Consider the following 118695-nt stretch of genomic DNA (forward strand, 5'->3'; position numbering starts at 1 on the left):
ACGCGGCTTGCCAGGTGTTGAGCCCCGGAGGATTCTGGGGCTTGTAGTTTTTTTTGTTTCGAGTCGAGCGCGCGTCTTTCAGACTTTAAACGTTGGTGACGGCGTTCTTTGGTAAGTTTCCTTTGGATGACGACTCGACGATCTTCTAAGCAGGAAGTGCAAAAACAAACAAATCCAATTTAAAGCAGTGTTCCTGGACCTTGGACCTTGGTAGCTTTTAAAATGAGGGGATTTCAACTCCCAGTATTTATTTGTTTGTTTGTGCATTCATTTATTTATTTAAATTCCGCCCAACCCCTGAGGGACTCTTTTCCCAGTTGGCATGCTTGAATAAAATTCCATCCATCTAAAACAGTGGTTCTTACCCTTTCTAATGCTGTGACCCCTTAATTCAGTTCCTCATGTTGTGGTGACCCCTAACCATAAGTCGATCGCCAATTCTCCCGACAGAGCTTTAAGCTGATTGGCAGGAAGGTCAGAGGGACGCCCCCACTGTAAACGCTGGATTGGTCGGATTGTAAAAATATATTCCAAGGCGCCAGAATAGAAGCTTTAGTTCCTAACACCATGGGAAATTTGTCTTTTCCCAGGGTCTTGGCCGCCCCCTGTGAAAGTCATTTGACCCCCAAAGGGGTCCCGATCCCCAGGTTGAGAACCACTGATTTAAAAGTTGCCAAGGTTGAAAATTGCTTTTTAAATACATCTTAAGGGCTGAGAATTTCTAAGATTTGACATTGTCACTGAACGCTCCTACAGGCGAGTGAATTTTTCACTCATCCAGGACTAAATCTTATTCTGTTTTACCAAGAATGCTGTAAGATTCAGTATCTCTTTTCTTTCTGTATTTCTGAACTACAGTATCTGTATTGGGTCAGTTCTAAAACGAGAATGTCATAATTTCCTAAGCCCCATTCAGTAAACTGGAAATTAGTAAATTCTGCAGTTCAGGGATGTCCTACACATGTAATTTCTTTGCTTAAAACCCCCCAATTTACTATAGTTGTACTGCTTTCATTTTTCCTTTCAAAAGCATGGAGCTTAACTAAGAATATGTCAGCTTTTCAAATGCAGACCAGACAACCAAAACCAACTACCCCTTTTGTAAAGTTAAAGTAATAGAATCTTGCGCGTCTGAAAGTCACCCTCTCCTGCCTTTAGTTGCAGAAACTTGGAGCAGAGTTGTCAATTCTGATAATGCTTTCTCCAGCACTGGTTCCAGCTTTGGACTCATATTCTCTTTCAAATCGGCTAGACTGAGGTCTTTCTCCTATGTACTATGATAACTCTCAGAGCCCAGTACAGTATATGCCATCACTTGTATTTTTCCCTCATAGCAAATGCCACATCACATAGCTTATCTTTCCAGTTTACTTACATTTGGTTTACTTCCAGGTGACCTATCTGAATAAAAGCTGGAGTTAGCTTCTGTGGTGGGGTTATTGTGTAGCATAGTTTAGGAATTGGCAGGAATGGCTGGATTAAAACGTAATGGAGCTAAAAGTGGGGCAGAATTGGTGTTATTGGGGTGGAATTTTCTGGAGCCAGTAAAATAATGTTTTAGCTTCAGTGAGGTTGGATTTCACAGCCTGAGATGATGCTTTTGTTAGAGAGTGGAGATTTGGAAGAAAGAGAAAGTAATTAAAGAATTTAATTTGTGGTTAGATATATCAGGATATGGATATATTATGGAATAAGACAAGAGAAAAAATGGCCAACAACAAATAATATCAAAGATGATGAGGAGTCTGGTGGCTAAATTCAAACTCAACCCTGATAAGATGGAGTGGCTGTGGGTTTTGCCTCCCAAGGACAATCCCATCTGTCCGTCCATCACCCTGGGGGGGGAATTATTGACCCCCTCGGAGAGGGTCCGCAACTTGGGCGTCCTCCTTGATCCACAGCTCACATTAGAGAACCAACTTTCAGCTGTGGCGAGGGGGGCGTTTGCCCAGGTTCGCCTGGTGCACCAGTTGTGGCCCTACCTGGACCAGGACTCACTGCTCACAGTCACTCATGCCCTCATCACCTCGAGGTTCGACTACTGTAACACTCTCTACATGGGGCTACCTTTGAAAAGTGTTCAGAAACTTCAGATCGTGCAGAATGCAGCTGCGAGAGCAGTCATGGGCTTCCCCAGGTATGCCCATGTTACACCAACACTCCGCAGTCTGCATTGGTTGCCGATCAATTTCCGGTCACAATTCAAAGTGTTGGTTATGACCTTTAAAGCCCTTCATGGCATCGGACCAGAATATCTCGGAGACCGCCTTCTGCCGCACGAATCCCAGCGACCTATTAGGTCCCACAGAGTGGGCCTTCTCCGAGTCCCGTCAACTAAACAATGTTGGTTGGTGGGCCCCAGGGGAAGAGCCTTCTCTGTGGCGGCCCCGACTCTCTGGAACCAGCTACCCCCAGAGATTAGAACTGCCCCTACCCTCCTTGCCTTTCGTAAACTTCTCAAAACCCACCTTTGTCGTCAGGCATGGGGGAACTGAGATATCTCCCCTGGGCCTATACAATTTATGTATGATATGTTTGTATGTATGTTTGCTTAATGGTTTTTTAAAAATATTTTAAATTGTAAATTATTAGATTTGTCATGAACTGTTTTATTGTGTTGTGAGCCGCCCGGAGTCTACAGAGAGGGGCGGCATACAAATCTAATAAATAAATAAATAAATAAATCCTATGAAGAATAGCTAAAGGAACTAGGTAGCTGACCAAACATTTTCCACTTGGTATAGTAGAACTAGCTGAATTCAAACTGTAGTTCACCACACAAACTGTCAAGGATAGAAGTTTTCAGAATCTGACTCACTTCAGGATGAGAATACAAAATGAAGCAACGAATCATTAAGGACACTAAAATGCTTTTGATTTAAAAAATGTTTGTACTATGGCATTTTCACGAAAATGAATAGACACCAAATTACAGGACTCATTGGAGGGACAATTAATACTAAATAGCCGGAAGCAGGACACAATTTGCCATAGTTACAGTGCAAAATTAATCCCCTTAAAAAGCAAACTCCTTTTTTGTGGTTGCAAATCTCCAGAGTTTTTGTGTTCTACTTGGACCGTTAATTTGATCTTCCCGTAATTAATGTTTTCTTTGCTATGAAAAATGGGCAGTGTCTATACATGGCAACGGACACGAGCAAATCTCCCAATTCATTATCAAAACATTTCACTCAACCGGTAGAACATCTTGGATGAATGTCTCCTTCTCTAGTGGGTCTGTCTTAGCAGAAGGCAATGCTTCAGAGGCTCTTCCCCATCCTCTCTGAGATGATGTCTTCAGGCTGCGCACGCATGAACCACTCTACCCAAGCCCCGTCGTAAATGGCCACATCTGGCTTCCCACACAGATAGGCTCCCAATGCCACGTGGCAAGCGGTGACTCCTGAGCCACAAGAAGCCACAAGAGGTTTGGAGAGGTCTACTTTCTTCTCCTGAAACAAGCTTTGGATAGTTTCTGGGCTTTTCTCCAAGCCTGCTTCAGTGAGGAATTCTGTGAAAGGAAAATTCACAGAGCCAGGGATGTGACCAGGTTCGATTCCTGGAGAAAGTTTGAAAAAAGAAAAAAAGAAATTCTATTAAAATTTATTTGACAAAATTGCAAAATGAGAAGCACAATTTAGAAATAACGTGCACGCACACACATATGCATTCTTTATGTAGTAAACCTTGAAATGCTATACATCGCACTAAGTTTCTAAGTAGGCATAATTGCTGTGAAATTCTGGGAGCTGAAGTCCAGATATCTGAAACACATCCATTTGAAAAATACTGGTTTATACATAGTAAAGGATGAATCCCCCCACTTCCCATTTGCCCCAGTAAGCCAGAATATAAGGTGAGATTAACTGATGATAATAATAATAATAATAATAATAATAATAATAATAATAATAATAATAATAATAATACAGTGTTCCCTCGATTTTCGCGGGGGATGCGTTCCGAGACCACCCGCGAAAGTTGAATTTCCGCGAAGTAGAGATGCGGAAGTAAATACAATATTTTTGGCTATGAACAATATCCCAAGCCTTCCCTTAACACTTTAAACCCCTAAATTACAATTTCCCATTCCCTTAGCAACCATTTAGATTATTACTCACCATGTTTATTTATTAAAGTTTATTTTAAAAAATGTTTTTTAAAGCAGACGAAAGTTTGGCAATGACATATGACGTCATTGGGCGGGAAAAACCGTGGTATAGGGGGGAAAACCGCAAAGCATTTTTTAATTAATATTTTTGAGAAACCGTGGTATAGGCGTTTTGTGAAGTTCGAACCCGCGAAAATCGAGGGAACACTGTAATAATAATAATAATAATAATAATAATAATAATAATAATAATAGACATGATGCTGTGGCATAGATGATCCACTGGAACTTGTGCCGGAACTACCATTTACCAGTGGCAAAGAACTGGTGGGATCATAAGTCCGAAAAAGTGGTCGAAAATGAGCAAGCAAAACTACTGTGGGACTTCCGACTTCAGACTGACCGAATTCTGAAGCATAACACACCAGACATTGTGATCGTGGAGAAAAAGAAAGTATGGATCATCGACATCGCAATCCCAGGAGACAGCAGAATTGAGGAAAAGCAGCTAGAGAAATTAGTGAAATACGAAGACCTAAAAATCCAGCTGCAACGACTCTGGCATAAGCCCGTGAAAGTGGTCCCAGTGGTACTTGGCACGCTGGGCGCAGTACCAAAGGATCTCAGCGGACATTTGAAAACCATCGGAATTGACAAAATCTCCATCTGTCAATTGCAAAAGGCCGCTTTACTGGGATCGGCAAACATAATTCACCGCTACATCACGCAGTCCTAGGTGCTTGGGAAGCACCCGACTGGTGATGAAATACGAAATCCAGCATAGTGATCTCGTTTGCTGTGTTGTACTGACATAGTAGTAATAATAATAATAGTAATAGTAATAATAATAATAATAATAATAATAATAATAATAATAATAATATATTAGATTTGTATGCCGCCCCTCTCCGCAGATTCAGGGCAGCTCACAACAACAATAGTAACAATATAACAAATCTAATATTTAAAAAACATTTAAAACCCATCATTAAAACCATACAACACAAGCATACCATACATAAACTATATAAGCCTGGAGGGGGTATCTCAATTCCCCCATTCCTGGCGATAGAGGTGGGTCTTAAGCAAAGACAAGGAGGGTGAGGGCAGTCCTAGTCTCTGGGGGGAGTTGATTCCAGAGGGTCGGGGCCGCCACAGAGAAGGCTCTTCCCCAACGACATTGTTTAGTCAACAGGACTCGGAAAAGGCCAACTTTATCCCCCCATCTGCTGAAGAACATGAGAAACATGTTCTGTTCCTCATGACTGACTGTTCGTAATTCTCTAGTGTGCAGGGGGGGGGAAACTTTATTTGATCCATACCTTTCCCAATTGGGGAAGGAAATGAAAAGCCATTCTATACCTTCTCCAAACTGAGAAGGTTTTTGACAATTGGTGGCAGTCCTGTCCCCTTGTACTTCATCCTTCTCCTATAAATGTGATGGTGAACTTAGGGCACGCATACCGCAGGTGGCACGCGGAGCCATATCTGAGGGCACGTGAGGAAGTAGCACTGATTGACAATCAATTTCATTTTGTTGTCAGCACATTCAACTTTGTACAGAACGAAATATTCAATGAGAATATTTCATTCATTCAGATCTAGGATGGGTTCTTTGAGTGTTCCCTTTATTTTTTTATTTTAGCAGTGTATTTGCACCAATAAAGCTATACTCTGAGAACTTCAAGGGAGGAATTGAGTCTCTACCTCTTCAAACTATCCAAACTATCTAAACTTCACTGTCTCTTGCTCTCTGGAACCCTTCCTTCTGGAAATCTAGACCTAGCTTTGCTGGCTGAGGAATTCTGGGAGTTGACGTCCACTAGAGTTGCCAAGGTTGAAGACTCCTGATCTCCTGATAATTCCCTCAACACTGTCAGCAGTGTTCCCTCTAATTTTTTTTTTTTTTTTTGGGGGGGGGGGGGCGGAAAAGTATAGTGTCTGAGCGGCAGTCCATTCGAGACTGGGCGGCACAGAAATAATAAATAAATAAACGAACGAACGAACAAACAAATAAAAAACCCACCCTGTTTTGCCTCAGAGAATTTCAAAATGAAATACTGTACTGTGTGTCTATAACAGTGAGCTCATAATAGGGCAACTCTATCAATATCAAAATGCCACTTAAATAGTTGAGCTACTTTCAAACTAGATTTTGATTTTCTTTCTCTCTTCCTTACTCCCATTCTTTTTCTTTCTCTTTTCCTTCCTCTCTTTTTTCTATCTGTTTCTCTCTCTTCCTCTCTTCCTCTCTCTCTCCTTCCCTCTCACTCTTTCCCTCTCGGCTTCTGGGCAGGTTTGGAAAACTCTGAGTTGATGATGATTTTTAAGTGAGCGATTGCTCACTGCTCAGTTTAGAGGGAACTATGACTGTCAGACTTTCTACTAAATCTGCACTTCTATTCTACTAGTTTCCTCATCATTCCTTTCACCCATTTCCTCCCATGTTGACTGTATGACTGTAACTTGTTGCTTATATCCTAAGATTTTTATTAATATTGCTTCTTCATTGCTTATCTGACCCCTATGACAATCATTAAGTGTTGTACCACATGATTCTTGACAAATGTATATTTTATTTTATGTACGCTGAGAGCATATGCACCAAGAAAAATTCCTTGTGTGTCCAATCACACTTGGCCAATAAAAATTCTATTCTATTCTATTCTATTCTAGACCAGTGTTTTTCAACAAGTGTGCCATGAGACATGGTCAGGTGTGCCGTGGGGAAGTTAAACATGGGTCCCCAAACTACAGCCCGTGTGCCGGATACGGCCCGCGGAGGCCATTTATTCGGCCCGCCGCCTCCATCCGAACATAAATATTCCCCTAACAATCCCTCCACCTATCAGCGACAGGAAGAGTGGAGGCACAGGGAATGCTCACTGACCAATCACCTTCTAGGATTCATCCTGACCATTAGCGATGAACCAATAGCAGGCCACATCTCATCCACACCCAGGAAGGTCCCCACTCGGGCTGCCACACACTTGTCATTGTGTGGCCACGGCGAGTAGTTGAACCTGCTACTCCTCCCCATGGTCCCCATTTCTAATCCTGGTCAGGACTGGAGGTAAATGTTACCATCACTATATTATTAACTATATGTATAATATGTACTGTGTTAGAGTGTCATTTGGTGTCATTTTGGTTGGTGGTGTGCCCCAGGATTTTGCAAATGTAAAAAATGTGTCGCGGCTTGTTGTGGTCAGCTCTGGCCCAGCTCCTGCCCCAAGGACTATGGATGTGGGGGAGACATCCACATGCTGCAGGCCTGTTTTGCCCCTGGTGGAATCTGATGATGAAGGCTCCTCTGACCAAGAAGACATGAGTGACAGGGAGCAGGAGAGTGTGGCAGACAGCTCAGAAGGAGATCAATTATCTAGCTCCTCCTTGGATTCAGAACAAGAGTTAATGATACAGCCAAGCATGTGGAGAGCGATTCATAGGCAACAACAACTGAGAGATTATTATCAAAGAAAATATGGCCACTTGTGTTTGGGTGGGGCTGTTGTAATTAGTGAGGCTGCTATAAATAGCAGCCTGTGGGTTTGGCCATTGTGGAGGATTATCTGATCGTTGTGTTTCGTGACTGCTTTACTGACTTTGACCTTTTGTGTGCTGATTTTTCCTCGCTTTGAAACTAAACCAGAGCAAAGTGTGTTTCACTTTGTGAAAGAAGAAGGACTGTGAATTGCCTCACAGCTGCAAGCTAAGTATCACAGAACTGATAAGGGACTTGTACAAATTACCAGTTTGTTTGGTGACCAGTGCTGTTTGCTATACCAAAAGAGGACTTAGTTTAAGTGAATTTTCATTATAAAGAACATTGTTTTGAATTTTCAAACGTGTGTGTGTCTGAAATTTGTACCTGTGAATTTTTGGGAGGAGTCTACCAGAGATCCCGACAGAACACGGTTCAAAAAAGGTTGAAAATCACTGTTCTAGACTACATTACACCACATTTACTCTCCAAACTTAAAAGAAACCGTTACCTTCTCGAGGCTCTGGGTCCGTCCCAGCATACCTTCCAGCAGATCGTGCATCTACTACCTGGAACTGGCGGGAGTCAATGTTCTCCTTCACCTGCTCATAGCTCTTCACCATTGACTTATCCAAAGTAGCGTGAAATTCAGCGGACGCAGGGTGACTCTTCCCAGAGTTGACAGGATACCCCTCTTTCATCCAATTCTTCAGCCCGCCATTTAGAAGGGAAACGGCATCGTGGCCAAAAGCTCGGAACATCCACCAGACTCGGGGAGCTGAGAACGAGCCCTGGTCACTTGCATCGTACACCACAACATGACAATCATTGCTCACTCCTAGTTTGCCCACGTACTCTGCAAAATCCGCGGCACTGGGAAGCATGTGATCATAAGGTGATGTGCGGTCACTGCACTGATCAATGTCGAAGAAAGCGGCTCCTGGAACATGGCGGTCTTCAAATTCCCTCTGGGGGTTACGTTTCATTTTGGGGAGGTACCAAGAGGCATCCAAGAGCTTCACAGATGATCCAGTTTGAGGAGACTTGATCACTTCGGACACCCATTTAGCAGTCACCAATGCCCGGTAGAGAAACTGCTGAGTCATGGCACTCACAGGCTGCTTGGGTTTAGATGTCACCTGGGATTTTCACTGGCACTGAAGTGACGTAAGACAATACAGCAAATTAGGATCATCCTCACAAGAGAAAAGAACATTATAACAGGTGGTTACACCTAAGCGAAACAGCAAGTTCAGCCAATTCTGTGACTAAGTTAAGATGTAATGTTGTTGTTGTTGTTGTTGTTGTTATTATTATTATTATTATGTCAGTACAACACAGCAAATGAGATCACTATGCTGGATTTATTATTATTATTATTATTATTATTATTATTATTATTATTATTATTATTATTATTTATTAGATTTGTATGCTGCCCCTCTCCGAAGACTCGGGGTGGCTCACAACAGTAATAAAAAACAGTATAACAATGGGAGAAATCTAATAATAAAATATATAAAACCCCCAACAATTAAAAACCATACAGCACATACACACCAAACGTGAAATATAATAAGCCTGGGGGAGATGTCTTAGTTCCCCCATGCCTGGCGATATAGGTGGGTCTTATTTATTTATTTATTTATTAGATTTGTATGCTGCCCCTCTCCGAAGTAACTTGCGAAAGACAAGGAGGGTTGGGGCCGTTCTAATCTCCGGGGGGAGTTGATTCCATAGGGCCGGGGCCACCACAGAGAAGGCTCTTCCCCTGGGGCCCGCCAAAGAAGATTGTTTGGTCGACGGGACCCAGAGAAGGCCAACTCTGTGGGACCTTATCGGCCGCTGGGATTCGTGTGGTTCTTGCAATAATTGCAATGTTCTTGCAATAATCAATACAATATTGTTTTGTTGGTAAAAGGAAAAAAAATTGCTGGAAAATGGGAATCTCTTGCCAAATCTTCATCTATGCTGAAAAAAGCTTCGCCTCCATTGGTGCTATCTCATAAGTGATATAAGCTACACAGGCATTCAGGGAAGATATTATAGAAAACCATTGATGGTTAGCTTCTAAGTCCCCTTGCTCCCTTAAGATGCCTACCAAACTATGAAGAGAGTGTGTGTGTGTGTGTGTGCGTTTGTGTGTGTAGACTTTGCCCAGTCATTCTTGCTCAACCCAATTTCACATAGTAATAGTTGTGGGGGAAAGCTCAGAATGCTGTGATGGTTAGAATTCAATACTGCTGACTAATTCTGTTGACTATCAAGAATTTGATCCTGACTGTCTCAAAGTTGATTCAACCTTCCATCCTTCCGAGGTTGGAAAAATGAGGACCCCAAATATGGGGGGTAATATGCTGACTCTACAAACCGGGCTATAAGCCACTGTGAAACACTAAGTCCCACAGAGTTGGCCTTCTCCGGGTCCCGCCGACTAAACAATGTCGTTTGGCGGGACACAGGGGAAGAGCCTTCTCTGTGGCGGCCCCAACCCTCTGGAACCAGCTCCCCCCGGAGATTAGAACTGCCCCCACCCTCCTTGCCTTTCGTAAACTCCTTAAAACCCACCTCTGCCGTCAGGCATGGGGGAATTGAGACATCCCCACTGGGCCTATACAGTTTATGCATGGTATGTTTGTGTGTATATTTGCTTTTAATAATGGGGTTTTTAGTGTTTTTAAATTATTAGATTTGTCCTACATTGTTTTATTGTTGCTGTGAGCCGCCCCGAGTCTACGGAGAGGGGCGGCATACAAATCTAATAAATAAATAAATACATAAATAAGCCTAACTGCTATTGCTATAAAGATCTATCAAATAAATAGTAAATGGATATAATTTATTACAGTTCAAAGAACATAATGATTAAACAATGCTAACAAGTTAATACTTCTACACTATTATGCCATCAAAATATAAATCCATTTATAAATCCAAGCATCAACAGGATTATGTAAACAAAGTTCTGGGCACACACACACACGGATAAAATTAGAATTGTTATAACAACACAGTTTAATTAGTGAAAGTAAAGTATCACCATAATAATTTCTTCAATAAAAAAAACCCTACTTATTTCTGTGTATAATAAAAATGAACTCTAATAGAATAGCCATTCTCCATTATCATCGAAATCATAACTTCTATAACAGAAGCTGAGTAGGCTGGGCTTTCTCAGCATTGATACCACATTTGTTATTTATCTTCCTTTTAATCTATTCTTTTAAAAAAAAATGTACTTCATACTATCATTTTTATTTTGTCATGATTAAATGCTTTTTATTTAGAGGATTATGTTGCGTGTAAATTGCTTTTTAACACAATCTTCCTTGAACCCTGATATGAAAATATGGAGTTCGTACTTCATAGGTAGAAATAAGGAAATAACAATAATTCTCATCCCATGCACAGGGAGAAAAAAAGGATAGCCTACTTCTTCTAATTATCTTTTTTTTTGTAATTTCTTTTAGTTTAAAAAGAAGCTGGTTTGTTTTTAATATCTGTTGCTTGAGCAACTCGTGGACGAGAATCTGCCTAGGGGAAAAAATGGTTTTCTTTTTATCACATCTGCAGTTTTACAGAACTGGAGTCTCTTTGTTAAAGCTAAGCAGAAAGACGCTGTGCAAATATTCAAACATTCCCATTTTGTTCAGAGCAGATTTATTCGTATCAATGAGTTTTGCTACTTCAAATTAGACAGTTTATTTTACAGGAACAGGGGGTAAAAAAGGGAGGGGGGTTATTCCATCTCTCTTCTCCCAAGAGTTCTCCATCCACAAAAACACCTAAGCCTCCAATTCCCTAATTGAAGACAGTAGAAATACTGCACCAAGCACCCAACTAGAGCAGAGGTCCCCAACCTTTTTTGCACCAGGGACCGGCTTTAAGCTAGACCAGTTTTCCATGGCCCGGTGGGGGGGGGGGGGGGCTAGCTGTCAGCGGCGCCGTAAAAGGGGCGATCAAGAGAGGAATGGGTGAATGAATGGACGGAGGGTGGGAAGGAAGGAAGGAAAGAGGGAAGGGACAGGAACAAAAGAAGGGTGCAAAGGAAGCAAGGAAAGGTGTGAAAGGGGAGAGTAAGAGAGGAAGGAGTGAAAGAAGGGAATGAGGGAGGAAAGAAGGGAGGAAGGAAAAGGAAAGCAAGAAATGGAGGGAGGAAAGGAAGGAAAGAAAGAAAGAAAGAAAGGGGGAAGGGACAGGAACAGAGGAAGGAAGCAAGGAAACTTATGAAAGGGGAGAGTAAGGGAAGAAGGTAGGAAGGAGAAAGAAAAGAAGAAATAGAGGAAGGGAAGGTAAAAGAGAGAAAGAAAAAGAGCAAGAAAGAAAGCAAGAAAGAGAAAGAAAGAAAGGCAACTTCAAAGAAAGGCTCGCTGAGCATCTCTCACTCTCTCTCTCTTTCTATCCCTCTTTCTTTCTTTCTCTTCCTTTCTCTCTCTCCTCTTCCTTTATCTCCTCTCTCTCTCCCTCTCTCTTTCTCTCCCCCCTCTCTCCCCCTTTCCCTCTCTCCCTCTCTTGCTATCTCTCCCCCCTCTCCCTCTCTCTTTCTCACTCTCCCTCTCTTTCTCTCTCTCCCCCCCTCTCTCTTTCTCTCTCTCTCCCCCTCTTTCTCTCTCTTCTTCTCACTTTCTCTCTCTTGTTTTCTTTCTGTCTCTTTTGCTTTCTCTCTCTCTCACTCTTTCTTGTTTTCTTTCTCACGCTCTTTCTCTCTCTTGTTCTCTCTCTTGCTATCTCTTTCTCTCCCCCCCTTTCTCACTCTCTCTTTCTCACTTTCTCTCTATCTTGCTGTCTGTTGCTCTCACTCACTCTCGTTCTCTCTCCGTTCTTCTCAGCGATGACGCGCGCACGCCCCTGCCCGCCTCACCTTTGCGAGAGCACTTTCGCCCCGGGCTCTCAGCAAGGGGGTTTGCAGGAGAGGCGGGGCCGGCGAAGGTGATATTGAATGTCGGGGGAGAACGGGCGGTTGCACGCGCTCCCTATCCCCCTGCTAGCCCACTCGGAATATTCAAAATAAGAAAAGCCTTTGCCGGCAAAGGTTTTTCTTATTTTGAATATTCCGAGTGGGCTAGCAGGGAGATAGGGAGCGCGCGCAACCGCCCGTTCTCCCCCGACATTCAATATCACCTTCGCCGGCCTCCGCTGAGGAAAGCCTTTGCCGGCATTTCCTCTCGGCGTCAAGGAGGCGCAGCGGCGGGCGGAGAGAGGGAAGGGGGGGCAGCGGCGTCCCTCCTGGCCTTGGCGGGCCGCCCAATCCTCCCCACCTCCTGCAAACGCGGCGGGCGGCGGGGGGAGAGCGAGGAGCCGGTTCCGGCGGGCGCGGGGCTTGGCTGGCTGGCGGGGGGAGCGCCGCTGGTGGTGCGGAAAGGCCGAGGGGGCCCTGGCGCCGCGGACCGGCTGAAAAGCCCCAACGGCCCGGTCCCGGTCCGCGGACCGGCGGTTGGGGACCTCTGAACTAGAGTATAAGAAACACTTTATTTCCTTCTCCAAAAAAGTGTGTTTTTTCTGAGCCAACCCAATCTGGTAAATCCTTCTCAGCCAACCTATAAAGGGAATGTATGTGTGTGTGTCTTTGTATGTATTTGTTTTCGTAGGTTTTCATGGGTATATATGTATGTAGATTGTTGTGAGTTTGGGTTTTTCCCCAGGTAATATAACCATAGTCCCATGTAACAAACCATACTCAAAGCAGCACGAAGCCAATAACTTCGACCTGATGATGGCGAACGTGATTTCTCCGAAACGTCGCAAAGACACTCAAAATATTACACAGGGAAAAAAAACCAAACTCACAACAGTCTACATACGTTATGTGTTTGTGTGTGTGTGTATAAGTGTAACATATTTTTACTGATAATGAAAAGGAAGAGAGACTAATATAGATCTATTTTGGGCTTATTTGCCTTCATCAGGTATCCATACTCTTACTGCGATTTGAACCTGAGGCTCTGCCTTGTAAGGCAATGGCCTTAGTCTCTAGGCTACAGGCTCAACTCAAAATCACACTCACACACACACACACACACACACACACAAAGTATTTAGAATTATATATTGCTCCACAGTGCTTTTACAGCCCTCTCTAAGCGGTTTCAATGGCATTGGACCAGAATACCTCCGGAACCGCCTTCTATTGCACGAATCCCAGCGGCCGATAAGGTCCCACAGAGTTGGCCTTCTCCGGGTCCCGTCAACTAAACAATGTCGTTTGGCAGGCCCCTGGGGAAGAGCCTTCTCTGTGGTGGCCCTGGCCCTCTGGAATCAACTCCCCCCCGGAGATTAGAACAGCCCCTACCCTCGTCTTTCACAAATTACTCAAGACCCACCTATATCGCCAGGCATGGGGGAACTGAGACACCTCTCCCAGGCTTTTATGTTTGGTATGTGTGTGTTGTATGGTTTTAAATGATGGGGTTTTATATGTTTTTTTTCTCTTTTAATATTAGATTTGTTCCATGTAATATTGCTTTTTATTATTGTTGTGAGCCGTCCCGAGTCTTAGGAGAGGGGCGGCATACAAATCTAATAAATTATTATTATTAATTATTATTATTATTATAGAATCAGCATATTGCCTCCAACAATCTGGGTCCTCATTTTACCCATCTAGATCGCTGAGTCAACCTTGAGCCATGGTAAGATCTGAACTTGAACTACAGCTAACATTTAGCTTATGTAGCCTGCGGTGCTGCACTCTAACCAGTGCACCACCCCGGCTCTCATATATATTACACGTGACAATCTATATAGAGAAGAGTGTTAGACCTCATCCCTATCAGGAAGTGTTTGAGAATTATAACCCGATGCCCAAAGGTTTCCAGAGTTGGCTAGAGAGTAGAACATAACCCACAGGTCTTGAAACTTGGCAACTTTAAGACTTGTGGACTTCCAGAATTCTCCAGCCAGCTGTTCTTAAAGTCTTAAAAGTGACCAAGTTTGGGGACCTCTGGCATAGGTAAATGCTGCTGCTGCCACCATCAGAGGAGAACTAGCAGAGTTAGTGCCCTTTGAACACATTTATTTTATTTTATTTATTTGTTTTGTCAAGTACATATTGGAGGTAGCTAAAGATATAATAATATTCATATACATGATATTAGTAACAAATAAAAAAGAAGAAGAAACATTGGATTTGTTTCTTCATTGCTTATTTGACCCCTATGACCATCATTAAGCGTTGTACCACATGATTCTTGACAAATGTAACTTTTTCTTTTATGTACACTGAGATCATAGGCACCAAAGACAAATTCTTTGTGTGTCCAATCACACTTGGCCAATAAAGGATTCTATTCTAGATATAATAATAATTCACATATATGATACTAGTAAAATAATAAAAAGAAACATTAGGATAGGGGATGGAAGGCACGCTGGTGCACTTATGCGCAGGCACATGGTTTTTTCCCCCCTTCATGCTTTAAACCTTCAACAAGCCCGTTCTACCTCCACCTCTCTGTCTCCTCTTCCCTTACCTCGCGTGGCTCGCAGGCTTCTGGATCTTCAAAGCGTTGCGCCCAAATCGCCTCTCTCCAGTTCCCTGATTTCCCCCCTTCCTCGTTCTGTCTGCAGGGCGGAGAAAAAGGACCACGTCCCACTTCGCCATCCAGTGAAAGGAAGGCTGGTTGGGGCGAACCAACTGGGGCGAAAACAGGGGGGGTAGCAGAAAAGCCATCAGCTCGCAAGCGAGATTCGGTCCCTGGTCCAACTCGAACCACTCGCGACTTTTTTTTCTTTAATCCTCGTGATATCTGGCCGACTGCTCGCCCGCGATCCGCTCATTTTCGGAGAGAAAATAAATATTTGATTTGCTTCCCCCCCCCTTCCGCCTTTACCAGCCACTTTCTGGAATAGCAGCTTGCGAAGTGAAGAAGAAGGCGTGGAGAAGGGTTTTGCTTTATGTTAGAGGCGAGGCGGGTTTTCTTCGAACGCTTTCAGTTGATGCTTTGCCTGAGTTTTGCAGGGGTAGGCAAAGTTGGCTCTTTCATGACGTGGACTTCAACTCCCAGAATTCCTGAGCTAGCATTGATAGGCTCAGGAATTCTGGGAGTTGAAGTCCACAAATCAGAAGAGCCAACTTTGCCTACCCCTGTCCTAGAGCAGTGTTTCCCAACCTTGGCAACTTGAAGATATTTGGACTTCAACTCCCAGAATTCCCCAGCCAGCGCTAGCTGGCTGGGGAATTCTGGGAGTTGAAGTCCAGATATCTTCAAGTTGCCAAGGTTGGGAAACACTGTCCTAGAGAACCTGAATTACGGAAGAAAAGCAGAAGACCGTCTTGTCGTCTCCGCCAATAATGATGTTTGGAGAGCCGAACAGGGCGCTTTCCACCGTTGTGATGAATTCTTTAGTCCTCCACTCTCTCAGTAGGAGAAAGAATCTGGAGAAGGGATGTTTGTTCCTTCATTCCTTCCTTCATTCCTTTTTCAGACATGTATAAGATAGTTGTAATTTGTATAAACATAAGTAAAAAGTAATGATAAAAGAGGACAACAGGACAGGGACGGTATGCACAGTGGTGCACTTAACGCTTACTCCTTACAGACCTCTTAGAAGTGGGGAGAAGTCGACTGTAGATAGTCTAAGCAAGGGGTAGGCAAAGGTGGCTCTTCTATGACATGTGGACTTCAACTCCCAGAATTCCTGAGCTAGCATCGATAGGCTCAGGAATTCTGTGAGTTGAAATCCACAAATCATAGAAGAGCCAACTTTGCCTATCCCTGTCCTAGAGAACCTGAATTACGGAAGACAAGCAGATGTCCGTCTTGTTGTCTCTGCCAACAATGATGTTTGAAGAGCCAAACAGTGCACTTTCCAGCATTGCGATGAATTCTTTAGTTCTCCGGTCTCTCAGTAGGAGAAAGAATCTGGAGAAGGGAGGTTCATTCATTCATTCATTCATTCATTCATTCATTTTTCAAACATGTATAGGATAGTTGTAGTTTGTATAAACATAAGTAAAAAGTAATGATAAGAGAGGACAATAGGACAGGGACGGTAGGCAGAAGGTAGGTAGAAGTGGGGAGAAGTCAACCAGTGATGGGCTCCTACAGGAACGGTCAGGAACGCAGTTCCGGTAGCAAAATTTGGAGCTCCACACCAGAACACCCAATTTGCACTGAAAGATGTTGAAACAAAATGCATAAGCCATGCCCACAGTGTGATAGTAAAAATTTTGGTAGCCCATCACTGAGGTTAACTATAGATAGTCTAAGGCAGTGATGGTGAACCTATGGCATGGGTGCCAGAGGTGGCACGCAGAGCCATATCTGCTAGCACATGAGTGGTTGCCCTAGCTCAGCTCCAATGTACATGTGTGTGCCGGCCAGCTGATTTTTGGCTCACACAGAGGCTCTGGGAGGGTGTTTTTGGCTTCCTGGGGGGGGGGGGAATTGAGCCTGGGGGGGGGAAATTGAGGAGGGTGGCAGGGAAGTCTTTGGAGCCTAGGGAGGACGGTAAACAAGAAAACAAGCCTACTGAGCCCACCAGAATTTGGGAAACAGGCCATTTCCAGCCTCCAAAGGACCGCCTCATCATTTATCCAAGGTCTATCTTCCAACCAAACACTTTTTATCCAAGATGTATCTCTTATCCAAAAGAGTGTTGTTATAATTCCAGACAATAGGAATTGTGATTCAACCCATATCAACTCCAGATCATTGCAGGATGCTGTATTCCCACAACCTCACAAAACTAAAAAGCAGCGATTTATACTGCAAGGCTCTCATTGGCCTTTAAAAATAAGGACCCACTACTTCGGCTACCTCCTCCTCAGCATATTCAGGATAGAGGTATTATAGCTTTTAATTCAGAACTTGCAAACTTCAGGACTCAACAGTACTGTATCTTGCTAACTCTTCCTTTTATTTATTTGTTTGTTTGTTTGTTTGTTCGTTTGTTCGTTCGTTCATTCAAGTACATATTGGTAGTGTACAAAGATATAACAATGTTTATATACATGATAACAGAGAAATAGGATAGGGGACGGTAGACATGTTGGTGCACTTATGCACACCCCTTACTGACCTCTTAGGAATTGTTTGAGGTCACCAGTGGATAGTCTAAGGGTAAAATTTTTGGGGTTAGGTGATGAGCCTGGTAGTGAGTTCCATGCATTAACTACTCAGTTACTAAAGTCGTATCTCCTGCAGTCGAGTTTGGAGCGGTTTACTTTAAGTTTGTATCTGTTGTGTGCTCCTGTGTTCTTGTGGTTGAAGCTGAAGTAGTCGTTGACAGGAAGGATGTTGTAGCAGATGATTTTATGGGCTATGCTTAGGTCGTGTTTAAGGCGACATACGGTAGTTCTAAGCTTTCTAAACCTAGAATTGTAAGTCTAGTTGCTTACGAGTGGAGGAGTAGAGGGCTCTTTTGGTAAAGTAAATTTAACATTGCTAACATTTTAGTAAACATTTAGAAACTTAACATTTGGGTCCCTCTTAACCAAATAAGCTGTTGGAAAAAATATACATTATAATACAGACTTGCTATATCTACCATTTCTATGTAATCACATTGCTGCACTTACAAAGCTGGATATATTAGAAACAGTAGCTGGTTATTTAGGGTCAGTATGCTAGCTTCTCTTATGGTGTTCCTTCTTCTATGCTTTGCTCTTTGGGACCCCCCCCCCCCCCCATTCTGGATCTTACTGAATGCGGCAGTGCTGGTTTCCTCTTTCAAGTTTGCCCTTTGCCCCACTTCTCACCCCACCAATTTACTTTTGCACCATCCGCTGACTGTGAACACTAATGCATTTCTTGTTTCAGCAGGTCCCGAAAAGCTGGCTGTTGTCTTCACCCTCTAGTTCTTGTGCAAGGAGGGAAATTCTTTTTAAAAGCCCTGGAAGTTTTCTCTGAACAATTACTTCGGTTTCTCGTTTAGAAATAACTAAAAGAGAGGGAGGGATTTTGCAGCCGGTCGTGGATATGCCTGTGTCAGTCCAAAGTGCAGACTTGAATAGGAATGAAATTGGCCAGGGCTTCTTTCTCCGCCCTTTCTTAGTTGATTGGTAGGTAACAAGACATCGGAGCCTGGCCGGGAGTACCGTCCTTTTCTGCACATACCATTTCAAGAAAGCTTTCTTTAAGATGGTGCAGCAAGCTTTATACAGAGGTTTGGTCTCCACCAAATGGCTAGCAGCAGCTGTCCGAGCCAAAAAGATTGGACCGGAATTGCGGGTGCTGGATGCTTCCTGGTATGAACCTGGAACGAGAAATGCCCAGAAAGAATTCCAAGAACAGCACGTGCCTGGAGCGTCTTTTTTTGACATCGAAGAATGCAAAGACAAGTCATCGCCTTACGAGCTTATGCTGCCCAGTGAGAAACACTTTGCCGATTACGTTGGCCACTTGGGCATTGGGAATGAGACCCATGTAGTTGTGTACGATGGAGACAACCTGGGCACCTTCTACGCACCCCGGGCGTGGTGGATGTTCCGAGTCTTTGGGCATCGAACTGTTTCAGTGCTGAATGGGGGGTTTAAAAACTGGCTGAAGGAAGGTCACCCAGTAACATCGGAGATCACCCAGAAAGAGCCGTCTGCCTTTAAAGCCAGCCTTAACAAGTCTCTCCTGAAGACCTACGAAGAGATGGTGGAGAACGTGCAGTCCAAGCGTTTTCAGGTAGTGGATGCCAGATCTGAAGGGCGATTCCGAGGAACAGAACCTGAACCAGGAAAGGAAGGTAGGAGATAATTGTCCCACTTCCCATATTTTTTACCTGGTAAGGACATTTCAGTCTTTATATCCCTGGGGCATATTTTAATAATAATAATAACAATAATAACAACAACCTCCAAGGGACTTTGGAGGGTTTCTAGTCCAACCCCCTGCTTACACAGGAAACCCTACACTACTGGACTTCAGACAGATGGTTATCCAACATCTGCTTAAAAACTTCCAGTGTTAGGACATTCACAACTTTTAGAGGCCAGCTGTTCCACTGATTAACTGTTTTGACTGTTAGGAAATTTCTCCTTAGTTCTAAGTTACTTCCTGTTTAGTTTCCACCCATTGCTTCTTGTTCTACCCTCAGGTGCTTGAGAGAATAGATTGACTCCTTCTTTGTGGCAACCCCTGAGATATTGGAACACTACTATCAGGTCTCCCCTGCTCCTTCTTTTCATTAAACTAGCCGTGCCCAGTTCCTGCAAACGTTCTTCATATGTTTTAGCCTCCAGTCCTCTAATCATCTTTGTTGCTCTTTTTTGCACTTTTTCTAGAGTCTCAATATCTTTTTTTGCATCGTGGTGACCAAAACTGAATGCAATATTCCAAGTGTGGCCCTACCAAGGCCTTATAAAGTGGTATTAACACTTCACGTGATCTTGATTCTATCCCTCTGTTAATGCAGCGTAGAACTGTGTTGGCTTTTTTTGGCAGCTGCTGCACACTGCTGGCTCATATTTAAATGGTTGTCCACTAGGACAGTATTTTTCAACCAGTGTGCCATGGCACACTATTGTGCCGCGAGACATGGTCAGGTGTGCCGCGAAGCTCAGAGAGAAAGAAAGCAAGAGAGAGAGAAAGCAAGAGAGAGAGAAAGCAAGAGAGAAAGAAAGCAAGAGAGAGAGAGAGAGAGAAAGAGAACAAGAGAGAGAGAAAGAAAGCAAGAGAGAGAGAGAGAACAAAAGAAAGAAAGAGAGAGAGAGAAAGAGAGGGAGGGAAGGAGAGAGAGAGAAAGACAGAGGGAGGGAGGGAGAGAGAAAGAGAGCAAAAAAGAGGAAGGAAGGAAGAGAAAGAAAGGAAGGAAGGGGGAGAAAGAGGGAGGGAGAAAAAAATAGAGTGAAGGGGAGGAAGAGAGAGAGAGACAATTTTTTGTCCAAACTTTTTTTAGCCGCCCCCCCCCTTTCCCCCCCCCCCCCCGCTTAATGTGCCCCAGGGTTTCGTAAATGTAAAAAATATGCCGCGGCTCAAAAAAGGTTGAAAATTCCTGCACTAGGACACCAAGGTCCCTCTCACAGTTACTACTGTTGAGCAATGTACCATTGTTTTCCTTGCCTAAATGTAGAACCTTACTTTTTGCACCATTGAATTTCATTTTGTTAGATAGCGCCCGTTGTTCAAGTTTGTCAAGATTATTTATTTGTGAGCAATCTGCACTGAACCAAGTGGAACACTTTCTAAATACACTTTCATAGTCTGATATTACTGCGCCTAAAAAGAAATTCATAACTCTTCAAAACTGACAGATGTGGACAAACTACATCTGAGTAGAAAAATAGGGGGATCTAAGAATTCATCCATTGGGAGAACTTTTACAACTTTCCTTACCACTTCCTTTTTCTCATGTGGTAAGAAATGTACACACGAACACCCAAACACAAACACACACAGGGACAGAGGGGGGATCGATTTATGTTTGTTTGTTTGGGACCGGCGGTAGGATCTTCTTTCAATACTTGTGGATGTTCCAGTTTTCCAGATATACTGCCCCAGAAACTGAGGACCCTGTTCAGAATTGAGCTCCTGTAATTTGATATGTCAATTGCTCTTTCCAAAATGTTATTTATTAAAGTAAATGGAGTCTGTTTGACTAGTCTTTGTCTAAAAATCAATCCTCCCAACAACTACCTAAAACGTTCAAGACATTTTTCACTTTAGTATGTTGAGCTAAAACCTTTGAGCCCCTGGACAAAGGGCAGGAGCCACAACCGTGAAAATTGGTGGAAAATATATAAACCTACATATGTCAGAGAAGAGTCACAGCCTTCTGGGGCAAAACCCTAATTGATCAATTCCAAGTTAATGATTTTCCAGGTCACCACACCTAGCAAATCCAGGATCTGTCAGCATAAAAATCTCAACGATTGATCGCTTTCTCATCTGTTGGACTTTTTTTTCCAATAAGTATTTTTCTGTAAAGAAATGGGGAGGAGTGCAAATTGTGCTACACTGCTCAAAAAAATAAAGGAAACACTTAAACAACACAACATAACTCTAAGTAAATCAAACTTCTGTGGAATCAAACTGTCCACTTAGGAAGCAACACTGATTGACAACCAATTTCACGTGCTGCTGTGCACATTCAACTTTGTACAGAACAAAGTATTCAATGAGACTATTTCATTCATTCAGATCTAGGATGTGCTATTTGAGTGTTCCCTTTATTTATTTATTTTTTAGCAGTATATAGCTTAATAACTTCTGTGCCTTGTTTTATTATTATTGCTCTGTTATCCTTGTTTGCTTGTTTCTCAAACAATTATAGGATGGTAATTTGTATAAGTAAAACATTAGAAAAGTAATGATAAAAAGTAATGATAGAAAACAATAGAACAGTAGGACAGGGACAGTACGCACAATGGTGCACTTACAGACCTCTTAGAAAGGGGGAGAGGTCTATTGTAGATAATGTAAGGTTAAACCTTTTGGGGTTAGGAGTAGAAACCACAGAGTCAGGTAGTGCATTCCAGGCGTTGATTATTCTATTGCTGAAGTCATATTTTTTGCAGTCTAGTTTAGAGCAGTTGACATTTAGTTTAAATCCGTTACGTGCTCGTTTGTTGTTGCGGTTGAAGGTGAAGTAGTACTCACTGGAAGGACATTTTGGTATATGATTTTATGAACTATAGTTAAGTCAGAACGGAGACGACGGGGTTGTAAGTTGTCTAATAAAGAATTTCAAGTCTGGCAGAGTAAGGTATTTTGCTATTGTTATTTTTTTATTATTATTATTATTATTATTATTATTATTATTATTATTATTATTATTATTATTATTATTATTAATTCGACTTCTATGCTGTCCAATCCCGAAGGACTCAGGGCAGCTTAAAACAGTGGTATAAGTACAATAAGAATAAATACAAAACAGTAAAAGAAGTTGAACAGTTAACTTAAAACATTGCAGTGAAGGACTCTTCTTCTGAAATATTCCTGGACTCTCTCAATTGTGTTAATGTCAGATATGCAATGTAGGTTCCATACAGGTGAGCTGAATTCTAGGATTGGTCTGGCAAATGTTTTGTAAGCTCTGGTTATTTGTTTCAGGACTTAGGATCAAGAGAACTCATAAGCACTTACTTACTGTTAAGTAAAACCTAGGTAGGGAAAATGGGTGGTTAAATGCCTAAATGCAAACATAAAGAGGGTCCAGATCAAGATGTTATGTTTGCAAGTTGTTAGAATAAATGTGATCGCTGATTGGAGCAGGCGCGACCAATGAGAGGCCCGCAAGTGCAACCAATGGGAAACCAAGGCGCGAGACTTTGGGAAGGATACACCAAATATCAGAAGACTGTGATACAGACATAAGAACATTTTGCAAACATTGCACAATTAGGCCAATCCCCGTGACGTTAGCTAAATCCACACAGTAAATTTCTTCAGAAAACAATTGGCCTCTAAGTCACGGAATCAGTCATCATGGAATGGTTGGGCTGAAACCAACCTCATGTCTAATATGACAACCTTCACAATGTTCTTTCTAGTTTGAAATTTTCCCAGGGAACCTCAATCTGGCAGTACTGGTTTCTAGGCCAAGACATGTGGGTGACACACATAAGTGGCTGGCACTGAACCTTCAAGGATGTATTCACATAAAACTGGAAGAAAGGAATTTCACTTGGTTCTATAAAAAAGCTTAAGAGGATTGTGTATTCACCTGCCTGATGGGAATGCAACAAGATATTGCTGTTAGGCAGGAATTGTCCTTGAGAGTTCTGGTGAAGTAGTTAAGAATTCAATAAGCTTTGCATAACACTTACCGTAATGACCTACCTTAATTTGTTTTTATTCATGGAGGATCCAACTGAGAAAAGACAATGACAGAAGGAAGTTTTAAAACTTTTTGTAGAACCCTTTCCAAGACATCAATTTAGAAGAGCCACTGTTAACTATACCATTGCATAATCTTTTTTATTTCCTGCATCTCAAATTACTGGGCAAGTGTTATTTTCCCTTATGTCCATTCTTAATAATGAATGTCAAGCGGGTGTAAGATGCCTGTACAGTGGTACCTCTACCTAAGAACACCTCTATTTACGAATTTTTCTAGATAAGAACTTGGTGTTCAAGATTTTTTTGCCTCTTCTCAATAACTATTTTTCACTTACAAACCCAAGCCTCCGAAACAGTAAGGAAAAGGCAGGGAGAAGCCTCTGTGGCGCCTCTCTAGGAATCTCCTGGGAGGAAACAGGGCCTCCACTCTCCCTGTGGTTTCCCCAATTGCACACATAATTTGCTTTTCCATTGATTCCTGTGGGAAAAATTCCTTCTTCTTACAAACTTTTCTATTTAAGAACATGGTCATGGAACGAATTAAGTTCGTAAGTAGAGGTAGCACTGTATTTGTAAATTGAAAATAATATTTTCTTTCCCATAGCGTTCAGACCATTAAAATAGAGAGATGTACGCAAATACTTCTCACTACAGACAATCCTTGGGTTACAACAGTTCATTTAATGACCATCCAAAGTGACAATAGTAAAAAAAATGACAATTGTTCACTCTTATGATTGTTGCAGCATCCCCGTGGTCGTATGATAACAATTCAACTGACTTGTATTTGTGATGGTTGCAGTGTCCCAGGATCATGTGATCATGTTTTGCAACCCTTCTAACAAGCAACAATGGGGAAGCCAGCTCATTTAACAATCCTAGTACTAACATCTACAGGGATTCACTTAACATCTGTGTCAGGAAAGGACTTAAAATGGGGTAAAACTCACTTAACAAATGTCTTGCTTAGCAACAGAAATGTTGGGTTTAGTTATGGTTGTAAGTCAAGAATTACAATGATACCTCGTCTTACAAACGCCTCGTCATACAAACTTTTCGAGATACAAACCCGGGGTTTAAGATTTTTTTTGCCTCTTCTTACAAACTATTTTCACCTTACAAACCCACCGCTGCTGCTGGGATTCCCCGCCTCCGGACTTCCGCTGCCAGTGAAGCACTCATTTTTACGCTACTGCGATTCCCCTGAGGCTCCCCTCCATGGAAAACCCCACCTCCAGACTTCTGTGTTTTTGCGATGCTGCAGGGAAATCCCAGCAGGGGAATCCCAGCATCGCAAAAACAGGGGCTTCGCTGGCAACAGAGGTCCGGAGGTGGGGTTTCCCATGGAGGGGAGCCTCAGGGGAATCCCAGCAGCGCAAAAATGGGTGCTTCAGCTGGCAAAAGGGGTGAATTTTGGACTTGCACGCATTAATCGCTTTTCTATTGATTCCTATGGGAAACATTGTTTCGTCTTACAAACCTTTCACCTTAAGAACCTCGTCCCGGAACCAATTAAGTTTGTAAGACAAGGTATCACTGTACCTTCATTTCCCAACTGAGATTCTTCTTTCTGCTGATTAGTTCTCTGATGGGATTTCAAGATTTTATGGGAAACGAAGAAACATAATGATCACCCCTTATTTGATGCGAGTCATCAGATGACAATACATAGAAAAACCACTATGGTTTAGTTTAATCCATTGCTTCTCAAACAGTGGGGCGAGTCCCCTTGGGTGTGTGCACAGCAATGCCAGAGGGGAGGGCTCTTGACCCAGAGGAATGTGCTTTTTTTTTTTTTGCCGCAGGGAGTAGGGGGTTTTTTGCACCGAACAATAGCACACAGCACAGAGCAAGAGATATGAAGCACAGATAACAAACCCTTAAGAGACACCACGGAAAAATATTTAGCAGGAATGAAAAGAAAGGAGGAGAGACATGGAGATAATGAGAAAAACGTAAGTCTCCCAAAAACTAAGACAAGGAAATATGACGAAGCGTATGTAGCGCTTGGCTTCACTGGTGACTACAGTGGGAGATACGGAAAGACCGGTATGTTTATTGTGGCATCAGACAGCATGAAGCCAAATAAATTAAGGCGTCACTTAAACACATTACATCCCAATCACGCTGATAAGCCGCTTGAGTTTTTTCAGTGAAAACATGCCAAATATTGCAAACAATCATCCCGAGTGGAGAGTTTGGGGGGAGGGGGATGGCGAAATGTTTACTTCTTTCTAGGAGGGGGGCATAATAGAAAATAATTGAGAAGCATTGGTTTAATCAGTGGTGTGGTGGCACGATATAATACATCTTCATCAGGCCCCTGACTCCAGCTGTCACCTCTCACATTTACCCTGGCTAGGTGGAATAAAGAGGAATCAGTATTTTTTAAAAAAAATTATTCTGTTTGGGCACCGCCTAATCCAAATATCTGGGCAGTTCATAATACAGCGAACAATAAGATAAAAATTCAACTGTTTGGGGAATCTAAGTCACTCAGTAGAAAACATACAGAAACCTATACAACAAAGGGCAATGAATTAAGGTGGTTATTCTTTCAATTGTGGTTTGCTTATTTGCTTCAGAGCAACAGTATGTAACATTTATAAAACATTTTAAAGAGAGAAGTTAAAATAAGCAAATGTTCTCAATTGAATGTTTTACCGATTTAGTGATCCTGTAATAATATCTAAGAAGAATAATGAGTCTTGAGCCAGTTCCAATGGGGCACAGGAAGACAAATCCAGAATTTAATGAGATGAAAATCTGGAATGGCAGGAGATCAGTTGAGATGTGTTTCCACAAGTAATAGATGCAAGTTCACCATTTAGCTCAACCCTTTGCACTGTTCAGTAGACTGAGGCAAAGAGGTAATCCTGGAACCAGCAAAATCTGGGGCAGGCAGGCAGGGGACAGATTGCGGCGAAAGGCGGAGTAACACTCAGACACAGAAAGTTTGGGTATAATGGGGTCACTTTATTAAATCATTATCAGTTAATTAATTAACCAATTAAATCACGTGACCTGCAGGGGTGCATAAATCAAAATGGGGGCAGAGTCAACTGTCACCAACCTTTTTTGAGCAACTCTCGGGCGAAAGCTCCTGCCTGGGCGTAGGGGTATCCTTACATCTGCCCCCTACCCCGTGCCATGCCCCCATGGCGTGCGGGATGGCTCGCCCCTGGTCTCTGGTAAGCCCCAGCCAGCGAGCCCCAGGTGCGGCCCCCTTCCCATACCCAAGCCGGTCGAGCCCTGAAATACGAGAAGGAGGTCGCCCCTCACCTCACTAGAGGTGCCCCTAAAGGAGATCACACAGTTGCTGCTTACGCCCATTTCCGCCCCCTTTCGCCCCCCCCCCAGTGACCTTGGGGGGGGGACTAGTTGTTGAGTACACCCCCTAACCACACTCCCACGCACAGAGTGGAGTAAGCGAAGAAACAGCCACAGTTAGGCCAATCTTCTGTGACTGCCAAAAATTCCTACTCGGCCCCCCAAGGGGCGACCCATCATATGCACCCTGTAACAGAGGGAGGGTGGGCGGGTGTCTCCGTTTGAGACGCAGAACAAAGAGGAGCGGCACCACGAGCAGTCCCCTTAAATAGGGCGCCTTCCCTGCCGCTCCTCAGCCAATCGGTGCCCTGCGCACCACAAAGACATCACTGCGGCCCCTAAAGATGACGTGGGGCCGCAGGCTCCACCCCCAAAATGGCGGCCTCCTTCCCCGCCCACGCCACAAACACCACCGGCTCGGTAAGGGGTCGACGGCCCATGGATCTGCCCTCGGTGTGGAAGGGATTGCCACTCTCAGATTGGACTTTTCAGTCACACTAGATGCCATTCTAGGAACTAGGAATACCATAGTTTTACGAGATTGAAGGTTGCCAATGATGATAAATAATTTCACTCCAGGGAGAGAGGTGCTTGTGTATTTAAGAGCCACATACACCTCTGGTTTTTGTAGGGTCACACTAGGATGCACTCAAAGAGCAAGGTTGCTACAGTGCCATGTTGTGATAGCAGAAGCAAGGTTTCATCTGCAAAGGTGACCGTCTAAGCTTGGTTGCAGCCTGCTGGCTTTGTTAAGTTTGGTGGCAGGTAATGTTATTTTTCAAATATGCTCAGTCATTTTTAACATCCCACTGAAGTAGTCTTCCTTTTATTATTTTAAATTCCATTTTTATTGAACATTTCTCACACAAATAAAAGATAAGCATGAATAGTATAAAGAGTGAAGAAAAGAAAAAATTAAAATGTGAAATAATGAGAGTAGTGTAGTAATGAGTATAAAGAGAACTACAAATAGGGGGGGAGGGAAGATATATAAAGATGTGACTTCCATTCAAGCGGGGGTTCCAACTTATTGCCACTACCAATGCTGATGTGTGCGCATCTCCAGGTGACCGGTGTGCATGTGGGTGCACCCGGCATGTGTGTGTACATCGGAGCAAGATTTGGCTTCTGGGCAAGGACAGAAAGCAAATCTTACGAGAAGACATGTGGGGGTGTGAGATTTCGGTGGAAAATCACCAAAAAACGGCAAAATCTCACAAATGCACATATCTTCTCAAGAGATTTCTCTTCCTATGCAGAAGCCAAATCTCACTCTGATGTGCATGCGTGCCCGCCAGTCACTCAGCCGGTGTGCTGTCCCCCTACCATCCAGGTAGGAACCCAATACTGCTTCCAGTCTTCCTTATAGCAGTAGCAATCTTTTCCTCATTCTTGCCTCATTAAAATAGCATTCTAATTTGCTGTTTCTCTTTTTAATTTAATTTTATATTTTATATTTTATTTTTTATTTTTTATTTTTTATTTTTTATTTTTTATTTTTTATTTTTTATTTTTTATTTTTTATTTTTTATATTATTATTTTATTTTTTATATTTTATATTTTATATTTTATATTTTATATTTTATATTTTATATTTTGTATTTTATATTTTATATTTTATATTTTATATTATATTTTATATTATTATTTTATATTTTATATTTTATATTTTATATTTTATATTTTATATTTTATATTTTATATTTTATATTTTATATTTTATATTTTATATTTTATATTTTATATTTTATATTTTATATTTTATATTTTATATTTTATATTTTATATTTTATATTTTATATTTTATATTTTATATTTTATATTTTATATTTTATATTTTACTTTACTTTACTTTACTTTATTTTATTGTTTTTGACTTCTATGCCGCCCAATCCTGAAGGACTCAGGGCGGCTTACAACAGCGGTACAAGTACAATAAGAATAAATACAAAACAGTAAAAGAAGCTGAACAGTTAACTGAGGTTAAAAACATAAAAAACGTTAAAAAAAAAGCCATAAAAAGTTATTATAAAATGAAAATCACACTCATATGCATACACACCATTCTTACAGTTGGCCATCAAGCTGTAAATTTATGGCTCCCAGGCCTGTTGGCAAAGCCAGGTCTTCATAGTTTTGCGAAAGACCAGCAGTGTGGGAGCAGTATGGATATCGGGGGGAAGTTGGTTCTATAGAGCTGGGGTGGCCACTGAGACAGCTCTCCCCCATGGTCCCACCAACCTGTATTGCTTAGTTCAGTGTTTTTCAACCAGTGTGCCGTGGCACACTAGTGTGCCGCGAGACATGGTCAGGTGTGCCACGAAGCTCAGAGAGAGAAAGAAAGGGAGAGAGAAAGAAAGCAAGAGAGAGAGAGAGAAAGAAAGCAAGAGAGAGAGAAAGAGAACAAGAAAAAGAAAGCAAGAGAGAGAGCAAGAGAGAGCAAGAAAGCAAGAGAGAGAGAGAAACAGAGGGAGGGAAGGAGAGAGAGAGAAAGACATAGAGGGAGGTAGGGAGGGAGAGAGAGAGCAAAAAAGAGAGGAAGGAAGGAAGAGAAAGAAAGAGGGAAAGAGGGAGGGAGAGAGAAATAATGCGAAAGGGAGGAAGAGAGATAATTTTTTTGTCCAAACTTTTTTTAGCGCCCCCCCCCCCCCCGCTCAATGTTTCGTAAATGTAAAAAATGTGCCGCGGCTCAAAAAAGGTTGAAAGTCACTGGCTTAGTCGACGGTACCCAGAGGAGGCCAACTCTGTGAGCTCTTATTGGTCTCTGGGAGGTATGCGGCAGGAGACGGTCCCGTAAATAGTCTGACCCTGAGCCATGTAGGGCTTTATAGGTAATAATCAATACCTTGAATTGTGCCTGGAGACCAATAGGAAGCCAGTGCAGCTCCCAGAGCAAAGGTGTTATATGGGAGTACCGAGGTACACCCATAACAGCTCTTGCGGCTGCATTCTGGACTATTTGCAGTCTCCAAACACTTTTCAAGGGTAGCGCCATGTAGAATGCATTTGAACCTTTTCAATCTGCAAATCCATAAATCAGGAGTTTATTTTTTTCCATTTTTAGCAAAAAGTCCAAAAGAGATTGCAGGGTCCTCGGCTCAAAGTATTTGTCGCATTATCCCCTGATCAGATAGGTCAGTTTTGCCATTTCCACCAATTCAATCATCTTTACATGTTACTTCTCCATTGTGGGCATTTCAGAAATATCCATCTTTGTGTATCTAATAATCTCGCTGGAATTACTACCGTATATATAAAAAAAAAAATCAATATTCCACAAGTCTCATTTAATTGGCTATCCATAAGTTCCAATTAAACCAGGTTCTGGTTTCAGCAATTGTCTTCCTTTTCCAATAAAATAATTTGTCTTCTTTTCACATTCTAATAGGATTAGTACACCAGAGATTAAACAAAATGGTCAGGTAGACAATATGTTTGCTTTTCTCAGTGTTTCCCAACCTTGGCAACTTGAAGATATTTGGACTTCAACTCCCAGAATTCCCCAGCCAGCGCTGGCTGGGGAATTCTGGGAGTTGAAGTCCAAATATCTTCAAGTTGCCAAGGTTGGGAAACACTGGCTTATCTAATACCCTGGCCCCAATGCCTGAGAGAAAATACAGTTTTTCAAGGTCTTTGAAAGGCTTACAGGTCAGGGCTGTCCAAATATTGGGGAAGATTGTTTCATTGGCTCAGTGATGGGATTCAGTTCTGTGGGCTTGGCTTGGCAGGCATGGCAGGGGAAGGATACTGTAAAATCCCCATTTTTTCCCCAATCAGCTGGGATTCAGGAGGCAGAGAATAGATGGGGGCGGGGCCAGTCAAAGGTGGTATTTATTTCTTTATTTTATTTCTTTATTTATTGGATTTGTATGCCGCCCCTCTCCGCAGACTCGGGGCGGCTAACAACAGTGATAAAAAACAGTATGTAACAATCCAATACTAAACAACTAAAAAAACCCTTATTATAAAACCAAACATACATACATACAAACATACCATGCGTAAATTGTAAGGCCTAGGGGGAAAGAATATCTCAGTTCCCCCATGGCTGACGGCAGAGGTGGGTTTTAAGAAGCTTACGATAGGCAAGGAGGGTGGGGGCAATTCTAATCTCTGGGGGGAGTTGGTTCCAAAGGGCCGGGGCCGCCACAGAGAAGGCTCTTCCCCTGGTTCTCCAAACTACTCAAAATTTCTGCTACTGATTCTCCAGAACTGGTCAGAACCTGTTAAAAGCCACCTCTGCATAGGCTAGATTCCAGAACCAAGAAAGCATGCCTAGTGTTATCTAAATCAACAGTCACCAACTGGATCACTCCACTGGTGGTCCATGAGAAAATTTTGGTGGTCCGAGGAAAAAGTTTACATTTTTATGCAAATAAAAAATTCAAATATTTTTTTTATTTGCACTAAATCAGGGGTCCTCAAACTATGACCCATGGGACAGATGCATGCAATGAATGTTTGTGTTATTGAAAAGTGTCAGAATTTTTTTGTGGGGGTCAAGGGGGGGACAGAAATTCTGACTTCTGCTTCAGTCTCCCAGTTTTGGCTGAAGGCTGGTGGCAAAGAGCATCATGACCTAGATCGGCTGACCATCTCAGCCTGCTGAGACTCCAGGCGCCGACACCTGACATTGCAGTCCTGCAGGTCTTCCCTCTGCTTGGAAAGCCTATGCTCCTAGTCCTCAGTGAGATGCTTCTGCTGAGCCTCCTTCTTGGTCAGATCCAATTTGAACTGAGTTGTTTTGCCAATTCTTTCTCACGGTGACTGCTTAGCTTCAACAACTGCTTCCTTTTGGGGGGCCCTAAGGAGCCCGGGTAGGAAGGCTGGGAGGTGGAAGGGGCGATTAGAAGCTGGCGAAGTACTCCTCAACATGAGTGACATCAAGCCAACCCAGTCACATGACCACCTACCCACACCGAACCAGCCGGTCATTGGGAAGATCATATTAATGGTCCGCGGGATTTAATATTATGAATTTAGTGGTCCCTGAGGTCCAAAAACCTGATCTAAATGACATTATTTAATCAAAAGGACCCAGAGCATTACTCACCCTGGCAGATTTGGTGAGATGGACAGAAACCATCAAGACGTGGTCCCACAAGTCACCTGCCCATTTCTATATTGACTTTATAGATGACAAGCTAACAGATATTTGATCATTGACTGCATTGTATCCAAGTACCGTATCTGCTATTTTCTTCCTGACTGTTTCTTATCTTGAGCACTAAACTATGATCTTCTGACTGAAGGTTGTCCAATCCCAGTCTATTTTAATTTGCTGATGCTCCAGATGTCAATGTGTGTTGATTCATCTCATCCATGTAAGTTAAATTATGGAAGTGATTATGAAGTAATCGTAATTGGGATATTCCATTTCATTTCATTATTAAATGCAAGACTGAGCATTCTTTAAATTTGACTGTTTTTAAAAAAAATTGCAGATTTTCTTTACATATATATATGGTATATTTAAAGGCAGTAATCATCCATCTTTTCCAAAAATCTGCAATTATTTTGATCTATATTTAAATGCAGTAAATTCTGGAGTTATTAGAAATAGAGCTGTTTTATTTTACATTTAACGGTCACTCCTATAACCTTTCACAGAGTTTTTCAACAGCTTCATAGAGCTGACTACACTTAGCTGAATAAAATAACTTCTTTATTAATAGACTAAACAGATGTGCAATGCCACATGTTGAATGTTCTTTACTTCTTCATAGAGACCTCATGGTTAAAACTGGAAAATGGAAAATTTAACACAAAACTTCTTATTCTGGCTGAAATCACACCCTTCTTCTTGCTCAGAACTTCTTGCACGTGCTCAGTCAGACTTTACTCTGATTGGCTGACGGAGCATTGTTTGTTAGTTTGTGTGTTTGTTATTAGATTTGTATGCTGCCCCTCTCTGAAGACTCAATTATGCAGACTGACTTTGTTTCATTGACTCTTCCAGGTTCAGGAACAAATCTCAATATAACCAACATTATCTTTTACCTTTTATTCAACTTATTTGCATTATAAATAATTGATAATTTCAAATTTCTGACCACAATCCCAGTCCTGTGCTACCAATTGTACCCCAATTATGTGCTTCACTTATACGCTATACCACGACTTAGCATTATAACTTCTTATAACACTATTTTACCTGCATTTATTTTAGTAATCATGTTCTTAATTACTTTAGACTCTATTATACTTACTGTTTTTCTTATGCATGTATATACTGCTCAAAAACATAAAGGGAACACTTAAACAACACAATATAACTCCAAGTAAATCAAACTTCTGTGAAATCAAACTGTCCACTTAGGAAGCAACACTGACTGACAATCAATTTCACCTGCTGTTGTGCACATTCAACTTTGTATAGAACAAAGTATTCAATGAGAATATTTCATTCATTCAGATCTAGGATGTGTTATTTGAGTGTTCCCTTTATTTTATTTTTCAGCAATATAAAATTGAATTGAATTTGATTTGATTTGATTTGATTTTGATTTTATTGGATTTGTATGCCGCCCCTCTCCGTAGACCATAATAATTACGGGAAATACTTTTTATGATTTGGTTGAGTGATTACTCTTTCTCTTATTCCAGGGATCAAGCCAGGTCATATTCCAGGTACTATAAACATTCCTTTCTTCAACTTCTTGAATGAGGAAGGATTTGAGAAAACCCAAGAAGAAATTGAGAACATGTTCCAAGAGAAGAAAGTGGATCTTTCAAAGCCATTGATTGCCACGTGCCGCAAGGGGATTACAGCCTGTCATATCGCCCTGGGAGCATATCTCTGTGGTAAACCAGATGTGGCCATCTATGATGGGTCCTGGTCAGAATGGTTTCGGCGTGCCCCATCTGAGTATAAAATGTCTGAATGGAATCGCCATAAGGCATAATAACTCAATTATCTCTGAAGCATAGCTACTAATATTGAGTATGATGAAAAGATAGAAAAATACGTTTTATCATTTTCTAATCCATGGTTGCTGCTTGCTCTTGGAAACTGGTAATTAAATAAAATTGAATCTTGGGTCAAGTACATTTTTCAATTCTGTGTGCTTCTTTATTGTCCACCGCTAATAAAAGAAGAGAAACTACTGTTATTATGAGTGTTACTATTGATATCATGACTTTCCGTTATGTTCAGCATCCTGCTGCTGCCCTTAAAATGCAATAGGTGTGGATTACAATTCTTACTGTTCCTAGTTTATCCATTTAACAGCATAATACTGGTCAATGATAGGAATTAGTCATATCTGAAAGTTGCCAAGTTATGGAAAGCTAGCAGAAACTACAGAATAACTTGAATCTTAATGTTGACATTAGTCATGGGCGAACCCAACGGTGTTCGGGTTCAGCAAGTTCGGATGAACTTTATGCAAAGTTTGACGGAACCCGAACTTGAACTCAGAATGCTACTTGATGTCAAAGCTCCGCCCCCGGAATCACATCGTTTTTTATTTTTATGGATTTTTAATTTTTATTTATTTAAATTTTTACGAAAAAGGACGCCGCAGCGGCACTGCAAGCAAAAGGCGGTCCTTTCACGTAAAAATAAACATTTTTATTTTTATGTGAAAGGACTGCCCTTTGTTTGCAGCACCGCTGCGGCGTTCTTTCATGTAAAAATAAACATTTTTATTTTTACAAAAAAGGATGCCGCAGCGGCGCTGCAAGCAAAGGGCGGTCCTTTCACATAAAATTAACACATGTTTATTTTTACGTGAAAGGACCACCCTTTGCTTGCAGTGCCACTGTGGCATCCTTTTTCGTAAAACTAACAATGTTTATTTTTACGTGAAAAGACCTTCCTTTGAAGAAGCTGGGGAATTCCTCCTGTGAAGAGATTCTGGGGGCGGAGCTTTGATGTCACGTATACCAGCAGGTTTCTAAGGATGCCATGGAATCCAGGAAGTGATCACCTTGGCGTCCTTAGCAACCTGCCGGTATACGTGATGTCAAATCTCCACCCCCCGGAATCTCTTCCTGGTAGGAATTCCCCAGCTCCCTTTGTGCCTCCCTCCCATCCTCCTGACCGGCTGACAGCTCCCCGGTGTTTGCCTTCCTCCGCCGCCACCGGCGCCCGGCTCCTCCTCCTCTTCTCAGCAGATGACAGCTGGGTGGTGGCTTTCGCCGTGTTCGGCACAAATGCCGAACCGGAGCACAAATAAAAAAAAAATTCAGGTTCAGGTCCGGCATGCCGAACACCACAAAATTCAGTACAGACCCAAATTATGCGGGTTCGGTTCGCCCAACACTAGTTGACATAAGTAGAATAACAATGTTATGTTTTAATAACTTTAGAAACAAGTAACCTTGGTACTGTTATGAGTGCTCTTTGTCCAACTCTGAGGATTCTGAGGATGAACCAGGCCCATCTTGGTACCCTGGGCCAGGGGTATTGCCAGCTGATGCAGAGAGTGAGATTGAGAGAGAAATGGATGAAACTGAAGGATCACCAGAGGTGGCAGATATGCCAATTACAGTAAAGTCTGATTTAGAAGAGGATCAGGAGCTGTCACATATCTTGGAAGTGAGATTAAGAGATATATTTATTTCTCCACCATATGTCCAATTTTCACTTCCCTGTAACAAATAGCTGTTCACTTTCCCCCCCCTATTCCACCACATCTCAGTGACCTAGTGAAGAGAAAAACTGGAGTTATGTCCCCTGCCTTGCGTAAAGTCGTATCGCATGTACCTATTTTGCTCACTGTCACTTTGTTATTGTTTTATTTATTAACATGCCTTCCATTCTTATACTTGTAATAGAATGTTAAAACAGCGAATAATTACAAATAAGATTATAAAAAAGAACAAATTGTATAACTGAGGTCAATCATTCATGATCCCAAATCATTGCAAGAGAGGCTTTTCTAATATCCAGGTCCAATGAAAGAACTAAGTTTCAAGGTCTTTGGAATACCAACAAAACTGGGATTATCTGAATCTTGGGGGTATGCTGTTCCTAATATCATAATAGAGTAAGCTTGCCCCTTGTCCCACCAACTGGTAGTTTCATGGAAGGGATCTAAAACATGCCTACCCTGTTGTATCTCATGTAATCAGAAAAGAAAAATCAGGAATAGATTGTTTTGCAAAGACTCCAGCCCTGTGCCATGAAGAGATGCCAGTCAGTGCCACGAATAAAATTGGGGGAGGGGTCTTTATGAAAAATCCTTTCAAATATTTGAAAATTGTTGCCAATCCCAGTCTTTTTAGGACAGTAAGCTATACCAGGAGATAAAAAGAAACATGGTAGAAAAAAAGCAGAAAGCCACGTTTAGATTGCTGTCAATAATTATGTCCATGTAGTCACTGAGTTGAGTTCTCCTCAGAAATTTTATTTTTATTTTTTATTTTGACTTATATGCCGCCCGTCTCTGAAGATTTGGGGCGGCTTACAACATATAAAAGAACAACAAAAATCATCCTAAATCCAAAATTAAAATTAATCTAACTAATCTAAAACCCCAATCCTTAAAAACCATTCACTCTCATCCAGACAGTCAGAAAAATATTCATTGGCCCGGGGCTAATGTCTACTGGCCCGTATTCTGGAAGGCGGCAAGGGTGGGGGCAGTACAAATCTCTGGGGGGGAAGCTGGTTCTAGAGGGCCAAGGGCCCCCCAGAGAAGGCTTTTCCCCTAGGCCCTGACAGGTGACATTGTCTAGCTGATGGGGCCTGAAGGCGGCCTACTCCGTGAGACCTGACTAATCGCTGGGACCCATGCGGAAATGTTCCCCGCCTCAGAAATATTTTTGTATGAAATTTGATATTCCAAACACTATTTTTAAAATAAACCATTCTTATACGATGGCAGTAAATGGAAAAACCAAGGCTCCGACACTTTTGCTAGGCAAACTTCACTACTGACACATCTCTCTCAGAAGGGTACTCTGTTTACTTGCGTCTCCATGGCAACTCCAGCTCACAGATGGGAATGTGTATCTTAGCAACCATCCTTGGTAATTGCACATAGTTCCACTTCTTTGTCTCCCTGGACTTGGCAAGGACCTGCCTGATTCATGAGAACTCCACTGGCACCTCAGTTGAGACCATGGCAGCAGAGGTGAGACATGTGTTTGTGAGGAGGGCTTGACTTTGTGCATCTTAGAGGGGAAAAAGTAATCCCTCCAAGCCTCCCAGTTACATAGCGCTGATGCCCTATGACCCAGACAAAACCTCTTGGTTTTTAGGCCCAGGTCACAACAGTAAGCCTTGCTGTGCTCTTACTGCCAGTCCAGGCCACATGTGGCAGGCATGTGGGGTTCTCCTTGGCCACCTCTGGCAACTGATTTGGAGCCACATCTGGTTGGCAACTCTGGGACATGCCTGGCATGTATATAGCTCGTTTATAGTCATAATTGTGCTTTTCCCAGCCAGAGGTTTTGTAAACCTGGCCAGGCATCTGTATGAGCCTAAAAAGACCAGTGGCGTCTTTCAGGGTCAGGAGGGGCTTGAGGAAATTAGTCCCTTGCTTGAGTACCAGCAGACACCAAGGATGGGTAGCCCCTTCCTCCATTATGGACATGACCCTGAGGAGATTAGCCCTGTGCTTCGATACCTACAACACCCTGAAGAATTTACTGACATGTGCCAACAACCACCAAAGTCTGAGACAGAGATTTATACTGCAATCCAGCAGTCAGAGGAAATCAGTCCTGTGCTTCAGTATCTGCAGCAGCTGGAGGAAATTGGCAGCAATCTGCTTCAACGGGACAGCTGCCACTTATCTTCCTGCCCAAGAATTGTCAGCAAAGTGGAGACTGTGACTCAGGTGAAATACATGGGGACTGGCCAAGTCTATCTTTGCAACTTTTTCAGGGTCTTCAGGGGGAAGCAAAGAAAATATTTGTACCTATAGTGCCGATTTGGAGACAAGGAAATAGGGGAAGGTAATAAAGATCTATATTTAGCAAAGATCCATGAGTTAAATGTTAAAAAGCCTTAGTTTTATCTCGCCAATATATCTGAGCAAATGCAATTGAAATTAATCAATTTCAGCACTTGGCATAATACAGGATTTATTTATTTTTTTGTCCCGAAAATCCTTCTCAACATTGTGTATGATGCAGTACTTAGGGATGTGGAGATGCAAAGTTAATTTGCTAATCTTACTGACATAATTATGAAGGTAATAACTAGGCCTGGAATTGTGGTAAATCATTTCCTATGTAGCCAACTAAAGTGTCCTTTTTAAATTTTTGAATTTATATGCCATTTCAATCATCAATATAATTATAGAAATCATACATATTAGAATTGGAATTGTTGTTATCATTTGATCTTATGAAATCTTGGCTGCCTGGTCTTCTTAACGCTATAATTTCTCGCTCATATTCCTCTGTAAATAGAACCCTAAATATTTGACAGATCTAACTTTGGTAAGGTTAGATCTGTGGTTAAGGTTTTTTTTTAAAATCTTTTCTTTTTTCCTACCAATCTACTTCTGTTTCTATTCTTGAATTAAAATTCTTCCTTTCAGAATAGATTTTTATCAAGCAATTATCCCACTTTATTCTTAGATGCTCCAGATGAAAATATCTATTTTTTCATATTTTGTTTTAAAGCTAAATTCTATTATCTAAACACAATTTTATGTAATAATACAACTCTATCCTTTTTGGGACCGACAAATTGTTTTGGGTGGGTTGGGTATAAGTTTGTAGAAATAAAAAGTTAATCCTTACCCACATTTTCAAAAATCTTATATGCAAGCTCAATTTCTATATACTATATACTATTCCATATCATTTTGAAAAAGAGGTTCATGGAAAAGCTTTTTAGTCAATAGCCAAATAATTTCATATTTCTATCATGCATATTATATTATATGCTGGCAGATACTTTGTAAGACGTTTACATCTTCCTCACTCTGACTTTCTAACAATACTCCTAGTCTTTTTTCAGGACATTTGGCTTATTTCTACTTCCAAATCAGAGGTGGGTTCCTGCAGGTTTGGACCGATTCTATAGAACCGGTAGCAGGAATTTTCCCCCCTGCTCGCCAAACTGGCAGTGATGGCCAGTTGGTCACGCCCCCAAACTGGCTCTCTCCAAGGCACCATAGGCAGCGCCATCTTGTTTTCACTTCTGCACACATGCAGAAGCTGTTTTTAGAACTGCGCATGCGAACGCACATGAAGCATGTGTTCGCCCACACAGCATGGAAGGAAGCAAACTGTCCACGAGGTAAGTTAGAACCACCCCTGTTCCAAATCCCAACCAACAGGACTAGATAGTATGTTTCACAATCTTATTTGAATCTTCTTGAATGCATGAAGAAATGCTGGCCATCACTAGTCCCTAATAATAACTTGCAGCTCTTATAGGACATTCCTGTAATTATTTGATCCCATCAATATCTCATACTCACTGTCATCTCCTTCCAGTTCCATCTAATTTGTTAAACTTCATTGGGTTTTTTTCTAGTCTATTATCTGCTTATAGGATGATTTCTTCTTACTGATTATGACATCAGAGAGAACAATGTTTATTTGGTCCAGGATTGATTAGTTTTCTGTTATTGCCTGTCTACAAATCCATAATTGAAAGACATCTATTTTCTTTAATTACTGGAGAAGGAACAAATAAATACTGTAGGCTTGATGTATATGAGAAAGACTGGTTAGGCTGAAGAATATGGGTGGCTACTTTTGAAACCATAATCAATGGTTATAGGAGAGAAAAGGTCAACCATTACCTGTGAAATGTGCAAGATTTGGTCCTCTTTCCTCCAATTTCTTTTCCACATTTACAGTTCAAGATGTGTTAGCATCAATATACCAATTATACCCTGTTATACATCATCATTCTTAGAAGCTGTGGTGATGAAGTTCTATTCTAGTGCGTAGTGGAGAAGAAATAGACTGAAGCTGAACAACCCAAGCAAGATGAAATTACAGTTGGCCCTAAGTGCAGTGGTCCTTTTGCCAATTGGTGTTAAATGCCACAAATGTGTTTCAGTTTCAGCTCTGGCTCCAGTATACTTCCGGCTACAGTTTGTGTACTCTGTTTTTAATGCACTCTGCATGGGGTTACATTTATTTATTTATCTATCTATCTATCTATCTATCTATCTATCTATCTATCTATCTATCTATCTATCTATCTATTCCAAAACACAATGAGGGTTTTAGTGGGTATATATCTATATACACATAGTAAAATACATGATGAAGGTTATAGAGGAGATACTCATAGTAAAATATATCTAAGAAATAATAGAAAAGAAGATAAAGTAATAGAACATATCAATGAAAGAATAGAAGAAGAGATATAGGAATAGAAGAAAGGTATAGGAGATATAGGAGAGCAATAAGAAAGGGGATGTAAGGCACTCTAGTGCACTTGTACTCACCCCTTACTGACCTCTTAGGAATCTGGATAGGTCAACCGTAGATAATCTAAGGGTAAAGTGTTGGGGGTTTGGGGATGACACTATGGAGTCCGGTAATGAGTTCCACGCTTCGACAACTTGGTTACTGAAGTCATATTTTTTACAGTCAAGTTTGGAGTGGTTAATATTAAGTTTAAATCTGTTGTGTGCTCTTGTGTTGTTGTGGTTGAAGCTGAAGTAGTCGCCGACAGGCAGGACGTTGCAGCATATGATCTTGTGGGCAGTACTTAGATCTTGTTTAAGGCGTCTTAGTTCTAAACTTTCTATGCCCAGGATTGAAAGTCTAGTCTCATAGGGTATTCTATTTCGAGTGGAGGAGTGAAGGGCTCTTCTGGTGAAGTATCTTTGGACATTTTCAACCTCTAATAGAGGTTGCAAATATGTTTCTGAGTCAAATTCTAAAACCTGATGTTAATGTTGGTCTTAGATGGTCCAGTTCACATTTATGTTTTCTTAGTAGACTTTGCTGAAGCCAAATAATCATCTAGAGGTCAGAGATATGCTTCAGGTCTCCACTTCATGAGAGATCAAGAGGATAAGAGCTCAGAGGGCCTCCTCCATGATGCTTCCCAATATTATTTACTTTCAGGTTGCTTTTGGCCTCTTGCCTGCTCCCTTTTAGTCATATAATGGTCCTGTCTTGTGGGTTCAGATAGCAATGGTGGTAAAGGGCTTCATTTTTGTCATGGTTGGATTTTTACAAAATTTTATAGATTTTACTTGGGGAATTCTAATGGGTTTTTTTTTTTTTTTTGCCTTTTGTGTTACTAGTTATTACTGTGCTATCGTAGAATTTTTATGAATGGGAGATAGATATTTATTATACCTTTTTTAACATTTGTCCCTTCTTACCCTCCCCTAAAAAATAATAAATTGAAAATATTGGCAATGGTCATGCAGAAATATAATTGGAGAAGTTTCCTCCTTTGTCCCCAGACTCTTGACATAATGGTTTGGAAAAAAGAGTCAACTTCAGAAAGCTTGTCAGACTTACTTTATGACAATGTTTTCTTTCAGTTCAGCATCAGTAAGCATAAAGGTTATGGGATATATTTTCAAGACCTGCCCTTCTGTTCTCTGTTTACTTGGGACATTAAAGGAGATTCAATGCTAAAATGTTTTTCCCCTTTTATTTAGTGCAAAATACAATGCATTTGGTGTATTTAGTACATAATACTGCTTTTACAAGTATAATAAAATACTGCAAAATTTAATGCAATGCATACAATTATAAAGCATAATAATTGCATCCAATAAAAGCTGATGTGCAAACGTCTATAGAAAAATCAGGTACTATATTCAGAGTGAATTGTAGATTAAAATTATTCTAAATATTAAATGATGATTTTACTATTCGGACTTAAATAAGGCATACAAAATCTTAGATCCTTATTTGTGCTGGAACTAACAAGTATTTCACATATAAATAAACTTTCATTTCTTTTTTTGGGGGGGTATAACAGGTGCCTATGGACACAGCCTTTACAATGCCTGCCACCACATATCATGTAAACAAAGTGACCTATCGTCCAGCAGGTAGGAAATATATAATTGATGGGAAGTTTCTATTTTCTTTGCTGTTTAGTGAAGGCTGATATAGATTCCTAGATTTTAGGAGCTATGTGTTCATGTCTGGTCAATCTTTTCTGAAAATATAAGGAAAAGCAAAATAGTGACCATTATCCAGCCCATCCACCCACCCCCGACATGCTGGATTGTAATTTTCAGAATTTCTTGCCTAGCCAGGCAGCAATTCTGAAAGTTATGTTCCCATAAATCTGGAGGATGGCTGAATTCAAATTGTTACTTCAAACTTGGCAATCCATACGTTCACCAAGACTAGATGATGTGTGTAGAGAGACTCAAGACTTGAGTCTAATTTAGACTGTGACATTTTTATAAGCTTTGGGCTTGATCTTGCACCTTATAACTTAATATTGCAGTAAAAGTGTGTGTTTTCTATGCACTGCTATCTACTGATAATGCCATCCATGTGAAGACACCAATCACCATGTTGCAGGCTTGGAGATTTCTTCTTTCATATATGGACCTCCATAAATGTTTGAGCAGTAGAATCTGAAATGCACCTTGAATGCCTGATAAATCTTCCTTTTCATTAAGGAACAAGGAAAATGGTTATGGGAGCTGGTGGTCTGGTCAACTTCACTGCCAAATAGATCCATAGGATACAGAAGAAACAGTCCCATAAGAAACTAGGACTAACAATTGAAATCTTAATGTTCATCAATGTGGAACATTTCATTTTAGATGAACTCAAGTGCTCATAAGAAAAGGGGAAGAAACTCTACTGACTTTTCCAAAATCATGTATGATGTTACTATTCTTCCATCATTTCTTGCCTTATCCATATTTTTTTCAAGCTAAGAAGTCTAACTGCTTTACTTCACATAATCATTTCACACCATCATTTCAGTCAATTGTTCAGTTTTGTTTTAAGTTTTTGTGTGTATGTATACCTTTCATAGTTCTATAATATATTTAACAATAAATGTTAATATTATTCAAGTCTGATTTTACCATAAATTTATACCGGTATAACATTATGCTGTATTGGTGGTTTTACTATCAGTTGTTATCCAAGCAATTCCAGTAAAGGGATCCCATGATCCCCTTTTTTGCATTGTTCTGTAAAACCTTTTGCATAATTCATAAAAAGTGGGCTATGCAATTCCCCAAAATACATCTCTGGAAGGTCCTTGGTGGCTGAACATCATACACAAAGATGGGATTATTTAAATGATTTCCTCTATATGCATTTTTGGGAGAAAAAGAGGGGAATAAAGTTTCTCCAGCCTGGTAACTGTGTATAGATTGCAATTTTAATGCTCTTCAGTTACTATAACAATAAACGTAATCACTAAAGCACATGACGAACAATTACAAGAACGGGGTAGGGTGAACTCCCCCCTCTCTTCTGACTATAAAACTTGAGAATGGTATGACTGTGACATACTGATTGTTTTTAATATTAAGGGGTTTTAATTTTACTTCTATTAATCGGATCTGTATCATTGTTTATTGTATTTATTATTGTTGTGAGCCACCCCGAGTCTTCGGAGAGGGGTGGCATACAAATCTAATAAATTGAATTGAATTGAACAAAAGGATTAAGGGGTGATATGATTGCATGGAAAAGCCAACATTCTCTCAAGCACCTGAGAGCAGGAAAAGAAGTAACAGATAGAAATTCATCAAAGCAAGATCCAACCCAGGCCTTAAGGATAAATTTCCTGACAGAACAATTAATCAGTGGAATGGCTTGGCTCTATCACAAGAGGTTTTTAAGATGAAATCAGCCACTTGTTTGGAATGGTATAGGCTCTCATGTTTGAGCAGGGGGTTGAAGTAGAAGACCTCCAAGGTCCCTTCCAATTCTATTATTTTGTATTCTGTAAACCTAACCCTCTCAGCAAGTTTTTCATATCTAGTAGCGTCCTACAGCAGTAATGTATCCTTGATATTCATATGCAACTGACCTCACACACATATAATTGTTCTCTTCTATGACAATCATTAAGTATTGCTCCTCATGATTCTTGACAAATGTATCTTTCCTTGATGTATACTGAGGGCATATGTACCAATGACAAATTCCTTGGGTGTCCAATCACACTTGGCCAATAAAGAATTTTGTTCTGTTCTGTTCTGTTCTGTTCTGTTCTATGTTAAACTGCATGGCTTGTGTTAAATCAGGAGACTGGAGACCTAAGGCTAATAATCAGCTCTTTTATTAGCAGTGAAAGTAGAAGTGTTCAGCTCAACTCTCAGTCTCCAACAGTAGCGTCCTCGTCTACGAGGTATTTCTTCTGCAAAGTTAGGTTGCTCATACCAAAGATGAGTCGATCGGCGAGGCAGTCGTCTGGGTCTTTAAATTTGCATTTTGACAGGAGGGCACGGAGTCGGGTTGTGAAGTCATTGATGGATTCACCGTCAGCCTGCCGCATCTGTGTGAATTGGTTTTGGCTGACATGGGCTGGAGTGGTGGGCTGGGAATGGGTAGTCAGCTTCTCCTGAAGTGCCATCCAGGCAACAGTCTCCTTACAGTGTTGGGCTTGACCAGCATGGTGGAGAGGATGTAGATTGCGGGGCCACAATAGTTCAAGAAGATAGCACACTTTCTGTCATCGGAAGCATCTTAGAGGTTGCTTGCTTGAAGAAATATTCTGAATTTGGACATATAGGTCATCCAAGTGTCTTGATCGGTGTTGAAGAAGGTGGGCGCTTGTGCCATGGAAGAGGCCATCGGGGATGCGTAGGTCGGGCACCCTCGTCGCCACTGTTAAATCAGGAGACTGGAGACCACGGGCTAATAATCAGCTCTTTTATTAGCAGTGAAAGTAGAAGTGTTCAGCTCAACTCTCAGTCTCCAACAGAGACAATGGCTCAAGACCGTGGCTATTTATACTCTTTGGGAAAGCGAGAAACAGTTTGACAGTTCGTTGAATTTGGCGGCAAGTCTATTTGACTTGCCGCGTCTTAGCCAATCAGCGTTTAGTTTAGAAACGGCTTACAGAGACATAACAGCTTGTTTAGAATTCACACAAAGCCAGGTAAATCTAAGACTTACTATTTTGAATAAAAAGTGGCTACAACAGCAGTTTCAAGCTAAGCAGATTTAGGCATGCTTTCTGCCTATTTTCTAGGTTGATTTATCCTTCTTACCCAGATCCCCTGATCCATCATTTTACTTTTTTTATCGGTGAATCAGTAGTAGGTCCTAATGCTTTTGCTACCATTCGCACATGCTCACACATGCACAGAGGCATCCTGGGCAGTGGGTGGAACCTCCCACCACCACCCCTACCAGTTTGGAGAACCAGGCTGAAATGGGAACAATCCACCACTGAAGTGAATGTTGGGGAGGAACACAATATTAAGGGATGTAAAACATGCCATTTGATCCCTCCAATTCCTAAACATTTCTTAGTAATCCAAATAACCAACAATAAATAAACTTTAATTAAACTCTAAACTAATAGATTATCTTTTTTTGGATTTATGGGCTGCTGGTTCTCCTTCTCAGCTATTTGCTGCTGCATGTTGTCTACAATACTAGAGGTTTTGCAGAAGCCGGCAGTCAAAAGGTACAGAAGTCAGAAAACGAGATGGTGCCACATTAGCTATGCTACTATATTGTCTTTTTATTGACAAGTAGCTAACTGTGTTGATCTTTAGGGAAGTGATCTTAAAAGATTCAATCTATGCCCAAATATTACAATGTCTAAAACATAGGGAGACTGTTTGTGAAATTATAAGCCATTATATAACAGACTGGCCAATATTAAGTGTAGCAATGGTGCAAAGACCCAGCCTATTTCATGGTACAGTTGAATAAGTGACTCTCTTCTCATCTACGCACAAACTCCCATAGTGCAGTTTTAAGAGACTCCATGTCGAAGGTGGGGTTTGTTTTATTTGTTTGTTTGTTTGTTTGTTTGTTTGTTGATTGATTGATTGATTGATTGATTGATTGGGATTGGGATTGGGATTGGGATTGGGATTTGGATGCCCCTCTCCGGAGACTCGGGGTGGCTAACAGCAATAATGGCGGCTAACAGCAATAATTACCGGTTCTAACTGTTTTTTCACAATCATTAGTAACTCAGTGATGATGTAATGGATCCGGTTCTGTAGGTGCTAGTCTGTGGATGCCACCATCTTGGATTTTGCTTCTGTGCATGCGCAGAAGCTATTTTTTAATTGTTGCAGGGGTGGTCATGCGCGCACGTGCCCAGCGCAACCCTGAGCAAACTGGCAGCAAAACAATCTAGAACCCACCCCTGGTTAGAAAGGATTGGGGAAGGTTAGAATATAAAGTGATACTTGAGAAAGAATATTGATTGGAGGAATAGAAGTAAATACTGGAGAAGAGGTCATGACTAGAAGGCTAGTAGTATCACCTGGAGTTGAAGGACTTGTTATATATAAATATCTCCAATAATTTATTCTCTGTCTTTCAGAAAAATCTGGCTATAAAAACAAGGAGCAGGTCACATATAACAAGGCTGGGGTGCCATCCAGCAAAGCACTTTCCTCAAGGACCTCCAGTGCAAGTTCTTGGGACAGCTCCAAGAATCTGGAAGGGCATAAAACAAGAGACGAATTCCTCTGTCCAACACCTCCTTCCACACAGCACTTTACATCAAAAAGCCACAATAAACAGAACCACAATTCCAGAACATCTGCTGCCCAATATATTCACCACGATTCACCTAAATTATGTGTTGGAAGAAAGGATAGCTTCGACAGCAAAATTTCTCTTGGAAATCACCCAAAGGGAAGGGCTACAAGTTCCCAAGAACATGCCAGGTCTGTCCAAGAAAAAGCAGAACCCATCAGTTTCAGTTCAGAGGAATCAACAGGCAAGTTCCATCATTTGGTGCAAGGTGAGTTGCTCAGCTCCCCCAGAAAAAATATAAAGAGCAGCTATGAAGACTCTGAAGACGCCAAGACTGTTTTGAATGCCAGAGACTCCTTGGCTTCAAGTATACAAAGTGTTAAATCAGAAGGGAAGTGCCTTCAAGAAAAGAAAAGCCATCTGGTGCCTGCCAATATCAAAGCCAGATATGGCACCACAGAAGTGGAGAAGCTGATATCAGAGGAACAGGTAAACAAAACAATTTCAATTGAGGGCATGATCAATAATAGCTTTCTCAGTTGGGGCCCTTATATCAGGGGTGTGAAACTCAATTTCATTGAGGGCTGCATTAGGATTCTATTTGACCTTGGGGGGCAATGGCCAGGGGGGCATGGCCAGCTCAATGTCACTTGTGTTAGGGCCACCTGTGGTGGAGCAAGCACTCGGCCAGCGAAAATGGGCTCCCAAGTTCCATTTTTGGTTGAGACAGCCTCCTACAACACACTGCCAGTGAAAATGGTACTCAAGAGGACTGCCTGCAGCCCTCTTTTGCTCCGTTTTTAGCAGTGATGGCTTCTTGCAACCCTCTGCCAGTGAAAAAGAACTCGGTGTGTGTGTGTGTGTGTTACAGTTTCCAGGGCAGCCCGGAGGGCCAGATCCGGCCCACAGGCCTTGAGTGTAACGCTCCTGCCTTAGATGCTTTGAACTTTTAACTCGGATAAACTTCAGGTGGAGAAAGTCTCAAAGAGACCTAATCTATTATCATACATAAAGTGACCAGATTTTAGCATTGGTAAAGAGGGACACCACTGAGCAGTGTGTGTGTGTGTGGCTTAGAAAGAAAATTTTCTCTTTCTTTTTTTCTCTCTTCCTCCTTCCCTTTGTCTCTCTTTCTCTCTCTTTCTCTCTCCCTCCCTCCTTCTCTCTTTCTTCATTCACCTTTCTCTCTCTCTCTTTCTCTCTTCCTCCCTCTATCTTTCACTCCCTCTCCCTCCTTCCTCCCCCCCTCTCTTTCTCTCTTCCTCCCTCCCTCCCTTTCTATTTATCTTTGTCTCTCTCTCTCCCTCTTTCTTTCTTTCTCTTCCTTCCTTCCTCTTTTCTCTCTTTCTTCTCCTCCTTTTCTATTTCTCTCCCCCCTCTTTTTCTTTCTTTCTTTTTCCCTCTCTTTTTTCTCTTTCCCCCTCCCTATTTCTCTTTCTTTCTCTCTCCCTCCTTCCCTCCCTCTCGCTCTTTCTTCCTCACTCTTCCTTCCTCCCCTCCCTCATGTTTCTCCATAAGGGCTTCCCCCCCCCATGAACCCAGCCCCCTCCAGCTCCTGGAAGAGAGATGCAAAGGCAGCCTCCCCCCCACTTCCCCCCCCTTCGGGCCAGGCCCTTCAGCAGGAGGCTCCTTCCTCCCAGGCGCTTCCAGCTCCCCCACACACCTGCTCCTTTGGCAAAACGGGCTCCGAGGGCGGGGGGCAAACAGAGGGACGAGAGGAGGATCCCACCTCAGGATGCCCCCAAGCGCACTCAGGCAGGCTCATCAGTTCCAACGCTGTGCTTCCCCCTTGGCAGATCCTGAGGTGCCCGGACAGACTGCGTCCTTGGGCTGGCTGCTGCCTCCAGAAGCGCTGAGGCAACAGAAGCTTTGCCAACACCACCATCTCCCCTCTGCAAGTGCGCACCTCACCCGCCCCCACCGCAGCGCCCCTTTACCTTGATGGGCCCTCTCTCTCTTTCTTCCTCCCCGCAGAGACCTCCAGCCAAATTGGGTTAGGGGCGGGGAGGGCAAGGCTACAGCGGAGAGGCTGGAATCCCCCCCTCCAGCCTCTTCCCAAGGGGGCTGGTTGGGAGGAAAAAAAGCGGGACATTTTTCAAATGGAGCGGGACACGGAACAAATTATCATGAAGTGTGACTGTCCCGCTGAAAGCGGGACATCTGGTCACTTTAATTAAACAGGTTTTAGTGGGCCATGGCTGCCATCAGATGCATAGAATACGGATAATCCTTGACTTCCAACCACAGCCGAGCCCAGAATTTATGTTGCTCAAAGAGAAATTTGTTTCCTGAGCTTTGCCTCATTTTACAACATTTCTTGCTACTGTTGTTAAGTTAGTAATAAGGTTGTTAAGTGAATCTAGCTTCCCCGTTGACTTTGCTTGTCAGCAGGACACAAAATATGATCAAAGGGTCCCAGGACACTGCAACTGTCATAAGCATGAACCAGTTGTCAAGAATCTGAATGTAAATAATGTGATCACAGAGATGGGACAATGGTTATAACCAGTGAAGGGCTACCAAAATTTTTACTACCATACTGTGGCTTATTCAGGATGCCCTGCATTTTCTTTCAATATGTGGAGTGGCTGTGGGTCCTGCCTCCCAAGGACAATTCCATCTGTCCGTCCATCACCCTGGGGGGGGGGAACTATTGACCCCCTCGGAGAGGGTCTGCAACTTGGGCGTCCTCCTCGATCCACAGCTCACATTAGAAAACCACCTTTCAGCTGTGGCGAGGGGGGCGTTTGCCCAGGTTCGCCTGGTGCACCAGTTGCGGCCCTATCTGGACCGGGACTCATTGCTCACAGTCACTCATGCCCTCATCACCTCGAGGTTCGACTACTGTAATGCTCTCTACATGGGGCTACCTTTGAAAAGTGTTCGGAAACTTCAGATCGTGCAGAATGCAGCTGCAAGAGCAGTCATGGGCTTACCTAGGTATGCCCATGTTTCACCATCACTCCGCAGTCTGCATTGGTTGCCGATCAATTTCCGGTCACAATTCAAAGTGTTGGTTATGACCTTTAAAGCCCTTCATGGCATTGGACCAGAATACCTCCGAGACTGCCTCCTGCCGCACGAATCCCAGCGACCGATTAGGTCCCACAGAGTGGGCCTTCTCCGGGTCCCGTCAACTAAACAATGTCGGTTGGCGGGCCCCAGGGGAAGAGCCTTCTCTGTGGCGGCCCCGACTCTCTGGAACCAACTCCCCCCGGAGATTAGAACTGCTCCTACCCTCCTTGCCTTTCGTAAAGTTCTTAAAACTCACCTTTGCCGTCAGGCATGGGGGAACTGAAACATCTCCCCCGGGCATGTACAATTTATGTTTGGTATGTTTGTGTGTGTGCTTGTTAGTATATTGGGGTTCTTTTTTAAAAAAACTTTTTTAAATATTTAAATTTATTTGAATCTATTTGGATTTGTACGATTTGTTTATGCTTTGTTGTGAGCCGCCCCGAGTTCACGGAGAGGGGCGGCATACAAATCTAAATAATAAATAAATAAATATCTTTCAGTGCAAATTGGGTACTCTTTTTAGAAACACATTCTCCAGTTAGGGCAGCCTTCCAAATACGTTACGCATACTGTCCATCAACTCCAATCAACACAGATAATGGAATCAAGCTGAGAAAAATGGCGCTTGGCCTTTTTATTTTCACCTGAAAAATTATGATTACTTCCATGATGTTTATCTGAAGAACACCTCTTGAATTTATAGCTCTGTTTTTTTTGTGGAGACAGATATTATATTGTAAGGAATTTGTATAACTATAGTATAATGCTAAATATTAGCTGAATAATTAACCAGCAAGTTGGAAAGCAGGAACTCATTTATATTAAGAGCAATATAGTTTTTAAAATGTACATTTGTATAAGAAATGCTTTAAAAATTTTCAGTTATATAACTGAAATGACACAAAGCCAATGTTATAAATATTGACAGCATTGATTTAAATTTATTAAAACTATATCACCAAATTTTTACAATTCAAAGTCCTTTGCAACAATAAAAGCGCAAAAATATATAAAATAGAATAAAATAGAAAGAATAAATAAATACAACAATCAACTAATCAAAATGATTTAATAAAAACATATATATATTTCAGATCACAGCAGTCATATTACCCCATGCATATAAAGTGGTGTTTGCTCTCAAAAGCTTTCAGAGTAGTCCAAATTGTTCAAACTGAGCTGAGCTTGGTTTTAATGGTTTCATGAAACAATACCTAATTTTGCAAGTCTAGTTTCCATGGAATGGAAATAGACTGTTGCAGTTTTCATAGCCCTTTCTATAGGGAGAGGGCCATGACAGAGTAGTACCAGCCATTAGGCATCCAGTAACCTAAATTTTCACACCGAAGATAAGAATCCCAGCTGGCTCTGGGGAGGATAGTCCTATTAGAGCCAAGTCATGCAGTGCATTAAAATAAAAACAACACTGTACCTTGTACTCTAAAATTCAGTAATAGTTGTTAAAATGTGATTGTAATATAGTGTAAAAGGACTGAAACATTTCTCAGCTATCAACATGCAAGCATTTTGCACTAATGATCAGTCTTCCAAGTATTTCATTTATATCAAGTAAAGTGACAAATGTACAGCTCTGATTTATCATTAAAGAAAAGTTGTATTTTATAAATCTTGGTTTTTAAAGGAAAAAAATCCATCAAAATTGACTGTGGTCCAGTTAGGATTTTGGAGTTTCTTTTTCTTTTCTTTTCTTTTCTTTTCTTTTCTTTTCTTTCTTTCTTTCTTTCTTTCTTTCCTTCTTCTTCTTCTTCTTCTTCTTCTTCTTCTTCTTCTTCTTCTTCTTCTTCTTCTTCTTCTTCTTCTTTGTTTTGGTCTTCTTCTTCTTGACATAAATCCAAAATAAGAAAAACCTAATTTGGGCCAAATTTGATGAGCTTAACTATCTGGGGTGTGGAAATTGCCACTAGTCCTATAGGTATGCTGAAACATATTTGACAATGGCAAGCAATTTGGGATGCTGTCCAGAGTCCTTTGAGAGTTGGGTGGCATATAAATTTGAATAAATAAATAAATAAATGCAAAGTGGAGATTAAATTCTATCATATCACACACACATACACACAAACATATATTTTTCAGGCACGGCGTGCTCTTTGTGAAGCTGGACTGATCCAAGGACAGAAAAGACTCAGTGACTGGCCATTCAAAACTATTGAGAATCCTATGACAGCTTCACCTTATGCTGATTATTATGAACTGGGTTATAATCTGAGATCCAACATTTTCCAAGGTGAGCTAGACATATCTCCATGCTTCTTGTTTTGGTTTTACAGCTAGTCCTCAAATTATGACCAGAAATTCCATTGTAAATCATTTTGGTCATAAATTGGCTCAGAACTGATTTTAGGACAATTTTTATGGTAGTTGTAAAGAAAATCACGTGGTTTTTAAGCAAATCCAACTTTCACAATGTTCTGTTGGGCTCTCTGGTAGAATCCTCCCAAAAATTCACAGGTACAAATTTCAGACACACGCACTTTTGAAAATTCAAAGCAATGTTCTTCATAATGAAAATTCACTTAAACTAAGCCCTCTTTTGGTATAACAAAGAGCATTAGTCTCCAAACAAACTGGTAATTTATACAAGTCCCTTATCAGTCCTGTGATACTTAGCTTGCAGCTGTGAGGCAATTCACAGTCCTTCTTTCACAAAGTGAAACACACTTTGCTCTGGTTTAGTTTCAAAGCAGGGAAAAATCAGCACACAAAAAGGCAAAGTCAGTTATGCAGTCATGAAACACAAGGATCAGATAATCCTCCACAATGGCCAAACCCACAGGCTGCTATTTATAGCAGCCTCACTAAGTACCACAGCCCCACCCAACCACAGGTGGCCTCATTTTCTTTGATAATAATCTCTCAGTTGTTGTTGCCTATGCATCGCTCTCCGCATGCGTGGCTGTATCATTAACTCTTGTTCTGAATCCAAGGAGGAGCTAGAGAATTGATCTCCTTCTGAGCTGTCTGCCACACTCTCCTCCTCCCTGTCACTCATGTCTTCTTGGTCAGAGGAGCCTTCATCATCAGATTCCACCGGGGGCGAAACAGACCTGCAGCATATGAATGTCTCCCCCACATCCACAGTCCTTGGGGCAGGAGCTGGGACAGAGCTAACCACAACACACAATGTTTGTTTTTTTGCTGGAAATTGGCAAAAAGGTTACAGTTCGTAATTATGTGATTGCAAGACACATTGCAACCTATTGTAAATGCAAGTTGGTTGACCAGCACCCAAATTGCAATCACTTGACTGCGGGGGTGATACAACAGTCCTAAGTGTTAGTACAGTTCATAAGTCACTTTTCTGAGGCTGCTGTAGCTTTGAACAGTCATTAAATTGAGGTTGAGGGCAACCTGTAATAATAGCATGATTTGGTGCTGGTAATTTAAGAGACCCCTTCTTCCTTCAGAGGAATCGTTTTCACAAATAAAGAGTTGCTTTGCTTTTAATTTTTCTGCTTGTAAGCTCAAACTGTAATCTTCAATTTGGTCCCGGAGTTAGAATCATGGTAGCTTGCAGACTTGCTGGTGCCAGTCACTACTTCAGTGGCAAGGGACATTGAGCATTGTTATTCAAAACACGAAAGTTGCCTTTGTTTTGGTTAATATGCAAAAATTATTTCATATCAAAAGTTATTTCAAAAACAAAAGATTTGAACCCAACCCCAAATTATAGTCAGTATCAGATATAAAAACCTGTCGCTATTTAACATTTGATACAGTAACACTAACTTGTCCTCGATCTCAGTTGATTCCAGTGATTCAGGACAAAAATTATTATAGCGGAAGTGAACAGTGTCCAAATATTCTTTCTTTAGGGGGACCATTAGAATCTAAAAGCTTAATGAAGGATTCTTACACTCCTGATGTAGTAAAGAGGGCAGTACGGGATCCCAAACGTTGGCATGGAAGGAAGACTGATGATCTAGGTAAGGAAATGAAGGAACTACAGGGGATAACTAGAAGGGGACTTGCTTAGCGTCTCTTCCTGTCAATGTTATGAGTAGATTATGTATATATCTTCGGTATTACTATGATCTAAATATTTAGATTTCATCCATTTCCTAGTTTCCAAACCTCACACTGTTTTCTCGGGAAGAGATTTAAAATAGTTTATATGCATTCGGTACAGTACGTCCTTTCAGTGATCCTTGCATAATTTCACTACAATGTTTACAAAAGCAGTTTTGCTGTTGCTTTTTCATTGGTGGCTCTTTTCCAGCTTCTCCAAAAAATTAAAGATGTAGAGCTCAATAATAATAATGGGGGTGGGGGGGGGTCCAATCCAGCAATGATTCTGAATTAGAGTAGGGATTTGTTTTAGCATTAAAAAAAAATTGAATAGAAAATTCTTGAATTTGTAGCCTGTCAAATAACATTTGATGATGATGGCGATGATGATGATGATTGCTGATGTTGTTTTGTGTCCCATCAGGGAGATGGTTCCAGAAAAATGCCCTAAATCTTAACCTGCAAAAAGCTTTGGAGCAAAAATATGGGGAAAAGAACAAAGGCAGCAAATCCTAAAAAGGCATAAAAGAGGCATATGAGCCCTTGGTGAAAGTTATCTGCCTCTCCCTCGCAGTGAAATAAATCTCATTGCAGTCTCTGTCCTTCAGTGTACTTATCTATATTGATAACACTACAAGTAAATTCAATTCAGATGAATAGGGAAAGCCAGTTTGTCTTACTACTGACACTTTATAGACACTTGATCACACAAATCATATAAAGTTTTCAAAGTACAGAATTGCAACACCTATTTCCTAATTCCAAGAGGCAACCAAATATACTGTCAATGGATCCTGTTTAAAAGTTGGTGACTTCATCATGTAACATGAAAGCTTTGCAAAAATGTTAAATAAAAGGTATAGACTTCTTTTTAATTGCACATGAAAAAAATCATAAAAAGGATTGGATAATTCTGGGGTGATTGATATCCTAACGAATCAGTCCAACTGCAGGCTGATAACTGCATAAGGAAGTCCAACCTTTATTGATAGAAGTGGAACAATGCAATAGTGCCCAAAATATTGCCTCTGTAATGAGGACGTTTTCCTTGTTTTTGCAGAGTAAAGTTTTTTTTAACAAAATTCCTTGCACAAGACAATAATTATTGATTTCTTCCCAGCAGGCATTTCCCTTCTAATAAGAGTTTGTGTTGCTGAGAGTAATATAAAAGAAATCCAGCGACTTATATAGCAAAAGCATATTTGTATCCGTGTTAAAAATTCATATTTGCAGTTCTTTCTCCTGTATCTTCTGTGCAGTAGATTGGATGGCCTTCCCTTTGGGGCAGGAGGCTTAATTTCCTTCTCTCTCCGACTTTGGCAGTGTATATATTTGACATCAGTTTCTTCTGTTTATGTAAAAAACAATCCTTCTATAGCACAAATAAAGAGAGAAAAGAATGAGATTATGTGTTTAAGGGCTAGGGAGTTTTTAATTGAGGCACATGTTTCAAATGTCTTGGCAGATCTGGGGGATGACCTGAAGCTTACTGTCAGCAAATTTTGTCTCCAAAGGAGATTTGGTGACTTTTTGAAAGTTTTCTGGAGGCTGGTGGCCCGCAGGTGCTTCTTGACCCTTAGAGTATCCCTTGGTCTTAGAGCCAGGAAAGAAACAGTATTCACCTTCTTGATATAAGAAAACAGGGCTTCTGCCTCCAGCATTAAATACAAGAATGTCCTGCTTAGATTCCTCCATGGCAAAAACTAATTCATCCTTTGGCACAGAACCTGTGGTGGCAGAAAAGCTCATAAGATAGTCACTAGATTCTTCCTGGGATTTTGCTGAGGGATCACCATTACCTTGATCCATAACTGGGAGGATTGGTTTTGATGTATTGTGACATAATTCTGAATTTGAGAGATTTTCATTTGTTTTGGGCATGTGTGCAGAATCCGTTGCTGTCTTAGCACAAGGAAGCAGCCCTTCCTCTGAGGCCGACTCAGATAACGGCAAAAAACATCCCTTTTCTTTGCTTATTGACAGATCTTCTGTAGTAATATAATCTAGTGGCAAATTTTGACAGTGGCTACTTGAGCTGGGAAGACAGCCTGTAGTTTTCTCATTCTTCAACTGTCCACTTGTCTCCTGCATTTGAGTTAGTTCTGGTCCTGTAGGAAATGACAGCTTCTCTCCCACCTGCTGTTGTACATTAGACAATGAAGTATTTTCCTTTCCTCCTTGTGGCTTTTGCTGAAGAGACAAAGAAGCCTGACATCCCACAGACTGCAGAGATATTGGAGTTTCCTTCAGTTCTGAAGGAGTATCTTTCAAATCCTCCTGAACAGTTTGTGCAACCGACACCGCAGAGGAATATATGTAGGGGCCATTAAAATCAAATATTTGTGTATTGGGATTAGGACAAATCTGGACAGCATTGGCTTGGTTGAGAAGCTCTGTCTGTTTCGTATTCTGAGAACAAAGCAACTGCAGTGTTTTCTTTAACCCATCTTCAATAGCTGCTGGGCCGCCAATCAGTAACTCCCTGTAACAGGGAAGAAAGTAACCAAAGGATAATTATCATTTATAAAGAGAGCCTCAAATAGAACACATCAAGGGTGAAATGAGAGAGAAATGGCAGGTGGGACAATAGAAAATGTCTTTAAGAGAGAGAACGAAATGATACTTTGTACAGGTAGTCCTCAACTTACAACAGTTTAGTGACAGCACTGAAAAAAGTAACATGACTATTTTTCACACTTATGACCATTGCGTTATCCCCGTGGTCACGCAATCAAAATTCAGGTGCTTGGCAACAGAATCATATTTATGAGGGTTGCAGTGTGATCATCTTTTGCAATCTTCTGATTAACAACCGCAGTGATTTCCTTAACAACTGTGGCAAGAAAGGTCGTAAAATGAGGCAAAACCCACTGAACAAACCTCTCACTTAGCAACAGAAAATTTGGACTCAATTGTCATAAGTCAAGGAGTACCTGTATTTAAAACTACAGCAAAGACTTTCCTGGAATTTTTTTTTTCTTTCCAAAATGGGATTTTTTTGTAATTTATTGCAAGTTAAGTTGTAAATTAACTTACAACCACAATTGAGCCCAACCCTTCTGTTGAGACATTTGTTAAGTGAATTTTGCCCCATTTGATAGGTTTCCTTAACATAGTTGTTAAGTGAATCACTGCAGTTGGTATTTTAGTAACATGATGGTTAAGTGAATCTGACTTACCCGTTGACTTTGGTTGTCAGAAGGTTACAAAAGGGATCACATGAACTTGGGACACATCAACAGTCATAAAAATGAACCAATTGCCAAGTATCTGGATTTTGATCACATGATCATGGAGTTGCTGCAGAGGTGGTAACTTTGAAAAACAGTCATAAATCACACTTTTCAGTGCTGTTGAACAGTCACTAAATGAACTGTTGTAAGTTGAGGACAACCTCTATAAGACTATCCAGCTATACTATAGTAACAATGGATTTTTACTTTTCCCAGATGGACTAGAACTTTCTCCCAAAACTTCCTAAATTTGTGATGATGCTCAGCCTTTCCAAAATTTCAAACTGATACAACATTATCACGAATCTTTCTTTGGGACCTGTTCATACAGAAATACAAGGTTTCTGTGCTGGATGGAATCACTGTATTCATTATATAGCATTTCTTCAGAAATCAATTTCATTAATTTATGGTCAAATTACTTTTTTACAACTTCATAATCTTTCTCGTTGACTGAATTTAAGATCCAATCTACAGTATTTTTGCTCGGTTTAAGCTCATCATTGTAATATCTGGCTCCTCCATAAGCAAACAGCCTAATTCATTCTCCTGGTTATATTTTTCTTTTAATGTTTTATGCTTTTCTATAAACATTTACAACCTTCCCCCCCCCCCCCCAAAAGGACTGCAGCTTCTATGGATTGCTAAGTAAACTGTCAGCCTTGAAGTATTCTTAGATAGATTGGTTTCAGAGTCCAACTGCCTACTTGCAAATGAAACAGGCAAACCAGCTACCAGGTATAGAGAGCCAGAAAAGGGTTAATTGCTAACTCTATAAATCTATAAAACAGTGTACTCAAAACTCACTTGGTCAGAAACCTCAGCAGGCAAGAAAATATTGACTTTTTTACTGAAAGGTTACTCAAGATGTGCTCATACAAAACTATAAGCCTGTCTATGCTTTTCAATTTTTGATTTCACTTTTTCACAAATATGAGAGGCCGAGCGAAATAACGCCTGGTCGAAAGTTGCCAATGGCGGGAACCAACTCGGCTCCCCCATCAGCTGGGGCGATCCCCGCGGTAGCGCGGGAACGCCCCAGAGCAATCAGTGGCCGCTCAGGCATTCTGGGAAAGCCGGGGATGGGGCGGGTGCCCTTTATCAGGGCTTGCTTGCCCCCTCCGCCCCCGGCTTCTCTTGCTCCCGAGCTCGCCACCAAATGGACACCCACTCACCCTCTGCTCAATCCAGGATGTTTTTATAGGTCGCCTGGTTTGGAGCCGAGTAGGAATTTTTGCAGTCTTATGACATTTGCTACGAATTGTTTTTCACCTACTCCATCCTGGATGAGGAAAGGATTTGTGGTTACAGGGTGCATCTGTATGTAAATAGGTTTTGATTCAACAATTGGATGTTTATATTCTTGGTCACTATATGGCAGAAACGGGGCGGAAAGGGTATCAGTAGCAACTGTGTGTTCTCCTTTGGGCATCTTTTGTAAGATGATTGGCACCCCCATTGCACAACTCATTGCTTCCTCCCCGGATGGAGAGGTGTGAAGGAGGTGCCCTTGGGGCTCACCTATGTCATTTCCAGTTCCGGGTCATGCAGGCTGAGCCCTCCCACACGCTGGGCGTGGCTTTCAGGCTGGGTGTAGGCGGGGCACGTCTAACCCTGACCAGGCATGGAGTAACGCCCATTTGAGTTGCCCAAGCATGTTGGTGTTCAGGAAACTCCACCCCATTTAGCGACCCCTGCAGGTCTTTCTGTTAATATTTAATAAAGTGACCCATTTTTACCCAGCTTGGTGTCCTAGTGTTCATTTCCCATCCAAGGCAACTGAACACTAAAGAAAATCACTGGACTTTTAATAAATGGTAGCAATTAGAATCCACAAAGGATATGTTCTGATATGATTAAAAAGCATTTGGCCTTTCTTATGCATTTCTAATATTTTGGGGTTTGTTTCAGTTTCATGTTTTTATATACAGTAATAATTAGTATACATACATACATATGTACAGTGTGTCTTCTAAAAGATAATTGAATTTTGATGAAATACATATAAAACATAGCCCCTGCCTAGCTTAGATCCTGTTTAAATTCAAGTTGTTAATAGCAATAGCACTTAGCCATTTACTGCTTCAAGGTGCTTTACAGCCCTCTCTAAGCAGTTTAAAGAATCAGCGTATTGCCCCCAACAATCTGGGTCTTCGTTTTACCAATCTCAGAAGGATGGAAGACTGAGTCAACCTTGAGCCTGTCAGGATCGAACTGCTGGCAGTGGGCAGAGTTAGCCTGCAAAGTTCATTCTAACCATTGCACCACTATCGCTCTTTAAATAATTGAATATAGGCTTTCGGAGATTAATCTGGGATCTAATTTCCTCTCTTTGGACTCATGGTGTGTTGAGCATTAATTAGCTCCACGCTGAACACAATACTAGGGATTTATGTGTTAATAGTTCATGTCATTTATAGTTTTGTGAAAATGCTTTGAACTGGACTTCCAGTAGCTGCTGTGGCCCGCCAGCAGCGAGCAGAGCTGAAGGCAGGCTTAGACAGTGAGGAGAATGGGGAGGAACATGGACCAGTCCTGGAATCTGGGGCAGGCTCTGATGAGTGCTCTGCGTCAGAGGCAGAAATGGGGCCAGGGCCATCCAATAGTTATCAGCTACCTTTGGAGTCAGAGATAAGTGGGGCAGGAGATCAGCTGGAGACTGTTCCTAATGTGTGTATATGCAGAGTTGTCAGGAGAAGGGAACTGTTAAGGAACAGAGGTTGACTTACAAGTAAAGGCACAAGGGGATGCTGAATGGCCCTTCCCATAGGGCAGGGGTAGGCAAAGTTGGCTCTTCTGTGACTTGTGGACTTCAACTCCCAGAATTCCTGAGCCAATCATGCTAGCTCAGGATTTCTGGGAGTTGAAGTCCTCATGTCATAGAAGAGCCAACTTTGCCTACCCCTGCCATAGGGAATAAATAGGAAAGGGGGAGTGGTGTTTGCAGGACAATTAGTTCGTTTATTAGTGTGAAGATTTGCTTATCTGAGTTTCGTGCCTCACAGAGAGTCTTTGCCAAGTATTTTCTTGTACAGCACTATGTCTGGAAGCTATCCAAGGCTTGGCAACTATCCAAGGACTGATAAGGTCTGTGGTTGCAATTCGCTCTTGAAAGACTGTTTACAGGGACTAGCTGGATTTGAATGCTGGCAATTCACATCAGCCAAATAAAAAGAGTGTTTTTCGGGACAAGGTGTCTGTTTTGTGATTTGGTGAAGCCTAGGTCAGAATAGAAGTGTGTTTCTCAGCTTTGTATACTCACTTCTCCAGTTTACTGGAATGGTGGATTCCTTCCTTTGCTAAAGCACTGGTATCTTCTGAATGGTTTGCCAATTGCACTTTCTAAAATGAAACAAGAACAGATTACAGCCCAATCTAGATTAAAATGCTAAAATTTTAAAAAAGACCTGTACACCCCACACATTTGTAGTATTGCATCCAGTTTTGATCACCGCAATACGAAAAAGATGTTGAGACTTTTTAAAGTTTGCAGAGAAGAGCAACTAAGATTATTAGGTGGCTAGAGACTAAAACACAATGGCAAGAACTGGGTAAAATAAAGAAAAGGATTAGGGGGGCTGATACGGTTGCAATCTTCCAATATTGGAGGGGCTTTCACATGGAAAAGCCAACATTCTCTTAAGCACTTGAGGGCAGGAAAAGAAGTAACAGATAGAAATTTATCAAAGCAAGATCCAACCCAGGCCTTAAGGGGAAATTTCCTGACAGAACAATTAATCAGTGGAATGGCCTGGCTCTATCACAAGAGGTTTTAAAGGTGAAATCAGCCATTTGTTTGGAATGGTATAGGGCGGTGATGGTGAACCTATGGCAGGGGTGCCACAGGTGGCATATGGAGCCATATCTGCTGGCACATGAGCCATTGCCCTAGCTCAGCTCTAACATGCATATGTGTGCCAGCCAGCTGATTTTTGGCTTGCACAGAGACACTGGGAAGGTGTTTTTGGCTTCCAGAGAGCTTCCAGAGGGATGGGGCAGGATTTTTGTACCCTTCCCCAGCTCCAGGGAAGCCTTTGGAGCCTGGGGAGGGAAAATCATGAGCCTACTGGTGTTGTGGTTGGCTCTGGCCCAGCTCCTGCCCCAAGGAATGTGGAGGTGGATGTGGGGGAAACATCCACAAGCCACAGATCTGTTTGCTCCCGATAGAATCTGCCAACGAAGGCTCCTCTGACGAAGGAAGCGTGAGTAGCAGGGAAGGGGGGAGTTTGGCAGACAGCCCAGGAGGAGATCAATCATCCTTATCATCCCTGGATTCTGAACAAGAACTTATGACAGATCCACGCATGCATAGAGTGATGCATAGGAGAGAACAACTAAAGATTATTACAGGAGATAAGTGAGGCCACCTGTGGTTGGGTGGGGTTGCTGTAATTTGTGCTACAGATAAAAGAGCAGCGTGCTAGTTTAGCCTCGTGGCAGTTTATCTGATTCATAGTTTTGTCAAGATCGTGGTTTTTGCTGTTTCCCTGTTCAAGAGTGTGTGGACTTTCTGGACTTTAGAATTGGATTCAATTTCCCAGTTATTGGGTGAGAAATTAGATTGCATTTAACCTGTGCCTTGTGTGTACTAGAAAATCCCTTTGACATTTAAAAAGGGAGCTGTTTCTGCTTTTCTGTTGATAAAGACTTTTGGTTTTCCTTCTACTCTGTGGTGAGTGTCTTTTTGGACTAATTACCCTGTAATTATGGGTGGTTGGGACACGCTGGCAGAACAACTGGGCCCACCAGAAGTTAGGAAACAGGCCATTTCCAGCCTCCAGAGGGCCTCCGGGGAGTGGGGGAAGCTATTTTCACCCTCCCCAGACATTGAATTATGGGTGTTGGCACTCATACATGCACGATAGTGTGCACCCACACTCTTTTGGCACCCAAGGAAAAAAAGGTTCGCCATCATTCGTATAGAGTCTCATGTTGGAGCAGGGGGTTGGACAAGAAGACCTCCAAGGTCCCTTCCAATTCTGTTATATTGTATACACAATATTAAGGGATGTAAACCATGCCATTTAATTCACCCAATTCCTAAAAAAATCCTTAGTAATGCAAATAACCAAACAAATACATACACTTTAACTGAACTCTAAATTAAGAGAGAATATTTTTTGGCTTTATGGGCCGCCGGTTCTCCTCCTCAGTTATTTGCCGCTGCATGTTGTCTATTATAGTAGAGGTTTTGCAGAAGCTGGCAGTCAAAGGGTACAGACCTCAGAAAGCGAGATGGTGCAACATTAGCTATGCTAGTATATTGTCTCCTTATTGACTTAAGTAGTTAACCGTGTTTGTCTTTAGGGAAGTGATTTTAAAAGATTAAATCTATGGCCAAATATTACAATGTCTAAAACATAAGCTATTATATGGCAACACCCAAGATTGGCCAATATTAAGTATAGTAATAGTGCAAAGATAAGGTTACCAGTAGTGATGAGCGAACCGAACTCGCACAATTTGGGTCTGTACTGAATTTTGTGGGGTTCGATATGCCGAACACGAACACGAATTTTATTTTTACGTGAAAGAACACCGCAGTGGCGCTGCAAGCAAAGGGCGGTCCTTTCACGTAAAAATAAACATGGTTATTTTTACGTGAAAGGAACGCCCTTTGCTTGCAGCGCCACTGCGGTGTCCTTTTTCGTAAAAATAACAATGTTTATTTTTACGTGAAGACCTCCTTTTGAAGGAGCTGGGGAATCCCTCCCACGAAGAGATTCCGGGGGCTGAGCTTTGACATCACCGGCAGGTTGCTAAGTGACCACCTTGGCATCCTTAGCAACCTGCCAGTGACGTCAAAGCTCCAGCCCTGGAATCTCTTCCTGGGAGGGATTCCCCGTTTGGGTTCGGTTTGGGTTCGGCCGAATTTTGCGTAAAGTTCGTCCGAACTTGCCGAACCCGAACACCGTTGGGTTCGCCCATCACTAGTTACCAGATTGTACCTTTGGTAAAGTGGGACACCATTGATGGGGGGGAATGGGAGGGAAGGGACAAAAAATTTCTACAGAATTTTACCTCAGCATTTGCTTTCCCACTTAATAGTGTTAGGATGGGGCTTCACCTCAAAGAAAGTGGTTTCCCTACTCTCCCCCACCCCAACGCCGGAGAGGTTTGCGCTTGGTCTCTTGTCCAACCCACTGAGCTCTCTCTTTCTGTCTCTCTCTTGCTTTCTCTTCCTGTTGTGCATGGGCAAAGAATCCGTAGCCAATAGCGCCAAGGTTTCGGGCCACCGCTTCATTTTTTTCTCCCCCCATCCCCACTTTGCATCGACCGATTTCAGGCAGTGTGGAAGCTGAGCTGTTTGCCAGGTGATCCCTTCAAGCCACGTCGTCGCTTGGCATCAAAGGATGAAGAGCCGGTCATTCCAGCTCCAATGCAATCTCTAAAAAATCAGGACTTTTTAAAAACGCCACGGGACGGGGGACAAATTCCTCAAAAGTGGGACTGTCCGACTTTCTTCTCATCCATGCACAAACTCCCATAGTGCAGCTTTAGGAGACTCCATCTCAGAGGTGGGTTCTTACCAGTTCTAACTGGTTCTTTAGAACCGTTAATAACTAGATGATTATGGCACGGAGCCAGTTCTGTCGGTGTCTCTGTGGGTGCCGCCATCTTGGATTTAGCTTCTGCGCATGTGCAGGAGATATTTTTTAAATTGCTGTGGGCATGCACGTCTGCACGGCATGACCCTGAGTGAACCAGCAGCGAAACGACCCAGAACCCACCCCTGCTCCGTGTGACTTTTCTTCAGTTTGGGTTTGTTTCTTCTTTTACATTAGCATATGGACCATATGTTTATATCCTTCTAGATTTGTAAACTGAAGGATAGCAGATTCCACCAGTTATTTGGATGTCTTCCCTAAGAACAGCCTTTCCCAAGTTTGACTCCCAAGATATCATTCCCTAGCAGGGGACTAGCCCTTGGCCAGAGTGTGACTTAGCATCAAGCCCACATTCTGTTTGTTTGCTAAAAATATCTTTTTAATCATTTTTTTAAAAAATTCTTTTTACGACCCTGATATTTTGGCTTAAAAGTGTATTTTTTAATTATTATTATTATTATTATTATTATTATTATTATTATTATTATTATTATTATTATTATTATTATTATTAATATTAGTAGACTCGGGGCGGCTCACAACAACAATAAAACAATGTATAACAAATCTAATAATTTAAAAATCACTAAAAAAAACCCTTATTAAAAAGCAAAAACATACACACAAACATACCATGCATAAACTCAATGTCTCAATTCCCCCATGTCTGACTGCAGAGGTGGGTTTTAAGGAGTTTACGAAAGGCAAGGAGTGTGGGAGCAATTCTAATCTCTGGGGGGAGCTGGTTCCAGAGCTAATAAGTCATGTTCTTAGGAAAGCTTTTCTTACCGGAAAAAAATTGGGGAGAAGAAACGTCTTCGGAGGACTTGGAATGTTTGCTTCCCATTTCTTTTTCTTGCTGAAATATAAATTTAATTCAGAGAATTCACCAAGATTGTTCTTGCTTCTGTTCAAGCAGCACCAAAACCTCCCCTTTCCTTTGGCAGCTGCACACAAAGGCAACAGTGAGTGGCAGGGGTGGAATTCATTTTTCTCCCTACCAGTTCTGTGGGCATGGCAGGTGAAGGATATTGCAAAATCTCCATTCCCACCCCACTCCGGGGCCAGTAATATTTGCCAGTTGTCCAAACCAGTGTTTCCCAACCTTGGCACCTAGAAGATATTTGGACTTCAACTCCCAGAATTCCCCAGCCAGCGAATGCTGGCTGGGGAATTCTGGGAGTTGAAGTCCAGATATCTTCCAGGTGCCACGGTTGGGAAACACTGGTCCAAACTAATCAAAATTTCTGCTACCAGTTCTCCAGAACCTGCTGGACTTCACCCCTGGGGAGTGGGCAATCAAGTCCCCACTCCATATTCACTAATAGCCCGTCCAACTTTTGCTGCTATTCTACTTATCTTAGGTAATTGCCTTTGGCTTAAATCTGGATGTTACAAGATATCCCCTATCATTCTTTCAAATCACTTTATTGGCTAAGCTGCTAAAATATGAACCCAATAAACTCCGAAGGACTTAGAACCCGCTCCAAATCTTGGAACTGAGGTCAGCAGAAAAGAGTGATATGAACCAAAGAAGCAAGAGCCAGTTGCAAAATGGAAAAGGGCAGAATTTGGCCTACGCTCTAAAATCCTTAGCCCCATCAGACAGTTTCACTTGAAAATCTCAAATGAGGAACTGACTCCAGTTGAGAGCACCTGTACTTTATCTGTTTCCATTTTATAGTTAGGCATGACCTTTGAGGACCCCCCCTCCAAAAGGACAAGACAAATAACTGATTGAATGAGTTTGGAGGTAGAAATGGCAGGCTGAAAATGGCTCCATGAATCATGGAATTGACAACTGTAGCAAAGAATAGAGAAAAGTCTGGAACTGTTCCAGATAAGGAGGAAAAGGGAGGTGGCCCAATGTGCTCTATATACAGTGGTACCTCTACCTATGAACTTAATTCGTTCCGTGACCAGGTTCTTCAGTAGAAAAGTTTGTAAGAAGAAGCAATTTTTCCCATAGTAATCAAAGTAAAAGCAAATAATGTGTGTGCGATTGGGGAAACCACAGGGAAGGTGGAGGCCCTGTTTCCTCCCAGGAGATTCCTAGAGAGGCCCCACAGAGGCTTCTCCCTGCCTTTTCCGGAACAGTTTACTCCCAGGAGATTCCTGGAGAGGCCCCACAGAGGCTTCTCCCTAACTTTTGCGGTTACAGTTTCGGAGGCTCGGGTTTGTAAGTGGAAAATGGTTCTTGAAAAGAGGGAAATCCTGAGCACCTGGTTCTTATCTAGGAAAGTTCATAAGTAGAGGCCTTTGTAGGTAGAGGTACCATTGTATTTGCTTCTTATTGGTTCCAGATGTTTGGATTTTTTTTAGTACTGGGAGACATTGGGAATAGCCATCTTGCTTGCAACCACAGTTGGGCCTTTTAAAACTACTAAGCTCACTAAGTTCCTTTCCTAACCGCTTTCAGAAATTGCTTATTAACTAATTTGTAAGCTATAAGAGACTTTCAGATCAACATGTCTGATAACACCATATACATTTGCTTTCAGTCCTTAATCATAAATGTAACATTTTTAAAAAATAAAATAAAATAAACAGCAACAAATGACAAAAATAAGACTCTGAATACAAATATTCTTTGGAGGGGGGGGATCTGACCTAGAGGTGGAGCTCTTGCCTCATAATAAGAAAGTTGTGAGTTCAATCCTAGTGAGAGGCAGATGTAAGGTTTCCACTTGGGCAGGGGGTTGGACTAGATGACCTGCAAGGCCTCTTCCAATTTAGTTAATCTATTAAATTCTTGTAAAGGATTTTAAGATTAACCTTGCATGTAGCTTCCCAGCCACAGTTAATTTTTGACTGAGTTTCTCAGATGTCTGACAACTTTTGACAGACTGGTTGAATAAAGCCAGCATTTGTTGGGAGGAGAAATTATGCAAAGAAATTCTGCAATACTACTGGATCTGATATTTGTGAGGATGAATGGAATGAAGGAAATGATCTTAGGTGTCATGTAATAGCTTACTGGCCAAAATGTTACCTATCTACAAATAGATTACCTGGGCCAAGTGACACTGAATAATCAAAGCAAAATGAGTCTTATATAGCAGTGATGGCGAACCTTTTTTTCCTTAGGTCCAAAAGAATGTGGGCAAAGAGTATCACACATGCACGAGTGCCCACACCCATAATTCAATGCATGCAGAGGGCCAAAACAGCTTCTCCCACCCTCTTAAGGCTCCCTGGAGGCTGGAAAAGGCCTGTTTCCCAAATTCTGGTGGGCCCCATAAGCTCATGTTTCAGCCTCCCTAGGCTTCAAAGTCTTTTCTGGAGCCTGGGGAGGGTAAGTATTCCCTTCCCAAAAAACGCCCTCCCAGAGCCTCTGTGCGAGCCAAAAATCAGCTGGCTGGCACAAATATGCACGTTGGAGCTGAGCTAGGGCAATGGCTCGTAGGCCAGCAGATATGGCTCCAAGTGCCACCTGTGGCACCCATGCCATAGGTTCGCCATCACTCTTATATAGTAAAAGTAAAGCTTCCCCAGCACATGTGTGCTAATCATTTATGGCTCTAGGGGGCAGTACTCATCTCTATTCCTAAGCTGAAGAGCTATCACTGTCTGAAGATGTCTCTGTACTTATGTGGCCAGAATGACTACCTTCTAAAGGGGCACAGGGTGCTGTTTCCTTCCCTCCAAAGTGGTCCTGATTTTTCTATTTGCATTTTTATGTGCTAGGTTGGCAAAAGCTGGGACAAGTAATGGGAACTCACCCCGTTACATGGCACTAGGACAGTGATGGCGAACCTATGGCATGGGTGCCACAGGTGGCACATGGAACCATATCTGCTGGCATGAGAGGCATTGGCCTAGCTCAGCTCCAACGTGCATGTGTGTGCAGGCCAGCTGATTTTTGGCTTGCATAGAGGCTCTGGGAGGGCATTTTTGGCTTCCAGATAGCCTCTGGGGGGTGGGGAGGGCGTTTTTACCCTCTCCCGGTCCAGGGAAGCCTTTGGAGCCTGGGGAGGGCAAAACACGAGCCTACTGGACACGCCAGAAGTTGGGAAACAGGTCGTTTCCAGCCTCCAGAGGTCTTCCGGGGGGCAGGGAAAGTTGTTTTTGCTCACTCCAGGCATTAAATTATGGGTGTGGGCACTCACGTATGCACAATAGCATGCGTGCATGCTCTTTCGGCACCTAAGGAAAAAAAGGTTCACCATCACTGCACTGGGGATTTGAACCACTCAACTGACTACCTTCGAATCAATAAGCTCAGCTTCTGTATAGCCATTGCTAAAATAATTTCCAGCGGGGGGAAAAAAAGGACAAATCAAGGTAATGTCTAAATCCAGCCTGGTACAAACTGATTAAAATACAGCACGTTGAAAAAGGATGTGCTTTGTGTTGCTTGGAATTTTCACTGGAAAAGATGTAGATAGCAGTGTATACGTATTTATTCTCAAAGAGTACAGCTACTGGAACAAGACTACAGAGAACTATTCAGACCTGAGGCTGTATAATGGAAGTGAAGTCTGCAAAGACTTCCCAGCGGCTTGGGACAATTGTAGATAAAGCCAGTGAGGCAAAGAAAGCTCAGTTTAACCCAATTATGTCTTGTTCAAAAAAATAATTCTATCAAAAATAGACATTACATTGTTGAGCTAGCAGAAATTCTTAGGTTTTCTCTAAACAAAATTTGCTGGGTTCACGTAAGGGGAAAGTGATGAGATAATGGCAATAGAGTAATTTTATTTGAAACCCTATACTTAGTTAGAAACCATGATCCCAAAATTCAATTGTTTAATTTACAAACGTCTGAAACCACCAGTCCAAGAAACCCTGAGATCTTTGACTACATAGCAAAGTAGCTTTCATATAATGCTTGAAATTGCCTTCAAAATTTGAAACAGCTAACTCCAACCTAATACTTTCTAAATGCACTGTGACTACAATGCCTGGAATACCCAGCTAGAATTCTGTAACTTGTCATTTCGGTGTACCTGAATATGACAAATTGGGGAAGTTCACCATAAGATTTGAGTTAAGAGAGATGAACAGAGCACTCTTAGCATAGCTGCTTACTGGGAGGAATCTCCCATTCAACCTTTCCTTGTTCCTAAAATCCCAACCTCACAGCTATTTCCAGGGAAAAACACAAGAATTTACACTGAAACAAAAGTTAAAGAACTTGACAAAGAGGTGGAGATAGACATTCCTTTCACAACAGTCAAAGGATCCCTTCTTCTGTATTTGTTACCTCCAGCTGCAACTGTTAATTAAGCAAGAAGCCAGCTGATATGATAAATAAGTAGAAAACCCACACAAAACCAGCAGGGTGCCTAACCACCAAGCCTTCGTTTTGGTCATCCAGCTAATAATAGTTTGCAATGATTTCTAATGGATGGGCTCTATTTTTGTGAGGAATAAAGGACAAGATAGAAAGACAATCATTTGACAGCTACAACTCTGTTGCAACCTTCGATTTGTCTTCTTCATGTGAAGTCCTGAATCAACTACACTTCTGTTCCAACTGACCTTTCCTGTGTGTTCTTTGGACGATCTGGTCTGATTTTGAACTCAGTACTTCTTTTTAACTTTCCCACCTGTCAACCTTGCTATGGTTCTACATTCCTACTAGGTTTCGGTTGCCATGAGTAACAGGGGGCGGGTTCTGGATTTTTTTGGGGGGGGGGGAAGAGTGCAGGAGGGTGCAGGATGCCCTGTTAAGTTTTGTTTTCATAATACAGAGTGGGATAGCTTTCATTTTCCTGGAAAGCAGGTGACCAGGAGGAGACTGTTAGCATTTGCATTCCATCAGTGTGACGTGGTTTTGAAGATGCGTCCACCTGACAGTTATGGACACTAGGGATTGGCTATTGTACGCTTGCATCGTTCCTTTTTTCTCAGTCTTTGCTTCACTTCCGTTGCTTTCAGTTCTGATTTTTGATAAATTCACTTTTGAAATTAAAATGGACTCTGAGTTTTATTTTTCTTAAATTCTGATTGAAGCGGCTGACGCCACCTCTATTATGCCAAGATGTCAAAATGTATATCAGGCATACCTTAGAAGATATTTTTGGCAAAAGCAGATTCCTCCCATAATCACAATGATACAGGCCACTGTTATTAGCAACATACTCGAGAGAGGAAAACCTAAAAACAGGGGATAAAAAAGAAGAAAATCAATTAAATGAATTATTAAAGCAAGTTTTAGGAAGAGAAGAACAAAAGCAACCAGATCAGACCATAGTACAGTGTTGAATTATACTCGAGTGGGCTGCCTTTGAAGATGCCTGGGAAACTACATGTCATCCAAAATACTGTTCCACTTCTACTACAACCTGCTAAAGAGAAGATACCTCAAGAGTTTAGGCAGGAATTTTCACCACTCTACCTGGAGATCAAAGACACCAAACCTGTGATCTTTTGAATGCCATCACATAAGTTGCACAGATTGTATTTGTTTTTTTTTAATAGTTACATAATTGCAGCGTATTTCACTGTTTTCATTATTTCTGTTCCTTAATTCAGAGCATTTATTTCTAAATAATTTCAGTACTTTTGATGAAAAACTCTAGTTGGTGTTTTGAAATAAATAAATAAAAAAGATGTGTGCTTTCACATGCATACACCACTCCATCCACAGAAATACCACTGTGATATTGTTTTGGAGAAAATAAATTAATTTGCTACATATGTGGTTCATCACAATCAGAGTGGCACTGGGTCACAACCAGTGAAGGGATACCAAAAGTTTTACTACCACACTGTGGGCATGGCTTATGCAGGGTGCTCTGCATTTTCTTATAAAATTTATTTGTTTTGTTTTTTTAAATATAACAAAAAAGACATACACAGAACATATACATAAAACATTTGGGAAACGAAAGTTTCCCCACTTTTTTTTGAGTGTTCGATCAGAGAATTTTACTTCTTTCACATAGTATTAATTCTCTAATTCTTTTATTTGACGTGATGCTTTGCTTGAATTTTTATTTATTTCTTTGCTGCTCTTTCCTTTAACCAGTCATAAAATTTTGCCCATATTTTATAATAATCTGAATCTTCCTTTCCCTCTAACTTTTTGGATAGCCTGTCCATCTCCGCACAGTCCAATATTTTTTTAAATTACTATATTTTCTTCCGGTGCTTTATCCATTTTCCATTGCTGGGCATATACTATCCTGGCTTTCACATGCATACACCACTTCATCCACAAAATATACCACTATGATATTGTTTTGGAGAAAATAAATTAATATGCTACATATGTGGATCACAACCAGTGAAGGGATACCAAACGTTTTACTACCACACTGTGGGCATGGCTTATGGAGGATGCTCTGCATTTTCTTTCAACCTCCTTTAGTGCAAATTGGGTGCTCTGGAGTGGAGCTCCATTTTCATTATCCCACTGTGTCCCCCCCCCCCCCCTGTCCAGGTAGTAGCCCACTCCTGGTCACAACCTAAGCCCAATGCATGCATTTTACCGTATATTATATTTTGTCTTCTGAAGATAACATAAAGTATTTGCCAATAAAGATCAAAAGAATATTAGTGTGCGCTCTTAACTTACCATTGCTGGTTTGCCAGCCAAATTCCTCGCTCCATTCGCTCCAATAACCTTTGTAAACAGGATCGCTTACTATTGCTCGTACCTTTGCTCTGTAATTTTTGCCCAGTTCCAGGAACTTTGAAGTGAAGGTAAATTCCTGGTTTGTAACGTTCTCTACATGGGACTGAGAAGAAGGGGGGGAAAGATAACGAGAGGAAAAATAAAATTATTTGAGGGTAAACAGAAACATAACCTGTTTGCTATATGAAGCAATCTATTCCCTCTTACCTCTAAAGATTTCCCAGTTTCCCAGTATAAAATCTCATATGACTTTCTCAAATTAAAAGCTTCGTTGATGACTTTGGAGTCCCAGTGGAGAATATACTTAAGACCATCCATTACTGAGATAGAAAGGTTATAAGGTGGCTCCGGCTTTACTAGAAGAAAGAAAAGAACATATCAAAAGATTCATCAATTAAAAGATCCTAGCTTTCTTTCAGGCTCTAAATACATTACATCCTCTAATTCTTTCCCTCATTAGATTTCTGAATATCACATTGCAATGGAATATTCCTAATATTAGTAGGCTCTTATTTTTTTACCCACCTGATTCAGTTGATATGCTTGTATATCTGCTTAGGTCAGATTCAAAGAGTTAGTTTTTCATAACATCCCAGTATACAATTTTAATTATCTGGGAAGAGATACTTGCCAGGAAAAAAAACTGGCAACTTTAATTCAGCATTGTAAATATAAGGATAATATATAAGAATTCAAACTCAAAAGAATTAAGAGTTTAACTCTAATTCATTTGGGAAAAAAATATCAACAGATTTGTATTTTTTAGGAGAAATGTGCAAATACTAGTAAATTCATATGGAGAAAACCAAGCAAAAGCCTTAGTCGGCTGGGACAATCACCGATGAAACGTCCTTTGCTGCCCTCTATCATGTGCAAAAGAAAGTAATTCTGAATTTTAGACAACGTTATTAAGCTAAGTGGAAGTTTACCCATTTTCACATTGCCAGAATTGAGAAATTCTGCTTTGACAATTCCACCTGACAGAGTAAGAAAGCAAGTCTCAATGGCTTACCCTTATATTGATTAAGTCCTGTATCCATACAAATGCCATTGGTGGACACTTTTCTTTTCAATAATATTTTTTATTTATTTTATTTATTTATTTTGTCCAATCCACAATGACGGTTTTAGTGGGTATATACACATAGTAAAATACATGATGAAGATTATAGAGGAGATACTCATAGTAAAATATATCTAAGAAATAATAGAAAAGAAGATATAGGAATAGAACATATCAATGAAAGAATAGAAGAAGAGATATAGGAATAGAAGAAAGGTATAGGAGATATAGGAGAGCAATAGGACAGGGGACGGAAGGCATTCTAGTGTACTTGCCCCTTACTGACCTCTTAGGAATCTGGATAGGTCAACCGTAGATAATCTAAGGGTAAAGGGTTGGGGGTTTGGGGATAAGACTATGAAGTCCGGTAATGAGTTCCACACTTCGAAAACTCGGTTACTGAAGTCATATTTTTTACAGTCAAGTTTGGAGCGGTTAATATTAATTTTAAATCTGTTGTGTGCTCTTGTGTTGTTGTGGTTGAAGCTGAAGTAATCGCCGACAGGCAGGACGTTACAGCATATGATCTTGTGGGCAATACTTAGATCTTGTTTAAGGCGTCTTAGTTCTAAACTTTCTAGGTTTCCTTCATTTTTTTAACAGTTTCCTTCATTTTTTTTCCTTTTCAGAAGTTTGTATCCATGAATATGTTGCCTGCATTCTCTCTTTTAATAGTAACATAGACCCTTTCTTTTGTGCGCTCATTGAATTATTATTGTTTTGATGCTAAAACATGAAAGCAAAAACAACAGGATGCCTGCATTCCTTTATTTATTACACTTTTATTAAAAGGTTTTGTTTTGTACTTTGTACTAATGATGAACATTTTATAAAAGGCTGCTACAGTTGAACCTGTGAATATGTTCAACATTGCAATGGTGACATGATAAGCTTCCAAGTAAACTGAGGACAAACCTGAACATGGATTGTTCACAATCTTAATCTAGTCCAGTGATGGCGAACCTTTCTTTCCTCGGGTGCTGAAAGAGCATGCATGTGTGCTATTGCGCATGTGTGAGTGCTCATACCCATAATTCAATACCTGGGGAGGGGGAAAACAGCTCCCCCTCCCCAGGAGGCCTTCTCGGTGCCAGAAATGTCCTATTTCCTAACTTCTGGTAGGCACCATAGGCTCATGTTTCACCCTACCTAGGCTCCAAAGGCTTCCCTGGAGCCAGTCCCCATCACCCCCAGAGGCTCTCTGGAAGCCAAAACCACCCTCCCAGATTTTCTGTGCGAGCCAAAAATCATCTGGCCAACACACACATGCATGTCGGAGATGAGCTAAGGCAACAGCTCAGGTGCCAGCAGATATGGCTCCGCGTGCCACCTGTGGCACCCATGCTATAGGTTCGCCATCACTGATCTAGTTTCTACTTCATAAATGCCATAGTGGTCAGTTAGATTATTATTGTTTTGATTATATTAAATCCCATCTTTATTATGGAGTTCGACTCAAAGTATGTGAGATTGTTTGAAGCATAGTTTATTTATTTATTTATTTATTTATTTATTTTTATTAGATTTGTATGCCGCCCCTCTCCAAAGACTTGGGGCGGCTAACAACAATATAAAAAGACAATGTAAACAAATCTAATTTTAAAAATAATCTAAAAACCCCCAATTTAAGAAACCACTCATACATATAAGCATACCATGTATAAATTCTATAAGCCTAGGGGGAAGGGAAATTTCAATTTCCCCATGCCTGACAACAGAGGTGGGTTTTAAGGAGCTTGCGAAAGGCAAGGAGGGTGGGGGCAACTCTGATATCTGGGGGGAGCTGGTTCCAGAGGGTCGGGGCTCTTCTCCTGGGTTCCGCCAAATGACATTGCTTAGTCGACGGGACCCGGAGAAGGCCCACTCTGTGGGACCTAACCAGTTGCTGGGATTCATGCGGCAGAAGGCGGTCCCGGAGATATTCTGGTCCGATAGTTATTTAGGTACTGATAAAATCCAGGGTTGTTTAATTTCAGTGAAGTTATGAGATCATGTATCCTCAGGCCGTACCTAACTCCTCCTCAATCTCCATATCCTAGAGAAGATCATAGAGTACAATCCATTTTATCTGCATGCTTGCTTTTTTAATACTCTGTATTCAGGGATGGGTTTGCTCAGAGATGCGCAATATGGGTGTAAAAAAACTTATGTGCAGGAGCAAAAAACAAGATGGCGGCAACTATGGTGCCAATGGGAGAACCAGTTTGGGGGCGTGGCATAAGTCGCTGCCAGTTCTAGTGAACCTGGCCCTCCAGATTGCTACCAGTTCTATAGAACCAGTCCGAACCGGGAGAAACCCACCTCTGTCATTATCGGTTATAATCCAAAGAGAATCAAGAATTACAATAGTCAGCACATGTTTCTGTGAAATAGATAGACATTCTCTAAAGCAACTTACTGTTCAGATGCATCTTGATCTCTTTTGCTTCTTCTTTCGGTACCACGCGAACAAAGTATTGGCTTTGCTTGTTGGGGTTAGTGACATTGATCTCACAACTTTGTAATACATAATAAGGGGCATTATTGCTTATTAGGGGTACTTGATAGACTTCAGAGCATTCCATCTCTCTGCATATAAACAAACACAAGAGAGAAAACTTGTAAAAATGTATATTAATTTTTTTTTTTAAAGTAAATCATTTGGGAAAATATTTTATTTAAAGGTAAGTTTCTTACTCTGATCCGGGTTTGTCTTTGTAGAAGAGTGTGAACAAGATAGAATTGCTGACTTCTCGTCTCACCTCCCAACTGCATTTCAGTCGATTGATTCCATTAAAATAACATTGAAGGTTCTTGTGCACAGCATCATCTGACAGAGAAAGCAGAAATATGTTTATTGAAATTGTGCAAAATGTGACGACAACAATAAGAAGGAAGAATTTGACAAAGAGTATTGCTAGAATGAAAATGAAAAAAAAAAAGTACTAGTTTCCTCTATGCAGTTCCATAAAATTAGGGGTGCAGTATTCATCTCAGTTTCCTATCCAAGGGAGCCAACATTGTCCAAAGAGGTTTCTGTGGCCATGAGACCAGGATGACTATATACTGAGGCACACGAAAATAACTATCCATTAATGTTAATCAGAACTGCAGAAAAAACAATTGCTGCCAACCTGCCTTCCATTGAGGACCTGTATACTGCACGAGTCAAAAAGAGGGCGGGGAAAATATTTACTGACCCCTCGCATCCTGGACACAAATTATTTCAACTCCTACCCTCAAAACGTCACTACAGAGCACTGCACACCAAGACAACTAGACACAAGAACAGATTTTTTCTGAATGCCATCACTCTACTAAACAAATAATTCCCTCAACACTGTCAGACTTTCTACTAAATCTGCACTTCTATTCTACTATTTTTTCTCATCATTCCTTTCACCCATTTCCTCCCATGTTGACTGTATGACTGTAATTTGTTGCTTATATCCTAAGATTTTTATTAATATTGCTTCTTCATTGCTTATTTGACCCCTATGACAATCATTAAGTGTTGTACCACATGATTCTTGACAAATGTATATTTTATTTTATGTACGCTGAGAGCATATGCACCTAGACAAATTCCTTGTGTGTCCAATCACACTTGGCCAATAAAAATTCTATTCTATTCTATTCTATGTTAGGATTTTTTAAATAATGTATTCAGTATAACGTATTCAGTGTATATAATATAATGAAGAAAGTCTGTACTTCTTGACAAAAATGAATGTTTTTGTCATAAAAGACATCAATTCTCCCACTAACATCAAGTCCACATTAATGTTTTAAAGCCTATGGACAAGTAGATGTACACTCAAACTAAGATGGACTATTATGGTATAAGTAAGACATAGAATAAAACACAATCACTGTTGTGTTGAAAAATTATCCCGTAGCAGATCTCACTTCATTAAAGGAAGATACTTTGCTTTCAGGGATTTCCTTCGTTCAAAGAAGAGAAAATTTTTAATGAAATGATCACAGGTGGGGTATCTGGTATTCTTGGCATCTACTTAAACACAAAGGACCTAATCTCATTGGTGGTGTGGAATTGAAGCTTTTTGGAAGATCTCTCCAATGGCCTATTGCGTCTGTAGCTGCTTGCTGTAGTCATCATGATTTAAAAGTCACTGCTAAACTTAGCCTTAGTAAATTTCCCAAATCAACTTTTAAAGCCATCTGAACTAACAACTATCACTACTACTTGTGAGACAGAATCCACAGTTGCTTTGCGTATCATACCCTGGAGAAGAATGGAATGAACAGCTGCATGTAATGAATAAGTACAATTTTTTTAAAAAAAAAGCTAACTAGGGAAAGATTTAATGGTTAGAAGTGCCAATTAATTAAAAGAGAGAGAAAGAGAATGGGAAAGTATAAAGACAATAATTGGTAAATTGGTAAATTCTTCTTCCTATGCTGAAAGGTTTGACATTCCAAAAGGTATCTTGAAATGGCCTTTCAAGATTCAAATTTTAGAGTTCATTTTGGATTAGCTCTAAGTGTAATAGAATTAATTATTACAAACAAAACAAAAACGAAAATATTGTCAATAGTGATGGGCGAACCAAACTCGCACAATTTGGGTCCATACTGAATTTTGCGGTGTTCAGTATGCCAAACACGAACACAACATTTTTTGAAACTTCGGGCAAAGTTTGGAATCGCATTCGGCGTTCGGAGCATTGACGTCACCGGCAGGTTCCTAAGGATGCCAAGGTGATCACTTCTCCTAGATTCCATGGAATCCAGGAAGTGATCACTTTGTCTTACTTAGCAACCTGCTGGTGATGTCAAAGCTCTGCCCCAGAATCTCTTTGTGGGAGGAATTCCCCAGCTCCTTCAAAGGGAGGTCTTCACGTAAAAATAAACATTGTTATTTTTACGAAAAATGATGCCACCGCGGCGCTGCAAGCAAAAGGCAGTCCTTTCACGTAAAAATAAACATGTTTATTTTCACGTGAAAGGACCGCCCTTTGCTTGCAGCGCTGCTGTGGCATCATTTTTTGTAAAAATAACAATGTTTATTTTTACGTGAAAGGATGCCGCAGCGGTGCTGCAAGCAAAGGGCAGTCCTTTCACATAAAAATAAACATGTTTATTTTTACGTGAAAAGACTGCCGTTGCTTGCAGCACCGCTGCGGCGTCCTTTTGTGTGAAAATAAAAATAAATAAAAATAAAAAATCCGTAAAATTAAGAAACGATGGGATTCCGGGGGCGGAGCTTTGACATCACACAGCGTTCAGAGTTCGAGTTCGGGTTTGGTTCGGGTTCGGCTGAATTTTGTGTAAAGTTTGTCCGAACTTGCCAAACCCGAACACCGTTGGGTTCGCCCATCACTAATTGTCAGCTATTGTTTTTACCTCTATTCCTTGTAATGGGCTTGAAGATCTCTTGAAAATCATAATGTAAAAACTTGATAAATTGGCCACCCTTCTTGTTTTGTGAACTTTTCATATTCAATTTTTTAAAATGGGAAGGAGTCTGGCTGACATTTTGTTAATGATATACAATTGAAAAGGATAAGTGGAGGGAGAAAGATTGTGGTAGCAACATTTACTGTATTCAACCACTTCCTTTGATTGACAAAGTATCTGGAGTAACTCATTGCCGGTGTTACAAAAGATATGTGACATCAATTTCTTGCATTAAATGTTTTTTTTTTCACATAAAGTTTTATGTTGCTTAAGTTATTACTTAAGTCTTGTTCTCTTGCATGTCAATTTTTCTAGGCAACTTCCTTTCCTGAAACTATGCAGTCTATTGTTGACACAGAAGTAATTTCGAGAAGGGTCACTAAAGATGCTTATGCTGTAAAACTTTCAAATCATAATCACCATATATTGCAGTGGTTGCCTAAATTTTATCCAGGTGGTGGGGATCCTTTCCAGAAATTTAAAGCATCTGCAAACATCAATCTTTCATTTTCCCTCTCCTCAGTAGTCAATAGTCACACAAAGTTCTCCTGTTTTTCAACTTACTTTCTGGTGTTTGCCAAGCAACCAATGGACTCCAGTCACTATAACGGCCAGCAAATCCACTATCCGGACTTGGCTTACTTCTAACCCTGGCAACATACCTGCTGCCAGGCACAAGGTTACTGTATTGGAGACAATAATGAGACTTATTTGAGACCAATACAGAGGAAGATTCCTAGAGAGTAGAAGGAGAGAGATTGGTATGAAAATATGGGAAAAATACACATGTTTATGTGTTCTAGCAAAAGAAACATTCTAAACTTATTTTTTATTTAGTGCAATGGGTCCCTTTATTAAAATATTGGGTATTATATATTTCAAAACCTCTGATTTATCTGATGGAAATTTATGGGAAATTGTAATAATACAGTATTGGGTAGAAAGTTTTGTTTCTCTTTTAAACTATTTTTACCCAGACTCATGTTTGTAAATGTTTGTAAATGGATAGTTATAAACATTTAATAAATAAATGAACAAAATTAATTTTCTCCTCCCATTATTTTTGGGAATGTGGACAAATGAAGGTGATGTTTTCATTTTAGAAATAAAATTCTTGTATTTAAGTATACTGGAGGTTTTCTATACTTATTTTATTATTGGCTTCTTTTAAAAAATAAATTGTTATGTTCATCCTGATATTATTGAATGCTAATAGCTCAGTGTTAGTGGTCCAGGGTCTACAGCACTTGGTCAAATACTACCTACAAACATCAGATTGTGAGTTGTCTATATTAAAAACAAACTTTCATAAATACAGCCCGCTTCAGTTTCTGATTAATCTATTCATGGAGTGAAAGTTCATTTGACATTGCTTTAGGGTTCATTCCTGTTCACAGCCTTATCAAAGAGGTTAGAAATTCTGGGTTATTAGGAAGGAAAGAAAGAAAGATGAAGATATCATAAGATTAGGATTGTTTATTTTTGAGCTACAAATGGATATATCCATTCTCTAGACTCCATTCAAAACTTAATTTGTTTTTGATGTGGAAGACATCCACTGCTTACTTCTAGTTTCCTAATATATTGTAAATATAAACTGTAACTATGCGATTATAATGATTGCTATAAATACCTCCCAAAGTTCCCAAATTCTTTTATAATTTATTTCAAAATCCAGGGGAAAGCTTTCCAACAAGTGACTTCTGTTTGTTCCTCCACTTGCTTTCCACTCCAGTAGGAAATCACATTCTTCTGTGGCAGTGACATTAAATTTCTCAGGTGGCAAAAGCTGAACTAAAGAAAAAATGAGGGAAAAGCATAGGTTAATTTTTGCCCATATGAAAGTCACAAATTTACTAACACTGTCCAGAAATATAGAAGGACAATATTTTTGCCCTTAAATTGTGTGAAAAAACAAAAATTAGTAGGAAAAACTTCTTATCTGTAAATATAGGATGCAGCTATCACATTTCTGTATATTTATAACAGCAAATTGAGAATTTTATCTAACCTGATTCCTCCCAGGTTACAATTCAATTCAATTCAATTTATTAGATTTGTATGCTGCCCCTCTCCGAAGACTCGGGGCGGCATACAATATGACCAATAGCCATGCTTTGTGATATTTATGGGCATGTTAAATATATCTGGAAGGCATTACTTAGAGAAGGCTGCCCTACACATTTAATGCAATAAAAATATCACTGTCATTGCCAGAAAAATGAAGCTAGATGGAACAGTCAGAATATTTGATTGTCAGATCATTGGTAACTTTTCTGCATGTTCCAAAAAGCAATCTGGAGAAAGGGAAATGTCTGAGTCTAACAATGCAAGCTCAGAATGCCATTTAACCCCATGGATCAAGTGATATGGGGTCGGTCTTCAACTTCATCGTAGGAAAACATCTAGTTAAATAAAGAGGATATTAAGCCGCTCAGAAATACTGTTGGGCCCTGTTCTGCCGGGCTCTCTGATAGGAGCCTCCCAAAAATTCAAGGGTACAAATTTCAGACACATACACGTTTGAAAATTCAAAACAATGTTCTTTATCACAAAATTCAAAATAAACAAAGCACTCTTTTTGTATTGCAAAGAGCACTCTTCCCAAAACAACCAGGTATTCTGTACAATTTCCCTTAAGCAGTCATTAAGTACTTAGCTAGCAGCTGTGAAAATTTCACACCCCTTCTTCTTCCAACGAAAGTGAGACACACACACACATTGCTCTGCTTTGGTTTCAAAGGCGTGAAAAAGCAACAAAGTCCAGCAACACAGGATTCCTGACGAACTCCGATCAGATATTCTTCCACAACGGCCAAACCCACATGCTGCTATTTATAGCAGCAGCCCTAATTACTGGAGCCCCACCAAAACACAGGTGGCCTCCCTTATTTCCTGTAATATGTTCTTATTTGGTCTCTTATACGCATAATTCTGCACTTGCGTGGGTCCAAAATGTCATCATCTGAATCAACAGAAGATAAGGGAGAGTGACTGCCTGGGCTGTGTGCCAAGCCCTCCTCTGGCAAGTCACTCCCACCTTCTTCTTCATCTGAGGACACATTCTGAGCCCTGATTCTGTCGACAATAACACAGGCCTGTGACATGTTGAATTTTCCCCTGCATCCACCTCCCCATTCCCTGGGGCAGGAGCTGGGCCAGAGCCAACCACAACAGGCACTAGCAACCAGATCTGCATGTGAAAGGTTCAAGCTGATTCACCTAGAGTACAAAAATTGTCCACTTTCCCTTGGAATAAGCAGTAAGGTTTCATGGAATTTGGAGAGGAGACGCAAGAGAAGGGGGTTAGTTCTAGTTCTCTCGAGGCTGCATAATGACTCATGGCTAACTACCCACTTGATCCCTCCTCTCACCCACAATAGTCCTCTTTCAAATTAGCTGTGAGTGTCATGAGGAGAGAAACCTCACAAATTAATACCTAGGACTGGGCTCATTTCATTATCCTAGTTTCACTTGCATTTCCTCCGAATGGAAACAAGCAAAGTTGGTACAAAGCCCACTGCAACAATATCGCCAAAAAGGCTTCTAGAGTTGTTAACCTGATCCTACGCAGCTTCTGCTCCGGCAATCTCACACTATTCACCAGAGCCTACAAAACTTTTGCCAGACCCATCCTTGAATACAGCTCATCTATCTGGAACCCATACCACATCTCAGATATCAACACCCTTGAAAACGTCCAAAGATATTTCACCAGAAGAGCCCTTCACTCCTCCACTCGAAACAGAATACCCTACGAAAATAGACTAACAATCCTGGGTCTAGAAAGCTTAGAACTACGATGTCTAAAACACGATCTAAATATTGCCCACAAGATCATATGCTGCAACGTTCTACCTGTCAATGACTACTTCAGCTTCAATCGCAACAACACAAGAGCATGCAACAGATTCAAACTTAATATTAATCGCTCCAAGCTTGACTGTAAAAAATATGACTTTAGCAATCGAGTTGTCGAAGCGTGGAACTCATTACTGGACTCAGTAGTGTCAACCCCTAACCCCCAACATTTCTCCCTTAGACTATCCATGATTGACCTCTCCAGGTTCCTAAGAGGTCACTAAGGGGCGTACACAAGTGCACTAATGTGCCTTTTGTCCCCTGTCCAATTGTCTCTCCCTTATCTCATATATCATATATCTTTTCTTCCTTTCATATATCTTCTCCTCTATTTTTATATCTTTTCTTTATATATAATGCTTCATGTCTATTCTCTTCAATATGCATTGTGTATTGGACAAAATAAATAAATAAACAAATAAAATAAAATAAAATAAAATAAAATATTCCATATTCCATGGAACTCCAACTCAATCCAGATGTTGTTGTGCAAGCCCTGCCTGAACTGGTCTATCAGGGCTGCTTCGTTCCAATCTGCATCTGCTGCCAAGAACCTGAAATCAGCTGTGTAAAGCCTCACCCTTCTGTTGCCTTGCCTGAGCTGCCAAATGTTACAGCTCTTTATCGGGTCTCCAAAATGACCCCTGAATCTGTCCATAAAGCTCTGGTAATTGTCCATGACTCCGTTGTTTCACTCTATGACTGGCAGGGCTTGATTTGCTGCCAATTCCTTCAACAAGCCTAACATAAAAGACACTCTTGTATTCTCTGTGGGGAATTCTGCAGGTTGGGTTCCCTTAAGTAACTCACACTGAGCAGTGTGCTTATCTTGTCTGCTTCTCCCATAAGTCTTTTTGACAAATTAGAGCACACAGAGTCGCCCTCTTCCAGATTCCATCAGGTAAACAATGTAAGGTGGTGGGGCCGCGGGGGAGGGCCTTCTCTGTTGCTGCCCCAACTTTATGAAACCAACTCCCCCTGAGGTCCATATGGCCCCCACTCTGCTGGCTTTCCATAAGGCCACGAAGACCTGGCTATGCTGGCAGGCCTGGGGCTCCTAAAACAACCACTAGCTTGTCCACCTGTTCGAATTGGTTTGAATGATTAGTATGTATGGTATTAAATTGTCTTAGTTTTACGGATGAAAGGTTCAAGGTGACACTAGAACAATCTATCCAGATTGCTTGCCTTCCCTTAGAGACAGTTAAGGTTCCATGGAACTTAGGAGTGGGGCAGTCCCAGGTTTCTTGTGGCTATCCAATAACTCAAGGCTAACTCCCACTTGATCCTTCCTCCTTGCCTAGTGTTCTGTCGAGGTCCCTGGTAGAATCCTTCCAAAAATTCACAGATACAAATTTCAGACACACACATGTTTGAAAATTGAAAACAACGTTCTTTATACCGAAAATCGAAATAAACTAAGCACTGTTTTTGTATAGCAAAGAGCACTTGTCTCCAAACAAACAGGTAATTTGTACAAGTCCCTTATCAGTTCTGAGATACGTAGCTTGCAGCTGTGAGACAATTCACAGTCCTTCTTCTTTCACAAAGTGAAACACACTTTGCTCTGGTTTAGTTTCAAAGCGGGGAAAAATCAGCACACAAAGGTCAAAGTCAGCAAAGGAGGCACGAAACACAATGATCAGATAATCCTTCACAATGGCCAAACCCACAGGCTGCTATTTATAGCAGCCTCACTAATTACCACAGCCCCACCCAACCACAGGTGGCCTAATTTTCTTTGATAATAATCTCTCAGTTGTTTCTGCCTATGCATCGCTCTCCGCATGTGTGGCTGTATCATTAACTCTTGTTCTGAATCTAAGGAGGAGCTAGATAATTGATCTCCTTCTGAGCTGTCTGCCACACTCTCCTCCTCTCTGTCACTCATGTCTTCTTGGTCAGAGGAGCCTTCATCATCAGATTCCACCGGGAGCAAAACAGGCCTGCAGCATGTGGATGTCTCCCCCACATCCACAGTCCTTGGGGCAGGAGCTGGGCCGGAGCTAACCACAACACCTAGCGAGGAATTTCCAAACAGTATATTGCACAACACCAAGAGAAGCGAGTGGAGAAGGTTTGATCTACAATTCATCTTTTGGATAGAGCACCAATTTTAAGTGTCTACTCTATTTTCAACAATTCATTTAGTGACCGTTTGAAGTTACAACGCCACTGAAAAAAGTTATGACTATTTTTCACGCTTACAACCATTAACTGTGTTATTAACTTGTCAATTCTAGTTATTCACTTAACAACTGTGGCAAGAAAGATCGTAAAATGAGACAAAACTCACTTAAGAAATGTCTCACTTAGCAACAGAAATTTTGGGCTCAATTGTGGTCATAAGTCGCGGACTATTTGTACCTAATTCTTGGAATATAAGATTTGGATTCTATTTGTGATATTTTTTTTCACCATGCTCCCTAACAACTAAGCTAGCAAGGAAATGTCCCTTGAGTGTGATGTTTTAGTTGGTGATCATTCTGACATTGCCGCACTTCAAGGTGGTCACAAAAGCTACCTTTTCAGCATTTGTTCAGGATAGTCCTCTTTTTTAATATATATATATATATATATATATATATATATATATATATATATATATATATATTCATTAGACATACAAAGACAAACAACATTAAACATTCAAGGAGCTACCATTGCTCCGCTTATCATAGAAGTCTAACTAATACATTAAAAAAATGCCTAACTATAATCAGATCAATTCAGAGATATATCACTCACACATTTTATTCTCATTAAATTTAATTCTGTTGTTTATAGGTTATAGTTTATATAACTTTAATTAATTTCCTTGTCTATACAATATAAAATACTTAAACTAATAATACTATATAAAAGGATAATACTTTAATATTAGTAATATTGCAAAAAAGCTCTGTGTTTATATTATTTTTAAACTATTACATTCTATTACTGTCATATTTTTAATTAATTAATATTCACTTATTTAATAAAAAAACCCACACATTATCATATTAATTTCTAAGTATTCTTTCATCTATACATACAATTAACCTTTTAATTAATACATTCAAATTATATAGGATAGTCCTCTTTTATAATTGCTTCAAATTACTTGAGGCAGAACACTGGGTCAGATGTTCTCTACTTGATTAGAGGAAAGTGGATGCAGAATATATTCACATGAATATGCAGATACATACTGTTCTTGAAGAGGTCAACATTCAGTTGGATTTCCAACTTCCGATCAGGTTTGAAAATGAACGTATTAATTAGTAGATAATTGAAAATGGTTTCATTCCTCCTACAGTGCCAATGTATCTCATTGTCTACATTTTGGCCATTGCAGATCATCTTTGTGAGGTTTCTGTTAAATCACAGGGGAAAAAGCAATGGTTTTTTTACATTAACAATATGAATAATTCAAAAATTAAGTTAATACCTTGATTACACTAACAAAGTTAAAGCCGCCCCGAGTCTTCGGAGAGGGGCGGCATACAAATCTAAGTAAAAAATAAAAATAAATAATAAATAAATAAATAATAACGAAATATGCATGCTTTCAAATTCTCCAAAATTATTCCATCAAGCCAGGCAGTATAAAATGATTGGGGTTCAGACCACGGAATAAGCAATATACCCCTGTTTCCAAAAAATAAGATCTATCCTGAAAATAAGCCCTAGCATGTTTTTACGCATGTGCCTAATCTTTAGCCCTACTCAAAATAAGCCCTACTTAAGCACCTGTACAGCTGGCTAGAATAGAATAGAATAGAATAGAATAGAATAGAATTTTATTGGCCAGGTGTGATTGGACACACAAGGAATTTGTCTTAGTGCATATGCTCTCAGCGTACATAAAATAAAATATACATTTCTCAAGAATCATGTGGTACAACACTTAATGATTGTCATAGGGGTCAAATAAGCAATAAAGAAGCAATATTAATAAAAATCTTAGGATATAAGCAACAAGTTACAGTCATACAGTCAACATGGGAAGAAATGGGTGATAGGAATGATGAGAAAAACTAGTAGAATAGAACTGCAGATTTAGTAGAAAGTCTGATAGTGTTGAGGGAATTATTTGTTTAGTAGAGTGATGGCGTTCGGGAAAAAACTGTTCTTGTGTCTAGTTGTCTTGGTGTGCAGTGCTCTGTAGCGACGTTTTGGGGGTAGGAGTTGAAACAGTTTGTGTCCAGGATGTGAGGGGTCAGTAAATATTTTCCCCATCCTCTTTTTGACTCGTGCAGTATACAGTATACAGGTCCTCATTGGAAGGCAGGTTGGCACCCATTCTGTCTGTTTGCTCATGGTACCACTGACATTAGGGGAGGTGAGTAGGGGGTGGAGGCACCCAAAGTACCCTGCACCACCTGATGTCGGGGCCCCTGCAGCCAGGCTATCCATGCCCCATCAACAGCTTCATGCCTTTAGCATCGGGTTGTCGCTCGGTCTCCTGCTCCTTTGTGACTGCAAGCAAGCAAAAGAAGTATGCTGGTGGCCACATGGAGTCCTGCTGAATGGGGCTGTTGGAGCCACCACCACAAGATGAAGCAAGTGTTGGAGTGTGGGTGGCCTGACTATAGGGGCCCTGAGATAAGCCAGTGCTTAGCACGATTGACTTCTCCAGGTTCCCAAGAGGCCAGTAAGAGGCGTATATAAGTGCACTGATGTGCCTATCGTCCCCTGTCCAATTGTCTTTCCTTAACTCATATATCATATATATTCTCTCCTTATCTCTTGTATCATATATATTCTCTCCCTCTCATCTACTCTTCTTTTTACTTTCTATCGTTATATATATTACTTAATGCCTATTCTCTTCCATATGTATTGTATATTGGACAAAGAAGAAATAAATAAATAAATAAATAAACAAACAAATAAATAAGTAAATAAATAAATATGAGGCGGTTCCATCCCCACCTCACTTTGGCAGCAATGGCATACTACGCGACCTCCTGCCCCACTACAAGGAAACAAAAGGAATTTTCCGTCCATACATGAGGGAAAAATAAGACACCCCCCAAAATAACCCCTGGTGTTTATTTTGGAACCCAAAAGAAAATAAGTCTGGGTCTTATTTTCAGGAAAAGACAGGTAATAATAAAGTAAACAATTTATTTTTATTTTTTTAATTAATTATTTTTTTAATTAATTATTTTTTTAATTAATTAATTAATTAATTAAATTTGTATGCCGCCCCTCTCCGTAGACTCAGGGCGGCTCACAACAGTAATAGGGGGGGGGGAAGTACAATACAAATCTAATAATTAAAATTTAAAAATTTAATTTAAAAAACATGCACACAACACACCATCCATAAACAATATAGGCCTGGGGAAGTTATCTCAGTTCCCCCATGCCTGATGGTAGAGGTGGGTTTTAAGGAGTTTACGAAAGGCCAGGAGGGTGGGGGGAGTTCTAATCTCAGGGGGGAGTTGGTTCCAGAGAGTCGGGGCCGCCACAGAGAAGGCTCTTCCCCTGGGACCCGCAAAACGACGTTGTTTAGTCGACGGGACCTGGAGAAGACCAAACCTGTGGGACCTAATCGGTCGCTGGGTTTCGTGCGGCAAAAGGCGATCCTGGAGATATTCTGGTCCGATGCCATGAAGGGCTTTATAGGTCATAACCAACACTTTGAATTGTGACCGGAAATTGATCGGCAACCAATGCAGACTGCGGAGTGTTGGTGTAACATGGGCATACCTTGGGAAGCCCATGATTGCTCTCGCAGCTGCATTCTGCACGATCTGAAGTTTCCGAACACTTTTCAAAGGTAGCCCCATGTAGAGAGCATTACAGTAGTTGAATCTTGAGGTGATGAGGGCATGCGTGACTGTGAGCAGTGAGTCCCAATCCAGATAGGGTTGCAACTGGTGCACCAGGCGAACCTGGGCAAACGTCCCCCTCGCCACCCCTGGAAGATGGTTCTCTAATGTGAGCTGTGGATCGAGGACGACGCCCAAGTTGCGTACCCTCTCTGAGGGGGTCAATAATTTCCCCCCCGGGTTATGGATGGACAGATGGAATTGTCCTTGGGAGGCAGAACCCACAGCCACTCCATCTTATCTGGGTTGAATTTGAGTCTATTGACACCCATCCAGACCTCAACAGCCTCCAGGCACTGGCACATCACTTCCACTGCTTTGTTGATTATACAAGAAAACAATGCCAGTTGTGGAACAATTAATCCCTTACAGTTTAGTTTTTACCAACTTCTAGGAAAATTGTCATAGATACTCCTGACTTTCATATATGAAATATGAAATAACCACCCACTCCTCTTTGTCACCCTGCTTTCTCTCCCCCTTCCTGGGTGGATTGAAAAAGAGTTTTTCTTTCAGAGTAACAGAGGCAGGAGACAATAGTTGAAACTCCACTTCTTCATTTTCTGAAAGAGAACAAAAGGGCAGATGGCATCCACTTCTCCATTGCTAATGAATTATGTTTTTTCATCTCCACAATAGGGAACTTCAACTTGTATTTCCTCAAACTATAAATAATATGTGGTGAAGGGAGCATGATGACATGCACTCTCATGATCCCACGTACATATTCATTGGAAAACCCACACATGTTTAACTGAATTTGAATTAAGCAACTGTTGACAATGATTTTCCAATCATGTACAGCAGGCCTGTCAAAATGGAGGCCCGCGGGCCATGCCCAGTCCAGCTCCATAAGGGCAAAAAAAAAAAAAAAAGCACGACACATCACAATCTGACCATTAACACAATCAAGTTTTACACCCATGATGGCGAGAGATCTAGATGAACATCATACATGAAAATCATACATCACAATGTACTCCCTGTTGGCGACTACTTCACCTTTAACAACAACAACACAAGAGCATGCAATAGATACAAACTATATGTAAATCGCTCCAAACTAGACTGCAGAAAATACGATTTCAGCAATAGAGTGGTCAACGCCTGGAATTCACTACCGGACTCTGTTGTTTCTTCCCCCAACCCCAAAATCTTCAACCTTACATTATCTACAATAGACCTCTCCCCTTTTCTAAGAGGTCTGTAAGGGGCGTGCATAAGTGTACCTTTGTGCCTACTGTTCCTGTCCTATTGTGTTTTTATCTTTTCTATCTCTACTTTATACTTATATTATGTTAAACATACTACAATACAATACTATATTTGTATGACAAATGAAATAAATAAAAATAAATAAATAAAACAAGATTTCTAATCATGCAGAAAGAACTAAACACAACATTTCAGTTTAGGGAAATGCTTTGATTGGACCACAATCTATCTATTTGGCACATTTTTCAATACAACCATTAGTTTTACCACCACCACCCAACTTTAAACATTTTTCACTGTTGTGTAGCATTCAGACATTATCTCTTCCTTGTTCAATTGGGGTCACAGCCTTTTATTTCTCTTCACATTCATTAGGGACAAGATAAGAATGTAAACAGTTTTGTTTCCACTTGCTTCAGGACTTGAAAGAGAAAAGAGGGGGGGGAAATGAAACTTTGATTTTGGGTTTTGACAGCTAAGTAGGTCATGTTTATAGAAATGGCTAGTGCTTACTATTTTAGATAAGTTAAAATGTGATGTTATAACTGTATAAATGTATCCAAGGGAGACAAGATAGCAGTGTTCCAAAATTTGGGGGGACTGCCACAGAGAGGAGGGTGTCAAGCTATTTTCTAAAGAACCTGAAGGACAGACAAGGAATAATGGATGGAAGCTGATCAATGAGAGATTAAACCTAGAATGAGGAACTTTCTGAGAGTGAAAACAATCAACCAATGGAACAGCTTGCCTTTGGAAATTGTTTGAGCTTCATCACTTGAGACTTCCAAGAAGACATTGGACTGCCATTTGTCAGAAATGGTAGGGCAGGGGTCCTCAAACTTGGCAACTTTAAGACTTGTGGACTTCAACTCCCAGAATTCTGGCTGGAGAATTCTGGGAGTTGAAGTCCACAAGTCTTAAAGGTGCCAAGTTTGAGGACCCCTGGTGTAGGGTCTCCTGCTTGAGCAGGGGATTGGACTAGATGACCTACAAGTTCCCTTCCAACTCTGTTAATCTGTTATCTGTATTATGTATCTTAATGCACCAAAAGAAATTGGAAGTCATTGTTTTTTGTTTCCTTCTTTTCTTTTTCTTTCTTAACTTTCTTCACTCTTCCTCTCCCCCCCCTTTCCATTTTTCCCATTGCCTTTATTTCTATTTGTATTTTAAAGAAAAATAATAATAAATAATTTTTTAAAGGAAAAAATGGTTCAAACATTTGCGACTCATTAATTTAGGGGGAAAATGACTAGGCTGGAGAATTATTGAGCTCTATTAAATGATGCATGATTTAGAGGAAGAGAATAGGGATGACTAGAATTTACCAGTAAAGAGATTTAGAATAAATAAGGGGAAAAATGCTTATTTATGCAGCACATACATAAAATTATGGAATTCATTATCACACAATGAGATGATAGCCAGAAATGGCTTTGAAATGGTTTTAGATAAATTTGTGACAGAAAGTTTCATCAAGGGCTCTTAATCTTGGGGGACAGCTATATATATCTTTCCTTATTGTAAACACCCCAGAGCAGGGGTGGGTTCTAGATTCTACTACTCAGAAATGCGCTGCATGGATGGGTGTGTATCGCACACAGTGTACATGCACAGTACTAAAAAAAGCTTCTGCACATGTGCAGAAGCATAAAAACCAAGATGGCACCAGCTGTGGTACTGCTGAGAGAACTGGCTTGGGGGCGTGGCAGGCCTATGTCGATGTCAGTTCCAGTGACCCAAGCCACCAAGTTACTAATGGTTCTTTAGAACCGGTCTGAACCAGTAGGAACTCAACTCTGCCCCAGAGACATTTGACTAACTATTAAGAGAAAGAAAAAGCTGGATTCGTGAACTCTGGCCTATTTCAGCAAGCCTGGATCTCATGTCATACAAATCTAATAAATATTATTATTATTATTATTATTATTATTATTATTATTATTATTATTATTATTATGTCAGTACAACACAGCAAACGAGATCACTATGCTGGATTTCGTATTTCATCACCAGTCGGGTGCTTCCCAAGCACCTAGGACTGCGTAATGTAGCGGCGACATATGTTTGCCGATCCCAGTAAAGTGGCCTTTTGCAATTGACAGATGGAGATTTTGTCAATTCCAATGGTTTTCAAATGTCCGCTGAGATCCTTTGGCACTGTGACCAGCGTGCCAAGTACCACTGGGACCACTTTCACGGGCTTATGCCAGAGTCATATTATTATTGTTGTTGTTGTTGTTGTTTTTGTTTTTGTTATTATTGTTGTTATTATTATTATTATTATTATTATTATTATTATTATTATTATTATTATTATTAAACTTCTTTTCGGTAGCTATTGGAGAGATGGGAGAAGTACTCCCTACCATCAGCTTCCTCAAAATCAATAGCACTACTTAGTTCAAAGATGTCTCCCAATATAGATTACCCATTCAGGGGAGAGCAATGAGAAAGAAGCACTTTGTCTGAAATCAGCCTTAGAGCTTTCTTCACTTTCATCTTACTGCAGCATAAACATTTTCCAACTATCGCTTTTTCTCTGCAGCACAAGCATTTCCCCAAAAACTCTTTTTTTTTTTGCCCCAACCATCTTTTTACCTCATGGTGTTCCCCTTCAAGTGACTCCCAGCCCTTGAAGCCTTTAGTCGCCCTGAATTGTACCATTTTGCAGAGCTCTTGGCACAGCAGAGATTGGTGGCACATAGGAGGGGTGAGCAGCTGCTCTGTCGGCTCACCCCTCCATCATGCCACAAACCCCAGCTGTGCCACAAGCCCCCAGTGCCCCTCGACATAACCACAAGTGACCTGCCCATTCTGCGGTGAGCAACTGCTCCATCGCCACGACCCTCCAACATGCCGTGACCCCCTGCTCCCCCAGCACCACCACAAGCGGCCTACCCTCCACTGTGCCATGTCCCTCTGCTGCACCGCGAGCCCCCACCGTGCTATGAACCCACGCCCATGCCACACCACCCCGTTGTGCTGCCCATGCCACACTTCCCCTGCCATGCCGCCCCCGCTGCGCCGGCCCCTGGCACCACCGTGAGCAGAACCTCTGTCTGCTCACCCCTCCACTGCGCCACGGCCCTTACCTTGCTCTTGATCTCCTGAAGGTCGATGAGCTGTGGTGCGGGGAGCAGGTAGGGCAGCCCCAAGCTCCAGACCCTGTGCTCTGTGCTCTCCTGCATGCGGTGAGGGATGCCTGCGCCACAGGAGAGCAGAGAGCAGAGAGCAGGACATGCAGCCAGAACTTGGGTAGGCCGCTGTTGCTGGTGGTTCCAGCTGCCGCTCTAGGCGCTGCAGTGAGATTCGGCTGCCGCGCATGCACAGCAGCCGAAATCTCATGCAGACGTCCTTGTGACAGCAAGATTTGGGCAAAAATTGGCAATTTCTTTGCTCTCGCACTTGCGTGGAAGCAAAAAGCCTGGTAATTTTTACCGGAATCGTGCCAGTTGCATGTGCACGGCGCGTGCACGCCACCTGGCAATGGAGCAAGGCTACACGCTCCATATCTGTCAACAGAATGGCATTCCTGCCGTTCTAGTTAGCAGCCCATCCCTGAACCCATCCCTGCTTTGACCATGGTGACTAAAAGAACTGTTGTAAGTCAAGGATTACTTGCAATCTTTCTCCTCTTACCCCAACACTGAATTTGCTATGGATTCAATATGACATATTTTCCTCACCATTGCAATAGCCATAGCAATAACACTTAGAGCTATATACTGATCCACCAGGCTTTACAATACTCTGTGACCCTTTACAACACTCCAGAGAAATTTAAAAAAATCACACCGGGCCCATCAGTTATTATTTGGGCTGCTTTTCAAAATTAATTTAACAGAGCTAATCCAGAAGTTGTATCAGGTTTTATTTGGACTCCTTTTGAATGCACCACGCAAAACTGGAACAAATTTAAACACATGGCTTAAACCCCTTTGTTTAACCTTCCCTGAAAATTCACCTACTTCGCCTCCACCACATCCCAGGTAAAGGCAATTGGGTGGTAGATATTGTATGAGTAACTGGTGATGTTCAGAGGGAGAAAAACTAAACTAAGCAAATCCAACAATCCTTTTTTTGAAATTTCTTGTATGAGTCTAAAAAAATAGCACAGATAATTTGCCAATATTATAGTCAAGGCAGGAGAGAGGTCACCAATGAAGGCAAAAAAAGTATACAGTGGTACCTCGAGATACGAGTTTAATTCGTTCCGGACCTGGGCTCTTAAGTCGAGCAGCTCTTATCTCGAACGACTTTTCCCCATAGGAATTAATGTAAATAATTTTAATTGGTTCCAGCCCTCAAAAAACTCACAAAGTTAGTCTAAATTATGCAGAAAGACATGTTTTTAATGAAGAAATGTACATGTACATATAAATGAATAATGAAGTTTCTTTCACTTAACTTGTAAACTTTCTTAAACTTTTAAATTTACATATGTTCAACTTCTCTGCCACCCAATCCTGTAGGACAGAGGTCCCCAACCCTTTTTGCACCAGGGACCGGCTTTAAGCGATCAAGAGAGGAATGGGTGAATGAATGGACGGAGGGTGGGAAGGAAGGAAGGAAAGAGGGAAGGGACAGGAACAGAGGAAGGAAGCAAGGAAACTTATGAAAGGGGAGAGTAAGAGAGGAATGAGTGAAGGGAGGGAGGGAGGGAGGGAAGAAGGTGGGAAGGAGAAAGAAAAGAAGAAATAGAGGAAGGGAAGGTAAAAGAGAGAAAGAAAAAGAGCAAGAAAGAAAGAAAGAAAGAAAGAAAGAAAGAAAGGGGGAAGGGACAGGAACAGAGGAAGGAAGCAAGGAAACTTATGAAAGGGGAGAGTAAGAGAGGAATGAGTGAAGGGAGGGAGGGAGGGAAGAAGGTGGGAAGGAGAAAGAAAAGAAGAAATAGAGGAAGGGAAGGTAAAAGAGAGAAAGAAAAAGAGCAAGAAAGAAAGCTGCAAGCACCCCCCCAAGCCCCCCAGGCCGGCTGCAACCTTTTAAAACACGCGTGCCGCTTCGCAGCTGTCTCCTGAAGCCGAACGCGGAAGTTAGCGTTTGGCTTCAGGAGACAGCTCCTTGGCGCTTGTATCTCGAATTTGGGCTTGTAAGTAGAACAAAAATATCTCTCCCCTCCCAGCTCTTATCTCGAGTTGCTCTTAAGTAGAGCAGCTCTTATGTCGGGGTTCCACTGTATATTGTCTAATATTGAGATGAAGGGGGACTAGAATAGATAAATCAGTCCACCATATTTGTACTTATGACACTTCTGCATAATTTTGTGCCAAATTTTTTCTCCTTCTCCCCCTCCTTCCTCCTCCTCCTTTTTCTCCCCCCCCCTCCTCCTCCTTCTTTTTTTCCCTCCTCCTCCTCCTTCCTTCATGTTTCTCATTCAGCATATTTAAAAAGGAATTATATTGAGGTTTCTTGTTTGGGGAGAAGAAAATTTCAGCAGTTTCCAAAGATAACGGTGTGAATATGCCCCATCTTTCCTTTTTTAATTCTTTCACTGGCAGCCTGATGTCTTCTTATGCATCAATTAAACCCTACAGGAAGACTACTAAGAGAAACTTTCCTAGGGAAGTTCTTTCATCTTTTTTCTGGGGAAAAATAACTTTCAGAAAGCCAAGTTGACCCAGTGGTCATTTTGTAAGCATTCACTCATAAATCTATTCCCTCTTGATGCTATCTGAAAAGGCACATTTCTTTTAAAAATATATAATTTATGTTTAAGTGGCGCTTCTCTTAGCATTTTTTTTCTCCCTCTCTCTCTCTCAAAGTACAGAAGGTTTAATTTTTTTATTGTTAATTATTTACTTGAATGAATTATTTCCTTGAAATAAGAATGACATTTGAACGTCAAGAACATGTGAAGCACCAGGGGAGATACAGTCCTAGCGTGCACTTTTGCGAGCTGCATCTATTCCATGAGCGCCTGCTTCTTAGCATTACACCCCTCTAGAAGTCCTCTTTTGCTCAACTTTTTCTATTTCATGCACCCGAATTCCTGTAGATCAATCAATGCTCAGCCACTCACGAATAGTTGTGCTTGTGAAAAAGGTTCATCTTGACCAAGGCATTTCCTTCCCGAGGTTCAGACCAGGTGCAGTTCATGTATGATTCATAGTCATTGGTACAGCTCAAGGATTTCTTTAGCCAGCTCTCTAAAAGACAAAGAGAATAAAAGCACTGTCTCAGGTTTTGCTTATCAAGAGCAAAAAAGCAGCAATGACAAGAAATGGGAATAAAATATGTTTTTTTAAATGTTATTTATTTATTATTATTATTATTATTATTATTATTATTATTATTATTATTATTATTATTATTTAGATTTGTATGCCGCCCCTCTCTGTAGACTCGGGGCGGCTCACAACAATAACAAAGACAATGTAAGAACAAATCTAATAATTTAAAAAACACTAAAAACCCCATTATTAAAAGCAAACATACACACAAACATACCATGTATAAACTGTATAGGCCTGGGGGAGATGTCTCAGTTCCCCCATGCCTGATGGCAGAGATGGGTCTTAAGAACTTTACAAAAGGCAAGGAGGGTGGGGGCAGTTCTAATCTCCGGGGGGAGCTGGTTCCAGAGGGTCGGGGCCGCCACAGAGAAGGCTCTTCTCCTGGGTCCCGCCAAACAACATTGTTTAGTCGTCGGGACCCAGAGAAGGCCAACTTATTTATTTATTTTGTCAAATACACAATGAGGGTTTTAGGGGGTATATATATATACACACATAGTAAAATACATGATGAAGGTCATAGAGGAGATACTCATAGTAAAATATATCTAAGAAAGAATAGAAAAGAAGATATAGTAATAGAACATATCAATGAAAGAATAGAAGAAGAGATATAGGAATAGAAGAAAGGTATAGGAGATATAGGAGAGCAATAGTCTTCGGAGAGGGGCGGCATACAAATCTAATTAATAATAATAATAATAATAATAATAATAATAATAATAATAATAATAGGACAGGGGACGGAAGGCACTCTAGTGCACTTGTACTCGCCCCTTACTGACCTCTTAGGAATCTAAATACTTGGGTAATTAAGCACTATTAAGGAATACAAATTGCCTGTTTTCTTACCAGTGCACCCGTTTGAGAAAGACAGAAAGCTTTTATTAATTTAGCAGGCTCAACTAGATATGCACAAACACATATACAGGAATTTTGTTTAATTTTATACCATCCTACAAAGGTTTTCCCTAAAATTGCCCTTTAAAATGCAAATGAAACAGAAAGAAAAAATAATTAGAAAGACCCCAGGGTAGCATAACCTTAAAGACTGATAAGAAGAATAAGTTGAATGTATCAAAAGACTTGAGGAAAATAAACATGTACACCACAGAAGGAGATGGACGGGCATCACTGAAAAGGCTTGCTCCTAGCTGTCCCTGCCCATATTTAAGCATGAGAGAGTATGTGGAGCAGAACCTTAGAGGATGAGCTAAGTGCTTGTGCCGCATTCACTTTTAGAATCCAATTCATCCCTCTTCTGATTAATATTTTCCAGTTGTTGACCAAGGGCTCTATATGAACTGGTAAGGACACCTATCTCCTAACTCAGAGGTCTTTAAACTTGACAGCTTTAAGACTTGTGGAGTTCAACTCCCAGAATTCTTCAGCCAGTATAGCTGGCTGGTGAATTCTAACAGTTGAAGTTCACACGTTGTCAAATTTGGGGACCCCTGTCCAAGTTAATAAAGTTGTCAAGTTTGAAGACATCTGAACTGATAAAAGATACCTAGAATGCAAACCTTCCCTCCAGCTCTGAATATACACAAATACTTCGTTTGACAACAACAACAAAAGCCACCAGTGAAGTAAAAATCATTATTACAATTCCTTTCATTGTGTCATGAGCAAACCAAATACAAATCATTATATCAATATAAAACAGAATGTTAATATTTCCAAGTCTTTTGCATTTACACCTGCCAATTTTGTTTTTTATTGCGGATCCATCTATACCATTTTCCCCATATCTCTTTAGTTTCTTTATTTCTTACTCCTTTAATTTCATTTGTCATTATGTAATGATAATGTGATAACAGAAACAGTATTAGATCTGTAAGAACAACGATTTGACCTTTTTTTAATAATAAAAGTTTAAATAAACTTGAAAAAAATATAATTTTTCTGTAGCCATAATTTTTTGGCAAATGCAATAGGGAGGTAAAGTCTGCATCTTTCAAATGATATGAGCTTCCTTCTGCAAAAATTGAAAGCCAATGTCTATTTATGGATACACCCTTATTTCAGTGTGATGTTTGAATCTAAATAATGTGAACTGTGCAAGTAACTGGTCATGACAAGTTAACATAGATGTACCAAAAGAAGGGACACAAATTGGACAGATTGTCCATTACTGTAGGCATAAATGTTACAGTAAACAACTTCTCACAGGTAGTGCAAATGACAAAACAGCCCTTTGGAGAAGAGGGTGTCCCTGTACCTTATACAATATTTTGGGTAGGAGCCCTGCTGGGAGAAAACCACAAAGGTAAGGCTAGTCAAAAATATTTTGTTCCCTGAAGCTGAGAACTTGATTCATTCTTTTTATTTCCATACAAATAAGGCATGTGGTTTTTTTATAATTTGCAGTACTGTATTCTTATCTATCTTAATCTAGTATTAAAGATACCCTACTGAACATAAATCCAATTAAATAAATACATTTTTACTTATCGTATTTGAATACTACTGTAATCTAGACAGATTCTGAATTATTAACATTCGCCTATAACAGGGGTCGGCAATCTTAATTACTCAAAGAGCCATTTGGACCCATTTCCCACACAAAAGAAAACACAGGGAGCCACAAAACCCTTCCTGTGCCTATTTCCTGAGCGGCCGCATCCCAAGACGCTACTAGCATATGTTCTTGAATTAAACATTGTGTTTTCTTCTGAAACTTATTTTTTTTCTTTCCATGGTTGGTCTATTGAGGGGCCAAAAAGCTAAATAAATTGTGTGCCAGTGGGTATCACACATTATGATGTATATTTTGAGTGACAGAGAGCCACAGCAGAGAGACAAAAGAGCCACATGCGGCTCCAGAGCCGTTGATTGCTGACCCCTGGCCTTTAATAATAATATAACTAAAACATCCATGTTATACAGCTAAAACACCCAGAATATATGCATTAAAAGAATCTTTAAGAATCAAAATAACCATGTAATATAATACAGTGGCCCAATATAAGTTCCAATGGCTGAACACAGGCAGGAGCATCTAAATTTCTGTACATCCTTTGCAAGAGGTTCATTTCAATAATTTCCAAAAAATATAACAGCAAAGGCAATTCAAGTCTCTATTGGGACACTGTTCAAAACCACAGATGCTCCTACTGAAAAATTATGTTTTCTGAACACATTACTGCAGTTTTATCCATTACTTCCCAGAGGTAGAGAACTAATACTCAGCAAAGATTACATCAGTTTGATTCTGACCAAAAAAGACAGCCCTGGAAGTATCCAGGTGCCAAAACTTTGTAAGCTTTATTGAATTACATATTGAATTATATCCAGAAACCAATTGACATCCAATACAGAGCTCATAATGCTGATGTAATATGCTCATAGTGAGGAGTGCCAGCTAACAAATCGGCCATCAAATTCTGCCTTAATTTAATGTCCTGGATGGTTTTCAAAGGCAGCCCTATGTAGTGAATCTTGCAGTAGTCTATACGAGTAATTGCAATGGAGTGAGTTGTCTCTCTTGCTCCAAGTAGGGATGCAGCGGGAAAGTCATTCAAAGCTAGAAAAAGATGCTTGTGAGAGTCTACCTGCCCATCCAATAGTTGCCACAAATTTAAAAGAAATGTCAAGTTACAGTCTAGCTTCTTAAAGGGCAGAGGTTCCTTGTCAAGAGACAGCACTGGAATTGACAAAGCACACCATTTCACCAATGCTATCCTATTTAGCCTGTTTTGACAAATTAAATTCTGGCAATTTCCAAGGACAAATGTGTAAATATCATCCATATACTAATGGTACCATCCCTTGAACTTCCAGATGACATTCTAATGTTGTTCTAATGTTAATGTTGAAGATTGGTGCTTGGTGGAGGGAAAGAAACCCTACAGTATCCCACAAAGACATGATTATCTGTGCCGATCTCTGACCCATACAACCACCATTTACAACTACCCACTAAAGCAGGAGCTCGATCCTTTGCATTTGGTCCAGAAGAATATTATATTTACGGTATAGGCCGCACATTATTCCTATTATTCGTGTTAGCAAAAATGTCAGAAGACAAGGATTTAGGGGTAGTGATTTCTGACAGTCTCAAAATGGGTAAACAGTGCAGTCAGGCGGTAGGGAAAGCAAGTAGGATACTTGGCTGCATAGCTAGAGGTATAACAAGCAGGAAGAGGGAGATTATGATCCCGCTATATAGAGTGCTGGTGAGACCACATTTGGAATACTGTGTTCAGTTCTGGAGACCTCACCTACAAAAAGATATTGACAAAATTGAACGGGTCCAAAGACGGGCTACAAGAATGGTAGAAGGTCTTAAGCATAAAACTTATCAGGAAAGACTTAATGAACTCAATCTGTATAGTCTGGAGGACAGAAGGAAAAGGGGGACATGATCGAAACATTTAAATATATTAAAGGGTTAAATAAGGTCCAGGAGGGAAGTATTTTTAATAGGAAAGTGAACACAAGAACAAGGGGACACAATCTGAAGTTAATTGGGGGAAAGATCAAAAGCAACGTGAGAAAATATTATTTTACTGAAAGAGTAGTAGATCCTTGGAACAAACTTCCAGCAGACGTGGTTGGTAAATCCACAGTAACTGAATTTAAACATGCCTGGGATAAACATATATCCATTGTAAGATAAAATACAGGAAATAGTATAAGGGCAGACTAGATGGACCATGAGGTCTTTTTCTGCCGTCAGTCTTCTATGTTTCTATTCAGATCCCAACTAAAGTTATCTATTGTGTCAATCCTAGTGTCAAGGCCCATGCAGCTGGGCAAGATCAGGGAAGCAAGAATTACACAGATTTCAGTAGGGTATCTTTAATATTAGATTAAGATAGATAAGAATATAGTAAATTATAAAAGAAATCTCCCACTTTTGTCTATAGTTTCTTTCTAACTGGGCTAAACAGTCATTTATGAGATAAGATGTCAACCAACTTATGTTTTCCTCTTTTGATAGTTTAATCTATCCTCTTTCCATTCTTTTCCAAATCTCCTCACTAAGCAATAGTTGTCAATTCCAGGAGTGCCGTTTAAGGAAAAAGAACATTATAATCTTATTCAAATCTGACTGGAACTACAGTAGTCCCTCGCTATACCGCGCTTCACCTACTGCGGCTTCACTTCATCGCGGGTTTTCAAGAAATATTAATGAGAAAAATCATTCGAGGATCTTCGCTGGTTCACGGGTTTCTGAGGAAGTCGATCGGCAGATTTAAACAGCCCGCCGAACTCGATCGGCAGGTTTTTTAAAAAAAATATATATGCCAAGATTTATTAAGAAGAATGGAATTGTAAGAATTCCAATGACTGAATTATACTGTATTTAGCATCAATTTACCCCTTGTACATAATGGCTTTGGGTTTTTCCCCCACTAAAGGCTTTCCCATTAACAGATAAGGGTACAGTCTTTTCACTGATAATGGAGAGGCTTGCAACTGACTATTAATCTAAGAGCCTCACAATTCTTTTTTTTTAAATATTTTTATTAAATTTTAACAGGTTTAATAATCACACAACATAAAACAGTGCATAGTGAAATGTGCCCATCACCCCGACACATACACATACCCCACCACCAAATCAGGGGTATTTCTTATATAATCCACTTTGACCCAAGAGCAATATATCTATTTACATATTATAGAGTGATTCCAGTTTATTTCTTGTAGCTTGGTCTTGTAGCTTGGTCTTCTACTCATCATATATTGTCTTACCTTGTCCCACCATCCTGTCAGTTGTCTCAATTCAGTTTCATTATTCCAAGTTATCCTTTTATCCATAATTTCAAATTGAATATGGTCCACCATGTACCTATACCAATTTTGCATTGTCCATTTTGTCGCATCCTTCCAACCCAAAACTATTACCGCCTGAGCGCTTTCTATTGCTGCTTGTTTTATTTCTCTAAATTCTCCCATCGCATTGCTTTTAACTAGTACTGCCATTTCCTTAGGGATTGTCCATTGTATGTTTAGCATTCTATTAATGTCCTCTTGCACTTTTTGCCAAAATTCCTGTACTATCGAGCCTCCCGATTCTTCATCAAGAAAAGAAAGATGAGAACGAGCCAAGATGGAAGTGAAAAGTAAAATGTATGAATGGAAAACCTACCTCGAGCTTCAATGATGGCAACAGTGAGGCTTAAAATCAGAGCAATGCTATAGAGCTTCATATTCATCAAATACTCTCTGTTGGCTGAAGAATTCATCTGTGGACAAGATAGAATTTTGTTTTGAACAAGGTACTGCTCTTTCTCCTGATGAATATGAGATTAAAACTTTCAGTGCAATTTATTTATTTATTTATTTATTTATTTATTTATTATTTAGATTTGTATGCCGCCCCTCTCCGCGGACTCGGGGCGGCTCACAGCAAAATATAACAAATCGTAACAAATCCAAATAAATTTAAAATATTTTAAAAAGTTTAAAAAGAACCCCATTTACTAACAAGCACACACACAAACATACCATGCATAAATTGTACATGCCCGGGGGAGGTGTTTCAGTTCCCCCATGCCTGACGGCAAAGGTGGGTTTTAAGGAGTTTACGGAAGGCAGGGAGAGTAGGGGCCGTTCTAATCTCTGGGGGGAGTTGGTTCCAGAGAGTCGGGGCCGCCACAGAGAAGGCTCTTCCCCTGGGGCCCGCCAACCGACATTGTTTAGTTGACGGGACCCGGAGAAGGCCCACTCTGTGGGACCTAATCGGTCGCTGGGATTCGTGTGGCAGAAGGCGGTCTCGGAGATATTCTGGTCCAGTGCCATGAAGGGCTTTAAAGGTCATAACCAACACTTTGAATTGTGACCGGAAATTGATCGGTAGCCAATGCAGATTGCGGAGTGATGGCGAAACATGGGCATACCGAGGTTATTAATTATTAATGCTCCACTTGATTAATTCCCAAATTATTCTTTTTTCATTTCACTTGCCCACATTTCCTTGCTGCTTCTTAACAAATTACTCTTTTTTTTTTTGCCACAAAATCACCAAGACTGGGAGATTGAGGTACCTGTTTGCCAAGAAAGTTTGCTATTAGAGCCATTCATTAAAAGAAACAAATAAAATAAAAATAAAACGTCTATGGACTCCCAAGTTCTCTTCAACTTCTTCAAAGAGAGTTAGCCTTAAAACCTCCAACCAGATCGTCACAGATGAAAAGCAGAATCACAATTCTAATGTTAATTATCTACCATCAGAGAGAACTGTTCTGGTTTCTCTTTATATCATAGACCAGTGTCATCTTTTATAGAGAGAAGTGAGAAAAGATAGAAGAGGCAGAAGCAGTAGACTTACCACATCTCTTCCCCAGAGAAATTCTCCAGACACGTATCTTAGACTTCCAGATCAGGCCAGTTAGACATGACACCAAAGGCCCTGATTCCTTGATGCTGTCTCTCAACCTCCATTAGCTGTCAAATCTGAATAAGGAACACACTTGTGTTCACTTCGCCACCAGTGGGATTAATATTTATTTGTCTAATGACTCTTGCTTTGTGGATTTTGTTATTAGACCAAATAATAAAGAATAATCAAGTCTTTTGATTTGATTTCTTTTAAAAAAATATCTCTTTTACTTTTGAATGCTGACCAGAATTCACTGGAGATGGGCAGTGAATAAATTTTAAATTATTAGATTGGTCACACAGCCAGCTAAATGATTAGATTGGATTTGATCTTTTTATTCACCTCGCAGAATAGCAGAATTGGAAGGGATCTTGGTTTTTTTTTTTAGTTCAACCCCCTGCTCAAGCAGAAAACCTTATACCATTTCAGAGAAGCCCAAGGAGATCATAAGTTGTAGTTCCAACTTAAATATATAGCCAACTGGGTGACCTTGGACCAGTCATTCATTCATTCTCAGCAGTAGGAAGCCAGCAATAGCAAACCACTTCTGTAATTCTGCAAAACGTATCCAAGCAGTTGCTAGGAATAAACTCAAAAACATTTATGAAAACATTCACAAAACAGCAATAAAAGCAGTCTGTATGTATTGATATTTTCTCTGAGAGAGAAAAATTGTTTGAAAACCCTTTTTAAAATATAACAATATATGGTAACAAATAATAATGACTCACCTTATCCTTTAATTTTTCTCTTCCTTTTGCTGATAGTTTCAATTAGTAACGAAGGATTAAGCTTTTAACTCCATGTTACCACCACCACAATTAAAATGTTTTATAACTTCAGGAATCTTCAAATATAATCTTCCAAAGATGAATGAAATGTGGATGGTTTAACCATACAGTTTGCATGTTGATCAGTTTCTGTTGAAATTTCATTTGTTCCTTTCTGTTTTTCTTTTCTGGTAGTTTCCTTTTCTCAAAGTAGTCTTTCAACATCTCTTTTGCTTACGGAAGAGAAACTAAATGTTTCATATTTACAATAATTGCATAACATTTTAAAGAAAGCATTGTATTTCTTCGAACAATCTACATTAGGGTGTCCAAACCATTAGAGCCTTGGAAAACTAGTAATGCAATCCCACAAGACTTCAAAAAATACAGGAAGTTAGTTTTTCCACAGGGAGGCAGAACTGATTAGTGGTTCTGCCCCAGATGCCTAATGGACCCAGAGGGCTTTCAGAGGGCGCTTGGGGTTTTACCAGATTCACTCGTTCACAGTTCAGCAGAGTCTCTTGCCGTGACCTGGAACAAGGCTGCGATGGAGGCTCTTGTCCGGATTGCGCCATTGCGACCTCTCTGTGGCACTAGACCCTGGAGAGCTCCTTGGTTCACCGAGGAACTCCGGGAGTTGAAACGCCAGAAGAGACGTCTAGAGAAGAAGTAGAGGAAAAGTAAATCTGAGTCCGATCGAACACTTGTAAGACCTCATATTAAGACTTACAAAGTGGCGCTCAAGGCAGCAAGATGTGCATACCATGCTGCCTTGATTGCATCAGCGGAATCTCACCTGGCTGCTCTGTTTAGGGTGACTTGCTCCCTTCTTAACCAGGGGGGACTTGGGGAGCCCTTGCAGAGCAGTGCCGAGGATTTTAATATATTTTTCGCTGATAAAATCACTCTGATCCAGACAGACCTTAGCAGTGTCAGCTGACAACGAGTCAGTAAAGGTGACTGGGGCCCCATCTGCCTGGGAGGAGTTTGACCTGGTGACACCTGATGAAGTGGACAAGGCCATTGGAGCTGTGAGTTCCATCACCTGTTTACTGGATTCGTGTCCCTCTTGGCTGGTTTCAGCCAGCAGAGAGGTGACACGGAGCTGGGTCCAGGAGATTGTCAATGCTTCTCTGAGGAGGGGGTCCTTTCCAGCTCACTACAAGGAGGCATTTGTGCACCCCTTCCTCAAGAAATCTTCCCTGGACCCAGCCATTCTCAACAACTATCGTCCAGTCTCCAATCTTTATGTCGAGAATGTGGTGTCGCTCCAGCTCCAGCGGTTCTTGGAAAAAGCCAATTATCTAGGCCCTCAGCAGTCAGGATTCAGGCCCGGCAACAGCATGGAAACTGCTTTGGTCATGCTGATGGATGATCTCTGGCAGGCCTGGGACGAAGGTTTATCCTCTGTCCTGGTGCTTCTTTTAAAAAAAATATATTATTATTTTATATCAACAAACATACAAACAACATTAAACATGTATACTTATCTATATACATAATAATTAATATTTTACAATTCTGTTTTTTTTACGTTATATTTCCTTAATACTAATTCCTTTTCTTGTTTTTTTTCCTATCCTGTTATACAGTTTCTCCCACACTCTGTAGTAGTTCTTATTTTGTTTATCCTGTAACTCGTACGTTAATTTACTTAGTTTAGCACAGTCTAACATTTTATTGATTATCAGCAGTCAGGATTCAGGCCCGGCAATAGCACAGAAACTGCTTTGGTCATGCTGATGGATGATCTCTGGCAGGCCTGGGACAAAGGTTTATCCTCTGTCCTGGTGCTTCTTGACTTCTCAGCGACTTTCGATACCATCGTCCATGGTATCCTTCTGCACCGGCTGGAGGAGTTGGGAATGGGAGGCACTGTTCTGCAGTGGTTCTCCTCCTAGCTCTCCGGTCGGTTGCAATCGGTATTAGTGGGGGGTCAGAGGTCGACCTCTAGGCTTCTCCCTTGTTTGGTGTCTCAGGGGTTGGGCCTCTCCCCCATGCTATTTAATATCTACATGAAACCGCTGGGCGAGATCATCCAGGGGCATGGGGTGGGGTATTATCAATATGCTGATGATACCCAGTTATACATCTCCACCCCGTGAATGCTGGCTGGGGAATTCTGGGAGTTGAAGTCCAAATATCTTCAAGTTGCCAAGGTTGGGAAACACTGCTTTATGTAACCCAGTAAAGTGCATGCATGTTTTCAGTATCCTGACTCTGAGGTGATGAATAGGCTGGCAATCACATCTAATAAATTTGAAGATCATTGTGCCAAAATAAGCAGTGGTATTTTTATCTGCATCAATTAGTTTCATACAAACTTTCAAACTGGGCTGCATCTGGAAGTTGTAGGCTTTATGCCTAAAGATGAGGTGGTCAAAACTGATGGTGTGGTTAGATTGCTAAAATTATCTCTTAGTAGTACAATATTTCCATCTGTTGCCAAGCTTACCTTGTTTAACCTTGCTTCTGTGCTAACTGTAAATGTCTTCTGCTTTCTTAATGTTGAATTGAAATTCCTACACAGTTGCTGGTTAAGACTGTGCATTTAACAAAGAATACTTTGAAAAGTGGGATTTGTAGGCTGCTTTTGCATCTGATGCATAGACCTTTTTCACCTTTATTCAGTATATGTATGTATCCCTGGCCCATGAATTAATAATAATAATAATAATAATAATAATAATAATAATAATAATAATTTATTAGATTTGTATGCCACCCCTCTCCGAAGACTCGGGGCGGCTCACAACAACAACAACAATAATAATAATAATAATAATAATAATAATAATAATAATAATAATGTTATAATGGAAACAAATCTAATATTAAAAAACAAACAAACCCGTCATTTAAAAACCATACAACACACACCTATCATACATAAAATGTAAAAGTCTGAGGGAGGTGTCTCAGTTCCCCCATGCCTGGCGATACAGGTGGGTCTTAAGTAATTTGCGAAAGACAAGGAGGGTGGGGGCATTTCTAATCTCTGGGGGGAGTTGATTCCAGAGGGCCGGGGCCACCACAGAGAAGGCTCTTCCCCTGGGGCCCACCAAACGACATTGTTTAGTCGATGGGACCCGGAGAAGGCCAACTCTGTGGGACCTTATCGGCCGCTGGGATTCGTGCGGTAGAAGGCGGTTCCAAAGGTATTCTGGTCCAATGCCATGTAGAGCTTTAAAGGTCATTACCAACACTTTGAATTGAGACCGGAAACTGATCGGCAGCCAGTGCAGGCCAGGGAGTGTTGGAGAAACATGGGCGAATCTAGGAAGCCCCACGATAGCTCTCGCAGCCGCATTCTGCACGATCTGAAGTTTCCGAACAATTTTCAAAGGTAGCCCCATGTAGAGAGCGTTGCAGTAGTCGAACCTCGAGGTAATGAAGAAGCAATGGGTGAAAACAAAACAAGGAGAGAAGTAATTTAGAAGTAAGGTGAAATTTCCTGACAGTCAGAACACTTAATCAGTGGAACAGCTTGCCTCCAGAAATTGTGAATGCCCCAACACTGGAAGATATTGAATAACTATCTGTCTGAAGTAGTGTAGGGTTTCCTGCCTAAGGAGGGTTGGACTAGAAGACCTTCAAGGTCCCTTCCAACTCTGTTATTGTTGTTGTTGTTGTTAATGTGGATGTCTGTTTTTTAAATGTGTAGGGTTTTTTAGAATTAATGTAAATTAGATTTTTATGTTTTTAGTAATGGGTTATTAGTACTTTTAAATATTTAAACATTAGATTTCTTAATGTATTGTGTTCTTTGTTGTGAGCCATCCTGAGTCCCAGGAGAAGGGCGGCATAGAAATCTGATTAATAAAAAATAAAAAGAAATAAAAAAAGGTTAGAAATAGGATTCTAAGCTTATCACTTAACAAAGCTTGTAATGCTAGAATTCACTTCATAGTTTGAACTATTGTTTCTGTTCCATTACTGGCTTGTGAATGGCTGGGAACGATTGTAATGTGTCTAAAATTGTACATCTTTATAAACAGCCCATTTTTTTCCCAACGAACTGTGGGTCATAAGGATATCCCCAATTTCCGTTATGTATTTTAAACAATTAGTAACAGCAGATCTTGCAACATCATTCATGTTTGCCATATCAAGGTCACTTGAAAAATACTTTAAGGCAGGGGTCTCAAACTCACAGCCCATTGGCTGGGTGCTTCATGTTCTGGCCACGCCTACCCCAGTTTAGGAAAGAGAAGACAAACTTGAACAATGAGTGCTATCTAACAAAATGAAATTCAATGGTGAAAAAAGTAAGGTTTTACATTTAGGCAAGAAAAACAAAATGCACAGGTACAGTATATGTGGTACATTGCTCAACAGTAGTAACTGTGAGAGGGATCTTGGAGTCCTAGTGGACAACCATTTAAATATGAGCCAACAGTGTTAACACCACTTTATAAGGCCTTGGTAAGGCCACACTTGGAATACTGCATTCAGTTTTGGTCGCCACGATGCAAAAAGGATGTTGAGACTCTAGAAAAAGTGCAGAGAAGAGTGACAAAGATGATTAGGGAATGAAGCTAAAACATATGAAGAATGGTTGCAAGAACTGGGCATGGCTAGTTTAATAATAATAATAATAATAATAATAATAATAATAATAATAATAATAATAATAATAATATTGTCATTGTCAAAACAACAAATTGTCATTGGCAACGAAAGTCGTGTGACACCCAGAGACCAGTTCCACCATACATAAAATTTAAAAATAGAATAAAAAATAGAATAAAAAATAGAATAAAATGTCCCACCCACTACAAATTCCCCACCCCGAACCACTCAACCATCTATATGACAAACCGAGTAATATTGCCCAACAGTTCACTGATGTTGACCCTTTAGTTCGTTGTTAAGTGCGAGTATAGCTCTGGGATAAAAACTATTCAGGAAACGTGTGGTCCGAGTTCTAGTTGTTCCGTGTCTTCTGCCAGAAGGCAACAGTTCAAAGAGATTGTAAGCAGGATGAGAAGAGTCTTTGAGAATGGTATAATGAAAAGAAGGATCAGGGGAGACATGATAGCAGTGTTCCAATATCTCAGGGATTGCCACAAAGAAGAGGGAGTCAAACTATTCTCCAAAGCACCTGAGGGTAGAACAAGAAGCAATGGGTGGAAGCTGAACAAGGAGAGGAGTAACTTAGAACTAAGGAGAAATTTCCTGACAGCTAGAACAATTAATCGGTGGAACAGCTTGCCTCCAGAAGTTGTGAATGCTCCAAAACTAGAAGTTTTTAAGGAGATGTTGGACAACCATTGGTCCCGAAGGACTGTAGGGTTTCCTGTCTAAGCAAGGGGTTGGACTAGAAGACCTCCAAGGTCTCTTCCAACTCTGTTGCTATTGTTATTGCTAAGAAAAGTCCTGATACACCATGTGATAATGACATGATGATGTGAGTTTGACACCCCTGCTTTAAGGCAACAAAATACTTATGACCTCCCAGCTAATTATCTTGCAAGATCCATCTGGCATTAGTGTAATTATCTGTGTTATTTTCAAAATTTAAAAATTCATCAGCTCACACTCTTGTTGATGGCCCTAACTCAACAAAGGCCATGAGACACATGCGGTAATCTTGTCATTTTGCACTGTTGCCTTTGGGCCAAATGTGTCCAAGAAGAATAGCACAGTCAGATGTTTTGAACGCCTTAATTTGCATACCAGTCCTAAGTAGGGGATTTGGCTAGGTGGCCTAAAAGCCCCCTCTGAAATTTATTTCTGGAGACCAAAAGCCAGAGGTAGAATATGGACTCTAAATGCCAAACCGCATTTTCTTTCCCACAAAATACATCAAAATACACGTTTCACAAAAGGCAAAGTGTTGACAGAGAAACCCAAATCCATAGGGAAAACAAACACTCCAAACATACACATTAGCCGTTGGGGAGAGCAACATTGAATCTTAGCTTTCCAGCTTTTCATTCATTTATTTTAAATGATATAAATGATTGAACAGTTCTGACAAAGAATGTGGTTGGGGAGATGACAAAGATGGATTCATGGGCACCATATTTAAGATTCCCAAATTAAGACATCATTTTAAATTAAATTGTGGGTCATTATCATTTGACTTATGTAAGGAGCTGTTGACAGATTCCATCTTTCATATATAGAAAATTCAATTCTATCAACTGTTATCAATCTGTAAATTTATCTCAGCATCTACTGTTGTCCTACTATCGCAGCACCATTGAGATTGTCCTGACACACGGCATTCTAGCTTGGTATGGGAGCAGCTCTGCAGCGAACAAAAAAGCTCTACAGAGAATTATTAAAACTGCCCAGAACATCATTGGGCTCCAGCTACCCGCCCTGGATGACATCTTCACATCTCGCTGTTCTAGGAAGGTGCACACCATTATCAAAGACTCTTCTCATCCTGCTTACAATCTTTTTGAACTGTTGCCTTCTGGCAGAAAATACAGAACAACTAGAACTCGGACCACAATATATAGTTTTTATCCCAGAGCTATACTCGCACTTAACAACGAACTAAAGGGTCACCATCAGTGAACTGTTGGACAATATTACTCGGTTTGTCATGTGGATGGTTGAGTGGTTCAGGGTGGGGAATTTGTAGTGGGTGGGACATTTTATTCTATTTTTTTATTCTATTCTTTATTCTATTTTTAAATTTACCTATTCTGATTTTATGTATGGTGGGACTGGTCTCCGGGTGTCATACGACTTTCGTTGCCAATGACAATTCGTTGTTTTGACAATGACAATAAATTTATTATTATTATTATTATTATTATTATTATTATTATTATAAACATAGAAACATAGAAGACTGACGGCAGAAAAAGACCTCAAGGTCCATCTAGTCTGCCCTTATACTATTTCCTGTATTTTATCTTACAATGAATATATGTTTATCCCAGGCATGTTTAAATTCAGCTACTGTGGATTTACCAACCACGTCTGCTGGAAGTTTGTTCCAAGGATCTACTACTCTTTCAGTGAAATAATATTTTCTCATGTTGCTTTTGATCTTTCCCCCAATTAACTTCAGATTGTGTCCCCTTGTTCTTGTGTTCACTTTCCTATTAAAAACACTTCCCTCATGAACCTTATTTAACCCTTTAACATATTTAAATGTTTCGATCATGTTCCCCCTTTTCCTTCTGTCCTCCAGGCTATACAGATTGAGTTCATTAAGTCTTTCCTGATAAGTTTTATGCTTAAGACCTTCCACCATTCTTGTAGCCAGTCTTTGGACCCATTCAATTTTGTCAATATCTTTTTGTAGGTGAGGTCTCCAGAACTGAACACAGTATTCCAAATGTGGTCTCACCAGCGCTCTATATAAGGGGATCACAATCTCCCTCTTCCTGCTTGTTATACCTTTAGCTATGCAGCCAAGCATCCTACTTGCTTTTCCTACTGCCCGACCACACTGCTCACCCATTTTGAGACTGTCAGAAATCACTACCCCTAAATCCTTCTCTTCTGAAGTTTTTGCTAACACAGAACTGCCAATGCAATACTCAGATTGAGGATTCCTTCTCCCCAAGTGCATTATTTTACATTTGGAAACATTAAACTGCAGTCTCCATTGCTTTGACCATTTATCTAGTAAAGCTAAATCATTTACCATATTACAGACCCTTCCAGGAATATCAACCCTATTGCACACTTTAGAGTCATCCGCAGAGTCATCATCATCATCATCATTATTATTATTATTATTATTATTATTATTATTATTATTATTATCTTCCAGCCTTTTGTATTGTAGCTATTTAGATAGCCCTCTATTCACAGGTATCTAGAGGTGAGGCAGAGAGTCAAAATGTACAAGATGGAAGGGAGAGAGTCAAAACCTATCCACACACCACACACAGATAGATATACATTATGAGGCTACCTGAGGCTGTTTTAAACTCAGCACAGTATCCCCAAGTTAACAATGATTTTCTGATACGATTTTTTAAACATCTCAAGCCACATGGAACAATAAACTATCAATGTAGCCTGAGTTTGCACTACACACCAGCCAAGCACATTCAACAAGTAATGTGGACCAGCTTCAACAAAGGCTAAGTGAGGCTGAGTAATCAATCGCACAAAAATTACACTAATGCCATTTAATAGCATTAGTCAAGATGGACCAGTTGCCTCACTGGCAGCCAGCTTCAAATATTCAGGAATAACGCTTCATATGAAATCGCCTTTCTGATTTATTTTTTACAACGTTTCATTACGATATTCAGCTGTTGCATGTTGCTACCGGTTTCCTGTCGTTCTATACTATTGTGTGCATTTGATTGTATAAAAGAACACATCTGTTTTCTCCGAGTTTAATGGAAAACAGAAAATCTAATCCATCCCCATGCCAGAAAGAAATGCTAATTGGTCGGGGAATTAAATTTGCATGGTTTTAATTCCATTAAATTCCAGAGCTTTTGCAATTAAGAGAGAAAAGTTTCAGCCAATACTAAATGTCAGCGTTGTTGGCCAAAGATTATTCATGCAACGAAAAGAAAAATAAATAAAACACCAACAACTCTTACATCTCCCAGTAATTTTCTAGTGGCTAAATGGGCCAGCACAGAAAGTAATAACAGGGATGTGTTTTGCTCCCTATCCTTCTTATATTGCAATTTGAGCAGGGCACGATGTGATTCAGAAAATAAATCCTGAATGCTTCATTTAAAAGATGTAGTTGTCTGAAATTATATCTTTCCTCCCTGTGATCCCAAGGGTGGGGTGTGTGCAGCAGTTGTCCTTATTTTTTGACTCTTCCAATGACTCTCTTAATGGATCCATATCCACCCCCGTCCCAGTTAAAAGCGGTGTTCCCCAAGGTAGTGTACTGAGACCAATGCTCTTCATTCTCTACATCAATGACCTTTGCGATTACATCACAAGCAACTGTGTCCTCTTCACTGATGATGTAAAACTCTTCAACACCACCGATAACACAACTACTCTCCAAAAAGATCTAAACTCTGTTTCTGAGTGGTCTAACACAGTGGTCCCCAACGTTTTTTCCACCAGGGACCAGTTTCAGCAAGACAATTTTTCTATGGCCCAGTGGGGGCAGAAAGGGGCGTGGTTGGGGGCGGGATTAAGCATGGGGGTGCTGGTCCTCCCCGCCCCTCTTTCCCGCCATCGTCCTGTGGCCGGCAGAACCTGCCTCCCAAGCCCTCTTGCCCAGCGGGAGCTAAGCGCTGGAGAGAGGGGGTCAGGCTGGCCCTCCTGCCTCCCCCCAGCCAAAAACGCAAAAGCGCCCCGCGGCAGAAGCCAAAAGAGGCTTGAGCCTCTCGGTCCTTCCCGCCCCTCTGTCCCATCCATCGTCCTGTGGCTGGCAGAACCTGCCTCCCGAGGCCTCTTGCCCGGCGGGAGGCGAAGCGCTGGAGGGAGGGGGTGGCGGCATGAGGGCCGGCAGCTGCTGACTCCACGGACCGGTGCAACATGCCCCGCGGCCCGGTACTGGTCCGCGGCCCGGTGGTTGGGGACCCCTGGTCTAACACATGGCAACTCCAAATCTCAACTAGCAAATGCTCTGTCCTACACATTGGGAAGAAGAATCTGAGCTCCAAATACGAACTGAATAATCAAATTATCACAGACAATCCCCACTCGGTTAAAGACCTCGGTATACTAATAGCAAAAGATTTAAGTGCTAAAGCCCACTGCAACAACATAGCCAAGAAGGCTTCAAGAGTTGTAAACCTAATCCTACGTAGCTTCTGCTCTGGCAATCTCACACTACTTACAGGAGCCTACAAAACTTTTGCCAGACCCATCCTTGAATACAGCTCATCTGTTTGGAACCCATATCACATCTCAGACATTAACACCCTTGAAAATGTCCAAAGATACGTCACCAGAAGAGCCCTTCACTCCTCCACTCGAAACAGAATACCCTATGAGACTAGACTTTCAATCCTGGGCCTAGAAAGCCTAGAACTAAGACGCCTTAAACAAGATCTACGTATTGCCCACAAGATCATATGCTGCAACGTCCTGCCTGTCGGCGACTACTTCAGCTTCAACCACAACAACACAAGAGCACACAACAGATTTAAACTTAATATTAAGCGCTCCAAACTTGACTGTAAAAAATATGACTTCAGTAACAGAGTTGTCGAAGCGTGGAACTCATTACCAGACTCCATAGTGTCATCCCCAAACCCCCAACACTTTACCCTTAGATTATCTACGGTTGACCTATCCAGATTCCTAAGAGGTCAGTAAGGGGCGAGTACAAGTGCACTAGAGTGCCTTCCGTCCCCTGTCCTATTGCTCTCCTATATCTTCTATTCCTTTCTTCTATTCCTATATCTGTTCTTCTATTCTTTCATTGATATGTTCTATTACTATATCTTCTTTTCTGTTATTTCTTAGATATATTTTACTATGAGTATCTCCTCTTTAACCTTCATCATGTATTTTACTCTGTGTGTGTGTGTGTGTATATATATATATACCCACTAAAACTCTCATTGTGTATTGGACAAAATAAATAAATTAAAACAAATAGATTTAAAAGTATGGAGGATTGCATTTAATTAAGTTATAACAATAGCAATAGCACTTAGACTTATATACCACTTCACAGTGCTTTACAGCCCTCTCTAAGCAGGCTGCAGAATCAGCATATTGCCCCCAATAATTGGGGTCTTCATTTTACCCCCCTTGAAATGATGAAAGGCTGAGTCAACCTTGAACCTGGTGAGAATCAAACTGCTGAACAGCTGGCAGCAGTCTGCAGTACTGCATTCTAACTGTTGGTATGTCTTGGTGCAGCTAGACTACGAGACCTTCGACATACACTGAGCAGAGTTTTAAGGAAGAGTGTGGATGTGTGATGCAGCCAATAATGACACAGACTTAGTATACTGAACAAGTATTATTTACATACATATTTACAAGCACAAAGCAGAAATAATCAACAAACCGCACATAGCTGCACAAAGCAAAATGTACTCCCCCACAAGATAAAGGCAAAAAGGTGAATGAGCTATCCAGCATCATCAACAGGAGAGAGTGCTGGCGCCCTCTTATGGTGAACCAGCCAAAGTCCTTAAAGAGATATTGCAAGTGTAAAAATAAAAAACTACAATTGGTAGTTTAACAAATTTCTTTTAGCATTTTGGGGAAAATGCTTGTATTAATGACACTCAATCATATTCCTCCTTGCACTAGAATTCCTCTCCCCCTTCATGAACCCTTCCCTTCCCATCCATCCATTAAAGAGCCTCAGTGGTGCAGTGGTTAGAGTGTAATACTGAAAGCTACTTCTGCTGATCACCAGCTGCCAGCAGATTGGCTCAAGGTTGACTCAGCCTTCCATCCTTCCAAGACTGGTAAAATGAGGACCCAGATTATTGGGGACAATATGCTTACTCTCTGCAAAACACTTAGAGAGGGCTGTAAAGCACTTTGATACAGTGATGGGCTCCTGAGGGTATGGTCAGGTACACAGAACCAGTATAAAAATTTTGAATTTTTTTTCTTTTTTTCTCTTCTGGGTCTGGGTATGTTTTTCCTATTGCAGTAAATGAGGTTGAATGTGTATAATTTTAGAAGAGTTGTCTGTTCCTGTTTGTACATATACGTTATATAGTAGATAACATATATTTTTGTGTGTCCCTATGTAATATAGAAACATAGAAACATAGAAGTCTGACAGCAGAAAAAGACCTCATGGTCCATCTAGTCTGCCCTTATACTATTTTCTGTATTTTATCTTAGGATGGATATATGTTTATCCCAGGCATGTTTAAATTCAGTTACTGTGGATTTATCTACCACGTCTGCTGGAAATTTGTTCCAAGGATCTACTACTCTTTCAGTAAAATAATATTTTCTCATGTTGCTTTTGATCTTTCCCCCAACTAACTTCAGATTGTGTCCCCTTGTTCTTGTGTTCACTTTCCTATTAAAAACACTTCTCTCCTGGACCTTATTTAACCCTTTAACGTATTTAAATATTTCGATCATGTCCCCCCTTTTCCTTCTGTCCTCCAGACTATACAGTTCATTAAGTCTTTCCTGATACGTTTTATGCTTAAGACCTTCCACCATTCTTGTAGCCCGTCTTTGGACCCGTATATGTATGTAAACACATGGCATATATACATAGAATTGGATGTTCAGTAATAGTAAGGGAAATTGTATCTCTCTAAGGCGAGGAGAGGCCAGGCAACATAACCCTAACCCAAACCCTTGACATGAGTGATGTCAAGTTGGCCACCTTTAAGCCAGTCACATGACCTTTAAGCCAACCCCTGGTCACATGTTTCCCAAGCCACTTCCACCTGGTCACATGGCCAGCAAGCCACAGTCGCAAAATAAGGCATGCCCAGAGTTTGGTAGTGAAAAATTTTGCAGCCCTTCACTGACTGTGAAGTGGGTATATAAATCTAAATACTACTGCTATTGCTATCCATCCATTTTTCCATCCTTCCATCCTCCTTCCTTCCCAATAGAAAAATGGTCCTTTCAAAATTGGACAGCATTTTGGTATGTATGTGTTGTATGGTTTTTAAATTGTTGGGGTTTTTTTAATGTAATCTTATTATTAGATTTGTTCCATTGTTATACTGTTTTTATTATTGTTGTGAGCCTCCCCGAGTCTTCAGAGAGGGGCGGCATACAAATCTAATAAATTGAATTGAAATTGAATTGAATTTATCTGTCATCAATTTTGGAGGAGCTGCCTTGCTTCCCTTCATAGAAATCATAGCACTGCCTCACTTATTCCCTTACTTAATCATTTCTATCATTCTTTCTCCAGTAAAAGGACAGTTGACGGGACAATGCCCTTCCAAGGACAATTCCATCTGTCCTTCCATTACCCTGGGGGGGAATTATTGACCCCCTCGGAGAGGGTCCGCAACTTGGGCGTCCTCCTCGATCCACAGCTCACATTAGAGAAACATCTTTCAGCTGTGGCGAGGGGGGCGTTTGCCCAGGTTCGCCTGGTCCACCAGTTGCGGCCCTATCTGGACCGGGACTCACTGCTCACAGTCACTCATGCCCTCATCACCTCGAGGTTCGACTACTGTAATGCTCTCTACATGGGGCTACCTTTGAAAAGTGTTCGGAAACTTCAGATCGTGCAGAATGCAGCTGCGAGAGCAGTCATGGGCTTACCTAGGTATGCCCATGTTTCACCAACACTCCGCAGTCTGCATTGGTTGCCGATCAACTTCCGGTCACAATTCAAAGTGTTGGTTATGACCTTTAAAGCCCTTCATGGCACTGGACCAGAATATCTCCGAGACCGCCTGCTGCCGCACGAATCCCAGCAACTGATTAGGTCCCACAGAGTGGGCCTTCTCCGGGTCCCGTCAACTAAACAATGTCAGTTGGCGGCCCCCAGGGGAAGAGCCTTCTCTGTGGCAGCCCCGGCCCTCTGGAACCAACTCCCCCCGGAGATTAGAACTGCCCCTACTCTCTTTGCCTTTCGTAAGCTCCTTAAGACCCACCTTTGTCATCAGGCATGGGGGAACTGAGAGATCTCCCCCGGGCATATACAATTTATGAATGGTATGTTTGTATGTATGTGTGTTTAGAAAATGGGGGTTTTAAATGTTTTTAAGCAGTAATTTAGATTTGTTGTAAATTGTTTTCACTTTGTTGTGAGCCGCCCCGAGTCTGCGGAGAGGGGCGGCATACAAATCTAAATAATAAATAAATAAATAAATAAATAAATAAATAATAAATAATGCCAACTGATCTAATCCCAGTATCAAAGCCACAGGTCCACAACTTTGACAAATCTGGCTGGGGAATTCTGAGAGTTGAAGTCCACCAGGCTTAAAATTGCCAAAGTTGGAGACACCTGATTTAAGAAGTTCAAGAAGTTGGTGCCTGTGCTTCTGACAGTCAAACAGCTTTGCCCAATGGTTTGAGAGAAATATGTTCCCCAAGAGTAATTCAAATTTCTTCTTTCATCCCATACTTTTGCTTTGGAGCAAGTTGTCAACCTGCCCACGAGCAAAGACAGGTTAAGAATTTCTTTTCTAAGGAAAGATAGTGTATTACCACTGGGTCGTTTCCCCACACCCTAAATAGCAGAGAATAGGAATTAGCTGCATTTGCAAGGCAACAGACAGAGCAATGAAGCTATTCATTCAAGAAGAACAAAAGGAACTAGAGTTATTTCTAAGAGATTGAAAGAAGGATGGCACAAGAAGTGAGAGAGGAAGCAGTAACCAAAACCCATCTAAGAAAGGCAGGTTAAAACCTTAAAGTAATTATGGGCTCAGAAGAAATTCAATGCAAACAAAAAAAGGAGGGCACATAATTAAAATTATCAGCTATTTCATACGTATCTTATTTCTGGCAGGTTTGCTTTTCGCATCAATGTGGCATTTAGACATGCCAGCCACTAAAATTTCCCCAAAGGCTCCCGAGGGGCACTAATTTATTAGACAAACACCTAAGATAGCTAACTTGTTATTCATAAAAATATAGAATAGTTAGTTTTACACCTTACATGTGATACACGTCAGGGAATAGAGAGTTGCAGACTTGAGAGTTACAAAATGATACCCTCCAGTCCAGAGTATAAAAGCATTTGCGTGTTTTTCCCATTTCTTAAAGCAAATAGGATGTTGGGAGGCTTTGTATCCATTTGGGAGGTTTTGTACCATCCACAATTACCATATTTTTTGGAGTATAAAATGCACCGGAATATAAGACACACCTTAGTTTTGGGGGACGAAAATAGGGGAAAGAATCTGCTTACCATGTATTCATCTGGCTAGCATTCTTAGCCTGTTAAGCTTCAGCACATTATTTTTCCCATGGTTAAGGGCTAAATATATATATATACTGTATTCTGTTGTGGTTAGCTCTGGCCCAGCTCCTGCCCCAAGGACTGTGGATGTGGGGGAGACATCCACATGCTGCAGGCCTGTTTTGCCCCCCAGTGGAATCTGCTGATGAAGGCTCCTCTGACCAAGAAGACATGAGTGACAGGGAGGAGGAGAGTGTGGCAGACAGCTCAGAAGGAGATCAATTATCTAGCTCCTCCTTGGATTCAGAACAAGAGTTAATGATACAGCCACACATGCGGAGAGCGATGCATAGGCAACAACAACTGAGAGATTATTATCAAAGAAAATGAGGCCACCTGTGGTTGGGTGGGGCTGTGGTAATTAGTGAGGCTGCTATAAATAGCAGCCTGTGGGTTTGGCCATTGTGGAGGATTATCTGATCATTGTGTTTCGTGCCTGCTTTGCTGACTTTGACCTTTTGTGTGCTGATTTTTCCCTGCTTTGAAACTAAACCAGGGCAAAGTGTGTTTCACTTTGTGAAAGAAGAAGGACTGTGAATTGCCTCACAGCTGCAAGATAAGTATCACAGAACTGATAAGGGACTTGTACAAATTACCAGTTTGTTTGGAGATGAGTGCTCTTTGCTATACCAAAAGAGGGCTTGGTTTAAGTGAATTTTCATTATAAAGAACATTGTTTTGAATTTTCAAATGTGTGTGTGTGTCTGAAATTTGTACTTGTGAATTTTTGGGAGGATTCTACCAGAGAGCCCGACAGAACATATTCTGAGAGACTAACAATGAAAGAGCTTGCAAGCCAGTAAAAGCTGGGAATATCATTAGCACCTGGAAACAGTCTGAGCAAGTAGAGCAATGGAAAAAAACCCTGCAAAGACTTAGGGTTTGGAAAACATTCTTCTTTGCAGAAAGTAACAATGAAAGAGTTTGCAAGCCAGTAAAAGCTGGGAACATTGTTAGCACCTGGTTAGGGCTGGAAAGAAACATCTGGAGCAAATAAAGCAATGAAAAAAAACCCTACAAAGACAGGGTTTGGAATACATTCTTGGCAGACAGTAACAATGAAAGAGCTTGCAAGCCAGTAAGAGCTGAGAACATTGTTAGCACCTGGTTAGGGCTGGAAAGAAAATTACTCAGAGCAAGTTAGAGTAATGAAAAAACCCCGCAAAGACTTAGGGCTTGGAAAACATTCTTAGCAGAGAGAAACAATGAAACAGCCTGCAAGGTAACAGCTGGGAAGATCGTTAGCAGCTAGTTATGGCTGGTGGGGGAAACTACATTCAGAGTATAAGACGCATCCTAATTATCAGCCTCTTTTAGGGAGGAAAAGGGTGCATCTTATACACCAAAAAATACAGGATGTGATAAGTATGACTACCCTTTTCCTTGTATGCTGCCTCCTGCCATCTCATCCTGATGACTCCAAAGAGAGCAAAGAATGAAAGTTGAAATCTTCATTTTGCATTTATCTTACTTACAAGATGGCCAAGAGACAGTTTTAAGGGTTTTGTCCGCCCTTATACAATTGCAGTAGTCTGCAACTTCCCTAGCTTGCTACG

General features: G+C 40.9%; 4 protein-coding genes across 5 annotated transcripts; 2 read left to right on the forward strand and 2 right to left on the reverse strand.

Moving 5' to 3' along the window:
• Positions 1–2871: 2871 nt before the first annotated feature.
• On the reverse strand, positions 2872–15200 carry MPST (mercaptopyruvate sulfurtransferase). The gene is made up of 3 exons (XM_070756185.1): positions 15065–15200; positions 8107–8752; positions 2872–3559 (listed from the first exon to the last, which is right to left on the reverse strand). The coding sequence occupies exons 2-3, from the start codon at positions 8699–8701 to the stop codon at positions 3261–3263; spliced, it is 894 nt and encodes a 297-aa protein (XP_070612286.1). The 5' UTR covers positions 8702–8752; positions 15065–15200; the 3' UTR covers positions 2872–3260.
• Positions 15201–18578: 3378 nt separating this feature from the next.
• TST (thiosulfate sulfurtransferase) lies at positions 18579–33687 on the forward strand. Its single transcript, XM_070756188.1, has 2 exons — positions 18579–19271; positions 33246–33687. Exons 1-2 carry the CDS (start codon positions 18677–18679, stop codon positions 33542–33544), a joined length of 894 nt encoding a protein of 297 aa, XP_070612289.1. The 5' UTR covers positions 18579–18676; the 3' UTR covers positions 33545–33687.
• Positions 33688–36687: 3000 nt separating this feature from the next.
• On the forward strand, positions 36688–54112 carry CIMIP4 (ciliary microtubule inner protein 4). The gene is made up of 6 exons (XM_070756191.1): positions 36688–36721; positions 41515–41587; positions 46033–46679; positions 51306–51456; positions 53045–53155; positions 53662–54112. The coding sequence occupies exons 1-6, from the start codon at positions 36710–36712 to the stop codon at positions 53751–53753; spliced, it is 1086 nt and encodes a 361-aa protein (XP_070612292.1). The 5' UTR covers positions 36688–36709; the 3' UTR covers positions 53754–54112.
• CSF2RB (colony stimulating factor 2 receptor subunit beta) lies at positions 50266–102482 on the reverse strand. 2 transcript variants are annotated; one of them, XM_070756189.1, is made up of 14 exons: positions 102322–102482; positions 100358–100454; positions 94044–94170; positions 84179–84342; positions 78760–78920; positions 77691–77862; positions 74403–74535; positions 74125–74294; positions 70871–71019; positions 70604–70766; positions 69090–69180; positions 63868–63937; positions 59733–59812; positions 50266–55719 (listed from the first exon to the last, which is right to left on the reverse strand). In XM_070756189.1, exons 2-14 carry the CDS (start codon positions 100452–100454, stop codon positions 54687–54689), a joined length of 2610 nt encoding a protein of 869 aa, XP_070612290.1. In that variant the 5' UTR covers positions 102322–102482; the 3' UTR covers positions 50266–54686. The 2 variants fall into 2 exon arrangements, with proteins under 2 accessions (XP_070612290.1, XP_070612291.1); XM_070756190.1 differs by lacking the exon at positions 102322–102482 and adding an exon at positions 101540–101604.
• Between the last annotated feature and the right edge of the window lie 16213 nt (positions 102483–118695).

Source organism: Erythrolamprus reginae, chromosome 6 (genome assembly GCF_031021105.1).
Source record: "Erythrolamprus reginae isolate rEryReg1 chromosome 6, rEryReg1.hap1, whole genome shotgun sequence".
In the NCBI taxonomy this organism is placed as follows: Eukaryota; Metazoa; Chordata; class Lepidosauria; order Squamata; family Dipsadidae; genus Erythrolamprus; species Erythrolamprus reginae.

What these genes read in the sequence shown, in the direction of transcription:
- MPST (XM_070756185.1), bottom strand. Translation starts at nt 8,701, where the DNA reads ATGACTCAGCAGTTTCTCTACCGGGCATTGGTGACTGCTAAATGGGTG. An exon ending in GGACCCAGAGCCTCGAGAAG is followed by an intron (nt 3,560 to 8,106) that starts GTAACGGTTTCT and finishes AACTTTCTCCAG; the next exon opens with GAATCGAACCTGGTCACATC.
- TST (XM_070756188.1), top strand. Translation starts at nt 18,677, where the DNA reads ATGGTGCAGCAAGCTTTATACAGAGGTTTGGTCTCCACCAAATGGCTA. An exon ending in ACCTGAACCAGGAAAGGAAG is followed by an intron (nt 19,272 to 33,245) that starts GTAGGAGATAAT and finishes CTCTTATTCCAG; the next exon opens with GGATCAAGCCAGGTCATATT.
- CIMIP4 (XM_070756191.1), top strand. An exon ending in AGTGACCTATCGTCCAGCAG is followed by an intron (nt 41,588 to 46,032) that starts GTAGGAAATATA and finishes TCTGTCTTTCAG; the next exon opens with AAAAATCTGGCTATAAAAAC. An exon ending in GAGATCCAACATTTTCCAAG is followed by an intron (nt 51,457 to 53,044) that starts GTGAGCTAGACA and finishes TTCTTTCTTTAG; the next exon opens with GGGGACCATTAGAATCTAAA.
- CSF2RB (XM_070756189.1), bottom strand. Translation starts at nt 100,454, where the DNA reads ATGAATTCTTCAGCCAACAGAGAGTATTTGATGAATATGAAGCTCTAT. An exon ending in GAATTTGGGAACTTTGGGAG is followed by an intron (nt 77,863 to 78,759) that starts GTATTTATAGCA and finishes TCTACTCTCTAG; the next exon opens with GAATCTTCCTCTGTATTGGT. An exon ending in AAACTGGGAAATCTTTAGAG is followed by an intron (nt 70,767 to 70,870) that starts GTAAGAGGGAAT and finishes CCTTCTTCTCAG; the next exon opens with TCCCATGTAGAGAACGTTAC.